This window comes from Erinaceus europaeus, chromosome 2 (assembly GCF_950295315.1).
Source record: "Erinaceus europaeus chromosome 2, mEriEur2.1, whole genome shotgun sequence".
In the NCBI taxonomy this organism is placed as follows: domain Eukaryota; kingdom Metazoa; phylum Chordata; class Mammalia; order Eulipotyphla; family Erinaceidae; genus Erinaceus; species Erinaceus europaeus.
In genome coordinates, this window is record NC_080163.1 from 118,506,927 (window position 1) to 118,646,214 (window position 139,288).

At 50.6% G+C, this 139,288-nt stretch overlaps 6 protein-coding genes and 1 long non-coding RNA gene across 17 annotated transcripts; 4 read left to right on the top strand and 3 right to left on the bottom strand.

Moving 5' to 3' along the window:
* Positions 1–2,831: 2,831 nt before the first annotated feature.
* Positions 2,832–5,700, bottom strand: LOC132536969 (uncharacterized). The gene is made up of 4 exons (XR_009548489.1): positions 5,576–5,700; positions 4,425–4,455; positions 3,853–3,896; positions 2,832–2,952 (listed from the first exon to the last, which is right to left on the bottom strand). It is a non-coding gene; the product is annotated as an uncharacterized LOC132536969 (long non-coding RNA).
* A 1,794-nt stretch (positions 5,701–7,494) lies between these two features.
* Positions 7,495–72,192, top strand: CBFA2T3 (CBFA2/RUNX1 partner transcriptional co-repressor 3). 9 transcript variants are annotated; one of them, XM_060185016.1, is made up of 13 exons: positions 29,554–29,933; positions 30,345–30,377; positions 51,091–51,237; positions 54,687–54,764; positions 58,855–59,096; positions 59,225–59,314; positions 63,217–63,398; positions 64,379–64,599; positions 66,897–66,982; positions 67,504–67,699; positions 67,786–67,854; positions 69,304–69,506; positions 70,056–72,192. In XM_060185016.1, exons 3-13 carry the CDS (start codon positions 51,117–51,119, stop codon positions 70,353–70,355), a joined length of 1,788 nt encoding a protein of 595 aa, XP_060040999.1. In that variant the 5' UTR covers positions 29,554–29,933; positions 30,345–30,377; positions 51,091–51,116; the 3' UTR covers positions 70,356–72,192. The 9 variants fall into 9 exon arrangements, with proteins under 9 accessions (XP_060040994.1, XP_060040996.1, XP_060040997.1 ...); XM_060185011.1 differs by lacking the exons at positions 29,554–29,933; positions 30,345–30,377 and adding an exon at positions 7,495–7,750; XM_060185013.1 differs by lacking the exons at positions 29,554–29,933; positions 30,345–30,377 and adding an exon at positions 7,495–7,750 and having other exon boundaries at positions 69,316–69,506.
* A 3,942-nt stretch (positions 72,193–76,134) lies between these two features.
* On the top strand, positions 76,135–79,302 carry PABPN1L (PABPN1 like, cytoplasmic). Its single transcript, XM_060185020.1, has 6 exons — positions 76,135–76,657; positions 76,911–77,049; positions 77,298–77,359; positions 77,695–77,801; positions 77,879–78,595; positions 78,946–79,302. The coding sequence occupies exons 1-5, from the start codon at positions 76,433–76,435 to the stop codon at positions 77,976–77,978; spliced, it is 633 nt and encodes a 210-aa protein (XP_060041003.1). The 5' UTR covers positions 76,135–76,432; the 3' UTR covers positions 77,979–78,595; positions 78,946–79,302.
* A 3,383-nt stretch (positions 79,303–82,685) lies between these two features.
* On the bottom strand, positions 82,686–86,873 carry TRAPPC2L (trafficking protein particle complex subunit 2L). The gene is made up of 5 exons (XM_016191689.2): positions 86,768–86,873; positions 85,258–85,430; positions 84,345–84,432; positions 84,120–84,199; positions 82,686–82,888 (listed from the first exon to the last, which is right to left on the bottom strand). The coding sequence occupies exons 1-5, from the start codon at positions 86,798–86,800 to the stop codon at positions 82,843–82,845; spliced, it is 420 nt and encodes a 139-aa protein (XP_016047175.1). The 5' UTR covers positions 86,801–86,873; the 3' UTR covers positions 82,686–82,842.
* GALNS (galactosamine (N-acetyl)-6-sulfatase) lies at positions 86,874–107,507 on the top strand. Its single transcript, XM_007531899.3, has 14 exons — positions 86,874–87,139; positions 92,970–93,093; positions 93,388–93,462; positions 94,719–94,821; positions 97,373–97,516; positions 98,706–98,772; positions 98,855–98,982; positions 99,985–100,124; positions 101,101–101,204; positions 101,650–101,786; positions 102,699–102,801; positions 103,346–103,467; positions 105,665–105,782; positions 106,740–107,507. The coding sequence occupies exons 1-14, from the start codon at positions 87,014–87,016 to the stop codon at positions 106,824–106,826; spliced, it is 1,578 nt and encodes a 525-aa protein (XP_007531961.1). The 5' UTR covers positions 86,874–87,013; the 3' UTR covers positions 106,827–107,507.
* A 665-nt stretch (positions 107,508–108,172) lies between these two features.
* On the top strand, positions 108,173–110,401 carry APRT (adenine phosphoribosyltransferase). The gene is made up of 5 exons (XM_007531325.3): positions 108,173–108,317; positions 108,442–108,548; positions 109,506–109,639; positions 109,776–109,854; positions 110,012–110,401. The coding sequence occupies exons 1-5, from the start codon at positions 108,238–108,240 to the stop codon at positions 110,152–110,154; spliced, it is 543 nt and encodes a 180-aa protein (XP_007531387.1). The 5' UTR covers positions 108,173–108,237; the 3' UTR covers positions 110,155–110,401.
* A 367-nt stretch (positions 110,402–110,768) lies between these two features.
* Positions 110,769–114,523, bottom strand: CDT1 (chromatin licensing and DNA replication factor 1). Of its 3 annotated transcripts, none has more exons than XM_060185024.1 (10): positions 114,168–114,523; positions 113,794–113,901; positions 113,571–113,719; positions 112,891–113,091; positions 112,667–112,812; positions 112,445–112,548; positions 112,002–112,190; positions 111,642–111,782; positions 111,361–111,562; positions 110,769–111,084 (listed from the first exon to the last, which is right to left on the bottom strand). In XM_060185024.1, exons 1-10 carry the CDS (start codon positions 114,399–114,401, stop codon positions 110,921–110,923), a joined length of 1,638 nt encoding a protein of 545 aa, XP_060041007.1. In that variant the 5' UTR covers positions 114,402–114,523; the 3' UTR covers positions 110,769–110,920. The 3 variants fall into 3 exon arrangements, with proteins under 3 accessions (XP_060041007.1, XP_060041006.1, XP_060041005.1); XM_060185023.1 differs by having other exon boundaries at positions 113,571–113,707; positions 113,794–113,916; XM_060185022.1 differs by having other exon boundaries at positions 113,794–113,916.
* Between the last annotated feature and the right edge of the window lie 24,765 nt (positions 114,524–139,288).

Sequence of the window (139,288 nt, forward strand, 5' to 3'; positions counted from 1 at the left end):
TAAGGCTGCCGGATGTGCTGGAACTTGAGAGCTCCAAGCAGAATCCTGCAGACAGATAGTCCACAGCGGTTGTTATGGATGGGAGGTGGAGATGAAATGTCCTGCCTGGAGGCATCTCCCTCCTTAGTCAGTCCTCACCCCCACACCCACACCCATAAACCCCACCACCCCACCAGCCCCCACTCAGGACTCTGACTGCACCTGGGGTTCTTCAGAGAGCTAGAAGCTTCCTCTCATCATACCCTGCCTTTTCCAGCTGCTGGTGGGGAAACTAAGGGTCGGAGGAGGAGGTAAGAGGGCATGCCCCAGAAGCATGTACTATGACCCTTCTCCTAAACCCCCACCTGTAGTCCACATTTTGTGTGTGTTTGTTCACGGTGGAGGGGGAGAGAAATCTCTGCAGGTGACCCTGCCCCAGCCCCAGAGCTCAGCCTTAGTTTCTTAGTTGGAAATGGGCATCAGGAAACAAACTCCTACCAGGAAAGAAAAGATCAAGGCACAACCCCACCCCTTACAGCCAGACCAGCAGACACCATGCTCCTACCTGCTACCTTGGGCCATTACCAAAAGGCTGAAACTAGTTCAATCCTTCTTTCCCTCCTTCCCACCCTCCGTCCTTCCCCCCTCCCTCCTCTTCTTCCTTCCTTCCTTCCTTCCTTTCTTCCTTCCTTCCCTCTCTCTTTCCTTCCCTCTTCCTTTCCTTTCCTCATTCTTTCCTTCATTCTCTCCTTTATTCCTTCTTTATTTCTTCCTTCCTTCCCTCCTTCCTTCCTTCATTTTACAAGTGCTTACGTTTTACAACTGCTTGATATTACAGCTCCAGGAACCAGGGACAGACATGTTCCTGAGAGTAGGCAATGCCTGAACCCTCATCAATACAAACATCAGCATTTGGTGCATTAATGAGCAGCCTAAGGAATTAGAAATGTTTCATTTTGAAAGTTGAGATTTTTCCAAGAAAAGAAAAGGCAAGCCACCAATGGCAATACCAGGCAGTAAACATGTATACATTGAGTTACACGATTGAGAAGGGGCACCGGGAACCCAGAAGGATGTCCTTAACCTGCATAGCAGAGTCCATCCTAGGAAAGTGTTGGACCACCCCAGCTTGAGAGGTGGCACCTGATACCCAACACACACAAGCCTTAGGACCTGAGTTTTAGGTGTTGAGGAACAGGGCTTTTGTCACCACCTTCTTCTTGTTCTTCTTCTTCTTGTTCTTCTTCTTCTTGTTCTTCTTCTTCTTGTTCTTCTTCTTCTTCTTCTTCTTCTTCTTCTTCTCCTCCTTCTCCTTCTCCTTCTCCTTCTCCTCCTCCTCCTTCTCCTTCTCCTTCTCCTCCTCCTCCTCTTCCTCCTTCTCCTCCTCTTCCTCTTCCTCCTCCTCCTCTTTCTCTTCCTCCTTCTCCTTCTCCTCCTCCTCCTCCTCCTTCTCCTCCTTCTCCTCCTCCTCCTCCTTCTCCTCCTCTTCCTCTTCCTCCTCCTCCTCTTTCTCTTCCTCCTTCTCCTTCTCCTCCTCCTCCTCCTCCTCCTCCTCCTCCTCCTTCTCCAAGTAGAAGAGAGATGCTACAATACTGAGCAAGATAGCTCACCCAGGAAGGTGCTTGGTTTTTGTCATTCCTGCAATCCAGATCTGAACCCAGCTCACACTGGACTGGGGGAAGCTTAAGCTCTGTGGTGTGTTTCCCTCTGTTTCTCTCTTTCTTTCCTTCTCTTTTCTTTTCCTTTCTTTCTCTCTTTCTTTCTTTCTTTCTTTCTTTCTTTCTTTCTTTCTTTTTTACCAGAGCACTGTTCAGCTCTGGCTTATGGTGGTGTGGGGGACTGAAACTCAATTTGGAACCTCAAGCATGATAGTCTGTCTGCATAACCATCATGTAATCTACCACCCATGGTTTGCCACCTTTTATTTCACCTTCCCAGGAAGACAAAGCACTTTTACTCAGCAAGTGTGAACTTCCTCTGGGGACTCTAGGTACAGGGTGTCAAAGCTGACCCTCTAGGTATGGACCTAGGATCCACCATTAAAAGCTCAGAAGTTTTCTGGTCCTTTTTCCAGCCATGATATCATCTCCCCAGACAATAACTTGGATCCACCTGCATATCAGATTTCAGGCTCAAGGTAAAAAAAACAAACTAGTATAGACTACTAAAATATGCCTACTAGCCATCTACAAAACAGAGACCCTCCCCCCCAACTCTTCATCTGCACTACTCCAGCCTTTAGGTTCATGATTAGTCAACAACTTGTTTGGCTCTATATGTTAACTCTCTTTTCAGCCACCAGGTTCCAGATGCTAGCATGATGCCAACCAGACTTCCCTGGACAGACAACCCCACCAATGTGTCCTGGAGCTCTGATTCCCCAGAACCCTGCCCTACTAGGGAAAGAGAGAGGCAGGCTGGGAGTATGGACTGGCCTGTCAATGCCCATGTTCAGCGGGGAAGCAATTATAGAAGCCAGACCTTCCACCTTCTGCATCCCACAATGACCCTGGGTCCATACTCCCAGAGGGATAAAGAATAGGAAAGCTATCAAGGGAGGGGATGGGATACAGAGTTCTGGTGGTGGAATTGTGTGGAGTTGTACCCCTCTTATTCTATGGTTTTGTCAGTGTTTCCTTTTTATAAATAAAATTTTAAAAAGGCCCACAAAAGGGAAAATAAATAAATGTTTTTTAAAAATAAAAAAAAAAAAAGCTCAAAGGACCTGGTATCATCCCACTTCCCATCATTCTGGCTTTTGGATCTGGTTTGCCGAGACCTATACAGTTGCTTTTAAATCCCAGACTTACCCCCCACTCCCCCTTCCTTCACCACACACACACCTTGGGAAGTTCCTCTTTCCTTCCTCCTATATGTATAGTCAGAGCTCATTCTGCTCACAGGAGAGCACCACAGAAGATGTTCTTGACATCCCTGACAGGCACAGCCTTATGAGCCAATTTAGCCACTGAACTGGAAAGGAAACATGATTTGAGGTTTCGGGGTAAGATTTTCTTCCCTGGTACTTTTTCCTCTTTATTTGAAAGTGATCAGAGTCATGATAGCTGAAGCTACAGCAGTCATCTTGGAACCAATGGCAGCAGACATCTATCTGGCAAAGAGGATGGCAGAGCAGCGAAGGGAAAACCAGGTGTCTGATAGCATCTGATGGGAAATCACCTTCCTCCAGGTCTCTGAACTGAGTGTCTGCTAGCTGGATACCTGCAGATGAAAGTATCTCAAGGGACATAAACAGTTCTATGCTTATGAGACCCTGGACTTGGCCAAGGCCAACCCTTAGTGGGAACAACAGTGAAGGGAAAAGTTGAAGACCAAAACAGACTGGCTTTGCTACTCTCTGCCTGGTGACTTGAGCAAGAGTTCACCTCCCCGCATTGACTTCTGCTTCATCACTTAAAATTAAGAGGATCTTATCCCCTCAGTCCCTCAGTGTGCTCCATCTGAAGCCAAGGCAATGGGCTCACCTCTGAGCTTTGTCAACTTGGTCATCATGAGTCTATATGACTTTAGGACACTTGAGTTGATTGTTAGGGGAGGGATCCTGGGTACATTCTGTGGGGAACGGGTTTTCAATGAAACTTCCAGAAGTCACCACTATGGAGAATCAGCTTGCTCAGGGAAACCTTGACCCTGGGATTAGCTTTAACTTGATGGGAAATGGGAGCCAGTGAGGTTCCCCAAGTGAATATATTCTTCTGTAGAGTTTGAGTAAAACTGCTCCAGTCTCTAGCATCTTGGAGCTCTGCTAAAGGACCTGGAGGTGAGAAGTGGGAATAGGAATTCTGAGACCCTCTTTGTGAGCAGGGAGGTGTCTGAGCCCCTTTCTCCCTTGCAAAAGGCCATCTGGTTTACCTGCAAGGTCTTGCACTGACACCGGGTTCTCCTCCCAGCCTGGGCTGGAGACAAAAGAGGAAGAGAGAAATAATAGCCTACTGCAGGCATGAGGCCTCACAAGCAGGTCACCCTTGAGAGGCATAAGGGGAAAGTGAGACTGGGGAGGGCAGCCACGTGGCAGGTTCAGGCAGAAGACACCCAGGGCCCAGGGGATGCGACAGGTGGAAAGCCGACTGGGCACCCCCACCACCCCCCTCCTCAGCCCAAACGACCAGATGGCCCAGCTTCCCTGCTCCCACAAGATACAATGTGAGAACAGACCTCGCTCCCAGATACTCTGGCGGCTGAAAATATTTATACCCAAATATGTCCCAGTGCACCATATTTTTGCCTCAAGCCAGCCTTGGAGTCTGTCCTCATACCTGGGAGTGTGATACTGGGGCTCAAGGGGTTGGCAGGGTGGAGTGGGAAGGGGTGATCTTCCAGGGTTGCTGACAGCAATCCTGGAAGAATTCCCCTGAAGGAAGACTCATGGGTTGAGTGTACCTGGCCTGGAGACTCAGAACACATAGCAGCCAAGGCTCCCCTACCTGAGGGTCTTGATTTCTGGGGCTGTGGACTCTGAAAGAAATGCAGTTACAGTCAAGAGTGGCTTCTTTGCAGGATGGGTAGCTCAGTGGGGACCTGGAAACTCTTGCAGAGAGTCAAAGGGAAACTGGGACCCCAGACAGGGGCCCAGCTGTGAGCCAGCCCCACCCCCACCCTCCACCTGCAGCTCCTCAAAGGGAAAGTAGCCTCAGGGAGGGGGCTTTCCCCCTTTGCAGCCTGGTTGCTCAAGGGTTCAGGGGGCAACACCCCAGAACCAGAGACAGCAGTCAGGGCTGGGCTTGTGTATTTCTGCCTCAGTCTTGTCCTTCCCTAACCTCAACTCCTTTTCTGCCTATAGACAGACTCCCTTGGTCTACTGCATGGAGTCCCAAGGTGAAGTATGGAGGACCACCTTAGGGAACCTGGCCTATACTCAGTCTGCTCCCAAATCCCCAGCCCTACATAGTACATTATAGGTCTCTCTGAATCTCTTGGGGATGAGGACAAGGTATCGTTGCCTCTAGCCTCATTAGATACTGAGCAAGCTCCCCAGACTACACAGAGCCCAGCACTGGAGCTGCTCAGGAAAGGGAAGCTTTGCTGTCGCTACTGTTGCTGTTATAGTCTTACTTGCTCCCTTGCTCTGTACTCCCTCATCCATCCACCTACCTACTACTCATCCATATCCATCCATCCATCCATCCATCCATCCATCCATCCATCCATCCATCCATCCATGTATCCATTCATCCATCTGCCCATTTATCCATCTACCTATCCACCATCCATCTGCCATCTATCTATCCATCATCAACCCTTTCCAACCTACCACCCACCCATCCAGCCACTGTTATCTAGCCACCATTCATTCTTCACTCATCCACCAGCATTTATAAGGTTGTCTATATGTAGAAGAGGCAGAAATAAGACACCCAGCCTGACAGGTTTCCCACCCACCTCTGTGTGTGTCATCTTCTCACTGTCTGTCCTTCACTTCTGCCCTCTAGCTTTCTATCCCAGAGAGTTTGAAAATGTATCAAGCTCAGGACTTCTCTGCCTAGAATGCAATCTCCATTTTCCCAGGGGCAGATCCTAACTGATTCCTCAAACACAGCTCCTAAGTCACCTCCTCTGACTGTTCCACAGAACATACCTATTGGGATCTTCTTGATTTGCAGGTTCCTGGCATGGCACAGCCCCATCGTAAGAAAGAGGGAGGAGAGAGAGGAAGGGTAAGGGAAGGAGGAGAGAAGGTCCTCCCTCCCATGCTGGGTGCTGGTCTCTGGAGGAGCAGGCCAGTCCCCACCTCCTGCACCCCTTTTGCTGCAGCCACTTCCTCCTCAGCTCCTTATCTACCGGGCCACCCAGCTCAGAAAGCCACAGCAACGTCTGCTTCCCCACAGACACCAACTGTCCAGCCTAGAGAGTGAGGATTAGACACATGTCCCGAGGTGTCCACCCAGGTGCTGCACAGCCCCTTTACCACTCAGGGGTAACCTTCTCCTCTCAGCTCACCCCCTGTAGTGCTGATTAGAAAGCCAGGCAGGGGAGAGCAGCAGGGGACCAACAAAGGTGGAAGAGCTTCAAGGGGCAGGTGCCTTCAACATCTGCCAAACTGGGGGTGGGGACTACCCACAAGATGCCCTTGTACTGCTGTCACAGAGGCTATGTCCCTAGGAACCTCTCTTCCCCCATTTCAGTTCTGGCTGGAAAACAAGGGCAACCGGAGTAGAAGTCCAGCAGAGTCCAGCAGAAGGAATCTCGACTGTGTGGCCAAATGCTGGTGGCCAGCTGAGGCAGCCGGGACAGCGGCTTCACTCCCGGAAATGGGCCAGAGTTTGTGATCCTCTACAAGGCGCCAAGGGGGAAATGGTTGGCAGGGAGCTGGAGGGAGAGACAAGGATGATATGCATGGGACCAACTGAAGCTTAGGGGCTATTCCTCCCCCTGACCCCTAGGATGAGCAGTGGCATGCAGACAGGTGGTAGCCCCTTGCAGGAACAAACACAGTCTCATCAAGGTGACATGCTGCTATTCTGCCCTGACCTAGAAAGGTGCCCAGTGATTTATGATGAGGTGAAGGATAGCCTCTAGGGAAAGAAAGCTGGCATGGTGGTGGGGGTTAGTCTTGTGCAGCCTTCATTTAAAACTATGCTCAATTCCACCCCTGCACAGGGGCCCTTCTTTCTCTGCTTATTTTGGGTGGCTACAACCAAGCCTGGTCCCAGGAAGATGCCATTAGGCTACAAGACCTCCCATAACCTCTCCATCTCCCCCTCCATCTCCCCAACAGGTGTCACTCCCAAAGTGACAGTGATATTTGAAAGCCCTCTTTTACTAGGCTCCTGGTGGGGAGGGGTCTCTAGAATCTGCGTGATCTCAGGAGGGTTCTATGTGTTTTCTAGAATCCCTCAGACTGAGGACAATTTCATCCTCAGTAAATACCACCAAGGGCTTGGGACCCCCCCAGACACACTCTGGGAGATGGGGATGAGAATCTCTAGGGAGCCCCCAGTTGGAAGGTCGTAACCCCCAGGCCCCTGTGAGTTAGGCTGAGAGTAGTGATGAGATTTCTTGACACCTGAGACTGCATTTTCCAGAGTGAGTGGGTGGGAGCTGGTAACCTTGGGGGGAATGATTAGAGGGGGTAGGCCAGGAGGAACCTCCAGATCACCCCAGTCTGAAGAGAGAGCCCACAGGTGGGGATGTCAGGAAGCCATGAAGTATGGGGGCTGGGCTGGGGTGGCCTGCTCCCTTGTGCTGTCTCCTCCAGATCAAGGAAACAACCCAGAGACTCTGGGTGGGTGGGGTGCCACCGGCCGGGTAGGAGGAAGTTGTTGGAAAGTCCGGCCGGAATGGCCGTGCGGGAGGTTAGGCAGAGCAGGCCCCAGATGGTTCCTGTTGGGGAAGTGGGGGGCACAGCTGCAGCGCCTGCTTCCCTGTCCCTGGCCACACTATCGCGGTGACACAGCTGGCTGCCTCGCTGCTGCAGTCTGCAGGGAGACCTCCCCCACCAGCGCCCCAAGCCCGCCCCGTCACATGAGCCCCTGCTGCCTCCCGCCCCTTCCCCAGGCCACAAGCTGTGTGGGGACACAGGCTCTAGCTCCCAGAATCCCAGCAGGCTGGGGTCTCTCATCTTTCCCAAGACCTCACCAGGTGGGGACAGGTCCTCAGGCTAACCTCAGGTGCAAGGCTTCTCCCCACATCAGCCCCCAGTGATTCTGCTCTGCCACCAGACCAATGTCCCGGGCATCCCCTTTGCTGGAGGGCAGGCTCCCCGTAGTCAGCACCTGCTCAGCACCTCAAGGTCCCAGGAAAAGCATCCCAGGTAAGGGGCTTGAGGGGCGGGTAAGGGGTGGGTGTATGGGGCTGCTGAACAGGTGGCCAGAGTGTGACATCTCTAAGCTGTTGTCTGCGTGTCTCTGTTGACTCACCTCAAACATCCACATGGCTGCAGCACAGCACAGCTGGGGCAGGTGGCCCAGGGGAGGGCAGGTGCCAGCCGGGTGTGGGGCCCCCACCCACAGGCAGTTGCTGAGGGAGGGGACGGTTGGATCTCTTCTAGAAGGGGGCTCTGTCACCTCAGTGACACCCCTCAGAGTCAATGCAGAATGTAGCATACAGGTGGATGGGGGCTTGTCCTGAGAGACCCACTAGGACTTGGAGGTTGGTGGGAGGAACTGAAGCTGAAGGGGAAAGAGCCTGGTCCAAGGCACCAGTGTGAGTGCCGGTCCAGTATATGCCTCAGTATTTCTTCCGAGATCAGACGAGATCGTGCCTTGGATCGGGTTTTCAGGGTGGAATGGCCATAGACATGCCTCAGTATTTCTATGTTGAGTACTGGGAACTCAGATTCCCAAATCTTGGGGAGCAATTCCTGACAGGTTTTTGCCCTAAGGAATCACTGGAGGAGAGAGATGAGTAGTCAGACTTCATCAAATTCAGTGGCTGCTGGCTGGGGGTGGGAGGGTGCAGGTTACTTCATCTCCTGATACCCTTGTCTAAGCTCAAAATCCTTGAGGTCTCCCAGGCTTCATGAGGACCAGCAGAGCCCCCAGAAGGCCACAAGTTCCCAGTCCACGGCCACGTGGCCTCATCTTAGCAGAACCTTCTGGTGCTCACAGGCCTGAGTCTCACTGCTGTAGCATCTCCAGGGCCCAAGGGGACCCAGAGTCTCATGCCCCATGCTTCCCTCAGCAGGTCCCCACTTGGCACTTTCCAGGGGACTCAAAGACCACCGCCCCACCCCCAATACGGTTCACTCAGCAGCCTCAGACTCATCCCAAATTGCAAGGCCCAATGTGCAGAGACCAACTTTCCATAGCAGCAAGTGACCAGCTTCTCCCGAGTGTGTGTGTGTGTGTGTGTGTGTGTGTGTGTGTGTGTGTACATGGAGGGTTCAAAGCTATAAGGTCATTGGTCTGACACATGATCACCTTCCCATAGGTGGTCCTCTTGCTCCATATTCTGTCCTACTCTTCTGCACTCTGGGGCTGACCCTTCCTTATAGAGATTCAGTTTCCCTGTGTCAGAGCTCAACCTCCAGTTCCTAGCAGGTGTGGCCCAGAAGAGGAAGGAGAAGGGTGTATGTGAGAACAAGGGCTCTGTTTTACTTGTATTGAGGTGTGCATCCTCAGAAGGAGTTGGAAGCCGGTGGTAGTTGTGGACAGACTGTGCCAGGGGCATCACAATGTCCCTGCAATATTAGGGCTATAAGTGGAGTGCTGGAGAGGACCGCTGCCAAAGGACTCCAGCTACAGGCTTATGGACCACACAGTGACTGTGCCTTGAGGGGCCCAGGCTGCTTGCTGTTACTTCACTGGAAGAGGGGAAGCAGTGGCATCTGGTGGGGGCTCACCTGATACAGGCTTTCAATGAGACACTGGCTTCTTGGAGTTTAAGTCTCATCTTCTCTAAACCCCTGGCCACACAGGGTAGGTCACAGCCACACTGTGGAATCAGTCTACCCCCAGTGACCCTCAAAACAATTTATAGTGCCAGGAGCACCTCTAGGGGAAACAGTATGCTGGCCATGTGGTAGGGTTGGGGGGAGGCAAAGGCAGAGGACAGCAGGTCCACAACCTTTCTGATCGACCATCAGGTCAATGGCCAAGTGCAAGGCAATCCTGAGCCACTCGACCCTCCTTGGATTTTGCCCCTCCCTTGCCACCATTTGAGGGTTCTTTGCCAGCTCCACACATGTCAGGGAAACGCAAGTGCTGAGGAGGTGGAGCTTGTGCCAAAGGAGCATTTGTAGGGCTGAGAGAAGTCACACTAGGAGCTGTGTGGGCCACAAGTTCATGTCCCATTTGAGACCAGAAGATAGAACACTGGGGGCTGGGCAGTAGCACAGTGGGTTAAGCATACATGGCGAGGAGTGCAAGGACTGAGTAAAGATCCTGGTTCAAGCCCCCCGGCTTCCCACCTGCAGGGAGGTTGCTTCATGGGTGGTGAAGCAGGTCTTCAGGTGTCTATATTTCTCTCCTCCTCTCTGTCTTTCCCTTCTCTCTGTCCTACCCAACAACAACAGCAATGGCAACAACAACAAGGGCAATAAAATGGGGGAAATGGCCTCCAGGAGCAGTGGATTCATAGTGCAGGCACCAAGCCCCAGCAATAACCTGGAAGAAAAGAAAAGAAGGAGGAGGAGGAAGAGAAAGAGCACTGTGGATGTAAGGGGTTCATCTAGGAGACCTGGAATCTGCATGTATGGGAGGCTTCAAGGTCACAGCCTTCTCCACCCCTTACCTCCCTGAGAAATGAGGAAAGGGGGGTGGAAACATGCTGACCTCTGATGTGTGGTGTGACACTGACTTCAACACATTGTCCTTTTGTGGTTTGATTTCATAGAACCATCACTTGAGCACTTCTGTCCCCCACAGTAGCTTCTCCTCCAACTCAGGGACTCCCTGACTCAGACCTGAGGTCACAAACTGTGCTCCTCACCATGTGTCCCTCCCCGCAATTGACCCACAGTGCCAGGGGCTGAGGACCCACCAAGCCCCATGTCACAGAAGATGACACTAAGGCTTCTAAGGACACATAGCAGGCAGAGCCGAAGTTGACTGAACTGGAGTCCTGAGGGTCGGAAGCAGGGCCAGGGCAGATGGCGGGGATAGCATTTAGGGCTAGAGCTGACAGACTTGGAAGAAAATTATCTACACAGTGATAGTGCCATACATTGGACTATTTGATGGTCACTTATAAAAGTCAGGCAGAGGGCTGTAGCTTAGCGAGTTAAGCACAGATGGCACAAAGTGCCAGCACTGGCGTAAGGATACTGGTTCAAGCCCTAGCTCCCCACCTGCAGGAGAGTCACTTCACAAATGGTGAAGTAGGTGTCTATCTTTCTCTCCCCCTCTCTGTCTTCCCCCTCCTCTCTCCATTTCTCTCTGTCCTATCCAACAACAATGACTACAATAATAACTACAACAATGAAAAATAAGGGCAACAAAAGGTAATAAATAAATAAAATAAATATTAAAAAAAAAGTCAGGCAGAAATCTGTGGTTGATAGCCTGGTCTGAGAATATCTAGGATGGGGGTGGAGTGGGAGTGAGGGAGTGTAACTGTGCAGAGAGATGGGCAGCCCCCAGGAGAGGGAACAAGACAAGTATGAGCTCTTTCCTTCTACCATCTCCCCTCCCACACCACCCCCAAGGTCCAGGACACTTGGTGGGATCAAGGGCTCGTCCTCACAGCTCTCCAAATGTAGAGCCCCAACTCCATGTCCTTGTATCAAGACAAGAAATCACAAATTTCCCTGTCCTCCCTATCCACCAGGCCTCAAATTCAAACCCAGAAGGCAGACATAAGCAGATACCCAGAGACACAAAGCAATCCTGACCAACTTCCTGGAGGAAGTAGTCCCATAAGGGCGGTTGGAGGACACAAAGGTGACTTTCACTTCTTCGAGTGTCTGGGCCGAAAAGGGCTTCATGGGAAGTTGTCCCAGCACTGGTCTCAAGGGGGCTTTCTCAAACTTTCACTTCCAAGAATGCAGAAGACCCAAAGGCCCAGGCAGCAACAGCAGCCTAGGAGAGAACAACTGGCCATAACTGAGCCAGAATTCTCTGCCCAGTACTTATGCCAGAAAAATATCCTCCCAGCATAAGGAGAGGGTCTAAGACAACATGCGGATGAGAGGAAAGGGATCTCTTTTATAGAACTGTGAATTAATGCAATGCTGGGAACATGGGGTCACTTGTAGAGCTGGAAATGCAGTATCTGACAACGGGCTTCTCACTGCTCAACAGCACATGGGTAGATCCTGACGGTACTGCTTGGAAAAGGTGGCACAGTAGGAACCCACCCTAGAGTTTTCCCAGGTAGGCCGAGGTTCTGGAGGCACATTGGAAAAGTTGTTTTTGTTTGTTTGTTGCCTCTAGGGTTATCACTGGAGCTCAGTGCCTGCACTAGGAATCCACTGCTCCTGGCAGCTGGTTTTCCATTGTTTTTGCAGCTGTTGTTGTTGAATAGGACAGAGAGAAATGGAGACGGGAGGGGAAGACAGAGATGGGAGAGAAAGATAGACACCTGCAGACCTGCTTCACCACTTGCAAAGCGATCCTCCTGCAGGTAGGGAGCTGGGGGCTCGAACCAGGATCTTTTCGCAGGTCCTTGTGCTTCCTATGTGCACTTAACCCAGTGTGCTACTGCCCACCCCACCCCCCCTTTTTTTTAAATTGCCACCAGTTTTATTGCTGAGGCTAGGTACCTGCATGGTGAATCCACTGTTGCCAGTGGCCATTTTTCTTTTCTTTTTTTTTTATTTGAATTAATAGAGATAGAGAGAAAGTGAGAAGGGAGAGATAGAGAGGCAAAGAGAAAGAGAGACACCTGTATTACTGCTTCCCTCCTACAGGTGGGAATCTGGGGCTTGGTAACATGTGTACTCAACCAGATGTACCACCACCTAGTTCCAGAAAGTGCTTAGTTATTAGGTGACTTGGAAGAGTGACCAATATACAGTTCAGTCTGACTCACAGGGAAATCTCGGTCTCCACGTGGGTGGGCATATCCCAGCCAACCACATGACACTCACACATCAGGCTTCTGTGCCACTGCAGAAATGTGGGCAACAGTCATGCTGGAGTCTGGATTTCACACCTGTCAACACAACCTCAGTCAGACCCAGAGACAGTGTAGCTGGCCTGGAGTCACAGCAACCAGGGCCAGGACAGTTTGGAGGAGGGGGCTGCCTGCGGGCCTGGGGTCACACAGCACTGGTCAGGATAGTGCAGGTCTATAGGGCATGAGAAAAGCTTGAAGACAGAGCTGGAGATCTTGCACTGGTCTTGAGGTACCCCACTGATGGTCTGTGGGTACTTGTTACCCATGCCTCCTGAACACTCAGTAGTTGGGCTTCTGGGGCACCTTAGCCCCTGTGGTCATTCAAGGGTGATCTTGGGCAAGGCCCTTGGGTGCACCCCACCCCACCCAACCTCCCAAGGTAGCCACAGGTCAGAGGACAGTCTAAGGACCATCCACAGAGACCTGAGGCCTCAGCCAGTGTGCTGAGCTGGAGGGAATGCTGGGACCCACTTGACACCGTGACCATGACATCTCTTCCCTGGCATGTCTATCCCTGACCCCCACAGCAGCAACTCAGCCCTAAACTCAGAGTAAGGTCCCAGGAAAATGTCCACATGGCCTCTGAGGACAGGGGTTCTGGCCCTTGCAGTTCTGAGGAGCCAGCATGGAGGGTGCCATGGTTTGTGCCACAGCAAGTCACAGGTTTCTCATCTACCTTCTCTCAAACAGTCCTCTTCAGAGAAACAGGTATATCCTCATCAGTCAACAGAACTCCAGATGGGAGGTATCAACAGAACCCTACAGGGTAGCAGCCAGAACAGATTTGGTGCTTGAGGAAGAGGTTCAAGTCCCCAGGTTCTACTTACAAGGAGAAGCCAGATCCATAGTGGAGTAGAGCTGCAGGTGTCTCTCTTCTCTTTCTACCTTTCTCTGTCCCTTACCCTCTGTTAAAAGGAATAAAAGGGCCTGGCAGTGGTACACCTGGTAAGGCACACACATTGCCATGCTTGAAAACCCAGGTTCAAACTCCTGGTCACCACCTGCAGGGTGGAAGCTTCATATGTGGTAGAGGAGACTACAGTTGTCTCTCTTTCCTTCTCTCTTTTTCTCTGTCTCTGTCATAAAAGGAAGGGGAAAGTGGCCACCAGAAGCAGTGGAGTCCAGACATAAGCCCCCAGAAATAGCTCTGGTGGAAAAACAAAGCAGGGCTGGGTGGTGGTGCACTTGGTTAAATGCACACATTATAGTGCACAAGGACCCAGGTTTAAGTCCCCGGCCCCCACTTGCAGGGGGAAATCTTTGCAAGTGGTGAAATAGTGCTTGTAGGTGTTTGTCTACCTCTCTCCCCCTCTACCTCCTCTCAATTTCTGGCTGTCTCTTTCTAATAAATATATAAAGAGAATAAAAAATATTTAAAAAGAAAGAAAAACAAAGCAAAACAAAAACCAGATCTGGGGTAGAGATGACAGGATTGGCTTGTAAATCAGCCTCATACCCCATTTCACCATCTGTGAAGTGTGAGAGTGTGTGTGTGTGTGTGTGTGTGTGTGTGTGTGTGTGTGTGTGTGTATAACATCCTCCTGGGGCTCTGGGGGGGTGGTGAACACTATGGTCTGGGTCCATCTTTCTTCTCATCCCCAGCTCTCCAACCAAAAACTGTGACCCCTCTGTCCTTCCTGGATCTTAGCCACTGTGGTGGAGGAAACCTAGAGGAGAGGGAACTGGGGACTCCACCATCTTCCTCCTTCCTCCCTGTCAGGGTGTGTTCTGAGTGTGTGGAAACCCCCAGAATTGTAGGCCTGTGGAGAGGAGGCAGGAGGTCTTGCCCTGTCCCACCTGGATGTGTGGCCCAGGCTGGGAACTCCATCTTCCCAAGATTCAGCATAGCCTCAGAAATGATCCCCTTTACCAATATCTGGGGTTACAGACTCATGGGTACTCACAGTTTGTTCTTGTCTTAAGAGAAAAGATGAAATGTTTGTGAGGTTGGTGAATATCTCACTTGGACAGGGTATTTGAGGAACCCAGGCCCCACCACATTAAAGAATGCCTCAGTGCTATGATCTTTTCCATGTTTTCTCTCTGTCTCTAAATAATAATAATATAGGGGCCAGGCAGTACTGTAGTGGGTTAAGCGTACATGATGCAAAGTGCATGGACTGGCTTAAGGATCCTGGTTCAAGCCCCTGGCTCCCTACCTGCAGGGGGGTCAATTCACAAGCAGTGAAGCAGGTCTGCAGGTGTCTATCTTTCTATGCCCCTCTCTATCTTCCCCTCCTCTCTCTATTTCTCTCTGTCTTATCCAACAGCAATAACAATAAATACAACAACAAGGGCAACAAAAATGGGGAAAAATGGCCTCCAGGAGCAGTGGATTTGTAGTGCAGGCACAGAGCCCCAGCAATAACCATGTAGGTAAAAAAAAAAAAAAAAAAGAGAGAGAGAGAAAGAATTTAAAAAAATAATAATAGTATAATGATAATACTACTAATAATGTAGAGGTTGAGTGGTGGCACACGTGGTAGAGCACACATAATACCATATGGAAGGATCCAGGTTCAAGCCCCCAGATCCCACTGTAGGGAGGGGAAGCTTTAAGAGATGTGAAGCAGTGGTGCAGGTATCTCTCTGTCTCTCTCCTCTCTATCTTCCTCTTCTTTCTCAATTTCTCTCTCTGTCCTAGTAAATAAAAAAAAGAGAAAAGAAAAAAAAAGAAAAGAAAAAAAATGGCAGCTAGGAGTGGTAGATTTGTTATGCAAGCCCCAACCCCCAAGTGATAAGCCTGGTGGCAATTGAAAAAAAGAAATAAAATTAAATAAATGTTCCCAACTTGCTGTGCACTTATACCTGCCAGCCAGCATGTAGAACCCCAGCACTTGTGTGCTGAAGCTCAGGAAGATTGTTCATGGGGTTCCAGAGTCCCAGCTCACAACACCTGTGCTCTCTCAATATACCCATTCTGGAGGGCACATGACCCCAGATAAATGAGGTTCTCCCCCTGGTGGACTCCTGCCTCCCTTGTCACTATGTGCTATTGGCCCTAGAGGAAAGGCTTGTCTTAAAGCCCCTCCACCTCTGGAGATGTACAGGCAGGCAGTGATCAGCGCCATTCTCAGGCCTCCACTGAAGCAGGATCAGGATCATACTGCCTTAAAGCAGGTGGCAGGCAGGTGACAAAGACTGCAACTAAGAGCTTTCCCTTCCTGCCATGAGGACTGAGTTGGCTCTGGCCTCTTAGTGGGGTGTCCTGCTCTGCAAGGGGGGAGGAGATCCACCTGGAACTCCTAGAGTTGGGCCACCACCCAGAGCTGGAGAAAAATGCAGCTGGCAAGGGAACCAGCAGACAGCTTCCTGTCGGAAACTGAAACTGCCAGGTGCTTCCCTTCCCTGCTGGTGCCCAGAGGCAGCCGGGACCACCCTCAGCCCCACCCACCCTGTCCCAAGTCCTGTAGCCTCCACCCTGCCTTGGTCTCAGATTCTCCACCTGTGAACCTTGGGGGCCCAGCCCCCCTGGTGGGGAAGAGAACAAGGGCAGGTATTGTCACAGTATCTGCACCCCACCCTCCCCCAAACAAACTGCAAGGTAGGACCAGCTCTACCACCCTGCAGGGGGCTGACCAAACTGCATGGACCACCCCAAGCCTTTGCTTCCTCATTTGTAAAATGTGGACTTCTAGAGTCCTCTGAGTGGACAGTTCAAGACATGTTTATATTTGTTGTTGCCAGGGCTTCACCACTCCAAGCTAACTTGTTGTTTTTGTCGTCTCAAGGGTTATTTCTGGGGCTCAGTGCCAGCACTACAAATCCACTGCTCCTGGCGGCCATCGTTTCCATTTCTTTTTAAATTTTTTTCATTTTCTTGTTTTATTCAATAGGACATAGAGAAATTGAGAGGGGAGGAGAGAGAGAGAGAGAGAGAGCAAGAGAAAGACACCTGCAGACCTGCTTCACCATTTATGAAGCTATTCTCCTGCAGGTGGGGAACAGCAGCTCCAGCCCTGGTCCTAACACATGATAGTATGTGCATTTAACTGGGTGTACCACCACCCACCCTCTCCACCAGGCTTACTTTTTCAGAGAGTGGGAGAGAAACCATAACATCAATGCTTCCCCTAGTAGTACTTTCGTGTGTAGTAATGGGAACTTGAAGCAGGGTTGCACGTATGCTCCCATGTAAGCTGTCTCCCCAGTCTCTCCAAGGCCTGTTTCTGTGTCTTTTTTCTGTTTGTTATCTGTGCACCTTTTCAGACACATTGATCTTCTGCTTTAAATTGCCACATGGAGTGGTCCGGAAGGTGGCACAGTGGATAAGGCTTTGGACTCTCAAGCATGAGGTCCTGAGTTAATCCCCCGCAGCACATGTACCAGAGTGATGTCTGGTTACCTCTCTCTCTCTCTCTCTCTCATCACTTCTCATGAATAAATAAATAAAGTCTTTTTAAAGAATTGCCACATGGAAGTGTCAACAATATGTAATATGATTTCTGCACTTTACACTATTTCAGGGAAATATCCATGATACTACAGTTACACTATGTGATAATATAATATAATTGTTGCTAATTTCTCTATGAGTGTCTTGTGTCTCTTGAAACATTGTTCCTGCTGATGGTATCTTCCCCATGAGTCCTGGCAGGTAGAAGATGGAGGAGACCTGCCCCGCTTGTTGAGTCAGGCCTTTTGTCTGGCCAAGGTCTAGCAGTCACATGCGGTGTTTTCTAGAGAGCTTATTTGGAGGTTCTAGCAGGGGAGCGCAGACCGATGACCGGTCCGTCTCTATTTGGGGAAGGCCGTCCTCTTCGACCGAGCGCACAGCTTTGGGAGGGACGCACATGGAGCAGTGAGGGAGGAAGGGGACACCCACCTAGCCAGCCAGATCAGCCGAATCAACCCTGGCAATCAATGGGGTGACAGATGTCGTAGCCAGATCACCCTCACATGTGTGATGTTTTCTAGAATGTGTTGCTTCTCAGTGTCTTTTGGGGAGCTTGTGCTCATGTGCCACAAGTGAGGTGGAGGTGCCCATCCCAAGGCTGAACACATGGAGGACCTGGGTCCTCCATCTTTGTAGGACTGGGGGAACATGGGGGGGGGTCTAACTGCAAGGGGCAAATGGAAAGGAAGCACCAGATGGTCATGGCCTGCTCTGCGCCACCGCATCAGCTGCATCCAGGATACCAGGGCAGGGTGGTGGGGGGACTTGAAGATAACTAAAGGATAGAGAATGGGAGCAGTGTTTCCAGGAAAATATGCCCCCACTTGGCTCCTGACATAGACGCATCCCTAATGCTAGACTCATCCCTGAGTCATGGGTAGCAGTGTTTTCTGTAGTTTGCTGTGTTTACCTTGAAGTAGTTCTGACAAATCAAGGCCCCCTGAAAGTGACACTTCTACCAGCTTAGTTTCTCTTGACCTGTCTTCTTTGGTGGGAGGAACTATTGGGACCCCAGGTCACTAGAGAAATCTACGAAGTGACATCAACTATAACCCCCACATGGACACCTGGTCACCAGGTCATGAAATGAGTATGTATGTTTGAGGCATGTGGGAGGTATGTGGGAGTAGGCATACATGAGGGCACATGTCTGTTCCAAAAGCTCTCTGCCCACATGTATGAGGCAGGATGAAATGCAGAGATTACAGTTGGGTGTTGAAAGCAAATGTTCCTCCAAAGGGGCTGGAGGTAGGACCCTGACAAAGGTGCTTGAGGGCCCATGGAAACATTTGAACAAATAGTGGGAGCAGTCCTAGTGGGCCACGGGTTTTGTATTGTGCACATGCTTAGGGCCTAGGTTCATGAAAACCCTATCACTGAAAGTTTAGCATGTTTCTTTGGAAAAAAAAGAAAGAAATTTACTCCTGATTAATGAAGATATTGTCACAAAGCCTACTTGTCAGGACTGGTCTTTACTGAAAACCAATCCACCCAGAATGGTAGTTCAGGGTCCTGTAGAGGGAGAGAGGGAGAAAGGGAGGGAGCGAAGGAGAGAGAGAGGACATTGGGGTATCCCCAGTGGGGGCAGGGTGGCATACAAGACCCTTAGCCCCGAGGGGTGTGAAGGTTTGGGGGCAGGCAAGGAGACCCTGGGCCCTTGGCAGGGGCAAATTTGCACTACCCAGAGGAAGCAGTCACTGGGAGGAGACTACACCAGACTTTACCCGACACCCTCAGGACTCTCCCCATGCCCCCTAAGAGCCTGAATCATGAGGGGGTACACACTCCAGTTCACAGTCACCCCATCCAAGAGGCAGCCTCCATACCATGGATTCTTCCCAGTCCTTGCTCCCCGAGTTGTGGAGGGCACGTCCTGCCTGCAGGTTCTTCCCTCCTCTGTTTTCACCACCATCCTCCTGCTTCACTCTAACCCCATAAAAACTTCTCTTTTCCTTCCTACAAGGGTTCCCCATTTGAGGTCACCACATTGCTCTCAACTTCTCTCTGGAGTTTCAGGTTCTTGGAGTTATTTTGAGTCTCCTTCCCCACTCTATAGGTCCCAGAGTCCCTTCTCCTCAGGATGGACACATTGTTGTGGTTTCTGGGCCCTGCCACCCTTCTAATGCCCCACACTTGCACTGTTATCTGTACCAGTGAAACTGGGGCACCTCTCAACAGAGTGGAGAGTCTATAAGGTTCAAAATTTTAGTTGCGGTCCATTGTGATTTAACTTAATTTTTTTTCTAGCGCCAAGGCCTAGGGAATGTGCATGTCCAACGCTACCAGAGTGAGCTTTCCATTATTTTTATTATTTCAGATATAGAAACAGACAAAGAGGAAGAGAAAGAATGTGTAAGAAGTGCCACCACATTGCTCCACTATCCATGGAGTTTCCCCAGTTCAGTGGTGTTCAAATCCAGGTCTTTCCACATGGTAAGACATGTCACTAGATAAGCTATCTCCCAGTCCTCCCATCTTAATTTTATTTATTTATTTACACTAAGATTCCACTGGAAATTCCTGCCTACACAATTCCATCACTCCAGGCAGACCCTCTTTATCTTTTATTTTTCCCAGATAGAGGGAGAGAAAAAGACAAAGAAAGATACACCACAGTACCACTCCACTACTCCAGAAGTTTCCTCTATGCATATTGCTCCCACACGGTAGATGGGGCCTTGAACCCAGGTCTTCATGCATAAAATGTGTGTTCTCTTGGTGAACTATCCCCTGCCCCAACCCACTGTGACTTTAAAACAGTTCTCTTGAGCTACAGCTCAGGAGGCACATAGCCCACCCACACAAAATGTAGGTCAGATATTTAGCACATTCAGAGTTGGAAACTTTAGCACATAATTCCAGGCACCTTATTTAAGAAACTGTCCCTTCCCCACCCAGGGAAGGTGTCCAGGGAGAGGCCTTAGAGACTCCTCATACTGAAGGACTTTAGGGACACTTCTCACGGGTGTTCCATGCTCCATCACTCAGTACCACTTTCTCTTTCCTCCTCCTTCTCCACCTCCTTTTCCTTATTTTTAGGTTTATTTATATGATAACACAAGAGGGCAGAGAGAAACAGAGCATCACTCTGGCACAAATACTATCAGGGACAGAACTCAGGGCCTCATTCTTGAGAATCTAATACTTTATTCATTGTGCCACCTCCTAGACCATAAGCCTCATTCTTTTCTTGGGTTTTTCTGTGTAGACACTACCTCATATGCTTGGCTGGGAGATGGTCACAGTTGTGTGTCTGGGGGTCACCAACCTCTCTGCACCTTGGATGACAAGAAGACTCCAGTGAGGGCTCAGGTCTGGGGCCAGGTGGCGGGGGCTGGCCTGAGAGGCTGCAGTATCAGCCACAGAATAGGGGCTGGTGCAGAGGTGTTTGGGGAGCTTAGCAGAGGCCCTCTTGAGAAGTCCCTGGTGGCACACTGGGTTTCTAAACTTGGTGAGCAGGGAGATTACAGGCTCTGTCTGCAATTCATCCTCAGTAGGATAACTGCTGCTGCCTTTGCACAGACACAAGGGCTGGAATTCAAAGGTGACTTTAGCTCTAAGAAGAAAGTAGCAACCATACCAGGATTCCCCCCTGAGGTTCCTGTGCTCTGTGAATTTTCAGCTGAAGTGAGTTTTCCTCAAACCTGGGTGTAGGCAGGAGAGGCACTCACAGAGCTCCAGTCTGTGCTTTAGGGACGAGCAGCATCTGGAGCCCTAGAGCACACCCTCGTCATCCTAGGGACATACCTTGCCCATGGGCCAGTCTTCTGCCACTCAGCTTGCTCAGATGAGAGCAATCTCATTCCCTCATGTTGTGAGCTTTGCTGCCACAGAATTATCCCCCAACAAGTGACTATCATCTGTACTCATATAAACACTCTACTCTCAGGGACCTGTCCACCCTCCTGGAAGTTGTTATCTTTGGGTCTGGAACCAAACCTGATAGAACTCCAGGGTTCAGGCAGGAACCCTCAGCCATGTGACTCCTCAAGTTCTCCATGGTGAATCTGAAAAAAAAAAAAAAAGAAGAAGAAGAAGAAGAAGAAAAGAAAAGAAAGAAAGGAAAAGAAAAAGCCCATTCCTCAAGTTCCTATGGTGTATCTCAAAAGAAGGTTGTGAGAGGCCAGGGAACTAGTATAGTGGTTATTCAAAAGACTTTTGTGCCTGAGACTCAAAGGTCCCAAATTCAATCCCTGACATCCACATAAGCCAGGGCTGAACAGTGCTCTGCTGGGATTAAAAAAAGAAGAAGAAGAGGGAGTGGGGCAATAGCACAGTGGGTTAAGTGCACATGGCACAAAGCACAAGGAGCAGCATAAAGATCTTGGTTCAAGCCCCTGGCTCCCCACCTGCAGGGGAGTCCCTTCACAAGCAGTGAAGCAGGTCTGCAGGTGTCTATCTTTTTCTCCCTTTCTCTGTCTTCCCCTCCTCTCTTCATTTCTCTCTGTCCTATCCAACAACGACGACATCAATAGTAATAACTACAACAATAAAACAGCAAGGGCAACAAAAAGGAATACATAAATAAATGAAATATATAAAAAATTCAAAAAAGAGAGAAAGGAAGAATGAAAGAAAGAAAAAACAATCCTGTCTGTGTGTGTGTAGGCCTCGTTGTAGTCAGAGACAGGACTCAGGCTTCTTCAGGGCAAAAGTCAAAGACTCCAAAGGTTAAGATATACTCAAAATGTCCCAGGTATGTGACAAGAGGGGACTTTGTAGCTCAGAAGATGAATCAGAGCCTTTGGTACTTAGACATTTAAGGTGGTGTCAAAGAGGGTGGCTGGTTCTAGATTGTCCTGGGGACAGAGGTAGAACCAGTGTGTGCAGCCCAGCCCTTGAAATACCCTTTCATGTTCACAGTCACTGTAATTAGCTGTAACCTTCTGTGCCAACGGTGAGGACCTATCACCACAGCAGCCTCTGATGGCTGAGATCAAGACTCCCAGATAGAAAGACTACCGTTAGGATGTCTGCCATTGTAAGAAATGGAAACCACAGTTGACACCACCTTGAGCCATCAGGACATTCACTATGGAAATTGTATGTCCAACGGCCAGTGGGGTGGGGTGCTGTGTCGGCTCTTTAGCAGGACACTGTGCTCAGGGACTGTGCCCTGCCAAGTGTCCTGCCATCTGCTTGCCCTGTCAACATCATCGTCAGGGTAGTAGTTGTGAGTATGATTTGGGGATCCCTTGCAGGGTGCCAGCAAGGAGGAGGGGAGCCTTAAAAGGCTCCAGAAGCCCCTCTCGCCCATTTCATTGGCTGGAATTGAGTCACATGTCCACATCGGGGTCAATTACCAGTCAGGGGGAGGAGCTTCCTCCTGGGTCTACAGGTGGGCTGGACCAGCCAGGCAAGGTAAGGGTGAAAGGGTCCTTGGAGTGATTGCCTGGAGGTACAGAGACCTAAGCAAAGTAGGGGTACTCAGAAGAGGGTGGGGTGCTGAGTGGGTGGTGGGTCAGAAACACAGGAGCTCAGGTTTCTAGTGGAGACCCCACGGAGGTATTTCAGATGCAATGATAGCAGGGTAGCCTGTGTGCACAGAGGATGAAAGCTGCCCTCACAAAGCCAAGCGGCCTTCCTTGCATGTTACTTCATTCCCTAGTGCAGTACCACCTCTGCACCAAATAACACTGGTGCCCCAGGCCTGACAGCCAGATAGGCCCCCTCACCTTCCTGGGGTGTCTCCCTGGAGCCTCCGCTTCTTCAAAGGGGTCATTGTCATCCCTGGATCTGAGTTCCACAGTCTCAGGCAACGAGCCAGGAGAGAAAGTCAAGAAACTCTGGGAGTCTGGAAAGTTCCTAGTTGGAGCCCTGTGTGCCCTCTGTTTTCATTTCTTCCTCTGACTTCTCAGGAGGCTGAAAGCCCCAGAATTTGGGGCCTAATGCAGCCCTGACAGTGACAGACAGGACAGCACACAGCTGATTTGGGTCATTGTCCTGTCCTGTTCTCAAATCCCTTATAGAGTGAGCTCCTTCATGTCCCAAGAAAATGCACGGGTCACAGCCATAATCTCTCCCACACCTTTTGCATCAAACACACCTTTTTGCAAATCTGTTGGTTATCTGTCTTTGCTTGTAACAAAATTGAAGGGGGATTAAGGATTTGTCAGGGCAAAGTCATTACAAGTATTTCTCTGACCAGTCATTGTGTAGTGTGGGGCATTGCCAGGAGGCTGTGTGATGTCATTAGAGCCCATAGCCTCTCTTCTCATCAACTGATTTTCACACTAGCAAGAACGGACTTGATGGCACACTCTGTATTGAGGGTGAGAGGCAGAGAGAGAGAAAGAAAGAAAGAAACAAAGAAACTACTCATGAAGATTTCTCCTTGCAGGTGGGAACCAGTGGTTTGAATCTGGGTCTTTATACATGTAATTGGTTCATTCTATGGAGTGAGCTACCACCTAGCCCATGAGATGCATTATTATTATTACTTTTTTTTTTTTAACCAGAGCACTGCTTAGTTTTGACTTATGATGGTGCTGGGGATTGAACCTAGGACCCTTGGTTCCCAAGGCACAAAAAAAAAAAACTTTTTGCACAACCATTATGCTGTCTCCTCAGCCCAGGAAGAGATGTATTTCTAATGAAAATTCACTGTTGATGCTTAATAGTCTTCAAATGTGTAAGTGCACATTGTTTACATCAATTGTATATTGCTTATAATTGTAATGAGATTCCAGTTCAGAAGACAAACTAGACTTAGCAAAAAAAATGTTTAAATCCTAGCCTTCCAACTTATTTACATAGTTCTATGTGATGAATTAAAAGACTTTTAAAGTGAAAGTATAGTGACCCAGAGACTGCCACAATAGGTAGTCTGACTTGCATGAGGTTGCTAGTTGAGTTATTCCGATAGTTGGATTCCCAGCATCGGATATATAGGAGTGATGTTCTGGTTCTCTCTTCTTGTGTCATAAATAAATCTTAACACCAGTTGCTGCTTCCACCAGCAACGAAGGTAGTTCTCTCTGCTCCATGTACTTGTCAACACTTGGTGGTCTTGGGTTTGGGGTCCAGGTTTGGGCCACCCTAATAGGAGTGCAGTGGTAGTTCACTGTTTTCATTTGCATTTCTCTGGAGAGTCACTGATGTGTTTCCATGTGTTTGTGTCATCTGTATGGCTTCTTGAGAGAGAGAGAGAGAGAGAGAGAGAGAGAGGAAAGCACCACTCAGCTTTGGCATCTGGCAGTATAAGAGATCAAACCTGGGGCCTCTGAAATCTCAGTCATGCAAGTCTTGTGTTCTTACATTGAGTTATTGTCTTGGCCCTGTATACCTCTAACAAGGTGTCTGTTCAGATCCTTTCAGCCAGTTTTAACTGTTAAGTTTGACTAGTCCTTTGTACATTTTGGAGAACAGTCCTTTATTTGATGTGATTATTAGTATTATTAGTTGTAGTAATTATTATTACTAGAGCACTGCTCAGGTCTGATTTATGATGGTGCAGAGCATTAAATCTGAGTCCTTGGAGCCTCAGGCAGGAGAGTCTATTTGTATAACCATTATGTTATCTGTCTTTGTCCAAGATGTGCATTTTGTAAATACTCTTCCCACTCTGTGGTTTATCTTGTCATTCTCTTAATAGAGTCTTTCACAAAGCAGACTACTAGTGAAGTCCAGCCTATCAAATTTTTCTTTTTTGAAGTCTGCTCTTGGTGCTGTATTTCAGAGCTTACTGTTTTTGTGAAACTACATGAAACTCCAAATATTGAGAATTTGTTCAAGGGACAAGGGATTTATTACCCAGTGAAGTACACACTTTGCCATGTACAAGAACCTGGGTGTGAATCTCCAGACACCACACGGGATCTCCATGAAAATGGAGAAATTTCATGTGTGACGGAGTGGTACTGTAGTGTCTCTCCCTCCCCTCCCCCACTTTCTTACCCTCTGCCTAGAAAAAAAAAAAAGGAAAAAATCGGGGAGGTCTGCTGGGAGCCATGGAATTGTGCAGGTGCAAAATCCAACGGAAGTTCTGATGAAAAAAAAGGTTGAGTTTGTGTGTTTTCATGGGAATAACGGGACATCGAATCTCTATTTTACTATCTCTTTATTTAATAATCTATTATTTTTTTAAAAAATTACATTGCCTAGGCTGCTTTAGGATAACTCTTCAGATAGAGAAAAAGAAGCAGACAGAAAGACAGGGAGAGAGAGAGACCACAGCACAAAAATTTCTGCTAAGACAGTGGGAGCTGGGTTGCAACCTGGGTCATACACATGTTAATGCAGCACACTATTCAAGTAAGGTATTTTGCCATCCCTGTTATTTTAAATATTTACTTTTTTTTCCCCTCCAGGGTTATTGCTGGGCTCAGTGCCTGCACCATGAATCCACAGCTCCTGGAGGCCATTTTTCCCCCTTTTTGTTGCCCTAGTTGTTGCAGCCTCCTTGCGGTTATTATTGCCATTGTTGACGTTGCTTTGTTGTTGGATAGGACAGAGAGAAATGGAGAGAGGAGGGGAAGACAGAGAGAGAGGGGGAGAGAAAGATAGACACCTGCAGACCTGCTTCACCACCCGTGAAGCGACTCCCCTGCAGGTGGGGAGCCGGGGGCTCGAACTGGGATCCTTACGCCGGTCCCTGCGCTTTGCGCCATGTGCGCTTAACCCACTGCGCCACCGCCCGACTCCCTATTTACTTTTTTTTTAAATTGCCACCAGAATTATCATGGGGACTTGGTGCCTGTACAATGAATCCACCACTCCCTGTGGCCATTTTTCCTCTTACTTTTTTATTTCTTTTATTTGATAGGATAAAGAGAAAGTGAGGGAGGGGAGATAGACAACGAGAGAGAGAGAGAGAGAGAGAGAGAGAGATCTACAGCAATGCTTCACTGCTTGTGAACCCTCCATCCTGCAAGAAGGGACTAAAGGCTTGAGCCCTGGTCTTTGCACATGGCAATGTTTGCTTTCAACTGGCTGTGCTGCCACCTGGCCTTATTTATATTTACAATACGCCTGCTTTATACTCTTTATACTAGTGGCAGGACCCACTTCCTGGGTGGTAAAGCATGTGGAATTAGCAAATTTGATTTCTCTGATGTCCTGGTCTGGGAGTCCAAGTGGTGACTCCTAGGGTGTTAAGGGGGAAAAAGCTCTACCTCAGACATATTGTAAATATAAGTATTTAAAATAACAAGGAAAACCAGGGCCAGATGGTGGCGCACTTGGTTGAGTGCACATATTACAATGTACAAGGACCCAGGTTCGATTTGATGGACTTGATGGCACACCCTGTCTGTCTTCACCATCTGCAATGGGGAAGCTTCATGAGTGCTGAAGCAGACCTGCAGGTGTCTCTTTGTCTCCCTCTCTATCACCCCTCCCCACTCGATTTCTGGCCGTCTCTGTCCAATAAATAAATAAAGATTAAAAAAAAGATAAACTCATTCTGTTGTGGGAATATTAAATAAATAAATAACAAAGGACCAGCAAAATAACTCACTTGATAAGTGCAGTGCTTTGCCACATGCAAGACTCAGGTTTGAGGCTGGTACTACCACACTGAAGGACACTTCAGTACTGTGATTGGTCATTCATTTCCCCCCCCCCTTCCACTGTTTCTCTTTCTCTCTATGGGTACCTGCTCAGGCCCAATCTTGACAGAGGACCAGGCTGACTGGACTGACTAGTTTTCTTATTTATTTATTTTAGCCACCAGGGATATTGCTAGGCCTCAGTGCCAGCACTACAAATCCATAACTCCGGTAGTCATTTTTTCCTCCTTCCTTCATTTCTTTCTTTCTTTGATAAGAAAGATAGACACTGAGAAGGGAGATGGAGATAGAGAGGGAGAGAGAATGACAGACACCTGCAGACATGCTTCACCACTCAAGAAACTTCCCCCCTGTAGGTGGGGAGTAGGGGCTTGAACCCAGGTAAGGACCATATTCCAATATGTAGGCTTAACTGGGTGTGCCAATGCCCAGGCCCCAGACTGGTTGTTTTCTAAGAAATGTGTGTGGGGTGGGGGGATGTCCAGAGAGTAGCCACTGCACGTTGGAAAGTCAGAAGCTGGCTCTAATGTGCCCCTTCTGTGGAGTGCGGAGGAGCTAGAAGCTGTAGGGGAACTGGCTTCAAGGTAGGGGAGCAGGGAACAGGTAGAAAACAGCACCATGAAAGGAGAAGTTTCCTTTTCTGTGGATCCCATGCCAGCACATTGGCATGCAAAGGGGATTTTGCTCCTCCCTAAGTGACCTGGAGTCTAATCTCCTGACCTAGTACATTTTCAGGGTAGGAATAAAACTCCTTAGTTATTGCCTTACAGAGCCCAGCAGTTAAGACCAGGCCATTTCCATGGTAAGAATCATCCCAGCTGAGCACCCAGGTGACTCAGTGGGGGGAGAGGAGAAACACCACTTTTTCCTGTGAAGGGCCCTGTCAGTGTCTTGGTCTCTCCACCTGTAAAGCAGGAGGTCCCAGCAGTGCCTGATAGATAGGACAGGCAGGGACAATACTCTGCTGTTTAGTCACTGTCACAGTCTTCATCTTCATTGTGGTGGTAATGTGACTGGCACAGTCACAGCCCAAGGAGCACAATACTTGCTTTTCCTTCCTGGTTTTCTCAGATTTCTCAGGCAGGAGAGGGAGAGTTGGAGCTAGACCTCCTATGATTGGACTTATAATTGTATTTGGATCTCAAATATTTTTTTTACCAGGGTTATTGCTGGGACTCTGTACTTTCATGATTCTTCTGCTCCTAGTGGACTTATTTTTCAAATACAAAAGGTGAGAGACAGAGAGGAAGAAAGAGAGTCACTGTAGTATCACTACACTGTTTGTGAAACTTCCCTGTGCAGGTGTCCTATGTTTTAACAAGAGACTTGAACCCATGGCCTCGTGCATAGTAAAGTGTTCTCTGCCAGGTGAGCCATCTTCTGGGCTCGGGGTTCTCTGATCGTTTATTCTCCTGATTGGGATCTTAAATGGTTATCTATATCAGCTTCAATCAGTGACAATGCAGTGGGTCCTCTCACACAAGAAGCCTGGATCCCAATGAACTGAAACAATGCCCCCATGTTTATAGGAGGTATATCTGCAGGGGATCCCAGTTTCTATTAGCCAGACTCCATATGAATGGGGGGGGTGGAGAAGGGAGGCTGTACCCCTCCCCCACAGAGTGCCCAGTGGCTGGTCTCAGACTATATTCCTGCTCCTTGCACCTGGTGTGCTAGTTTGCATTCTAACATCTCTGAATTTTAGGATTATAACAGAAGTGCTTTTCCTTTCTTAGTGGCACATAAAATAGCATCACATCTTAACATCCAGGGTGTCTCAGAATCCTTGGAGAAAGAAGCAGCATGAGTAAAGCCTGCAACCCTAAACAACATGCTAGGGCTTTCAGATCTGTCTCAATGTGGCATGAGCTTCCAACCGCCTGCTTTTGACAGGACAGGACTGTTTAGGCACATCCTAAAACCAGGGGACTTTCCATGCTACACATGTGTGCTACTCACATGTGTAGCCCTGTCTCCCAACAATAGAACGAGGGAGGGAAGGAAGCAGCTGACCAAGCCCATGCCCAGAACTGGGTACTATCTCAGGGATATGGGATAAGGGTGGTGCTCTCCTTCCCAGAGTCCTGTTTCTTTTCCCCACACTTCTTCTGCCTCCTAGGCCAGGTTCAGCTCCAGGGGGTGAAATGGGGGGGGTGGGGTGGGGAATCAAGGATAGGGGAGGAAGGAGAAAGATGCATGGGAGCGTGGAGCCAACCCGGAAGAAGGGGGACACTTTTTGGGACATGGCTGGGCTTTTATATGTGGAGACTGGGGACTCTGGGCCTTTCCATGCAGATGTATGCCAAACACGATGCTAACCGTGTCTTGCTGTTCTTCTGTCTCCTAAGACCGTGATCCTGGGAGACCAGCTTGTCTGCAAGGACTGAAGTGTGTTAGACTGCGGGAAAGCAAAAAAAAAACAAAGTCAAGATTTTACTAAAGTGTGCTAAAGAGGGGCAGGAGCATGAGGTCAGGGAGGCGGGAACTGGGCTGGGAGCACCGGTCAGATCACAGGGAGCAAGTCTGGAGGCCCGTGTCTAACCAGAGATATGTTAATTGCATATGCAAAGCATATGCAAATGTACGGTTAGAGCCCACGGGATGCCAGGCTTGCGGACTTGGCTGCAGGTTCTGGGGACCCCGGGAGCGGCGGGAAGGCGCCCCCTGCCGGCCAAGTGCGCTAGAGGCCCTGGCCCTTCCCGGCCCTCGCGGCCGGGGGTAGGCGGGGGGCTCGAGAGGAGGGGGCCGGCTCGCCTCCCCCGCATGCCAGACGCTGCGACTCCTCAAACTGCGAGTCGGGGGCGCGGAGGCTCCGAGGTGAGTGAGCGCGTACCCCTGGCCAGGCCGCGGCGGCGGGGCGGGCGCCGGCGAAGGCTGAGACCCCGCGCCCAGAATCCCGCTGTCTCGCGCTCCGCACACTCTGCGCTCCCGCCCTGCGGCCCCGTGCTCCTTTCCCTGCACCCGCGCCCCTCACTCCCGGCTCGTGTCCCGCAGCCCGCACGCTGGCCCCGCACTCCGTCCCCTGCGCCCCGGTACCGAGCTGGGGCCCGGGCGGAGAGCGCAATGGGCGCGGGGCTGGAGGCAGGTGGCGCAGCGGCGGCGGCAGGGCGCGGGCGGCGGGGGCGGAGCGCGCGGGGCGGGGGCTCCGGGGCCCCGTGAGACGCTCGGCGGGCGCGCGGCGGCGGCACCGGGCAGGCAGCGGAGGCCAAGACACCCGGGGCGGCGACGCGCTTTGTTCCCGCGCGGGCGGCGGGCGGCGGGCGGCGGGCGGCGGGCGGCGGGCGGCGGGCGGCGGGCGGCGGGCGGCGGGCGGCGGGCGGCGGGCGGCGGGCGGCGGGCGGAGCGAGTGCGGAGCCGAGCGGGCAGGGCCCAGGCGGCCGCCCTGCGCCCCCGCCCCGCCGCGCGCCTGAACCCGGCACGACGCTGGGGGCCGCGGATCGCCCCAACTTACGGAGGCGGGACTGAGTTCTGGGAAACCACTTGGGCCACCGGGCGGCCACAGCGCGCCGCCTCCTTCCGCAGGACCCCAGACCGTAAGTGCCAGACCGTCCCGGGTCTCCGTGCAACCGCGGAGCGCTCGGGTTGCCCGCCCCCCCGCCGCCCCCCCTCCCCACTTTGCAAAGTTGGAGCCCACGCCCGGGTGGCGCCAGCCCTCTCAGCGCCCACCCATGGAGCTGAATGTTTCCAAGGGGAACCCAGCGCTTGACCTGAGGGGGGTGTGGTCAAACTTAGAATGAGAACTACGTGAGGAAGGATGGGCAGTCTCCACAGACAAACCGCCCCCCCCCCCCCAAGCGCCTGGGTTTCCTGACAAAGGCCATGGTGACAGGAGACCGGGGATGGTGTGGGGGGGGCGCATGAGACATCTGGAGAAATGGAGGTGCCAGTGGCTTCCTGATGAAGAGGGGCTGTAGCTCCTCTAACCCTGCCCTTTCTTGTTTCAGCGCCTGTCTGACCCTGCCATCCAGCCTTCTCTAGTGAGTCTACCCAGAGGCGGTGGGACGACCCTGCCTCATTCCTCCTGGGTGGCAGTTGACCATCCTCCCAGGAGTCCTTACAGACCTAGTCTGGGGCACAGCCCCGTGACAGTGATCCACTCACACCCTTTGGGAAGCGTCCATCTGCGTGTTGGGCAGGCGGGGAGCCAGGCTGTGGGAACGCGGGAGGGAGCTGTGAGCCGACGTGGAGGGACAGATGGCTGGAAATGCAGCCGAGCTGAGAAGGCGGCGGGCTGGGGCTGGCTCAGTGCGCTCTGAGCACAGCTGGGGCTGTCCCTCTTCCCCCGGACCGCCTGGCACTGAGCCCTTCGCCAGAGTGGTGGGCAGATCCTTGCCCACCAAGCAGATCAGTCCGTCCCGTCCCGCCCCCCACCCCCCATGTGGACTGAGGTTGGCCAACTGTGGGCCTGTCCAAGTCCAGAGAGGCATAGACTCGAGCCCATGTTTCTGGGGGAGTTTGGGGGTATAGGTAGAGGGTGAGAGGGAAGACTCCAGAACTGCCCCCCCACCCCCCCGTGTTTGACCCTGCAGCCAGGATGCCACTTCATTATATCTCACTGGGCGTGTGTTTCCTCCCTGGGACCCAGAAACAGGAGGTTCCCAGGGAGACCGCCCTGGGAGGACGGGGTTGGCTGGGGACAAAGGAGAAGCAGCTATTCCCTGTCTCAGCTTTGCTCTCCCAAGTTGCTGCAAGGTTTGAGGAACTTCCTAAGGTTGGAGCCCTAAGGGAAGAGGCAGATGGGTGTGAGAGAGTCCAGACTTCCCTACACAGCTTGCTTGGTGGCCCCTGGCACCGTTTATTCAGCTGAGTAGAAGCAAGGAGACACAGAGCTCCCAGATAGATTTGAAGAGAGCTGACACTATACCGTGTGCTAGGTTTGTGCTGTGTCCCTTGATTTTGTCCCCTCAGACAGGGAAGCCTGAAAACTTAATTGAGCCCAGAAGGCAGAATGTGGGCACTGGAAGAATTCTGTTCTGTGCAGCATGTCACCCCTACCTGAGGAGCCCCACAATTTTGTTGGTGTCGCCTTACAGTGTGTGTTGAAAGGGACAAAAAAGAAGAGAAGCCTAAACAGTGAGAGCAGATGTGGTTATTCAGGAGCTAGGCAGATACAGGCAGAGAATATCACATTCAGACCAATTTTCTGGGGCTCCACCTCTCTATGGAAGTGCCCCAATCCCTGTGGGATGGAAGTAGAGGGATCGTAGGAGTGTTACCTGGCTGTCTGGCTCACTCCAGCCATGTGCCCATATCTGGCTGGTGAGCTAGAGGATCGCTGCTGGGACATCCCCTTCCAGGACCAGGATGCTCCCAGGAGCCTTGGGTACCCCTAGCCCTTCTGGGTCCATGCACTTCTCTTCTGTCACTGGGTTATCCGCATAATTGAGTTACCACCTCCAGGAAATCACTCGGATTTGGCTCCACATATTTTCATCTCTGCATGACTGGAAGAAATTAATTTTCCTTCCTACGCAAGGATCTGGAGACGCCGGCAGGCTGGGTCACTAATCCGTAAGATCCAAGCCAGCCGGCCAGGCTGCCACCACCACAGAGCTGTGTAGAGTGGGGTGGAGTGGAGGTGGGGGCAGTACGAGGAGGGGGGTGTTTCCCTAGTATTCTCCTGAAATGAAATGTGGGGGCTCTAGACCAGTCCCCTTCCCTATTGTGATTCTTCTTTAAACTCAAAGAGTTTAAATACAGCAGAGTATAGGGGCAGGTGGGTTCACTGATCTGAAGTCTCTCCTCAATTAGGAAGGGAAGAGAAATGGTTCTGTATGTGTGGATGTTCCCATGTGTATATCTGTGTATGTGTGCTTCTGTGTGCGCATGTGTGTTCAGCACCAGGACCTGGGCCTGGGAACAAGCTGGCACACACAGGTGTTCAATTAGTAGTGCACTGGCATTGGACCAGTGTCCCTTGGGGTGCCTGTCTATGGTCTCGGCCTGGGAAAGATGGCTGCCCACTGGTCTTGCTCTACTGGCCTTTGTCTGCATGACTTCAGGCTACAGGAATTTCCTAATTTCACAGGTGCTAGGGAGACAGAGCCCAGCTGACTATGGGGCCTCACACACTCTATCTCCTTTTCACCTTCTGTGCTTCAGTATCCCTCCCACCCCTCTGGGATGAGCACTGGGTGCCGCCAAGGATTAAAGCTCAGATGTGGGTACTCTGCCCTGGATCCAGCCTCAGGTACATAGAGCTCAGCCAAACTGACATTAGGGAGCATCTGGGACTGAGGGGGGAGGGAGACACCTGTGCCCTGTCTAGGTGCCAGGGGTCCAAAGCCAGACCCCTTCCCCAACTGTTGCTAGTTCTCTTTCTGATTGGCCTTGTCCCACCCCTCTTGTACCACTGTGGAGATCATCATCCTTTGAGACTCTCTGGAAGCCACAGGACACTGCAGGGCTGTTCAGAGCAAGGGATCAAAAAACAACAGTGCTGGTGTGGGAATTCACATCTGGGTGACTGTAACCCTGGGGCAGGGTCCTGAATTCTACCTTGTAAATACCAGTGTAGTCTTGCCAGGGTTCTCATTAGACAAGCCTCGGACAAAGTATCATCTGTCAGTGGGCAGGGAGCAGAATGATATTGCAGTAGTGATAGAGTTCACCTTCAGGCATAAGCTGTGCCAGATCTCACCCCCCCTACACACTGCCCTCAAGACATGCCTGAGGGCAGGTTCCCTTCTTCAGAAATGGAAACTTAAGGCCCAGAGAGTGAGGAGGAGGGGGTAGCAGTTACTGCCATACACAGAGGTAGATAGGCCCTGGATCATTCCTCGGGTTCTTCCAAGGCCTGTCAGAGTGTATGTCATGTCATCCCCAGTCTCTCCTGCTCTCTCCTGACTTGGGCCCTTCCCTGGGCAGGAGTGTATGTGGGGCAGACAGGGGGTTGTGTACAGAAGGGTCAGACAGCTAGCTAGGCTCACTGGTTGAAAGGGAGATCCAAAGGGTTTGCTAAGACCTCACTAGGAGGCAGAGGCTCCAGGCTAGGTCATGCAGGATGGGCACCCTTCTCTTTTCCCAGAATGTAATTACTCATAGACTTACCCTTTGCCTCCTGATGCCCCAGGACTGTTGAGACAGAATCACACCTCCAGATCTTTATCTAAGGCATGTCCCTACATCAGGGCAAAAATGCTGAAGTTCCCTGAGGCAGGGCTCCTCCTTATACAGACCTGGATGAAGGTCACAGGACCTGACCCCTGACCCCAGCCCCTGATGTCTTTGGGTCCCCTTCACCAAGAAGGCAGTAGCAACAAACTCCTGGAGCAGAATCACCCTGCTTGCATCCATGTAGACCCCAGGCAGAACCAGGCTAGGCAGTGCTTAGGATGACAAAAGCAATCAATAATTGGTTTCTGGTTTCCACTCCCAGTTCACAGCTCAACCTCCTAGCTGGCTGGAGGCAGGAACGTTCCAGAACATTCTTCCTGCCCGCTGCTTGCAACAATAAAACAGAAGTTAAGACTTCTGTCTTTCGTAATTCATGGGACCTCACGGGGTGCCAGATGTCCCTGGGAGGGAAAACAGAGATGAACTTGGCCCACATGAGGAAGCTGTCTCTCAGGCTGAGGGCTAGTGTCCTTCCCTGACATGCCCACAGGCGTCCAGCCTCCTAAATCCTGGGTGCTTTGAATTCCCTGGAGATGAAGGAGACCTGGAGAAGATTGGGGTGTTGGGTGTGCCTGTTCACTTGGGCAGAGGAAAACCCACTGAAGGGACTATAGGGAGCTCTTCCTGTGCCTGATAACATCTTAGAAGTACTCACCCAGAGGACCACTCAAGAAGAAACATCTAGAGGGTTGTGAGTCATAGGGATAGAGAGAAAAGGGTCTTTGGGAGTAGAAGGGCCCCAATCCCTGCCCAGATCAGCAAGTCCCTGTCGCTCTGACTTGCTGAGTGTAACACTAAGCTTCTCTACCTGAGTTTGAGCCCTGACTCCCCACTAGTAGCTGTGTAACTGTCACTCCTCACTATCAACCTCTATGTCTCAGTTTCAAATGCAAAATGCAGGTTCTTCTTCTCTGGATGGTGGGAGGTGTGCCAGGTCTGCTTGTTCGCATTGGTCCTTGTTTGCAGACAGACTTATTTTTTTAAATATATATTTATTCCCTTTTGTTGCCCTTGTTGTTTTATTGTTGTAGCCATTATTGTTATTGTTATTGATGTCATTGTTGTCAGAAAGGACAGAGAGAAATGGAGAGAGGAGGGGAAGACAGAGAGGGGGAGAGAAAGATAGACACCTGCAGACCTGCTTCAATGCTTGTGAAGTGACTTCTCTGCAGGTGGGGAGCCAGGGGCTCGAACTGGGATCCTGAAGCCGATCCTTGCACTTAATCCGCTGCGCTACGGCCCTACTCCGCTGCAGGCAGATTTATGATGTCCTCCTGGGGGACCCCAGGTGCTGTCCTGGGCTCTGTTGCTAGCATGGGCACCACCCTGCACCAAGCTGTGTTTCCTGTCTCCCAACACTGTGCAGGCTGTACTCTTCTGGCTCCTGTTCCTTCAGTGAAGTCTTTCTTCATCCTATTCTCCTACCTGGAACTGAGAAAACTCATAGCCAAGCAGGGGGCTGTGTGTGCCATGCCACCTGGGCCACCAACTCTGTGAAAACCCATTTCACATAGGGGAAGCCAAGGCTGAAGTCTCATAGCTCCTTGTTAGCTAAGGTGGGGTGGTTCCTACTCAGCAGCACAGTCCCATCTGATCCCCGGAGCTTCTGCTGTAGCAGGGTCCCCCAACATTAGGATTTGTATAGATTTTAACCAGTCATTGATGGGGGGCACAGTATGGAGTCAGACCAGTCCCTCCTTCAAGGAACTAAACTCAGAGCGAGCTGAAGCCAGTGCCACTGAGGGAACAGCAAAGACCTCATATATTGGACTTTATCCCCAAGAGCATGTCACTAGCACCTACCCGGATGTCACCAGACACTATCACTCCCGTCTGCTGGGTTGTCAGAAAAGTCATGATATGCTTTTGCATAGAAAAATATGTCATGACTTTTCCAATAATCCAATATATTGACTATCCCAAGATGCTGTCATCTAGGACCCCTGTCAATATGTATATATCAGAATGTCCCTGGGACACTGTCACTTTACATCTATGTGATTTGCTGTAGGGCCTAGATTGGGTCAAACTTCAAGTCTGAGTCTCAGACACCTGCTGTTTAACAACTGGAACCTCTATTTCTCTTTCTCTTTTTTCCTTTCTAATTTTCTTATTGGATAAGACAGAATGGGGAGAGAGGGGGGAAGGGAAGAGAACTGCTTCACTGCTCATGAGGCAGACTCCCTGCAGGTGGGGAGCAGGGGCTCAAACCTGGGTCCTTGTGCTTGGTAATCTGTGTGCTTAACCAAGTGTGCCACTGCCCTGCCCCCTCCATTTCTTCTCTATCAACTTCCTGTTCAGATTGCACCAATCGTCCCCATTCAAGTTCCTGAATGAGGTGCCCATCACAGTATTCACAGTCTGGTCAGGGCTTTGCCTGAGTGCTTTGATGTCAGGGGACAGCTGAGAGCACCTAAACACATTCTAATTAATGTCACGGGTAGGGAGTCTTATCTACTATGCTCCTGGTAGCCATTTATTATTTTTTTAGAGAGACACAAGTTGATCTGGGAGGGGAAGTCAGAGAAAGAGAAAAAGACACCTGCACCACTTATGAAGCTTCCTCTCAATAGCTGGGGACTGGGGGCTTAAATTTGGGTCTTTATGCATAATGCGTATGCTTACTGGGTACACCACTGCCCGGCCCCCATTTCATCCATTTTTAAGTGTCCAATTCAGTGGCAGTAAACCCATTCATGATGTTCTGCACCCAGCACTGTTGTCTGGTTCCCCACATTTGTATCACCTCAAAAGGAAACATTGTTCCCATCAGCTCTCAATCCTCCTCGTCCCCAGCCTCACACCCCAATCTGCTCTCCATGTAAGTTTTCCTGTTCTGAAAGTTTTACATAAGTGGAATTGCACAATCTGTGGCCCCATGTGTCCCCCTGCTGCTGCAGCCTGATATTTTCAGGTTCATCCATGTGGTAGCATGTCAGCTTCACTCCCTCAGGCTGACTAGACCACACTCCTCAGCAGTGGGCACGTTCTGTGTGTCTGTCAACAGGAGAGGGCTGTCTGGCATATTTCTACCTGCTGGCAATTGAGTGGCTGCTGTGAATACTCTCATGCAATGTTTTTTTTAGATTTCTGAAGCACCCACCAAGAGGAGGTGCTGAGTTACATGCTCATTCCAGCTGTAACTTGTCCGCCCAGTTTCAAGGGCTATATCACCAAGAAAAATACCACCTGGTGGGTGTCAGCCTCCGTAAGATGTCACTGCCTCCTCCCCATGAGGGTGACCCCACCATGGGACTGAGTTGTGGCTGGGGTGGTAAGCATAGTTTGCCCAAGGTCATGACTGGTCAGGGACAGCCTCCCCGAGTGTTGGAAAGGCTGTTTGAACAGCAGCACTTCCGGGCCTGCAAGCTGTCGTTGTACTGGGTTCCACAAACAGTTGCTGAATCTGTTCAGCACCTGCTCCCAGCCCTCTTGGCCACAGAAGGGATTCTCTACCTGGTCTCCCAGCCCTCCTGCTCCAACCAGCAAGGCAGCTTCAAGTCCACACAGAACTGCAGAGGGATGCCTCCAAGAACAGAGTCAGATTATTCTGGGGCTTAGAGACCACAGTCCTTGATATTCTCCCTCCCTCTCCCTCTCCCTCTCCCTCTCCCTCTCTCTCTCCCTCTCTCTCTCCCACCTTAACCCTCTCCCTCACCCTCTCCCTCTCCCTCTCCCCTCCCCCTCCCCCTCTCCTTCTTCCTCTCCCTCTCCCTTTTTCTCACTTTAACATTTTGGAAGAGAGAAATTGAGAGGGGGGGGGAGAGATAGAGAGGAAAAAGGACAGAGAGACACCTGCAGCCCTGCTTCACCACTCATGAAGCTTTCTTTCCCCCTGCAGGTGGGTACCAGAGGCTTGAACTTTATGGTAGTGTGTGGGATTGAACCTGGGACTTTGGACCCTCAGGCATGAGAGTCTCACATAAACTTTATGCTATCTACCCATGCCCTCACCTTTATTCTCTGCCTTGCTGGCTTCCAGCTCCTCTAGGCACTTTCCCACCAGGGCCTCTGCATAGGCTTTGTTCCCCGTACCCTGCCCACCAGGCTGTCTCTCACACCTGCCTGGATCCCTCTTCCTCTGTCCTCTGTGGCTCTGTCCACCCCACCCCCACCCCCACCCCCGTTCCCTGTCCTGTGCCCTCTGTATTTCCCTCCTGGAGAAGTCCCTGCTTCAAGAGAACTCTGATCCCCTGCTCCTCTCCCCCACCCCATCAGCCAAAGACAAGTTCAGAACACACAGGCTTGGGGCCAACAGTCATCAAAGTGCACGTCTGGTCAGGGCCACCCTTGCTGGGTGCTTGGAGAGGCTGTTTGGACAGCAGCAGCTTCTCGGGCTGCAAGCTGGCATCATGTTTGTCTCTACAAACAGTGGCAGCGTCCCCAGTCTGGAGTCTGCATGAGGTCTCTTGATGAGGCAGGCTTAGGTCAGCCAGGTCACATCTGAGTCCCTGCATTTCTGGATAGGTACCCTCCAGGGTTTCAGTCCTAGGGCCACCATAGAAGACACACAGCGGCAGGCCAATGGCATCTCAACCCAGTGATCCCAGAGCCACTCTCTAGGACAAATGCTAGTAAGTCGTGAGGAAGTGACCCATCCCACAGGACATTTGAAAGTGGTGGCATGAGCCAGCTGTCACACTGGGCTTTGGGTTCAGAGAGGCAGTCAGGGTCTATATGAATGTGTCTTCCACTTACTCTAGTGACAAGCCACCCAGGGACCAGGGTTCAGCCTGACACTTAGCAGAGACTGGTTGTCAGTTAGTGGTCTGAGCTGAGTATGAGGGGGAGCAGCTGACCACAGGAGAGCCACTGTGGCATAGGACACAGCCCTGTCAAGGCTATGGCAGGGTTTGCCAGCAAGATTGAGAACCTGTGAGGAAGTCAGAGGTGCAGAAAGAGGCAGGAAGGGGACAGGAAGTAGCACCAGAGCTGCTGTGTGCACAGCCATAATGTTGGCAACTCAAAGGGGCAGCAGTGAGACTAAGGCATGATAACTACTATGTGTCCCTCCAGTTGGCTTTGTACCCCTAGGTCTGAATCCAAAACCCATTTTCCAGAGAAGAAAACCAGGCTCTCCTCATATGTATGGCCATGCTGCAGTGGTTTCTCAGGGTCCCCCCACAATAATTGTCCTGATACTCTATGGCCTGTGCACTCAGGGTCTCCCAACTTCTCAGCTTTTGAAAGCCCATCCTCTTGGGCATACTGAGACCAACACCCTGAGAATTGGCTGCAGCTCCAGAACCCCCAGAAAGCACACTACCCAATTCTGCAAGTAAGGGCTCCCCAACAGGCTCTGAGCCTTCTCCCCCAGGTGAGATGAGGGAGGTGCCTCTTCTCCATGGAAATCCCCCCTCCCTGATTTGACTCAGCAGCCCACCCCCTCAGGTCTCCTCGAGGTTCTGAGACCATTTGGTGGAATGAGTCAAAACATCCAGAAGGTTCCCGCTCGGGAGGAGACAGTGGAGCCGGCTCCGTGCTTGCCTCCCCCAGAGCAGCTGCCACCACGGCTGCGGCAGCGCCAAGCCCATCTGCCCACTTGGCACAGGCCCAAGGCAGGGAGAACTGGCCCACAGTAGTTTCTCCCGTGGTTCCGAGTCAGGGAAGGAGGGCCTGCAGGAGGACAGGACGTCCAGCTGTGTCACCCAGGCAGCTCCTGCCCTCTCCATACCCTCCTGCAGGTCCTGCCAGTGTGTACAGCTAAAGCCCAGGTTTGAGCACATGAGTGTCCCCTGGCCAGTGGCTTCAGTGTGTTTGTTTCTGTTCCTCTGTTACGGCTGTGGCCCTGCCACCCATACCAGTCTGGTGACTTTGGAGGAAAGATGTTTTGTGGAACAATGAGCACCCACCCCTCAGGTTATGGGCACAGTCAGCCTTCACTCATGGTTCATTCATTGATCTACTGAGAAGTAGGTTTGTATATTAGTTGATTCACTCATTCACTGAGAGGAAGGTCTCTGTATTGGTTCATTCACTCATCTATTGAGCGGTGGGTTTGTGCATTCATCCACTCATTCACTAAGAGGTGAGTTTATGCATTGGTTCATACATTCATCTACTCCAAGATTCCTGCATTCCAGTCCATTCATTCATTGTTGAATTTCAGAGGTTGTCTCTGTCCAAGATCACTGGGTTTATTTTATTTTCAATTCATTTATTTTTAGCTGTTTTATGAGGGAAATAAATGGTTTACATGACAGTTGTCACATGGGTACCTTTATTTTTAAATGAGAGAGACTAGAGAACTACTCCATTCTGAAACATGTGCCAAAATTTGAACCTGAGGCCTCATGGATGGAAATCCTGCATTCTACCAGCTGGGCTGCTTTCCTGACTACCACCCAAGGTCACTGGGGCTTAAACCCAGCTCTGCAGTAGCCAGAGAAGCTGACACAATGGATAGAACGGATTTTACAAACCTTAGGCCCAGGGTTCAGTCCCTGGTGCTGGGTACATCCACATGGTACAGTAGTTTCTCACACACAACAGATACCTCATTTGTGTGGCTGTTTCCACAATAGAACTGGCTTCTCCGAAGTAGGATCATGCCCCGTCAGGTGACATCGCTCAACCCCTAGCACACAGGACAACAGTGGCAGGGGTCTCTGCTGTCTCTCCATACCACCTCTAATTTGGGGGCTGACCTGCACTGCATTTCTCCTACAATTGGGTGAGGCTTCCCTTCATCTCTTGACCTCCAGCACTTTGCTGAGGCCTGTGTGATGTGATGTCTTTCCTCCAGCATGGCATGGGACAGATTACTTTCTCTCTCCCCCACCACACCACCAGAAACACCGGAAACACAGCTCTAATGTCCAGCCAGTGGGGTTTCAGACCATTCTGTGCCGTAGTTGTACCCTTTGTATAAGGGAGCATACCACTCATTCCAAGTTTAATTTCATTGCAAGACAACCATCTTGCAGGCCATTAGAAGTTAAGGAGCTGCTGTTTTGTTAGGGTTGTTTTGTTTTGTCTTCAGGGTTATTTCTGGGGCTCAGTGCTTGCACTACAAATCCACTGCTCCTGGAGGCCATTTTTTCCCTTTTGTGGCCCTTGTTGTTTATCGTTGTTGTTATAATTATTGTTGTTATTGCTGGATAGGACAGAGAAAAATGGAGAGAGGAGGGGAAGACAGAGAGGGGAGAGAAAGATAGACATCTGCAGACCTGCTTCACCACCTGTGAAGCTACCCCCCTGCAGGTGGGGAGCCAGGGGCTCAAACTGGGATCCTTATGTTGGTCCGTGCGCTTTGCACCGTGTATGCTTAACCCTCTGCACTACCTTCTGACCCCCTTTTTGTTAGGTTCTTCTTATTGCTCTTCCCCATGGTCAGTGCTGGACTCCAAACAGGGATCTTGACCTTGACTCTTCCTCTGAGACTCGTGGGTACAGCATAGCCTTCCCCAGAAGTTCCTTGTGTAGGTAGGTTCCTGTAGGTGGGAGGAGAGACCATTATAAAACACTGCCAGCCTCAGGTTTCTCTGTGAAGTGAGGGGTGAAGTACTCAAAGTACTACAACCATCTCTTCCAGTACCCTTGGTTGCTGTGGTGATAGGTACTCCTCTTCCTCTGAGTCATCGTGGCACTGTAGGTCCTGTTGGAGTCTCTCAGGGACCCACTGCAAATTTTCCAAAACATAGCTCTCATCCACTCCAGCTGAATGGGCTCCAGGGCCCATGAGCACTGCCTGGCTTGATGTCTGTAAGCTGTGGGAACTGGTTCAAGAGAGGGGAGGATCGTGTAGGGGGAGGATTGTGCTGCAGGGTCAAGCTCCCTGCTTTACTCTAGATGTCCCTGAAGGGGACATGAATGTAGAGTCCCTGCTGCCCTGTGTGTGGACCAAGGGGATTCCTTGAGGCCTATCAGGCTGTAGACTAATCTAGCCACATGGTGCCCTTCCACATGAGCCAGTTCAGAGCCTGGGTTCTCATTCTTCTCAAATGGACTTGGATATTGTCACCTCAAGCAGGCTGCTTCCTGAGTCCCTTGTGACAATCATGGGAATGCCCTCCCCCCAAGTCTGCCCTAGTGGACTTCTTTTTTTAAAAAAGATATTTGTTTATTATTTACACCCTTATTGTTGTAGTTATTATTGATGTCGTTGTTGTTGGGTAGGACAGAGAGAAATGGAGAGAGGAGGGGAAGACAGAGAGAAAGACAGATACCTGCAGACCTGCTTCACCACCTGTGAAGTGACTCCCCTGCAGGTGGGGAGCTGGGGGCTCGAACTGGGATCCTTAGGCCAGTCCTTGTGCTTTGTACCACCTGCGCTTAACCCGCTGCACTACTGCCTGACTCCCTCTAGTGGACTTCTTATGGAGGTAATGACAAGACTGTCCTCATAAGGCTGGACGGTGATGCAAATGAATGCTGTGTGCCCCCCCCCCCAAGCAACATGGCCAGGACCTGAGCACAGTCCCTACAGCCCCCTCCTTTCTCTTAGGTGACAAGGATGCCCAGTAGTGGGGTCATGGGAATGAAGGGGGGATAGGAAAGGACAGAGGGGCCTCTCTCACCCTGGTGAAAGCAGAGGACCTTGGGAAGAGGTGCCCATTGACAGCCCCAGATTGGGGAATCCCGGCTGGCACTGTGCCACCACCTCCCTGCCACCCGCACCCACTGGGAGCCAGACAGAGTTCGGATCCTTGCCAAGGGGGGGATCACAGGCTCCCCCTTCTCCCAGCCATCCTTTCTGCTGCCTGCGTGTAATTAACAGAGTAATTAAAAACAGGATGAGTTAATTGGTATTCATTTATGTGGCAGATGTTTTTAATTGAGGCAGGAAACAATTTACCTGTTTACATAAACAATGGCAGAGGCAAGCTTGTACAACACAGTTCTTTATACTTTCCTCCCCCTTCCAAAAAGAAATTGAAATCACCAGCCTCTCTCCTGGGCTTCCCTCCTGGGAGCAGAAAGAAGCAGCCCCTGGCTATGAGGGGACACTTCCAGGCTGGGACAGAACTCATGCTGGGAGGAAACTTATTTCAAAGGTCAGTTCACTTAGAAGATTGGTTCCCTGGAATCCAGAGAAAGGAGGTGTTGCCCATGCTTGTGGGGACATGCTCACAGTGCTGGCCATGGGGACCTATACCTTTAGTGTCACCCCAAGGCTCAGTGGGAGTGGCCTCCAGACTGGGCAGGCCAAGCTGGAGGAGACCATCCAGCAAGGTTGAGAGACAGGACTGGGAAAGAAAGAGCTGTCCTGCCTGGAAAAATAGGGTACAGAACAGGGCCCCCTTTTCTGCTATATATTTTTAATGGTTTAATTTATTTTTTATTTAAGAAAGGATAAATTAACAAAACCATAGGGTAGGAGGGGTACAACTCCGCGCAATTCCCACCACCCAATCTCCATATCCCATCCCCTCCCCCTGATAACTTTCCCATTCTCTATCCCTCTGTGAGCATGGACCCAGGGTCATTGTGGGTTGCAGAAGGTAGAAGGTCTGGCTTCTGTAATTGCTTCCCCGCTGAACATGGGCGTTGACTGGTCGGTCCATACTCCCAGTCTGCCTCTCTCTTTCCCTAGTAGGGTGGGTCTCTGGGGAAGCGGAGCTCCAGGACACATTGGTGGGGTCTTTAGTCCAGGGAAGCCTGGCGGGCATCCTGATGGCATCTGGAACCTGGTGGCTGAAAAGAGAGTTAACATACAAAGCCAAACAAATTGTTGAGGCTGCTATATTTTTTAAAAGATTTTATTTATTCATGAGAAAGATAGGAAGAGAGATAGAACCAGATATCATTCTGGTACTTGTGCTGCTGGGGATTGAACTTGGGACCTCATACTTGAGAGTCAGTGCTTTATCTACTTCACCGCCTCCCAGACTACTCTGATGTATTTTTGTAGAGAAGAGCCTGGCCTGCCTGTCTTTCATGCCATGAAGCCAGAGTTGAAGGAGTTACCTTTTATCTGCCGACACTAGCTGAGAACTTCCTGAGTACTTGGCCTGCTGCCATCGTGAGCTCCTTATTACTCTAATTCTCCCAGGTGTGCTCAAGCGAAAGGTTTGCTTATCCCCATCCTGCAGGTGAGAGGACAAGGTGGTCCCAGTGAGCAGTGAGGGCATGCACTCATCAAGAGAAATGCTCTCCTCAGGACCTGGGAGAAGCGCCAGCTCCTGATTATTACTTAGCATTCCTACAACGGCATTATCTCAAATTTTGGCAGCTTTCCTCTAGAGGGTTCAAGGTGATATGCAGCCAATTTGCACATTTTTTCAACAATGCAAACACTTTGGGAGTCAGCTAAGCCTTGGGGCTCCTCCCTCCCAGTAGGGGGATCTTGACTGTGGGCTTTGGGAGGCAGCTAAGCCTTGGGGCTCCTCCCTCCCAGTAGGGGGATCTTGACTGTGGGCTTTTCCAGACCCTCCGTAGCCCACTCACACCTTGCCTGCCTACCCACTCATTCCCTATCTTTTGCCCCTCCCACAACTTGTTCTCTTTCATTGAATGGTCCAGCTGCCACACCTGTGCCTGACCTGTGCCCTGCGCTGAGATTCCCCTTCCCCACCACCTCCTTGGGTGCCAGGTCTGCACCTCATGGGCCAGCTGTGAAGTCCCAGAATCTTAGCTGCTTACTGACACTTGGACCCCTGCACTGTGCTGTACTATCTATAGAACTCCCCACTGTATTTGTTAATTTATTCTTCTTTTTAATATTTTTAAATGTATTTTTATTTGTTTTATTTTAATAAAAGAAATAGAGACTAGAGCTCAGCTCTCTGGTTAATGGTGATGTGGAGCATTGAATCTAGGACTTCGAAGCCTCAGGCATGAGAGTATTTTTGCATAACCACTATGCTCTCCCACCTATTCCTTTATTTTAATTAATTAATTAATTAATTAATTTTGCCTCCAGGGTTATCGCTGGGGCTCAGTGCCTGCACTATGAATCCACTGCTCCTGGAGGCCATTTTTCCCATTTTTGTTGCCCTTGTTGTTGTTGTTATTATTTTTATCCCATTATTGCTGCTGTTGTTGGATAGGACAGAGAGAAATCGGGGGGGGGGGAGACAGAAAGGGAGAAAGACACCTGCATACCTGCTTCACTGCTTGTGAAGCGACCCCCCTACAGATGGGGAGCCGAGGGCTCGAATCAGGATCCTTAAGCCTCTTCTTGCATTTCGTGCCATGTGCGCTTAACCTGCTACACTACCGCCCAGCCCTTCCTTTATTTTTCTGAGAGGGAGAAAATATGAACACTCATACATGCATTCTGTGTGTGTTGTTCTACTTCCTGGGTGCTCTGTCATAACTCCTCATGGGGGACAATATGTCAGTCACTCTTCCATTCACCTGAGTGGGGGGTGTCTTCTCCAACTGCCCCCCAGTTGGGTGAGGTGCCCTCCTGGGCTTCCCACCCACCACTCTACAGCCCCCTAGCCTGGTATGTGTGTGAGTGAAACATTTGTGGAGTGGTCTCTGCACAGGGCTCACTTAGAGGTTCAGGTAGAGAGACCTGAGTGAGGGCCAAGAGCAGGCTGGGCCAGTTCACCCACAGGCTGAAGTCCAAGCTAAACTTTACTGCCCCATCCAAAGCAGGCTTCTTCCCACTGCTGTGTGGTAACTATTGTCTGTTATTCCAGCCACTGTGAGACCCCTGGAGGAGATTTGTCTCCACAATACATAGCTCACAGAACCATCTACTCACCCACCCATCCATTCATCATCTGTCTACTTGCATCAGTCCATCCATCCGTCTACCTCTCCCTACATCCACCCATTTGTCTGTCCATCTACCCATTCATCATCTGTTTATCTTTCTACCCAATCATCTACACTCACTCTACACACACCATTGCCCCTCCCTGACCCTCCACCCTCCACCCTCCACCCTGCAGTGGTGGCCCAGATGGTGGGGCTGCCTCCCCCAGCTCCCAGAGAGTTGTTCTTGGCGGCACAACCCAGCAGCTGGGCCAGGAATGTGCTTCCTTTTTGTGCCAGCCGCAGGGCAAGCAGGCCTCACATCTGGATTGTGTTGTGGCCCCTCGGAAAGCATAAAAGCTTCCCTTGAAGCCTCTCTGTCTTAACTATTTGCTGAGCATCAAGATTCTACAGGAGATAGTGCTCCAGAACCACCCAAAAGGTTTGGGCCCAAAGAAGAAGCCTCATCCTCCTACATTGGGGCATCTGCAGTTGTTTGGTGCTCTAGGATCCGTGGCCAAATCTGAACACCGGACTTTTCTGGAAAAAGAAAAAACATGGTGGGAGCATTAGGGTTCCGGTGGCTTTCTCCCCAAGAAGCACCATCACCTGCCCTTGCTTCCTGTGTGTGCAGGCACAGGTTTCTTTTTTTTCTTTTTTTTTAAAGATTTTATTTATTTATGAGAAAGATAGGAGAGGGGAGAGAGAGAGAGAGAGAGAGGGAGAGAGAAAGAAACAGACATCACTCTGGTACATGTGCTGACGGGGATCAAACTCAGGACCTCATGCTTGAGAGTCTAATGCTTTATCCACTGCGCCACCTCCCAGACCACAGACACACAGGTTTCTTTACAAGAGAAGCTACCTGAGTTCTACTTGTGGCCAGTGTCCACACTGATAGCATTTCATAGCATCATCTTTTTAAGAAGTCATGTCAGGAACACATGCATGGGGGAACGGTGTATAGCTTTCATGCAGTGTGAACTTGACAAGCCTGCCTGTCCCACCTCCCCATCATCCCTGAGTGGTGCACAGACCTCCTGCTCCTGGCTTTACATTGATGGACCTCTATGGGTCCTATGGCATGTGCTCCGCAGGCTCTATTATCTTCATGAATCAGGAGTTTGACACCATAGTGGGAGAGGATATCCCTTTTCTGGGCTGTGTATGTCTCTGTGGTTCAGAGGGACTGGTGGCTATGGGGCTGGAGTCCAGCCTGGGGATCTGTGGGAGAGTGGCATATGGGTCATGACTAAGCATGTGGCATGCTTACTCGTCAACTCTGACACTGTATGTCTATCTGTTCTGTATTTGAAAGTCTGGCACCATGCATGGTATAGTTGGTCAGACAAGCAGATACCAAGGTTGCCCAGCGAGACTGCACCTACAGTCTACATGATGGAACTTTGCAGATCCATCATGCAGCTATGACTAGAAAAGGTCTTTAAGTGAATTCAGTTAGGGATCCTGTGTCACCATGTGACTACCTCTCAACCTTCATTATTATCAACATCTGAGACCCCAGGACTCGGAGAAGGGACAGTGGCAGGGTTAATGGAAGAGGAATGGCCACCAGGCATGCCCCAAGGATGGGGAAGGACCATGGGAGCCCTCAGGAGCTTGAGGTTGGCCTACACAAGGGGGATAATAATCCTTTTATTCTTGTGTTATTACATCCCTGTGGGACATGGAGGCCTGAATATAAACCACATGTAGAGGCTCTCGAGTTCCAATGCCTGGGATGCATTAGGGCTGTACAACTCCCTCCCCCATCCCCCAGTCCCCACTGCCTTACAGAATTTTGGGGTCACAGGTTTGGGGATGGTCAGCCTCCTGGTCAAGACCCAACATCTGGATGTTGGACTTACCCAATATCCTAAACACCCCCCCAAGTATCTTGGTCTCATCTGGGGATTGTCCTCTCTTCAGGGATACCAGCACTTCTGAGGTGTTGGCTTCCTCTAGGAGCCCCCAGAGGGGTTCATGTACTCACCACTCCCTGCCAGGGAGCTTGCCTTCACCTGGAAAGACTGTCTGGCTTCCCTGAGACTCCTAGTGTCCAAGAGAAAAGTTCCCTAGTTTTCAGGCCAGGCCCTAAAAAGGAATGCATGGTGAGGCAGGCTCTGGCCCAGCACAGGTGGCCCCTCCAGCAGAAATCCCTGGCCTACCCTGCATTCTGGCCTCTCTGGGGAGACTCCCTGTATATGGTCATACTTTGTCTGCCCTTTGTCCAAGCCCACATATGGTCAGTGTGCTGGTCACCACAGGATATGGCAGGTCTTGTGACCACAGGGGCCCTGTTGTCCTTGGGGACAGGGAGGGCTACCTGTGAGGACTCTCCCAGCTTTCCAGGCACCACCTTAAGCCATGCTGGATGCCCACAGGTCCCATGCAATGTCCATATCTGAGGACACTGCTGTGACTTTGGCAGGTCCTGCCCAAGCCATGTGTGGCATCATAGTTCTTTCAAAGTTGTCCCACATACTTCTAAGCCCCTCACCTTCTCCCCAATTTTGGACTAGGCTCCCACCTGGACTAGAAATTTTTTTTTAGGCAGAGAAGGCTGAGGAGGGGCCACCTGGGTTGATACTGTATATGCAGCTTGGGTGGCAAAGTTGGACCCAATAAGGAAGGAAATACGACCCACTGTAGACTTATACCTGGAGTTCCCTGCAGGCACCTCCTCATAGCTGACTCTGCTCTGGGTATGATTGTATTAACCCCCCAACAACCTAGACAGCCAGGCTCAGTAGCATCAGCTTTCCCTATCTCCACCCAGGAACACATCCCAAGACCATACAGAGACCGTGGCCCCTGGGGCCAGACAATTTGGACTGATCTTCCTACCACCTCCCCTGCCTTGGTTTCCCCACTTGCCCCATATAAATATTTTGTTCAAGGGCCATGTGAGGTGATACATGAAATGCCAAGGGAGGTGGGGACATCTGGTTGAGCTTTGTCACACAGCCAGATTATCTGTGGCCACCTGTGCAGGGACCTGAAGAGATCAAAACTCTGACTAGCCATCATCCTAACTGCCAGGCCCCAGAAGGGTGAAATCAGACATCAATGATCAAAGCAGGACCTTATTCCCAGCAACATCACACACCGAGGAGGGCACAGCCCAGGATACTAGGCCTCCACCCACAGAAGGGTCTGGAACTCCAGTCTGAGTGCACTGGGCTGTGGCCAGTTCTCAGCTAGGCAGCACAGGCTGGGAACTGCAGGCAGATGGGGACAGTGATGGATGGGGTGACTGGTCCCGGCACATTCCGTGTTCTTTCCCACCAGCCCCTCCCAGCCTTAGAGAGCAGCTTCCTCTGTTGATGGATTAGTGACATTCAGCTGGGAACTTGAGGCCAGTCTGGGAAGAACATGGGATCTCCCATGGGCCCTGGGAGTGCCACCAGGGTCTGGGAATCTTCACAGACAGAGGGGGCAGGGGAGGAAGTCCAGCTCCCAAGGGGACAAAAGGATGCAGTACTTAAGCCACCCACTCAGATGTCGGAGTAGCCCCTGCACCATCAGACAGCTGCCCTGCATCCAGATCCAGCACAAGCTGCTCTAACCCTAGGGTTCCAGATGAAAAACCTGGCGGGGGGGGGGGGGGGTGAGGGGGGATAAGAGAGCAAATAAGGGAGGAAAGATAGCTTGATCAGCAGGCTTTGTGTGTACATGGCAGAGAAGAAGGATAAGATGCCCTGGTCCCTCTACAACCCACCCTTCTCAGCTTTGAGTAGGGTGGCTTTAGCCTGTCTGTGCCTCAGTTTCATTATCATAAGATAAATAAGAGTACTTAAGGCATCTGAGTGCTGGTTCCCTTGCCTCATATCTGCCTTCCTGCCATAACCACAGGATGAGGGCACCTAGGAGGCTTGCACCCCTGCCACAGCACAAGGCCTCCAGCACGGTCCCCACTCCACTGTAGAAACCCTGTGCTAGGTGGCATGTCCAAGGTGTCCCCTCTGGTTTAGTCCAGAGCCTTCTTACTTTCTTGGATCACAGAACAGGCTCTGTGCTTTCAAGCTCTGAGACTATAGCAGCCCACTGGTCCCTCTGAGCCTCAGGTTCTCCAACTATGAACCAGGTCATGGCTGCTGTGACAGCACCTGAATCCCTGGCAGGGCCTGGCATGTGGAATTCTTCATGCAAGCCAGCCCTCAGGTGGCTTTTGTTGTGCAGGACTAAGCTTTGCACACTGCAGGGCCGAGTATACAGTCCCTTTCTCAGGGATCTGGTCAGCCTCCAATTTCCCTGGTCCCCAGTAGTACAGTAGTTGCAATGGGAGAAGTACCTGACAGGATTTGCAGGCTCTGCACCCTCCCCAAGTCTGGGCCATGGCTCCCTGTGCTTTCCTGGTATGTGGCTCTGTGGGAAGCCATTGCCGTGAAGCCATGCCATGAAGGGCTTTAGAAGTCAGATGGGGCCAGGGTGGTGGTGCAGCCAGCTAAGTGCACTTAGTACTAGTAGAAGTCAGACAGGCTTCACCTCCGTCGTGTCCCCGCCTGGCCCCCAGAACACTCTCCCAGTGGCCTGGTCAGATGAAGGGCTGGCTGGACAGGCCTGCACCTCAGTGGGTGGCCTGAAGCCCAGGCGGCGGCCACTTTGCCTTCTTTGGTCGTCACCAGGGACTGGCTGCCGGCCCCATAGCAGGCGTGCGCTGATGGGCCTCACAGCTGCAGCACACGTGTGCCCGGCTGTCACCTCTGACAGGCGGGGAGTGTGGGTCAGGAGGGGGGCCAGTCCTGCAGCTGAGGGGACAGCAGGTGCCCAGCCAGTGGCTATGCTTCCCGGCTGCCACCCCTCAGAGCCGAGTTTCTCCCTGCATATAGGGCTTCCCTTCCTGCTCTGTGAAGAGGGGGTCTGTACCATGTTTGACTTGGGATACACTGATCAGCATGATGGATCATAATCAAAGTACCCTCCCCTCAGTGGTGATCAACATGTGGAGCTCTGCCTGTGACTCAGCCTGTCACCTCCAGCCCTCAGTGTGACCCCACAGATAAGCTAGGGGCCAGCACAGCTGTTGGTGACAGGGAATGAACCTCACTTTGACTGACAAGCATCTAGACCACCGAAAACCCCAACTGCTGCCCCAAGATTTTGGGATCCACCTGACCTGCCTCACAAGAAAGAGGAAGGCTTAGTTCACCCTCTTGTGCAGATGACCAGGTCTTTTCCCCAGGACACAGCCTTGAAGGGGGTGAGGACACCCCTACCCTACGTCTGAGCAGGGCCATTGGCCTGCAGCCCTCACTTGGAGTGACCTGGCCTGGAACAGTCTGAGGTTGATCCAGTTTTGGCTTTGAATGGTTCCAGGAGTCACAAGGCCAGGAGGTGAAGGCAGTGATCCCCACAGCACCAGAAGCCCTTGCTCCCACCTCTCCTGTGGAAATTCCTTCTTTCTCTTCTTTCAACATCTTACCCTTCAGGTCGCCATCATTGGTACAGCCTCAACTGGGACTCTGTTAGAACTGAAGATTCTCAGGCTCACCCTCCTCTGTTCAGGAATCAAATATGAGGGTAGTTCTGTTTCTGAGCTGGTAGTGGTGAAGGGGTACTCACTTCTGCCTCAGGAGTGACCCCCTGATTCCCTAGTCTTTGGGAGAGAAAACTCAGCTCCCCCAGCCCCCTCTCTTGTGAGGATACTACTGTGCTGGGCAACCAGGGCTCCTGCAGCCATCTCCAACCCCACCCCCCCCACCCCCCTGTACACACACACACACACACACACACACACACACCTGTGAGTGCACCTGCACTGGCTCTGAGGTCAGTCAGTCAGGAATTATCTGGGAATCAATAGCATGCCAAATGTCTGGGCCTCTGGAAGCTCAACCCCAGCTATTGCAGGGGGCCTGGATCAGGGACTAGTGGGGCTGGAGTCCCCTCGGTCTGCTTCACCTCTCTTTACTCCCAAAACAGCCAACAAGGAGAAGAAGGCTGCAGCAATGCCCGACTCGCCAGCTGAGGTGAAGACACAGCCCCGGTCCACGCCACCCACCATGCCACCCCCACCACCAGCCGCATCCCAGGGGCCCATGCGACATCCCTCCTTCACCCCTCACACCAGTGAGTACTGGGGCAGGAGCATGAGCAGAACAGAGGAGAGAAATGCCTGGGGGTGGAGGGTTCCTGATATTTTCCCCAACCTGTGCTGACCCATGGTGACTAATGCCACTCTGAAGCCTGCGTGAACACCCACTGAAGAGGGAGGAAGTCAGTGCAGCTAAGAGCCCATGCTTTAAGGTTTCAGTACCACTGATGATGTGTCTTTGGGCAAGCTACTCGCTCTCTCTGGTGTTTTTCACAAAAATTGGGCTAGCCATTGTCCCCTCTCACCCACTGCTGTGAAAACAAGTGAGTTCACAGACATCCTTACACAGGGGCTGGCGCAAGAGCATTGCAGCAAAAGTTAGCCAATCTACTTGGAGCTCAGAGCGGGCTGGGGCCGTCCCATGGCCACACAGCAGGTTATCAGGCTTGAATGAATCCTGTCAGGCTTGCCTCCTGGAGGGCTCATGGAGATGACTCTGGTCTTGGAGCTTGGCACTGGGTTCTAGTACCAGGCACTTTGTACCTGGACCTCAGCTATGGGGAGGCCTGGAACTGGGGGACCCTGGAGAGAACTAGCTGTAGCATCTTAGAGCTGCACATAGCAACTCTGGGGGGGTCCTTTGTGGCCACCATGAAGCCTCTTTCCTTTGAGCCACAGAATTTGGTGACTTGGTGATTGAGTGATGGGAAAGGAGACCCCATGTGGGAGATCATCTTCCTCAAAACCAAGATGGCATATTTAGCCATGGGTCCTAAGTGATGGCTGGGATGGCATCTATCCCTGCTCCACATCAGAGGCCAGAAAGCTCCATACCTCAGAGGACCCCATCCCAGGCTTCCAACCCCAAACTCCTCCTAAGGGAGGAACATCAATATCCTCAACCTGTTCCCTCCAGGCTAAGAAGTAAGAGGATTTTCCTGGGCCCCTGTTCCACTCAAGGCCCCTCCCATGCTGAGTCCACAGATTTCTTCCACACAGGGTCACAGCTCCACCCACCTAAGGTCTGAGGCTCCACCCAAGACAGATTAAACTGTTAGGCCTGCTCCCTTGGTCCCTGGTGGTGCAGGGTGCTAGCTCTGCCATCCAAGTCTGAGCAGCCAGCTCAGTTCAAGTCACTGGACTTGAACATAAACTTGAGCAGCCAGCCAGTTCAAGTCACTGGACTTGAACATAAACAAGAGAGAAAGGCTGTGAGGCCAGTCTTGGCTTCTTTTTAGGATGTTGGTTTTGTGGGGGTATCCTGACCCCTCAGAGCCTCGGTAAATGGAGTAAATGGTTAAGACCTGAAAGCAGGGCGCTTGATGGCTAAACACCCCTCCTTTTTCAATTTTTTTTAAATTTTTTTATTTATTAGATACAGTCAGATATCGAGAGGGTAGGGGAGATAGAGAGGGAGAGAGACAGAGAGATACCTGCAGCACTGCTTCACTATTTGCAAAGCTTTCCCCCTGCAGGTGGGGACCAGGGGCTCGAACCAGAGTCCTTGTGCACTGGAATGTTTACTCAACCAGCTGCAACACTGCACCCCCCCCCCAAACATCCTTCCTTACAGCTCCACATCCCTCAGTTTCCAGCCCCCTTTTAGTAGGTCCATCTGTGCCCAAGTCCTGCATGTCCTGGAGACTGGGATGGGATCCCCTGACTACAGTACTGGGACCCAGAGCAGAGCCACACCCTGGGGGCTTCAAGTTCTGGGTCCACCTGCCTTGGCGACATTAGAAGGGCCATAGACTGACTGGCACTCCAGACTTGACAGTTGCTGGCCAAGTCACCTTGCTCCTTAGAGCATCATTCAACCTCCATGGGTGGAGGGAAGACCCTGTTCTGGTTTAACTTTGTGCAGCTCTGCTCAGAGGAAGGGGCCATCCCCTAACTTAGCCACCACTCACCATGACCTGTAGATTTAAGAGGGAGGAATCTGAGGACCCCAGACCCATGTGCCTATGTGGGTGCATTAGCATTGGCCCCTGTTCTTTTTTTTTTTTTTTTTACCTCCAGGGTTATTGCTGGGGCTCTATGCCTGCACTATGAATCCACTGCTCCTGGAGGCCATTTTTCCCATTTTGTTGCCCTTGTTGTCACCCTTGGTGTTATAGCTGTTGTGGTTGGATAACACAAAGAGAAATCGAGAGAGGTGGGGAAGATAGAGAGGGAGAGAGAAAGATAGACATCTGCAGACATGCTTCACTGCCTATGAAGTACCCCCCCCCCCGCAGGTGGGGAGCTGGGGGCTAGAACCAGTATCTTTACATGGTCCTTGCACTTTGCGTCATGTGGGCTTAACCTGGTGCACTACCACCTGGCCCTTGCCCTTGTTTTTCTTGGTTCAGGAGCCTCTGGCCCCAAAAGCACTAGTCAGAGAGCCAGATGTTACTGGAGGGGATAGGCCTGTGGTCAGCTGACAGGCCCAGATGTCCTTCTTATAAGACAGTGGGCCCTGTACGATTAGGGGTTCTATACACCTTTCTTGACCCTCCTTCATCCCACCCACCTTAGGCTTACATTTCTAGAGTGGAAATCCCAGCTTCATTTAGAGCACAGAGATTCTAAAAGACGGCACTTTCATTCTATCTAGATGCTGGGCCCATCCATCTGAGTCTCAGGCCGCCTTCAGGGTGGCCTCAGATTATGTTCTTCAACCCAAGGAATTCCCTGAAAGCAAGTGGCTGAGTGTATCTGGCTTGCGGTGGCCTTGTTCAGCCACGGATTCTTGCCCAGAACCTCCTGGCTTCCCCAGACCCTGCTTGTGAGCCAGATAACCAGAGCCTGACCTTGAACCATGGCTGAAGAGCTCTGGTCTGTCCTGCCCAGTCACAGCAGACCTTCACGCTGGCATTAGAACTAGAGTGTGGTCAGAGAGGTGGGCAGGAGGGCTGAGAGAATCTGGTGGTGGGGAGGGGGAGATGGACCTAGTCCCAGCTGTTTTGTAGCTGGGAGACCCTACAGAGCTCTCTTCCTACCTTTGGCTAACCCCAGTGACAGAGGGCTCACTCAGTGACTGCAGACGTACAGCCTATCCCTTGGTGGCTTCTACCCACTGACTCCAACTCAAACAAATCAAGTCTCTCTTCCCATTTGGTGCTCCCCTCCCTCCACAGTGGCACTGTCCCATTTCATTTTGGATCCACCACTGGCCTGACTGTTTAAATAGAGACTTCACACTCCAAACCAAAAGTAGGCTTGGGTTATGGGTCCCAGCATCCTGAGAACCCAAAAGAAAGTGTGGCCACAATATCTCTAAGAGATCCCCTGAGCTGAACATTAATCTATAGAGGGGGAGATCAGCCCAAAGAAGGGGAGGGTGTGACCCACAGTGGTGATGAAGCCCCAACCCCCAGAACCACTAGCAGGAGTTTAGGGTGTGCTGGCGGCCTCTCCCGCCCCACAAAAGATGCCTGGCAGAGCAGAGTCCTAGCTGCCCCCAAATGGTCCTTACAGCCTGTTTTTCTTATTTTGCTTACAGATCAAGAGGATGGGCCAGCGATGTCCCTGCCCCCTGGCCGTTTTCACGGCTGCTTAAAATGGTCTATGGTCTGTCTTTGTAAGTAAAATAACAAAAACCACGGCCTCACCCCACCACAGCCCATCCCACCACCCTCTGCCTGCCTACACCTGTACACCCCACTATTGCATCTCTCTGAGAGAAAGAAAAAGGGGTCTCAAGAGAGCAGAGCCATCGGAAACCCCAGATCTCACAGACCTGAGTTCACAACCTAGTCCTGCCACTTGGGAATTCTGTGACCTTGGGCAAGGGGACAGTGTCTCTGAGTTCCCTATTCCCCAAATGCTAGGCAAGTAAGATACCCATAATTTCAGCACAGTGGAGAAGGTGGACCCCACCTGGGCTGAGTCCCAGTATCATGCTTCTTGGCAGTGGGGCTGAAAATGACTATCATTACTCTTGCATGTTTCCCCACCTGTAAAAAGGAATGCTCACACTGGTCTTTCAGTGGACGCACTGGTCACTGGTAGGTGGCTCCATCACTCAAATACCTTGAACTGATACTCTCTGGGACTCTCTGGGGTGTTTCTTAGAGTGCACTGGGGCCAGACCCCCTATAAGCTAGCTCTCCCAGCCCAGATGTGTATCAGCTCAAGACTGTAACATTGTGCATTCCTCCTACTTTGTGACACTGTGACATGCTGACATTACACTGGCTGATTGAGGGTTTTCTTGGGACCCCAAGATCCTGACTCTGAAAGCTTCCCTACTCCTAGAAAGGAGAGGGGCTGTGCCTTCAGTTCCTAGACCTGGCCTGACTCCCCTCCACCCTCCGCCCCAAGGCCCAAGGCCCTAGGCGTGGGAGCAGCAGGGGTTGCTAGTGTGTGCCCCCAAACCTCAGCTGGGGACACGTGTGCAGTCTAACTTAGTAACACACCTGTTGTGGGAATGAAAGCACTTGTGGCTGGGGTTATTTTCGGAGTCTCTTTAGCAAGCTGCTGAGACTGCCCAGCAGCCCGCGGGAGCAAGCAGGGCCAGCAGCCTTCAGGAGGACCCAGGCGCCCAGGCAAGCACGGCTGGTAAGGCAGCGGCAGGGAGGCCTTGGGGCCGCCCAAGGGGGGAATAGCAGCACATCTCAGAACTCTTAGGAAGGTACATACCCCCAGGATGGCCCAGCTCAGGCTCAAGGAGCAAACCCCATGCAATAGTAGTCACCTCCTGGGGCCACCATTTGTCCTGACATCCATGTGTGTCAGTGTTCACCATGAGAGGCTGCAGCTGGCCAGGTCTGCTGGTCTGTCTCAGCCTCAGACCAGGGCTGAGGGAGGGTGTGATTTGAGGTGCACTGTGTGGGACCATCCACAATAGGGGGTGCCTCTAGGCCCTGATGGCTTCTCAGTTTCCTCAGGCCAGGGCTGAAAGCTTAGATTAAGTACTCCTCTGGGGAGGAAAAGACTAGAAGTAGAGCCTGGTGACCCCAAAACCATCCTTCCCAGCAGAGGCCAAGGCACACTTCTATGGCTAACCCGGCCTGCCACCAGGGGTCCCAAACCCTGTTAAGCAGGGACAGTTACTGATCAGCAACCACCCAGCGTGTCAGTCCCATTCAGCCGAGGGTCTCTGGCCCCTTGTGGTGGCCAAGGGGCACACTGTTTTGTAAGTGACAAGCTCCAGGCAGAGGGGTCCATCACCCCTTCCTCTGACCCCCCAATACCCCACCCCTGTGGACACCAAAGGCGGTTTGCAAATGAAGATAGTAATGCTGAACAGAGTCAGCACTACAGGTCTGAGCTAGTGCAGGCAATGCAGGGCACAACAGGACACTCTATCCCCTTGAGTGTGTCAGGCACTGGGGGTATGCGCAGGGGCGCGGGGGGATGTACTTATAGCTCCTTGCAGCCCCGCAGCCACAGCAGTTGAGGTCTGGAATGGGAATGAGCAGGGGTCACATAGCCAAGGAACAGCCTCCACTGCTGAGTGAAGTCCTGCCTGAGCCTGTCTGGCATGTGTGTGACAGAGGAGGCAGGTGGCCTGTAGGGGAAAGCCCTGGCAGGTGTCACAGGCAGACAGGTCAGTGAGGAGAAGCCTGTCATTGAAGGTTGGAGGTGCCAGTGGGGTTCATAAGCCGGCAGAGCGGGCAGGATAGTGAGTCCCAGGACACCCATCCCCTCAGGAGCTGTGTCTCCCGAGTTTGTAGGGGTGGAACCTGACTGGGACCCAGGAGGGGTGCTAGGAAGCAGGGGCTGCATGCGCATGCCCTACCTTGCACCTTCCCACCGTCACAGTTGGGAGAGGAGTCAGCAGTCGGCAGAGGTCACATCCCAAGCTCCACATAGAGAGGGGCTCTGTTCCCCATGTCCACACACAGACCACCAAACCTTGGCCACAGGTCTGAGGAGGTGGCGGGAGCCTGAGGGAGCAGTTGCTTTAGAGCTGGTCCACACCCGCAGACACTTCTTCAAATAGCAAGGTGTGAGGATAGACCCAGGCAGCTGGGATGGGCAGGGCCCTCTGTGCATGTGCGAGTGTGCAGCATGTGTGCCTGTGCATAAGGGTGTGAGCATGTAGGGATATGTACTGTACGTGACTGCATTTGTACGTTTAATTTACTTGGGTTTCTTTTTGGTGTTTTGTCATCACTGAGGTTTCACCACTCCGTGCCTACTTTTTTTTAGAAACAGAGGGAGAGAGAACAACAGCACAGCATCAATGCTCCCTTCAGTGCAGTGGGGGCTGGGCTCAAACCTAGTTCGTTCACATGGCAGAGCAGGTGCACTACCCAGGTGAACTGTTTTGCCAAGTCTGGAGAATGGAAGGAGGGGTGCCACCAGGTTTTCCACTAGGGCTTCACACCTGCGTACTTCTACCCACCACCCCTGGTGGACTCTTTTTCTAGCTAGAGGGTGAGAGATAAAGAGGGAGAGGAGAGACACCACAGCACCACCCCACCTCTTGTAAAGCTTCCCCTTTGCATGGTGCCCCCATGTAGTTTCCACGGGTTTGAACCCAGGTCCTCAAGCTTGGTAAAGCATGTGCTGTATTGGGTGAACTATCTCCCAGCTCTCTGTATGTATGTGTTTGTGAGCACACATAGACATTCAATTGTGAGTCTATACACACATTCCTCCCAGCCTCCTTTTCTTTTTCTTTTTTTAAATATTTATTTATTTCCTTTCATTGCCTTTGTTTTATTGTTGTAGTTATTGATATCATCATTGTTGACAGAACAGAGAGAAATGGAGAGAGGAGGGGAAGACAGAGTGGGGAGAGAAAGACACCTGTCGACCTGCTTGACTGCTTGTAAAGCGACTCCCCTGCAGGTGGGGAGCCAGGGGCTCGAACCAGGATCTTTGAGCTTTGCGCCACGTGCACTTAACCCACTGTGCTACCACCTGACACCTCTAGCCTCCTTTTCTAAACACTTCTGTTGTCACAGCGCCCTTGAACTCTGACCTCTCTGAAGGTATTGTGCAGGTGTATAGGAGGACCCTGGGCCCCAGGGCATAGGCTAGGCCTTTCCTTCTGTCATCTGAGGTTTAGAATGAGCTCCTTCCCTAAGAATCCTGTCTATACCCCCGTTTCTGACCATAGGAGTGGGCCTGAGTCATCTGTCCTGCTGCTCTGGGTCCTGTAGTATCCTTGCCAAGGCCCCATAGGTGTCATGCACCCCAGCCATGAGCATATGTCTGAACGTGCCCCTACCAGGCAGCAGCTGGCCCAGAACCTCTGCCTGAATCCAGTTCTTTGTCCTAGAGTATGCATCCTTGACCCTACCCCAAATCTTACCTGCTGGTCATTAGGCCCTCATGTGGTGATGTCTGTAGTGGGTATCACTCAATGCTGTTGTATGATGTGAGGGGGAAGAGATTGCCTCATTTGAGGGTACAAGCGAGTCACCTAGAAGAGAAGTTGGCTGATGGGGTGGAGGCACTCCTGTGGAAAGACAGCTGGGCTACCTGGAAGGGAGGGGGTGTCTGCCAGGCTGCTGGGGGTTCCAGAACCCCCTTCAGGTGTGGAGGACCTGGTGGAGCTGGGTGGGAAGTGGGGGTCTTGTCTTACCACCTCACCTAGCTGGGATCTAGGGCACCAAGTGTGCACCCATAAGCATGCAAGGACCTGGTCCTCAGTGCCCACTTGTGAGCCCTGTGGCTCTCTTGGCTACTCACTCATAACCCCCACCCGTCTGCAGTGATGAACGGCAGCAGCCACTCGCCCACAGCCGTCCACGGCACCCCATCCACACCCAATGGCATCAGCAATGGCCCAGCCACCTCCTCTACGGCTGCTCTGACCACACAGCACCTGCCCCCAGCCTGTGGGGCTCGGCAACTCTGCAAACTCAAACGTTTCCTCACCACCCTGCAGCAGTTTGGCAACGACATCTCCCCTGAGATTGGAGAACGCGTGCGCACGCTGGTGCTGGGACTTGTGGTGAGTAGGATGACAGGCACTCTGCAGAGTTAGGAGTCACTGTGACTGTGGGGACCAGGGAGGCTTCGTGGGGGACCTTCTGGGGCTGAGCAGAGGACTCACTGATGCTGGATGCCTTCTTCCTTCAGAACTCTACGCTGACCATTGAGGAATTTCACTCCAAGCTCCAGGAAGCCACCAACTTTCCCCTACGGCCATTCGTCATCCCCTTCCTGAAGGTAAGGCAGCCTGGCACCCCCACATAAAGGATCCCCCAAGAGGCCTCCATCCATCCCTTCCCACTCTATTCCAGCAGCCTATGGACTTCCCTGTCCCCTATCATTTCTTTTTCTTTTTTATTTATTTATTTATTCCCTTTTGTTGCCCTTGTTTTTTTGTGTTTTTTGTTGTTGTTATTGTTGTCATCGTTGTGAGATAGGACAGAGAGAAATGGAGAGAGGATGGGATGACAGAGAAGGGGAGAGAAAGATAGACACCTGCAGACCTGCTTCACCGCCTGTGAAGTGACTTCCCTGCAGGTGGGGAGCCGGGGGCTCAAACCAGGATCCTTACGTCAGTCCTTGCGCTTTGTGCCACGTGCGCTTAACTCGCTGTGCTACCACCCAACTCCCTATCATTTATATTAGTTAAGACTACTAACTAGTTCCTAGGTATGATTATTTGCCACTAAACTCAGTGTTGCCCCATGGAGCTCCAGATCAGCTATTTTTCATCAGCCCACTATCTAGTTACATTGTCAGCTGCTGTGAGCATCTGAGCATGAATGTACCTGAGTGTGCAGGGGACACGGCTGTGGGTGGCAAACCCTCCTGGGGCTGCCACCCCAGTGAAGGAAAAGCCATAAACCCACAGTGAGGATGTTATCTGACTAGGATGATGGTGTAAGAGTGGCTATGTACAAGCGGGCAGAATCTCCCAATGTCAGGGAATACACATACAAAGGTCTGGGACAAGTGTGTATTTCCATATGGCCTGAAGGGAGGCAGGGATAGGAAGATGGATGGATGATGGGTGGATATTGGGTAAAAAGGTATTCCATGTGCAAGACAAGCCCCCTGCAGCAGTCATGGCAGTGGCAGTAGTTGCGAGCTGCTACTTTTCCACAGCCCATTTCATAGGTCTGTATGAGCTCCCAGTGGGACCTCCAACTCTTACATGGTCCTATTGGTGGAGGCTGTCTCAGGATAAGCCAGACCCCCAAGCTCCAGGTTTGAACCCAAGCCCCCACCACTGAGCAGCTCAGTGCCTTCATATCCACAGGAAGCCTTCTCAGACCACTGGGGAGACGGCGGGAAGCAATGCATGTGATGTTTGCACACACCTGGTTCACATGGGTTTTGCATAGACTTAAAATGTTCTGTATATGAGACACACTTGACAAAGCAGGCCCTCTGGCTAACCCCCTGGCAGTCCCAAAGGGGAGATACAGGTGCCACCACTGTTCCTGGTAAACAAGTAGGGAAACAGAGGCTCTAAGACCCACACACACTGCCTGAGAAATGGAGCAGGGAGCTGAACCCAAGGCCTCTTCAGAGAGGCATATCCTAGGCAGCCCTCTGTTCCCTATAGTCACCCCACCACCACACTGTGTACCCCACAGCACACCCCACCTTTTTAAAAAAATGTATTATCTTTATTTATTTATTGGATAGAAACAGCCAGAAATTGAGAGGGAAGGGGGTGATAAAAAGGGAAGAAGACAGAGAGACACCTGCAGCCCTGCCTCACCACTTGTGAAGCTTTCCCTCTGCAGGTGGGGACCTGGGGCTCGAACCTGGGTCCTTTCACACTGTACATGTGTGCTCAACCAGGTGCACCACCACCCAGCCCCAGAACACCCTACCTCCCCTCCCTCCAGCCTTCCACTGGTGCCCTGCTGCTCACACTCCTGTGGCCACACAGTAGGAATGGTGTCAGGACTGGCAGCCCATCTGGTGACCGTCTGAACTCGTCAGAATGGGAAGTGCCAACACCCCTATTCCACCTCCGCCTCCTACTCACTGCACCACTCCTGTCTTGGGGCACAGCACCCGCTGATGCTGTCAGATCAAATATTTACAGCAGATGTCCAGCCCGCTACTGCCACCCTTGTTTATCTGAGCAGCAGGACAAGGAAGGCAGCCTCATCCCTGCTGTCACTTCCTCCAGGCTCCTCACTCACTGTGCCAACCCCCCACACACACTACATGGCACCAGACAGGAAGTGCCTGCCACAGTCCCACTCTGCCTCAGTTTCCTTCTGCCCGCAGCAGCTTGCACAGACATCTACAGGCTCCCAGCCTTAATGGCTCATGGTAGTCATCTAGCCACCTGGGGTGTGGGGCTTGCCCTCCAGCTGATGCCCTTAACTCCAAGGACCCCCCCAGCCAAGAGCACCAAGGACACAAGTCCATTCATTTCCCTGACCTGGAGCTCCTGAGGTGAGACTGGATCTGTGGCCTGTGGACAAGGCATCACTGAGTCTGATCCCAAGGTTCTGCCAGAAGTGATCACACCCAGTCACTGGAAGCTGGGGCAGAGGAACAGGAGTGAGTGACCATCCAGGCCACAGAGACTTCAGTCCCCGATTTTCTCACTTGTCTGGCCCTGGGCTTCCAGTAGTAACAGCACCCTTCTGAGGCTCCATGGAGCCCCAGGCAGCAACCAGCAGCCACCCTGCACCCTCTGGGGGTCTCCTCCTGTTCCTGTGAGTACCAGTCTACCCATCTTTCTCCAGCTCTGAGCCTTGGTCCTCCTGTACTCATCTACAGGGCAAGGTGTGGGGAAGTTAGGGGGTAATTCCATGTACAAGACTGTAGGAGAGGCCTTTATAGCTCCTGTCCCAGTAGCATCAGAGAAGCTAAAACACTTGCATGAAGTGTCACAGCAAGGCAAGTTTACACACCCATATGGGCATCAGATGGTGTTGGCAAAGCCATGAAAGCATCTAGATCCTCGTTAAGTGGGAATGATCTTACTGAAAACAGTGACCATGGTGTTTTCACAAACACCATTTCCCTCTGGTTCTACTCTTTGAGTGTGAAAAAGATACTTCTGAACATCTCTGTGGTTGGACCTCAGAGTCAGGGTCCAGCGGGCTTTTGTGACCTCAACAGCTCAGTCTGTCCAGCTCTCAACAGTAAGACCTCCCAGGAGTCCTGGTTCCAGGGAACAGGAGAGAGACAGAACCAGATGAAATTTTTCAGGCTTTCTGCCCCCAGTCCTCCTGAGGTGGAGTTCCCACTGCCCTGCAACCAAAATCCTGGGTCCCCTGCTCCCTCTCCTGAACTGGACCTTATGCATGACTGAGCTGTTAGGCCTTTCCAGAAGCTGGAGAGATGCCGCCCCACCCACCAGGTCCCCCACCCGCACCCGGCTCCCAGCTGGCCCCAGCCGGCAGGAATCCAGATGTTTCCACCACCCTGACAGCAACCAGCCGGCCAGCCGGTGCTGTGCAGCCCCACCCTGCCGAACTGGTCAGGGGGAGGCCGGGAGGGAGAGGGAGGATGTTTGGCGTCGTTAGACCTCCCGGGACCTCGTTTCCCAGCTCCTCTCCTAACGTGCTCGACAGATGGCGGGCTGGCCCCTGTTCAGCTATCCAAATAGAAAAACAGGCCTGGAAGCCGAGACAGAATAAGAACACACAGACTGCTTGTTGGGGTGGGAGTGTGCTTATGGGGCCGGAGGAGGCAGAGGCAGGAGTGGCCACTGTGGCAGCTTTGAACCCCCTGAGAAAGTTGGGGAATTATATTTATTTACAAATACTGGGAACCTTGGCTTTCCTGCTAGGCCACCCTCCAGCTTCCCAGGGCCTGGCCTGTGGGAAGAGAAGCTGGTTTGCAGTCCACCAAAGGTGGGAGTCACAAGCCTGGTCCCTCAGGGCAGGAGGGCACAGAGACCACCCCCTCACTGGTGATGCAGGTGGACATATCATTGTTTCCTGTTTCCCTTACCCTCACCAATAAATGTCTGATCCATTTGTGGTGTCCTGAGAACATTCTCAGCCACTCCTAACGGGAGTGAGGAATGACCAGTCCAGAGAGGTTATGCGATTCTCCCTGCATCACACAGCATGAGGCCAAGTCATTATGGTACCATGCCAGCCCAACTGCAAGTGCCTGAACTCTTTCCCTGTTCACAGGCCAACCTGCCCTTGTTGCAGCGTGAGCTGCTGCACTGTGCCCGCCTGGCCAAGCAGACCCCTGCCCAGTACCTGGCCCAGCATGAGCAGCTACTGCTGGACGCCAGTGCTGCCTCCCCCCTTGATTCCTCCGAGCTCCTGCTGGAAGTCAATGACCATGGCAAGAGGAGGACACCTGACAGGTGCATGGCTTGGGAGAGGATGGGCTGGGGAGGGCTGGGGCCCATCCATGCGAGACAGCCTCTGGCCCACCTTCTGATGCCCTTATCTCCATGCTGAGATGCCAGCACTCCTCTGCGGCCACCAAGACCCCGGTCCTTGGCTACTAGGTGCAGCCTACTGAAGGGTCAAGCCATCCCTGACCTGCCTGGGACTCAGCTGCCCAAAGTCAGGGTGAGGACTAGGGTCAGGATGAGCAATGAGGACAAGGCCAGAGTGAAGAAAAGTGAGAGGGCCCAAGTCAGGATGAAGTCAATGTTAAGGGACCAGGCTCAGCAGTAGATCACATGTGTTATCATGCATAGGACTCAAGTTCAGGCCCCAGTCTCTACCTGCAGGGCGTGAGGAATTTTATGAGCAATAGAGCAGTGTTTAGATGTCTCCTCTCTATCTCATTATTGCTCTCTGTCACTCTTTATCAAAAATTAAGAAAAAGGGGGGTGGGAATGGCCAGTGGAAACAGTGGAGCCATATATAGGCTGAGCCCCAACAATAGCCCTGGTGGCAAAAAAGGGGGGGGGGGTCAGTGTCAGTTCAGGGTTAAGAAGGACAAGGTCAGGCAGAAGTCACCTGGTAGTAATCACGCCTGTTCCTCTGGCTGAGTGAATACCTGCAGTGTCCAGATCTGAGGCCCCAGGCACACTGCTGGTCCTCGGTGTGGGTAAAGGAGGTGTTTGTCCTGCTGCTGGGAGCAGGGGCAGAAGTCTTCGTGCAGGAGCTGGGCTTCCTCCTCCACATTTCCTGACCCATGTGTCCAGGAGTTCTCACATGCAGAGGAGACTGAAGCCACTGAGCTCGCAAGGAGACTGGAGAGGGCTGAGGGTTCCAGCAGTGGTTTAACTTCTGCTGTTGTCTATCCCCTGTCTCCCTCTCTCCCCTCCTCCTGAACTTCTGTCCCTTCTCCTGGCCATGTGACCTCGATTCTGCCTGTTCCTTGGACCAGGACCAAAGAGAATGGGTCAGACCGTGACCCACTGCACCCCGATCACCTCAGTAAGCGGCCATGCACCCTGAGCCCTGCCCAGCGCTATAGCCCCAGCAATGGGCTGCCGCCCCCCACACCCCCCCACTACCGGCTGGAGGACATGGCCATGGCCCACCACTTCCGAGACTCTTACCGCCACACAGACCCTCGAGAGCTTCGGGAGCGCCATCGGCCACTTGGTGAGCAGTGTTCCAGGGCAGGTGTGGACACTTTTGCCTCGTGTGTTCATAGAGTGTGTGCAAAGAGCACCAGGAACAACTATACGCATCTTTGGGGAGGAGACACAGTGATGACTGGGCCTAGTCTGACAAAAGGTGCTCAGAGGAATTGCTATCCGAAGAGGTTTGATGGAGGTCTAGCCCTGAAGGGAGGCCCCCCACCAGGCTAGTCTGAACCTAAAAGCTCAGAAAAAGAGTCCTCTCTCCCAACCTAGAGCAGAGGAACTTCTGGCAGGGACAGGTATGGGACCCTTGATTGTCACTACCTGAGAGCATTTGTTCATCTCCTTAGACAGAAGTGGCAGGGCAAAGGGGGGAGGAGTGTCCAAACTGGGTAGGGAGAGATGCCGTGGACAGGAGGGGTATGTGCCAGCCACAGGAGTTATTAGCATATGGGGTACCTATCACAGGAGATGTGGGCATAGACAGTTGTATGACCTCAGGTGGTGGGGTGCCCCCAAAGTGGGGCACAGGATTCATAAAGTCCCACAGCTGTGCTGATAACTGGGTGACAAGCTGGGTGGGCTCTGACCTCCTCCTCCGCCCCGTCTTCCTTCGGCCTTGGAGACAGCATATCCTATATGACAGGTTAGTATGACTATTTTTTAGATTCTTCTGCTCTGACCGTCCTCTGCAAGGATGAAGGGCCCCTCCACCCTTGCTGTTCTGAGTATGTAGAAAGGTCAGCCTATAAAAGCCACCCCAGAGGGCAGCCTAGGACAGAAGGGGGGCCCTCAAGGACAGAATGAATACAGACCTGACCCCAGACCAGGCCATCTCCCCGCCCCCACCCTGCGGAAGCTTCTGGGGCCCCGGCCCAGGCAGCAGGTGACAACGTCTGGCTCACTGCAGCCGGGGCAGGCAGGTGCTAATTCCCACCCGCTTCTGCTAATGCAAAAATAAACTCCAGCTGTCAGGCGACCTCAGCCACTATTTTGGTTGGGGCGTTGGCACAAGCCCGGCTCCGTGGGCGGCCAGGCAGGGCAGTGGACAGTAAGATGCAGCTACCCCTTTCACTCCCTTCTGCAGGTAGGGGACTTGTAGACCCTGAGGGACCAAACCCCCAGCCCAGGCTTGGGGTACCACCAAAGCAGAGCACCAGAACCCCGAGAGTTAGAACATCAGGTGCTTCAAAGAGCATGAAGGCTCTGCCAAGAGAGGACAGTCCAGTATGTCCCTTGGGTCACAGTGCTTCCTAATTTTAGGGGAGGGCACCCCATTTCCCCCTTTATTTCCTTCTCTGGAGCCATGACCAGCTCTGGCGGCTGAGGGCATGCTCCTGCTGGGCCCCCTGGAGACACTGTCCCTAAGCAGCCTCAGTTTCCATGTTGGTACCCTGGGAATAAGCAGTGCCACCCTCATTCATTGGAGACTGAAGAGCAGAGCAAAGAGCAAGGAGGCCCTCATTAATGGGCCTGAAGAGCAGAGCAAAGAGCATGGGTACTTGTAGGCATCCACCTAGGAGCTGCCTACAGAAAGAGCCTGAAAGTCCTCATACCCGCAGGCAGGAAACTGCAGGTTGAGGAGACAAAACAATACAAGCCCATTTCTCCCATATGGCTGGCCTTGTGGTCAGGAGACCATGCAGGGACTCACTCACTGTGGATAGCAGATAAGCCAGAACACCTTGCTATTCCAAGTAAACAGTTCAGGGGATACAGATGTGGCAGATTTGCCATCCTGATGGGCACACAGAGGTGGAAGGGACACACATTTCTTTCCAAAAGGACAGGCACAGCCTTTTGAGGTGGTGACAAGAAACTAAGAAGCACCATCACCAAATACCAAAGACAGTCTTCAACCTTGAAGGTCCCAGGGCGGAGGAAGAGAAGGGGGCCTGTGACCTGGACTTTGCAGGATGCATAGGAGCCCAGCTGGCTGAGAGGAGCAGGAAGCACAGGCCAGTGCAGCAGAGATGCACAAAGGCCTAAGGGCTTTTGAATGAGGCCCTAGGCAGCTTGGAAACATGGAGATGATCTGTAAGGGGAGGAGCGGCCCAGGCTAGACCCAAGGATGGGAATATGTTCCTTCCAACCACTGAGCAGAGGCCAGACCTGTTCTGGATCCTTCCATCCCCAGAGCAGTTCAGTGTTGGGATCTCCTTCCTCACTTTATCTTCTCTAGACCTGAAAGTATGCAGGGAGAAGAGAGGTAGGAGCACAGGATAGGGCCTAGAAAGACTTGGGGAGTACAGGGCAATGCCCAAGGACTCTCTCCATGAAACATGCATGAGACCTGAGCACACACCCTTCCTGCAGTTGTGCACGGGTCCCGGCAGGAAGAGGTGATTGACCATAGGCTCACAGAGCGCGAGTGGGCTGAGGAGTGGAAACATCTCAACAACGTAAGTGTCCAAGCCATGGCTCTTCCATCCTAGGGTGGGGGCAGGAGGTGGGGGGGGCTCCTGCACCCACCTGTCTACCCACTTCTGGTTGGCTCCTCAGAACCTGATGTAGCCCTGAAGAAGGTGCTTGGCCTCAGGGTGGGATTCTGTCAAATCCCTTTTTTATTTTTTTTGGGGGGTTGGGACAGTCAGGCAGGCAACAGCATGGTGCCCAAATGTGGCTGGCTGCACTGCCCCCAAGGCAGGTCCCCTCTGAGAAGGAGGGAGGAAGCTCAGCCTCTAGTTCCAGCAGGCTGCCCCACCAGTCTGGTGCCCAGATATTTCAGATCCAGGTAAGCACCTCAAAGAGCCCTGGGCCCCTGCAGAGACCACCCTGCAGACTGATTAGGCTCTTAGGAGCAGATGCCTGCAGCCTCCTGCATGCCAGCCACCTCCAATACCTACACCAGCCCCCAGGAAGTGTGGAAGCAGACATAGGGTGGACCCCACCTATACTCACAAGCCCACCCCCACACCCCTAGCTGCTGAACTGCATCATGGATATGGCTGAGAAGACTCGAAGGTCACTGACGGTGCTGCGCCGCTGTCAGGAGGCCGATCGTGAAGAGCTCAACCATTGGATCCGACGCTACAGCGATGTTGAGGACCCCAAGAAGGGTCCCATGGCCCCCACCCGGCCTCTCAGTAGCTCTGCAGGCGTGGAGGGGTCTCAGCTAGGTGAGAGGGTATGCAGGGCAACTGGGGGCTAGGAGGGCAGTGGAGAGGCAGATCTTCCCGTGCATCACACCAGCCTTGTGTTTCAGACATGCAGCGGGACTTCCTGCCCAGAGCGTTGTCTGCCTACATGCCTGAGGAGATCTGGAGGAAGGCAGGTGAGTGGGCTCCATGGGTCTGGCAAGCTGTCATCTGGGGTGGGTGGAGGGGGGTTCTCAGTAGGGGCCCTGTTCCTGGAAAAAAAAACTCAAACCCTGAGATCCAGCTTCAAGGCTTGGGGAGTAGTGAGAGGGCAGCCCCTCAGCCCAGCAAAAAGCACATGGGCACACACATGCACACAACAAGCCAGGACTTGCCAGGCACTGAGGTTGAAGTCCATATGCCTTTGAGACATAGCCTGAGCACCTGCAGGGAATGTGGAGAGCAAACTCTGAGAAAAGCCAGGCAGTGCAGGGCCCCCCAGGCAGGGAGAGGAGGCAGCACCGGAACAGTGGAGAGAAGAGGTGGGGCCCTGATGTGTGCTGACTTGCAGATGGGTTAGATATAAAGTGTGAGGAAAAGAAGACAAATCTCAGGTTCAGAAAGTTACTGTGGGGGGAGGGAGATCTGCAATTCCAAATTAGAGATAAGGGGCAACCGGCCTGATCAAGGTGGGAGCCTTGAAACCACCGGGCCTGGAAACCACCAGTCTAGACAGAAGGCCAGTGTCCTCATTTTCCTCAGCCTATCTCCTTCCCCTTCATCTGGCTGGTATATCCCTGGTGGTATCCATGTGGCACTCAGTGGTGATGTGGGGTCGGGGGACAGGACGCTCAGTTCACTGTGTGCAAAAGCTCATATGAGGACTGGGAGCATCTTAGTTCCTTTTTTTTTTTTTTTTTTTTTTAACCAGAGCACTGTTCAGCTCTGGCTTATTATGGTGGTGCGGAGGATTGAACCTGGGACTTTGGAGCCTCAGGCATGAAAGTCTGTTTGCATAGCCATTATGCTATCTACCCTCCACCCCATCTTAGTTCCTTAAGTGGGAAACTTGCCTCTCCCTAACCTCAACACCTCCCATCACACAGCAGAAACAGCTAAGGATAGGGAGGCTTTGGGGTGGGTGAGGAGGTGTGGGGACATTGCCACTCCCAGTGTCAAGGAGCAGGGACACTTCAGCTTCCAGTGGTTGGCCCGGCCCAGACAGCAGACTGGGGTTCTCAGAGGTTGAAGGTAGCAATCAGAAGAGAGCAGCAGATTTGGAGTGACAATTCTGTGGAACCCTGGACTGCTCCCAGGTGATCTGGAGTGGGTAGCCGGCTGCCCATGGGACAAAACTATCAGCTGTGCTTCTCCAAGAGGGGTCCTGCATTATACAATCAGCAGGGTCCACATTATACAAACATGTTGGGAACACAGAGTCTCAGGCCCTTCCATGGCTACTGATTCAGAATGGGGTCTGGACCTGGCCAAGCCCTGCCTTTGAATGACCCTTCAACCTAAGTTTGAAAACTTGGCAGTGGAGATTGTGTTTTGGGGCACTCCATACTTGCTCAGGTGTGCTCCATTTGTGTGTGAGTCCTGTCCTTGTCCATGGGCCTGAGACCATCAGGGTGGTCCTCTGACAGCTTCCTTTGCAGAAGAGGCGGTGAATGAGGTGAAGCGTCAGGCCATGTCGGAGCTGCAGAAAGCTGTGTCAGATGCTGAGCGCAAGGCCCACGAGCTCATCAGCACAGAGCGTGCCAAGATGGAGCGGGCCCTGGCCGAGGCCCGGAGACAGGCCTCAGAGGACGCCCTGACTGTGGTGAACCAACAGGAGGACTCCAGCGAGGTAGGGCCACCTGCCCACCCTACACCCTGGGCCCTGCCAGACCCCCACTCGGCACTTCCACATAGGGAGGGACCTCACTGCGCCTCTCTACCCTGGGCACTGAGCTGATGCCTGTTCCCCTCTGCCTATCTGGCAGCTGACTGGCTAGTCCACCTCTAGACAGGCGAAGAGGGGCAGGCAGTCTTGGTTCAAATCCTAGCTTAGAGCCTGGTAGTCTTCACTTTGCCACATTCCTGCTTTGAGCCCTGGTAAGGCCAGAAAGGCCTCCTGGAAGAGAGAGGAGGACCATAGCCTTGGTCTTACCACCCCCAGTTCTGAGTGGGCTACTGTTGTGCAATATGACAGTTGGGGCCTGTCCTCCTAAAGTGGCCTGGCCAGAAAACCCCGTGAGTTGTAGTACCTGGCAGTTTCCTCTCCTCACCCGGTGGCGCATGGCTTGGTCTGAATGTGGGTTGTTGCTGTGTTCGTTTGGCTATTCTCAAGTCAGGATGGAGACCTGGGGGCCCTGGGGCCACATGGCCTGTCCTGACCGACCCCTCTCACATCCAGAGCTGCTGGAACTGCGGGCGCAAGGCCAGCGAGACATGCAGCGGCTGCAACGCAGCACGCTACTGCGGCTCCTTCTGCCAGCACAAGGACTGGGAGAAGCACCACAACGTGTGTGGCCAGAGCCTGCAGGGCCCCACAGCCATGCCACCCGATGTGGCATCCACACAGCCAGATGCCACCACAGGCTTGGGCCCCTGCCTGCCCCCTGGCACCACCAGCCCCTGTGAAGCCAGCTCCATAGGGCCCTCACGCCCCTGCTCCCCTGGCCCCCCTGGCCCACTGGATGCCGTGCCCCACTGACCTCCCCCCACTACTCCCATCTGGCCATGGACACCACATTCGCTGACCCTGATTGGCCCCCAGCTGCTGGACGCTGCACTGGCCCCAGGGGCCCGACCGTTGGAGTCACTGCTGCTACTGCTTCTCTCCAAAAGAAAACACAGAACCAACGAAACTGCATCAACGCAACTTCCTCAGCTCCTGACTATCTCACGTGACAACCTCTTAGCCAGCATCCTCAGAAACTTACCTTGGAGCTTTAGACAGCGGGGTGGACACCGGCCGGCACGGGAGCAGGACCGGCTCTGTCCTCCGCTTCTGTCTCTTTCTGTCTGTCTCCTGTCTCTGTCTTGCCTTTCTCTTTATCGCTTTCATGTGTTTTTCTCTTTGATGGACAAAAATTTGTTTGGTGGCTTATATTTTCAGTGGAGAATTTGGGGAGTTTTGTTGGCAAAAGAGCTACTCAGAAATGGACAAAGAAAACTGGGGATTTTCCCCCTTCCCAATGAAAAGAGGACAAAGAAAACTTGTTTTGTAGCCAGAGACCTGAGCCGCTGTGTCACCAAAACCAACCCAGGGGCATGTGGCCCATGCGGTGCAGACGGCAAAAAATATTTCAGTTTCCAACTCAAGCATTTTTGTTTGTTTCAGGTTTTTTTTTTTTTCTTTTAATGTCAAACTCTTTGGCTTTAAGTAGAAATCCAAAAAAAAGAAAAAAGTTTTTTAAAAACGAGTAAAGGAAACATACCTGTAAACTACCTTGCCAGCTAGCCAGCCAAGGACACCGGACACACCTCTGCTCCAAAGGAAATCCAAAAAACAAACACAAGAAGTGAAACTCCAGACTGTTTTTGTCACTGCCAAAGCGTTCTCTTCACTGCTCTCCTCCACCGGGTTTGATCCAACGTCTGTCTTTTCTCTTGTTTGATCTGTTTTGGAAGTGTTGGGATATTAGGGTTCAGAGGGTTTTGCCCAACAAGAAGCAACTTGTTTCTTCTCGACTAGACGCGGGTTCCGGTGGGTGTGCACACGTCTTAGTGTACATGCCTCCTGTGTGTGTGCAAGGTAGGCTTCCTCTGCCTGCCCACACATCCTCTGTGAATTTCTGTCACAGCTCATTTTTCCACTTCTGAAAAAAAAAAAAAAGTGCTAACGTGTCTTTCCCAGAGAAAGATTTTACTTCTGACGCAAAACTGTGACAATCTTTGGGTTGATTCCTGACTGCGTTCAGAGCAGGGGACAGTCTCTGGGCCTCTTCTCTGTGACCCCACTCCCTCCTCTACCTCTTCTCCACTCTGTGCACCCCCTAATTTGGTCTCAGCACAATGTGCCCATACATCATGTTCCTGCACCTGCACCACTTTCTTCACACTTTTGCAGGAAAAAAAAAAACTACAAAAGCATCACCCTGATATCCCCACTCAGAGACTTGACTGCTGTATATAGCACCCACAGTTCTGCCCAGCTACCCGTTGGGGTGTTCTTGAGAATACCACCCATTCTAGCCTCACTCTTACCCCCCAACTCCCCTGGAATCTGAAGTAGGAAGTAAAGGAATCAGGACATTGTCACTTGTGCTTATCGGGAGGACAGACAGTAGACAGACCAGGGACAGGCCTTGCTGCCTGCCTGCCTGTGAGAAGCTCCCAGGACCCAAGTGCAATATAGGGAGTGACCAGCTACTGAAATTGGGCTCCTAGGGGCCCCGCCAAGAGGCAAGAAGTCAATAGTGTACGTTAATGTGAATGTATATAGTCCTTGCAGAGGTCCAAATATTGATATTCATGATGATAATAAAGAAGAGATGTTTGCCAAATAAAAATAAATAAACCATGGAAATATGAAAGTCCCAAATAAATCTGACCTGTGGTCCTGTGGGAACAATGGGTTTATGCAAATGCTGTTATGTTTTCAGAGATACACAGATTCATTCTGTGAGTGTTGAAGGATTCCACTGAATACCATTCATCCTTCATTCCATGCATCCATGCACCCATCCACCCATCCATTCATTAATCTACCCATTCACCAGCCACCCACCCATTACTCTATCCCACCATCACTTGATCCCATCCTCACCATTCATCATTGTCTTTCCACCATCCCATCCATTTGTCTTTTCACCATCCACTGCACTCTCTCTCTCCCTCTCCCTCTCCCGCTCCCCTCCCCTCTCTCTCTCTCCATATATATATTGTCCTGCAGTCTAACCTACACAACCCACCCTGTCCACTAACTCAGAGTAATATCACCAGTTCTGTCCATGTTTCAAGGGTATTTGAACCCTTCCATGTCCTCAACTGCTCTAAACTACCCATGAGCCCTGCAACTGAAGGCCCCAGCTTTCTATCCAGATCTGCTCCACACATCTTAGAGACAGATAAGGATCTATTATAGGCATCGTGTGTAGATTGGATCAATCTCCCAGCAGCAGCTCTGGGCAACAGGCTTACCTGTCAAGTGTGGTGGCCATGGGCCAGGAGCATGCATTAGTAGGCAACCCACACACCTACTCAAACTCTGCAACCAATGCCACCGGGTGGGGTAAGCACATTTTTAAAAGGTTTTATTTATTTAAGAGAAAGGAGGAGAGAGAGAACCAGACATCAATCTGGCATATGTGCTGCCAGTGATCAAACTCGGGACCTCATGCTTGAGAGTCCAAAGCTTTATCACTGTGCCACCTCCCTGACCACAGCATGTTTTTTTGTTTGTTTGTTTGTTTTTTTTAACCAAAGAACTGCTCGGCTCTGGCTTTTGGTGTTGTGGGGGATTGAACCGAGGACTATAGAGTCTCAGGCACAGAGTCTTTTTACATAACCATTATGCTATCTACACCTGCCCAGGTAAGCACATTCTATGACAAGTCCCCAACATGGTGTGTTGGAGGGGGGCCTGCCTTCTCATCTCCAGGTCTCTGTGGAGCACTGCTAGGTTCTTTCCTCCAGACACCAGTACTCCTGGACCCCTCCACCCAGCTGAGCACTCAAGCTTTCTCTGCCTGACTCCCATTCCCATCCTTTCCCTCAAGTAACTGAAAAGGAAACTTCCAAGCTCTAGATAGGTTTACAGTAGCCCCTTGAACCAATGATTGTGGCTGGGGGGAGGAGGGGAGTTCAATGCAGGTCCCCTTGACTTTCCCAACTTCAGCATCCTCCGCCCCAGAATCCTGCCATGTGAGGCATTTTCCAAAACAGGTCTGATGAGACTAGTGAAGCAGGGAAGGTGACTCAGCAGGTAGAATGCAGACCTTACATGTGTGAGCCCTGGGTTCAGTCCCCAGTACCCACATGTACCAGAGTGGCCTCTTTTTAAATCGATGGTAAATAAGAGTAGAGAGAAAAAAAATGGGGCTGGCAGGAATTGGGCTGTAGCGCAGCGGGATAAGCGCAGGTGGCACAAAGCCAAGGACCAGCGTTAAGGATCCTGGTTTGAGCCCTGGCTCCCCACCTGCAGGGGAGTCGCTTCACAATCGGTGAAGCAGATCTGCAGGTGTCTATCTTTCTCTCCCCCTCTGTCTTCCCCCATCTCCATTTCTCTCTGTCCTATCCAACAACAACAACAACAATAATAATAATAATAACTACAGCAATAAAACAACAAGGGCAACAAAAGGGAATAAATAAATATTTTTTAAAGATTGGAGCTGGGAACCAACTCCTGTCGGACTACAGGCCTGTGAAAGGCCATGTGCTGCTCCCCAAATTGCAGAAAACTATATTGTATATGCTTCGTGACGCTCTTCTGATCCAGCTGACCTGACAGTGCTGTCCTAAAGAGTCCACAGGACAGGCACATCATGCAGACTGCAGTCAGAGAGTCATTCACTGTAGGCACTGTGGGCTCCTGGCAGGATGAGTGTCCACACTACCATGTGGCCCACCGCCTCCAGGACCGGAGACACTTATACACTGAGGAGGGGAGCAGGAGAATGGGACACATGTCCTCTCTCTCCTTCCTGTTATTCTTAGTTCCCCAAAAGGAGCTGCATGAAGTGACAGATCAGTTCTTGTTACGGTTTCCTCAGGGCTGTGCACCACCCATGACAGCTGTGCCCGACACATGTCCCCTGTGTCCTCTCTGTGTGACCTGTCATGGAGCCTTTGCCATTTGGGCCAGGCCCAGATTTCTGTATCATGTAATAAAGCCAACTCTAGTCATCATGGACTGGTGCAGAAACGAGCAAGAACCTGGAGTGGGAAGGGGGTAGAGTCCTAAGGAAGGCAGGGAACTGGAGAAAGGGACATCTTGACCTGGTGCAGGAGTGTCCCCCTGTAGGGCAATGCCAGGACGCAGTGCCCAGTTTTGGTGGCCCAGGGGAGGGTGACTTAATCCTCAGTCTGGGTGTGGAACACTGTGTCTTCTGAACGGCGTCACTGGAAAGGCCAGCATGGGGTAGGGTTGTCCCCTGGCCAGGCGGCTGGCGGGAGCCCCAGCTGGGCCCTGTGTCAGCTGCCTGGCCTGGGTGGTGACACTGTTTTTCCACTGCAAAGCTAAACTGAGCTGGGTGGCCAGGCCTGAGTCCCATAGCTCTGGTTCTGGCTGTTCCAGTGTCCCCCAGGAGAGGTCATATGACTGGGACTGCCTACCTTATACTCCAGGAACAAGACGCCCCCGTGTGGTCTGGCCCAGGAAGGGGCTCACTAAGACCAGTCTTCTTCTTCTAGCGTTTGCCCTTCTTCCGTAGCCAGTCAACAGCGTCAGGTTGAGCCTGATGTAAAGTTTCGAGACCTCCTTTGAATCTGGAGAGGGGGCAGTCATTGACTATGTGGGTCATAGTCTGTCTGTAGCCGCAGGGGCAGTTCGGGTCGTCTCTGGCTCCCCAGCGATGGAACATAGCGGCTGCGCACCGGCCATGGCCTGTTCGATAGCGATTGAGGAGGGCCCAATCATAACGTGCTAGGTCAAAGCCGGGTTGATGCTTGCAGGGGTCTGTGATGAGGTGTTTGTTCTTTACCTCAGCTGACTGCCAACTCTGTTTCCAAGAGACTGGAACAGAGAAGTTCATTGTAGGCATAGGGGACCAGATTGGGTGACGAGACGTCAAGCGTTGGACAGGGTGGGCGAAGATATCCGCGTATATTGGCAGGTCCGGTCGAGCGTAGACGTGGGAAATGAACTTAGATGATGCCGCATCCCGACGAGTGATCCCAACACAGATGCAATCAGCCGCATGGTCACTCAAGAAGGGAGAAATAAGGCAAGCTGGGAGTATGGATCAACCTGTCAACACCCATGTTCAGCGGGGAAGCAATTACAGAAGCCAGACCTTCCACCTTCTGCAACCCACAATTACCCTGGGTCCATGCTCCCAGAGGGATAAAGAATAGGAAAGCTTTCAAGGGAGGGGGTGGGATATGGAGTTCTGGTGGTGGGAACTGTGTGTTGTACCCCTCTTATCCTATGGTTTTGTCAATGTTTCTTTTTTATAAATAAATTAAAATAATTTTTAAAAAAGGAAGAAATAGGAATTGGTGAGGCTTTCTAAAAGCAGCCCACCAAGCACTGTGTCAATAGCACCCCCTGGAGTCAGACATGAGGGTGAGGATGATACTGGAGGAAGGGCTGAGGCAGCTAGGAACTGAGTCCAACAGGCAGGCAGCTTCTGAAGAGGAACTAGACAGAGCAAGCTCCACCCTAAACTCCACCAATTCTCTCCCCTATTCTAAATATCCAAAGAGCCCCAGGCCCAGCCAGCCTCATTTTCTTTTCTTCTCTTTGCTTTAATTATTTTTTAGTGATAGCCAGAGTTTCACCACTCCAGGCCAACTTTTTCAGCTAGACGCACACGCACACGCACATACACACACACGGGAAGACATCACAACATCTAAGCTCCTCCCTAATGCAGTGGGGGCTGGAGACTGAAAGTTGGGTGGAGACGTACTAAAGCAGGCACACCGTCCAGGTGAGCCATCTTGCCACCAGCTGGGCCTTCTAAGCTTAAGTGGAAGCAGCTGGGAGGCATAAGGAGCTGAAAACCCCCAAGGGGCCCATGCAGTGCCTGGTATGCATGTGAGTGGGGAGGCTTCTCCTGACCTTTTCTCATCCTCCTCTTCATCACCCTGCTGGCCTTGTCCTCACTGTCCCCATCTTCCATGTGGCCCTTCCTCAGTCATGCTCTCTTCCCACCCCCCTCTGAGGCCTGGCTCCAGAGTGCCTCTTGGGACCCAGAGGCCCAGGGCTGGGGGGCCTGGAGTGGGACTGAGAAGTGCTCTCTGGGGCTCGGGGGTGGGGACAAGGAAGAAGACATCAGAGATGCAGACTTCCTGCTTTCACTCTTGGAGAGGGAGAACCTGGCCAAGTGCCCCACACCTGCAGAGGTAATGGTGGGAGTCAAAGCCCTGGAACTTCATGTGTGAGGAGGAGCACAGAGTATGGGGGACAGAGCTCCTCTGACTAGCACATGAGGAGAGCCGCAGCCCCAATATCAACTGGTGGGGGGAGGCCTATGGGGGTCTGTGAGGTGTGTTCATGTGTGTTTCTGTGTGGGCTTCCCCATCCCCTTCTAGGAGCCCTCAGTGTCCCCACACAGAGACAGGCGCAGCAACTGAGCTCAACTACTTGCTTCCACAGGAGCTGGAAGCCATCAAGAGGAAGCTTTGGGCCATGGAGCAGGCCATGGGGCCACCGGAGCTGCCCAGAGCACAGGGTCAGATAAGGGACAAGCAGAGTGCAGGCACTGGCCTAGCCCCTCCCCCAATATCCCAAGCAGGTAGGAGTCTGTAATTGACTGCTCCTCCCTGAGGGGCAACCACCCCCGACCCCCTTGGTATGGAATTTGAGCCTTTCTCCCTGAAACTCGGGTCAGCTCAGGGAGTATCTGAATGGGTGTTGGGGCTGGTGGGCAGCAGATCTGGGACGCACATCCTAGAATAAACCCTCAGGAATGACCTTCTTGAAGAGTCAGAGACACTCTCCCCACAGAAGTGAGGATGAGTTCTGAGACCCCTTCCTCCATAGGTTGCCTTGAGACCCCTCTACAGAAGGTGGAGGCTGACCACAGATCTGTCTATGTGGGCAACGTGAGTGGTGGGAGGGGGTGAGGGGGGCTGGGATGGGGTCTGGCCCATGCATGAGGTAAGGCAGGGTGGAGTGGAGTAGGGGACATCCCCCCAGGAAGGACTACAGGCCTGATGTCACCCAGCTGCCTAATCATTGGCAACGAGTCTCACTTCCTGAAAATCAGACTTCAGTAGGGCCAGATTATGGGGGATTGGGTGGGGGGTGGATGCCATCCCTTCCTCAGTAGCCCCCTTGCAGGGATGTGGGGAAAGAGATCACACCCTGGGGCCCAAGAGACCACACTCTTTAGGGGTGAATCCCTGGGGAGCTCCCAGCTGCTATGTGTTGGCCTCAGGTGGACTATGGGGGCTCAGCTGAGGAGCTAGAGGCCCACTTCAACCATTGTGGGAACATCCACCGGGTCACCATCCTGTGTGACAAGTTCTCTGGACACCCCAAGGGGTAAGTGAGGGCCTTGGGGGCACCACTGTAGAGGGGGCACCCGACTTTAACACCTTTTACCTCCCACCCACCCCCAGATATGCCTACATAGAGTTTGCCAGTGAAAGCTCCGTGCAGGCTGCTGTGGGGCTGGACAGCAGTGTGTTCCGAGGCCGCATCATCAAGGCGAGTGTCTGAGCACAGGATCCATGGTATGGTGTCTCCACGGAAACCCATGGACCAGAAATCGGGAGGACGGGACACAGTGCCCAACCTGGCCCTGCTCTGCTCTCTCTGGGTGGGGGACCTGAGACACCAATAGCTTTGGCAAGAACAGGAGTCAAAATTTGAGGGGTTTCACTCCCAAGCAAGACCCTCCTCCTCCAGGGAGGATGTTGGTATGGGGGCAGGCCAGGTAACCACAGTAGTAGAGGGACAGTTCAGGACTAGGTGATGGTCTGATGCCCAGACAGCCTGATGCCCTGAAAAGTAACAGACAGTAGGGTCTGTGCCCACCTGCCTGTGAGCCCCCAGCAGAGAAACCCAATCAGACTTTTTGGAAGAGGTGGCTTTATCTCTGGGCTCTGGCGCCACACTTAAGGGGGTGTAGGTAGGCTGCCCAGTGAGACTACAAGAGCAGGAGTCTCAGGACTAACTCAGCTATGGTTGCAGGTCCTGCCCAAAAGGACTAACTTCCCAGGGATTAGCTCCACAGACCGCGGGGGCCCCAGGAGCCACCTAGGCACCAGGGGTGGACCCTACCTTCGCAATGGCCTCCAAGCAGGGGCCCACTTCAGATTTCAGGGACGGAACCGGTGAGCAGTCCCAAGGGGCTAGGGGTGGGTCATGAGGGCAGTCCCTGTGGCTCCTGGGGGCTACATCACCAGTCAGACCACTTAGTGCTACAGAAAGGTACCAGGGCTGGGCCCTATGTCAGCCCAGTGGGACTACTGCTCATTTCCACCAAGGCCCTAACAGTGGGGTTTGGGGAAACCTAGAACATCTTACCGTGTTGACATGTAAATCCTGCTTCAGCACAAGTGGGGGCTGTGATGCAGGGGTCCTTTATGGAGACTGGTTATACTCCTTGATGGGTGGTGCCCTCTGATTGACCCACTGTCTTAGAGTTCTGGCCTCTGACTTGTGTCCTCTCTTCTCTGTGCAGGGGCCGAGGAAAACTCTCACTGTGGTACTCACCCTATTGATGGGCTGACCTGGAGGGACCACAGGGACCCCGGGACATTGGGTGCTAGGGTCACCCAGTTGTCCGTGGGGGAATGGGAATAGAAGGAGATACAGGTGGTCAGCAGAGCTGCCCCCTGTGCAGACCCAGCTCTTTCACTCAGGGGACAAGGAAAGCATTGGAACTCAGACCACCCCCACACCCCACTTGTCACAAGGCAAGATGGTGGTGATTGGCTCCAGGCAGTGAGATGGGCAGGTCTGGGTTCTTCCACTAATTCATTTTAAGGAAAAGTCAGTGTGTCTTAAAGCATAAATTATTAAACTTGAATATTTTTTAAAAGCACATGACAGTGGGCCTTCCTGTTTCTTTCTCTGGGAACAATACTTCCTGTCTCCTGGCAGAGGATGGGAGGGTTAGGGGTGGATGGCTGTGGACATGTCTCCCCTACAGGGTGACATCCATCTGCCTCCTAGAGAACCTGCAGGAGGGCACAATCTGGCAGGCGGGTGGGATCAGGGTGGGGGTCTTCCACACAGCACCAGCCTGCCCACCTGGGAGAGATCCCAGGATGTGGGTCATGTGCAGCATCATACAGGGAGCATCACATGTGTTGGTTTTCTGTGAGGTCCATGGTAAGTTCACCCCAGGAATTAGTGCCATCCTGGAAAGGCTTTCTGTATCCCTGTGTGACCACTGCAAGGAGAGAGTGACCCTGAGTCTCTCCTTCCCCGGGGGGGGGGGGGGGGGGAGCTCTGAGTCTGAGCAAGGAAAGGAGGATGGGAACACATGATGGAAGATGAGCACTGGACAGGTCTCCACAGCTGTTCCAGGGAGGGATCAGGCATAGTTCCTCTGGGAAAATAGTGCTGGGCTATGGAGAGGCACCAGGAGGGGGAGATGGTGACTTCTGACTAAGGGTTTCTACTGGGAAATGTCCTAGAGCAACAGCCCAGGGCTGGGAGGCAGAGCTGAAGGGGCCCTGGCCCCTCCTTCCATTGAGGTGCAAAAAAGAGGATGAATACCAAACATCACTCATCAGTGGGCCCTAAGAAACACAGCTAAGGAGAAGACAACATGAAACCATAACAGGTTGAGGCCTTTCATATCTGTGAACTGAAGAGCAGAGGAGATGGTGAGTGGGGAGAAGCTGGGGGTCCAGTGCCCTGTGGTAGAAGAGGGTGACAGTTTAGTGGAGGATGAAGTGTGCTAACATCTGTTTGGAGGAGAGATAAGAAACTGTACCCCTGTGACGACATCATCCCTGTAAATCAACAATTCCAAAATAAAGTGATCTGAAAAGAGAATGTGGAAGGATCAGGTGGTGGTGCCCCCAGTTTATCACACATGTTTACATGCATGGGGACCTGGGTTCAAGGCCCCTGCTTCCTACCTGCTGAGGGAGATGCTTCACAAGCAGTGAAGGTTGATGTAGATGCACATATGGGGGTGGGGGAGCAGTGGCTTCAACATGATAGGGGTTTTCTTTTTTCTTTTTTTAAATTTTTAAAAAATATTTATTCCCTTTTGTTGCCCTTGTTTTATTGTTGTAGTTATTACTGTTATTGATGTCATCATTGTTGAATAGGACAGAGAGAAATGGAGAGAAGGGAAGACAGGAAGGAGAGAAAGACAGACACACCTGCAGACCTGCTTCACTGCTTGTGAAGCGACTCCCTGCAGGTGGGGAGCTGGGAGCTTGAACCAGGATCCTTAAGCCGGTCCTTGCACTTTGCGCCACCTGCGTTTAACCAGCTACGCTTAACCAGCTGCGCTACCACCTGACTCCAGGGGTTTTTTTGCACATTAAAAAAAAAAAAAAGTTGAACACAAGTAGTCTAGGGTGGTGGGTCAGCAAAGATTCAGGTGTTTATTTTTCTTCTCTCCCATCCTAGGAAGTGAATCTAGTCTTCATCCTCTCAGCTGCCAGTTTCCAGTCACCACATCCAAGTTTCAGTCAGAAAGAAGGGGAAATGTAGTAGGCACTCTATATGTCAGCTAAATTCATTTCCTTTGAAAGCATATTTCCTATAAATCCTTCCCAGTGATACCCCCACTTACATACCATAACTATCTACCCTTGAGTGCTCTAGAGGCAGGAAATATTCTGCTTCTATTTAGTTGTTCCTAGTAACACTGGGGCTCCATTATTTGGGATGAAAGAAGTAAGTTGGGTCAGCAACCAACTGTCCCTACCACACTACTGAGACATTAAAACTCAACTGAGCAGCTGATGCTTAAGTGGGGAGGAATTCCTGGAGTCTGCAGCCTGCTGCATTCCAGTTAGCACCAGCCCACTGGTGTCTCTACGTCCAACTCCCAGGTTTCCAGTGTGATTTAGGGGTGGCAGTGGGAGTGCAGGAACTTCGGTTTTTTAGGGCTTTTTTGTTTTTCTTTTTTGTCTCCAAGGTTACTGCTGGGACTTGGTGCACAAATTCACTGCTCCTGGCGGCCATTTTTTGCAATTTTTTATTAGGACAGAAAGAAATTGAGAGGAAGAGGGAGAGAGAAAGACATACAGACACCTGCAGACCTGCTTCACCACTTGTGAAGCATCTCCCTACAAGTGGGGAGCCAGGGGCTCAACCTAGCTCCTCGAGCAGGTCCTTGCACTTAGTACTATCTGCACTTAACTCGGCATGCCACCCCCCAGCTCCCAAGACTTAGGCTTTTTTATTTTAATACTTTGAGATGTTTATTTTTTACCTTCTAAAAAGTATTTATTGGATAGAGAAAGAAATCAAGAGGGAATGGGGAGATGGAGAGGGTGAGAAAGATAAAACACCTGTAGCACTGCTTCACCAATCATGAAGCTCTCCCTGTGCAAGTAGGGGTTGGAGACTTGAACCTGGGTCCTTGTGCACTGTGACATGTGTGCTCTACCAGATGTGCCAAAGGCTGGCCCTGGGGACTGACCCTAGGGACTTTTAACACTCTGTTCTGCAACTTAAAACACTGTGCCTGTTGGAAGGGAAGGAAATACACAGATGTTCAGAGATGAGAGAGCTACCTCCCTCCCACCTTTCAGCAGGGACATTAGCAATCCATTCTCCACTCTCTAAGATGAGTCCTCTTCCTCCTGGTCAAAGAGATCTCCTAGTAGGTGAGAGGTGACACACATGCAGTACTGGGGGCCCAGTTAAGGAGAGTTAGCTGTGCCAAGAACCTTGTGGAGGTAAGCGGGCTCAGACCAGCATATTTTGTCACCTGCACCACCTCACAGCCATGTTGACAAATGACAGAAGTGATGCCAGTCAAATCGAGAAGGAACTATATCTTCTGTCACAGTGGACATCTGGGCACTACTGAGCATGTTCTGGGGAAACAATTATGTCTCCCAGGTTCTGGGGCTGCAGGAACCCCCTTCTTCCCCCCACCTTGCCATCAAATACCCCATGCACAGAGAGGAAAAGGGTTCCTGTCAGTGTCGGGTGCTGCATTAGGGGCAGAAAAGGAAGGCCCCAGCTGGGAGTATGCGGGTCTCTGGATCCAGTTCCAGGTGCCCACAGAGGGCATGGAGCAGAGGCCAGCTCCAGCCCACCACAACCAACTGCAGCCTCTTCCAGGATTTCCAGTTCTCTGGGATATGCCACCTGCTCCCCCTACCTCCTCATACAACTTGCATGCCTGCCCTGCCCCACCCCCCATTCCTCCCCTACTCCCGTCTCTTCACATCCCTGAAAAGTCATGTCAAACCTACTGTGACGGAAGAATCAGCCAACTCTGCTCACTGGAGACCTTTAGTTGACATGCACGGAGATCAAGGCTTTGTCCACACACACACAACATGGCCATGACATTCAGGACAGGCAGACAACAATAAATAAAAGTCCACACAGCACGCTCATTTACAGCTGCTCTCCTGGTGTCTCAGTGTGCTCAGCACACCTGTATCATCATGGTCGTCACCATGCTGTCGAAGGCCCTGTGAAGAAAGGCACCTTGTCACCCAAGGCCCCACCCCTTCCTGTCAGACAGATATGGCAGTAGCCCTATTATCTCCCAGGACCTGGTGAGTGCCACCCAAAGGACCAGCCTGTGGACCCAGCACACCCATGGGAGAATACAATCTCCTATCATTCCCCTGCCTGGCCAGCCCTGGACTCAACCCTGCACTGGCTGGGACTCCTCAGGGCTTTCAGGGCTGCAGGAGTGACTATAACACCAGTCCCCACCAAAGAGACAGCTTGATTTGGGTCACCACATTGTCCTCTCACCCACTGAGCAAGTGGCAGTGTTCAGCACAGGAACACTTTTACAATGTACCTGCTAACATTCTACAGGAACACACTTCTGTTCCGGTGTTTAAGAGATTCTTATACAACTTTTTTTTTTTTGCCTCCAGGGTTGTTGCAGGTGCTCAGTACTGACACTATGAATCCACTGCTCCTGGTGGCCTCTTTTTTTTTTTTTTTTTCATTTTATTGGCTAGGACAGAGAGAAATTGAGAGGGGAGGGGAGATAGAGAGGGAAAGAGAAAAATAAGACACCTATAGACCTGCCTCACTGCTTGTGAAGTGTGCCCTGCCCCTGTAGGTGGGGAACCGGGGGCTCGAACCTGGATCTTTGAACCCAGATCCTTATGCTTAGTACTATGAGCTTAACTGAGTGTACAGCCCCACCCCATGCAACTTTCTAACCATCCATGTCCAACATCAAAGACAACATTGGATATCATCAGAGCTATTTTCCCCAAGGTTCTGTTCCATGTCTGGCTCTCACCTCTAAATAGAGGTGCCCCAACCCCTACTGAGCACACCTGGAAAAACCTCAGAGGTGCACTCAGCCTCTCTGCCCCAAGGCATCACTGTGTTTCACATGTTGGGGATCTCTGTAAGAATTATCTGGGCCCAGTAAAATCGCTCACTTGGATAGTGCACTGATTTCCCATATATGTGACCCAGGTTCAGGCCTAGCCCGCAGTGCACTGGAGGAAGCTTCAGTGCTGTGGTTGGTCCCATCCTCCCTGCTTCTCCCTCTCCCCCTTATCTCCTTTTCTCTCTATCCAAAAAAAAAAAAAAAAAAAAAAAAGTCATCCCAGAGTAGTGAAATCCTAGTGATACAAAAAAAAAAGTTTATTTGGAAAAATGGGGTGCTGCTCCAAAATGACTGCTTGGGTGGGGCACCACCCATCTTTCCCTAGGAGGCAAGCCCACCTGGACTGAATACGATCACCCGGGTTATAGAAGGGGTTGCACATGACATCAGTGTAGGAGTTGTGCAGCTTCCGGAACATCTGAAATGACAGGAAGCAGCATTCTGAAAACACATGCACATACACATGCACACGCAGATCAAGGCCATAAGGTTTGGACATCTCGGCACTCCAAGACAAAGGAAAAGGAAAACTGAGAACATAGCTGCAAAGCCCTTGTACTCACACTGCGAATCTCATTGTCTCGAAGTGCCGTGTTGGAAGAGTCCACTACCATGACAAATTTCACTTTGGAGTTGGTCACATAGCCATATCTGCACAACTCGTTAGGGAATGTGTTCAACTAGAAACTCCGTGACAGCCAGAGAGGCAGCATCAAGTGAAGGGTGTGAAACAAAGTCAGTTAGGAGCACCAACTGGCCCCAAAACCACTCTTAAACAGGAAATTTTGCATCACAGGAAGTGCCTCCCCACCCTCTGAAATGCCATGATATGTGTGAGCCAAAATACTTCTGATTTCTAGAGAACTAAGCCCTCTCTGGATTTAAACTCAGAGCCTACTGCACAGATCAGGGGCACCTCAACCTTTTATGAATCTTCTGGCTCACAATGTTAACTGCCCCTAGTACCCTAACTCTAACGGCAATGTGATTTTGTAGGACTGTGGTGCCCAGGGAAATGTCACTACAGGCAAGCTATGTTACTGATTGTGGGAAGGTTTTTGAGCTCCAGGAGTTTCAATCCATTTATCCCAAGAACTAGTCAAGTATTTTACAGTAACATGTATAGCTGGATGGACCTGATAGTGAAGTGAGTGAGCCATCCTCCTGATTGGAAGTGGTGGTCCAGTGGAAAAATTACAGAAAGAAATCCTTGGGGTCACACAGGACAAAGAGCAGGGCAGATAGAGCATGACAACCAGGTGGGTCTAGCCTGGCCTTTTCCCATATTTTCCTAAGTAGAAGGATAGAAGGACTTGAGGTCTCTGTACACCTCAAGTTGCCTTAATTTCCCAGTTGGGTAAGTCTTCATCTTCTTCCCAGGTAATATTATGAATGCCTTTTATATTACCTCAGGCTATACCACACTCTCAATTACAGCCCTAAGAGAGAAGAGCAGTGGTCCCTGAGAAAGGATACACCTTGTAGTCCTCTGTGGGGTACAGTAGGCCCAGATAGAGCTCCCGTTGGTCCACTAGGGCCTTCCCCATGGCAGAGATCTTCTCATCCACCACATCCAGTGAGGTATGCACCATGTAGTGAAATTTTAGCTCACTCTCCGTGGGCACACTGCGGATGTAAAGAGGGTAATTCTGAAAGAAAAGAGGACAGTGAGTAGTGAGGTCCCAGCCAGTGCTCACCCACAAAAAACAAGCCATACCACTTGAGAAAAGACTGATCAGCCTTCAGTTAGTCACAGGAACATCTTCCTCCAAAAACCATTGTATGTCCTCCAAGTCCATTGTCCCTGCTGTCAGGAGAACCAGTCTAATCTGAGGATATTTCCACACTGTCTGCAAAGGGCGATTTATCCAGTGGACAGAAAAGAAATGTCAGTTCAAAACTGACGGTTAGTAAACAGCTTATTGACCTCCTACAATGTACTGTGTATGCTGCCTCAACCCAGATCTGACCAGCTTGGGGATATCTCTACTCCTGGCCCTTTTAATATCACCTACTTCCCCATATACCGTTCTCTTGTCTCTGGAAAAAGGCACTGTGCATACCTTCTCACCAAAGCCTTCAGGCTGCACCCACACCTGCCTTCATCTTCTGACTAACAACAGTTCCCCGGGGCACTTACAGTTCACTCCACCTATCATGTCCCATCCCCACCCTAATAAGACTGACATTGGATGCAGGAAAACTCAGTAACACATAAAGAAGGCAGGGCAGCCCATACTAAGAAGCAAGCACAGCAGCCAAGGAAGTAGCTCAGCAAGCGGAAGGCATACATGGCATGTGTGAAGCCCCTGTTCCATCCAAGGGAACTGCAACTAGCAGAGTGGCGCAGCAGAAGCGTGCTGGGCCCATAACCACACAAGGGAACTGCATATTATTAAGCTATGTCCTGATTTGTCTCTTCCTCATAAAGTCGCTAAATAAATAAATGTTTTAAAAAGTGGTGGGGGGGGGAGCACCAGGGCTATGTAGGAGTGTAGAAACACATCTATGGTGGTCAGTGAAGCAGTGGCAAAGGCAAGAGGCAAAAGGGTAGAGAGCCTGTCAGCAGAGCTGAAGTAACTAACTCCACAGCTTGGAGGAGAAGGCCCTTGTGAGGGCCCCAGATCACTCAGGGTTATCTGCCCCACCAGGAAGAGGCGTCTCAGGCGGATTCGAGTATAAACAGGCCGGGACTGTATCGGTTAGGCCAACGAAGGCTAGTGATCTGTGGCCGGGGCGCTGAGGGAGCAGGAGGGCGAAGGGAGGCCAGAGGCCGGCTGCAGGGGATGAAGAGGTCAGAAAGGATGACAACTGGAGGGCGCCCAAAGCGCCGTCTGGACGGCGCATGCTCCGACTCAGGCCTCAGATCCTCTACAGCTCTTAGAGGAAGAGTTGGGGACGGGTCAGAGCTGGGATCTCTCTGTCTTCCCCCCACCCCATCCCACCCCACCCCATCCCCGCCACGGAAGGCAGTAGCTCTACACACCTCCTTAGCGATCACTGCCACACACACCGCCATCTTGCGAGACCGGGTCACGTGACTTTGTTGGTCACGAGTCCGCCAAGCCCCGCCTCTCCCCGTCCTGCCCTTCCCGTCACTCAATCTGTCTGGCCCCGCCCCTCCTGTCACTCAGCCCGTCCGGCTCCGCCGCGTAACCGCAGGGATGGTCGCGCTCTGGTTCCAGTGAGCAGGACTCGAGACTCGTGACTTTGGGAACTTCGGGTTCTTGCCATGGACGCAGAAGCCTGGAGAATGAGGTGGCTGCTGCTGCTCCTGCTGCTGCTGCTGAACAAGGGAGTGCTGGGGGCTGCGGACTCCCCTCGCCCTCCCAATATTGTGCTACTGCTTATGGACGACGTGAGTGCGACCGCGCTAGGGAGCCTGTGATAGCGCTGGGAAAATGTGGGGGACCCCGATGTGGGGGCAGGGGAGGGGCTGGACGAGATGAGTAGGTGCTGAGGGGAGGGTCGTGTGGAGAGCCTAGAGGGGGTTGTTTGGGGAGAGGGACAGTCAGTGAGTTCTGTGAGGATGGACAGTGGGTGTATGGGGAGCAACTTGGAGGGCAGTTGTTGAGGGGCACCTGGACGTGGGAGTAGGGGAGTAGAGGAGATGGGTGGTGGAGATGAGACCTCAGTGAGGTGGGGTGGGGAGAAGGCCCATCCATTTCTGTATTCGTCCAAGGTCACAGCCCAGGGCAGTATCTGCAAGAACTGTCCTGAGGGCAGGCAGGAAGGCTGACTGGGGAGAGACAGCTCCAGGCACTGATCACAGTATAGTAGCAGGTTAACTAGAGTGCGGCTTGGCAACAAAGGTTGGGGGGGGGGGGGTTTGGAATCCTCCGCATTTGGGCTGAGGTCGAAACCTCAAGATAATGAAAGGGGACGGAGTACACCCTCAGGGCCTGTCTGTTCTCTGGGTGCTTTGGTGCAAATAGATGTCTGGAACCCTCTGCACCCTTGTCCCAGGAGAAAGACTGAGCCAAGGTAGTGTTAGTGCTCAGAGGCCAGATTTAGCACATCCAAACAAAATTCAGCAGTTCTTGGCAGCAGGGTTCTAGGAGTAGGTGATTGTTCTAGGAGGATGGCACCCAGAGAGGTAGATCTCAGAGAAGGAGGCCCCTCTCTTATGTCCCATCCCTGGTCTCCTTTGTCTTCAGTTTCAGAGCTGTGCCCTTTATATCAACCATGCTAGTTCTGTAGCACTTTCCTGAGCACTTTACACCTTCCAGCATTAAAAGAAAAAAAAAATCAAACTTGAGAGGCCTCATGGAAGGCCCTGACTTTAGTAGTCAACCCGAAGTTTTGGAGACCTGTGATTATCAACTAGCTGGGAGTTGTGGAGGAGTAGCCTGATAGGAACAAACCATGATGCCTCCAGATGAGGTATCTGAATCAAAATGTTGAAGACCCAGCTGGAGCCCAAGCGCTAAAGTGGTTGGTGTGGAAATACTCCCAATTCAGTTTACTCACTCACATGCACTGTGAATAAAAACTGAGCTTCTCTAAAAAGGAGGGTCAGCACTCAAGGAAAAATCCCCTACCTCTCCAGTTTTTTATCAGGCAAATCAGCACAGTGTCATGTATGGAGTGAATCCATGTGGCACTAAATTCTAAAAGTATCTGGAGGACCTGGGAGACTTGTGGGGGGGGGGATTGTCACATGATAGAGAAAGGATGACCTTGGGGGCGGTGGTGCACTGGGTTAAGTGCATATATTACAAAGCCCAGGGATCCGGGTTCAAGCCCTGGCTCACCACCTGCAGGGAGAGGGGTCACTTCACAAGCGATGAAGCAGGTCTGCAGGTGTCTATCTTTTTCTCTATATGTCTATCTCCCCCTCCTCTCTTAATTTCTCTCTGTCCTATCCAATAAAAAAAAAATTGAAAAAATGGCTACTAGGAGCAGTGGATTTGTAGTGCAGGCACTGAGCCCCAACAAAAACCCTGGAGGCAGAGAGAGAAAAGGGATGACTTCTTGTTTTACTTTGAGATTAAAAGAATAGTAGAACTGGGTGGAAGTAGATAGCATAATGGTTATGCAAACTGAGCCTTGGGAGTCGGGCGGTAGCGCAGCTGGTTAAGTGCACGTGGCGCAAAGTGTAAGGACCGGCATAAGGATCCCGGTTCAAGCCCCCGGCTCCCCACCTGCAAGGGAGTCCGCTTCACAGGTGGTGAAGCAGGTCTGCAGGTGTCTATCTTTCTCTCCCCTCTGTCTTCCCCTCCTCTCTCCATTTCTCTCTGTCCTATCCAACAGTGACGACATCAAGAACAAGAATAGTAACTACAACAATAAAACAACAAGGGCAACAAAAGGAAAAATAAATATTTTTTAAAAGTATAAAAAAAAAAAAAAAACTGAGCCTCATTCCTGAGGCTCCAAAGTCCCAACTTCAACCACACACACCACCATAAGCCAGAGCTGAGCAGTGCTGTGGTAAAAGAAAAAGAAAGAAAAGATTTTTTTGGGGGGGAAAAAAAAAAAGGATAGTAGAGCACACACTTTGCCATGTGTGAGAACCCAGGTTCAAGCCCCTGGGCCCCGGGATCCCATGGTGCATCAGGGACAGCACCAAGGGGAGGATCCATAAAACAGGAGAGTGGTATCTCTCCTCTCTCTCTCTCTCTCTCTCTCTCTCTCTCTCTCCATTATATATTTCCAACTGAAAATGAAAATGAGGAAATGTTCACAGGAAGCAGTAGAATTGTGTAGGTGTGAGGTAGATGTGAAGAAGAAATGATAAATGGGGAATAGTGATTTCTTCAAGAAAAGAAAAAACACTGAGACAAGGACAAGGGTTTCTCAAAGCCTCTAGTTCTTTCCTGCTTTAACTTAACTCATCACTTTATCAGGTACTCATTGATTTCAGTTCCCCACCCCAAGATTACACTGTCAGGAAGAGACCTGCTCTGGGCATGTTGAGAAAAGCCTTGGCCTGGGAGAAAAATCTCTGAACCTTTAGGGAAACCGACCTTGTGCCAAGCAAGATCGCCACAAAAAGCTACATGTCACATAAAACCAAGTCCCTGGGGGCCAGGCAGTAGAGCACTAGCTTAAGCACACATGGCATGAAGCACAAGGACCGGCATAGGGATCCCAGTTCAAGCCCCTAGCTCCCCACCTTCCAGGGGGTTGCTTTCCAAGTGGTGAAGCAAGTCTGAAGGTATGTACTTTTCTCTCCCTCTCTCTCTGTCTTCCCCTCCTCTCTCGATTTCTCTCTGTCCTATCCAACAACAACAGTAATAACAACAATACAATAACAACAACAACAAAATGGGGAAAAATGGCCTCCAGGAGGAATGTAGTGTAGGCACAAAGCCCCAGTGATAACCGTGGAGGGAAAAAAAAAAAAAAAACCCAAGTCCCCTGAGTCTGGACTCTTGGGACTTATGGCAAGAAAGATTACATATTTATAGCCATGACTATTGAAATTATGACTCTTGGGGCCAGTGGAATATGGTTAACTGAGTAGGGTGCATGTTTTGCCATGGATGAAGCCTAGGTTCTAGCCCCCAACACCACATGGGAATGCTACAGCAATGAAGGGAACTACTGCAGTTGGAAAGATGTGCAAGGATCTGGGTTCAAGTCTCTGGCTTCCCACCTGCAATAGGACACTTCACAAGTGGTGAAGCAGGTCTGAAGGTGTCTTAATGTAGTGAACATGTAACTCTAGTAACTGTAGTAACCATAGTGCACCTGCATAGTGTGATAAAGACAGACATATGTATGCATAGAATAAGACGTCAACCAGAACCTGACTGGCCAATGGAGATGTAACCTTAAAACCAGAGGCAAGCTAAGTATAAGTAAAGGCTCAGAAACCAGCTGGATGAAGCAAGTACTTCCACCATTACTGACTGGGATGCTGCCAGTGCCGCTAAAAACTTAAAGCACACACGGCTAGGCTAAGTAACATCCTCCAGGGGCCGGCCCTCACTCATCCGGTCAAGCCAGCAGACAAAGGACCTCCTCTCCCGCAACACAGTGGGTGGTGACCACATCATGAGCGCTATTAAGTCTTCTTCTAGCGTTTGCCCTTCTTCCTTAGCCAGTACGTAAGGAGAGGTATTAGGTTGAGTGTGTGTTGTGTGAATTGTGCGACCCTTCTATGGCATCTAAAAATAAGTAAAAAGTTATTGCTTAACCCTGACACATACTCCAAGTACGTCCTTGTTCTAATTCTTTGCTTGTGACACTTACCTTTCTCTCTACCTCTCTATCTCCCCATCCTTTTTCAATTTTTCTCTGTCCTGTCCAATAAAGTGGAAAAAAGAATGGCTGCCAGGAGCAGTGGATTCATAGTGCCAGCACTGAGCCCCATTGATAACCCTAAAGGCAAAAAAAAAAAAAAAAAAAAGGAAAGAAAAAACTAAGGTATTTGACAAGTCTTTATTTTTAATGTTTTTTATTTTTATTTATTTATTCTTTGCCTCCAGGGTTATTGCTGAGGCTCCGTGCCTGGACTACGTATCCACTGCTCCTTCCTGGAGGCTATTTTTGTTGCCCTTGTTTATTATTGTTGTTGTATAGGACAGAGAGGGGGAGAGAAAGATAGATACCTGCAGACCTGTTTCACTGCCTGTGAAGCGACCCCCCTGCAGGTGGGGAGCCAGGGGCTCGAACCAGGATCCTTACACCTGTCCTTAAGCTTTGCACCATGTGCACTTAACCCGCTGCGCTACCGCCCAGCCCTCATCTGACAAGTCTTGAAGACACTCATAGTGCCTCTAGCAGGGCAAGCCCAAAGATCATTCTGTTCCCTCAGGTAAACTGCAGCCCCTGAGGGGAGAGAGGGCAACAGGAAGAATGTGCCAGTGGCAGTCTCATAATAGCATAATCGAGAGGTCCTCTGAGAGGCTCATTCCAGCCAGAGGCTCCCTCTAGTGACTGCATCTCAAGGGTGCTTCCTGCCTGCTGCAGTTCTGTGCCTTCTCGCAGTTCATTCACAGCTGTTTATACAGGAACACTGTTAAAACAATAACATTTGGGACAGGTTAAATAGGCTATATGAACCTTCACTCACCTATTTCCTTTTGCCTCTCTGAATAGCCACTAGAGAATACACTTGCTTGATTGCCCTGATAACTTCACAACTTATGTGGTCTTGGGTGATGGGGCGTGGCTGTTTCTACTTGAGAGAGGTTGGGTGGGACCCTGGGTGCCTCTGGCAGGAGAGTGAGGGCAGGAAACCTGAACATCTGCCAGGATCTCAGTGCCATTCTAGGCTCCCCTCTCCACTGCATTCACCTCTGGTCAGGGGGTTCTTGGGCACATGAGCCTCAAAAAATGGGGAGGCCTTTGTCCAGCTCAGACAGTGTATACTGATACTTCCAGTGGCAGGTGACATACCCAGAGTGACTGCAACAGAGATGTGACTCCTGGCTCCCCTGGTGGGACAGGTCAACACCCTGCGCCCCCTTTAGCTGGTGGGTCCCCATTCAGGTCCCCACTCTTCATCTGCAGAGTACATAGGAAGAAGAAGGTTTGGGTACCTGCCAGCATGTCTTTCTACCCCATCTGCACTCCCATCTGGTGAGTGTGCTTTGTCTATGGGGTATAGCTGTCCAGCCTGGAGGCAAGTCCACATTGGGGGGGGGGGAACGGAATAAACTGGAGCCCACAAACTGGAGCACCCAACCTGGATGGGAGTCTTGCTGGCTGTTCTAAGGGTTTTCCTCAGCTTGGATATATAAAGTCTTTCTCCTCTTGGCATTTTCAAATATGGTCATTTTTTTAGGTTTAAGTGCATGTAAGTGTGGGGGTCATTCTTCTCCTTATAGTGTTCTGACAGACCACATTTTGTCTGTCTGCTACCAGCTGCTGGGCTTTGGGGTGTGTGGCTGCTGTAGTGTCCATCTTACATGTAATTTGGTTCTCTCATCCAACCCCCAGGAGGGAAGCAGTGTCCTGTGGTCTCTGCAGCTTCTGGGGAGCCCACAGGCTTATGTTTGCACCTGAACCTGCACATGCTGAGGAGTGGCTTCTCCCTATGGGCGTGGACGGTGTCTGTAGCCTCCATGGGGTCAAGCTGAGATGGGAGGTGCTGGGACATCACTCCTCAGGCTAGCAGTCTCATGAAGCCTATGACCTCAAGCTCTACTGCCTCTGGGATGCCAGAGGGCTCCTCCTGCATTCCCTCCTATTCCCAGGCAGGAAGTTCATTCCACTCTCTGTTCTGTTCCCTGCAGATGGGGTGGGGTGACCTGGGGGTGTATGGAGAACCTTCCCGAGAGACCCCAAACTTGGACCGGATGGCAGCAGAAGGGATGCTTTTAACAAACTTCTACTCAGCCAACCCTCTGTGCTCACCATGTGAGTAGGAAGAGGGAAGAGTATGGAAAGGGGTGTGAACTTCACAACAGAGGGTGGGTATCCTGGGGACCATCCTAGGGCCAACCTGTAAAGTCAGGAGAGCCATTGGGAAGAGGGGTTCTGAGCTACAATGTCAGGTGACCTGCCTCTTAGCCAGGTCAGTACAAGAATCGATTGCCCACCCAGCCTCCTCAGGGCCACAGGGATCTGGAGCCACATTTGTTCATGCATGGGAAGCAGCATGGAGCCAGCAGTGGGACTAGTTATCACTTCTATCTTTCTCACCCCCTGCAGCCCGGGCTGCCCTGCTCACAGGCCGACTGCCCATCCGCAATGGCTTCTACACCACCAATGGGCACGCCAGAAATGGTAGGCAAACACTCCAAGGGTTAAGCTTGGCCAGGGTGGGAGGGGGGTGTAGAAGGGACACCTTCTCTACAGGCTGTAATTAACCAGGACCAAATTGTTGGATTATAATAAGTGGGGATGGGGGAATGTCATTTTAAAACAGTTCGACGGGGCCAGGTGGTGGTGCACCTGGTTAAGTGCTCACATTACAGTGCACAAGGACCTGGGTTCAAGCCCCTAGTCCCCACCTGCAGGGGGGATGCTTCACAAGTGGTGAAACAGGGCTTGCAGGTGTGTCTCTGTCTCCTTCTCTCCCCTCCCCCTTTTCAATTCCTCTCTGTCTCTGTCAATATTAAATTAAAAAAATTTAAAAGATAAAACAGGTCACCAGGGAGTCAGGCAGTAAGTAGCGCAGCGGGTTAAGCGCACGTGGCACAAAGCGCAAGGACCGGCATAAGGACCCCAGTTCGAGCCCTGGCTCCCCACCTGCAGGGGAATCACTTCACAGGCGGTGAAGCAGGTCTGCAGGTGTCTATCTTTCTCTTCTCCTCTCTGTCTTCCCCTCCTCTCTCCATTTTTCTCTGTCCTATTCAACAACAACAACATCAATAACAACAATAATAACTACAACAATAAAAAAGGGCAACAAAAGGGAAAATAAATTTTAAAAATTAAAAAAACAACATGTCACCAGACTCCCCACAGAGCAGGGCATTTTAGGCAGGTAGAGGGTGAGATGAGGTCAGCTCTGGGGTCAAAGGAATGCAGGGTGGGCCAGCTTCCTTCTCTGCTCCTGCCCAACCAGGGGCCAACAGGCATTCTTGTGCTGCTCCTCAGGGTGCCTGCATAGTAGACGGATCAGACTTCCTGTTGCTATTGCCCCACTTAGGTGGGCTGTGTGCTAGGAAGAGACCCAAGGAAGTTGAGTGCTGGAGGTCATAGTAGCCATCAACTGGGAGTCCCGTGGACTAGCTAGGATTTCAAGTTGCCCCTGAGGAGAATATCAAGAGAGATCTGAAGAGACCTTGGTGGTGTCAGACGGCTTGTTCCAGAGGCCTCAAATCTGCAGCAGGGAGGCCAGGGGCAGGGGAGTGGGGGGGAGACACAATATCTTTAATATCTGAGCTGGTGCTAGTGTTGGATTTGAGAATTTTGAGAAAAGGCAAGACCAACTCTTATTCAGGGCTCTGCCGATTACCCCATGGAACCCCTATCCCCATGCAACAAAGTTAGAGGAGAATTCAGGACCCTCAGCTCACACGATCTCACTCTTGCAGCCTATACGCCACAGGAGGTGGTAGGCGGCATCCCTGACTCTGAGCTCCTCCTGCCTGAGCTCCTCCGGAAAGCCAACTACACCAGCAAGATTGTGGGCAAGTGGTGAGTCCTTATCAGGGGCATCTCCAAACATCTCCAGACAAGGAAACTTGTTGATTGGAACAAGGAGAACCTTGTCACTCAACTCCCAGCGTCCAACTCACATGTGGTCACACATTGTCCCTCTTTGATCTCTGGGCTGTCTGCCACCACAGTGTTACCAAAGCAGCTTACCAGCAGCCTCAGGGAGTCTGGCCCCTGGTGAGGTGTGGAAATAGCCAGGAGGTAGGCAGCATCAAATAGTAAGGACTCACCGGACTGGGTGGCAGCCACCATCATAAGCTCACTGGTGCACAGTGGAGACCTGGCGTAAGGCTCATGAAACTGTCATTTCTTTCTTTCTGGGGGACAGGAGCAGTACTTAACTGTCATTGTTAGGAGAGAGCTGGGTGGTGGTCATTAACAGCCAGTTTGAGTGGAGACTGTTCAAGGAACATGCTCTCACTCCTGCCATGGTTGGAGACTGTCCTGCCTGTGGCTGAGCTCAAATAAGAGTGGGGGGGGGCAGAGGGGAATCCTTGACAGCCCCCTGCTTGGCACATGGTCCTTCAGTGTCACAAAGCTGCATGATCTGACAGCTCTGTGATGGGCCCAGCAACTTCCTGCTTATAGTCATTGACTTCAGGCATCCAGGGGGACTGAGAACATGTGTCTCCATGGTTCATGGGGGTTCACTGAGTTTGAGGAATATTCATGGAAAAAGAACAAGGAACTGGAGTATAGGAGACACTGCACACTCTACGGGAGGCAGACATTGTGTGGTAGCCAGGCATCAGGGCACGTAGCGGCTTGAATACTAACTCAGGGAAGCCTAGGCAATTGCCTGAGCTCTCCTCAGCTGGTGGGTGTCAAGGCCACAGAGTGTGTTGGCAGCCATGGCTGGGACTGCTCTGGCATCCTACCTCTAGGCTTTAGCATTGTGGCCTTGGCATTCCTGAGAGGATGCTTGATCTGCCCTCAGCATGTGGGCATGCTGGCACTCAACTTCCAGAGGCTGGAACATGCCTGCTGCCTATGCCTGCAGAGTGCTATCCCAGTATTGTTTGGGGTCAGGGCAGAGCAACAGCATGCTCTAAGCTTGTCTTCGACTGGTGTTTTCTTTTGCAAAGACCTTGTAAGCCAAGGCACAGGAACACATGGGAACATCACACAGCCTGGACTTCTTCCCAGCAGGTGTAGCCTGGGGCTTTGAGAACTGGCTGGCATTGCAGCCATGTGGGCTGGGGTGGGTGTCAGGAGAAACGAACTGCACAACAGAAGCACCAGCTGCAGGACTGGCTGCTAGATGTCTGCAGAGATGGACATTCTGATGAAGCCACCACTTTGTGCCTGCCCTCAGGGGCCTGGGAGACCTGAGGTGGCACCAGGCAGCATTGGAGGAGAGTATTTAGGACCCACAGCAGAACTGAAGCACCAGGTATGCTACTGATGCCCAGGGTCATATACTGGCTGGGCTTGGTTCTGGCCTTCATCTGGCCCAGCCTCACCCCTTCACACCATGCTCCCAGACCTTGTGATTCAACAGCAGAGTGGACACTCTGATGACCTGGGATCTGCTTGATCTTGCAGCCTCTGCAGGCCAGGGCACAAGGGAGGGAAGTTCACTGCTCTGCATGCGGGAGGTGCTCTGCAGGTGTGAGCCTGGGACAGACCCTGGGTGGAGCTGCCTCACTCTGGGGACTCAAATGGTCCATCTAAGGGTTCGTTTTGAAGAGCAGCGGGTGGTTCTCAAGGACCACTTTACCTCTATTCTCCCTGCAGCCTGGAGGGACTTGCCATGGAGGGGAGAAGACTAGAGATAGTTGCTCCACAGGGAAAGGGGAAAGGGTGGGAACTTGGGCAGGAAGCTCGGCATGGTGTCACTGAAGCCCACATCTCAGCCCACCAAGAGGAGAGTGGCTTGTGGATGGCTTTCTGGGTGGGGTGCTTGATGGTTCAAAGCTTGTGGGAAGTCCCTGAGTGGGCACCCAGTGTTCTCCCCTTGCTGTGCCTTCCCCATCAGGCCAGGGCGAAGGGTCTGACCAGCAGGGTGGTCCATGGCACCTGGTTCCCCAGATTCCCCCCCCCATACATACACACACAGAGTCCACCTTTCAGGAGCAGGTATCCATATAAGTGAGGATCCAGTGATATTGGTAGAAGACCTATAGTTCCCTGGTGGCAGCCTGCAGAGAGTCCAGTCTCCAGGCAGCCCACAGAGCCAGTTGGAGGTGATCAAAGTGGAAAGTGGGGCTGAGAACCAAGTTCTACATGTTTCCAGGCAGGTGAAATTTCTCACAGGCTCTGTCACAGAGAGAGAAGGCCCTTCTTGAATGCTTGAGCATTCCTCCTGCAGGGGCAACACTCCCTCTGCTGTAGCCCAGCAGTACATGAGGAGGAGTGGTCTCCTGGAGAAAGGTTGTGGAGTGCCAGGGCTCAGCACACACAGGACACACACTGGGTGACCAAGGGAGAAGCATGTCATGAACATTTCCAAGCTAGATAGAGGTGGTGCTGCTCAGAGCTGTGGATCACTGTACTAGGATCTCAGAATCTCTTGATTTTCTGTTTCTAGGCATCTGGGCCACAGACCTCAGTTCCATCCCCTGAAACATGGATTTGATGAATGGTTTGGATCCCCCAACTGTCACTTTGGACCTTATGACAACAGGGCCAGGCCAAACATCCCTGTGTACAGGGACAGGGAGATGGTTGGCAGGTAATCCCCCCATCTCCACTCTTGTGCTGCCCTCCACCTGCTATCTCCCAGCAGGTGGAGATGAACTCCCTGCCTCCAGAGATGGACCTTGTGTTCCAGCTTCACTTGACCTTGCCAGCTGGTTCTGAACCAGCAAAACAGGACTCACAGCCAGAGCCATTCCTGGAGCTTTGAAACTCTTGGAATGTTAGATGAGATCCTCAGAACTAAGGTTCCCTGGTTCTGGTTCACAAGCCCTATGTGAAGGTGGAGGCATTGGCTGCACCAATTTGGCATGCCATCTGAATTTTCAACATGCAGGGGGCTGGGCTAACAAAATAATTGACCTAGATAGTGCACCTGCTTTGTCATGCATGTGACCCAGGTTTGCGCCTGCGCCCCCCCACACACACACACAGAGACTGGGGAAGTTGTGGTATCTTTCCCACTATCTCTCTGTCTCTGTTTCTCTCTGAAAAAGTCAGCCTAGAGCAGTAAAGCCCTGTGATTACAAAAAACAGATGCAAGGGTCCCACAGCCTCAGAGGGATATTGAGGGGACAGACCCCCAAATGTGACCTGAAGGAATCATGGTCTGAGTAGAGACCCCAGGTGAACTGGACTACCTGCATACTAGCACCAGCAGCATGATCTGGGGCAGGACCTGGGTTCCTTGAGTTTTGTGTGACTTATTTTTTTTCTGTCCTCCTTTTGATTGATCAATTGCTTGCTTGCTTTGGTGGAAGCTCTTGTTACAAACCAGCAGACCAAAGTGCAGGGTCACCTTTTTTAATGTAAAAGATTTACGGAGACATGACTCAAATCCCCCATGGGTTTTCACGTTTTCAGGGGTGTCTCTGTATTCTTAACCTGGTGCATCTCTCAGAACTGTAAAACATTCCCATCACCCCAAACAAGCCCATAGTAGTAGTCCTCACCCACCCCATTAACCCCGGATCCTCCTCCTGCCTTTCTATCCTTACTCACAGCTCCCCTCTTATCACATAGGGGAGTCCAAGGGCACCTTGACTCACTGATCCTCAGGGAGACCCTGACCTGAGCAGTAGTGTGAGTCTCCTGTGTTATGTGTCATAACAGATGCATTCATTTCATTTTCATACAAGGACCATTATCCAACCCAAGAAGCTGCAGAGAAAAGGTTTTATCTTGACCAGACTTGTAATTTCTCTCTGTATCTGTGTTGTTTTCAGGTTTTATGAAGAATTTCCAATCAACCGGAAGACTGGAGAATCCAACCTCACTCAGATCTACTTGCAGGTGAGAAAAACCTGAGATTGGCTGGAATTGGGAGGGGACAGGGGCTCCCTTATGCAGACAGAGATGGTGTGTTCTCCCCTAGGAAGCCCTGGATTTCATCAAGAAGCATCAGACAGTCCAGCACCCCTTCTTTCTCTACTGGGCCATTGATGCCACACACGCACCTGTTTATGCTTCTAGGCGTTTCCTGGGCTCAAGTCAGCGAGGGCGGTGAGTCCTTGATCAGAGGTGTGACATGTGTGCATGCGTGTGCATACACATACACACATGCACCTGTTTATGCTTCTAGGAGTTTTCTGGGCTCAAGTCAGCGAGGGCAGTGAGTCCTTGATAAGAGGTGTGACATGTGTGCATACACACACACACACACACACACACACACACAGTGAGAAAGTGGAGAGAGAGAGACAAGCAGAAGAAAAAAAGATACCAAAACACTGATTCACCTTCCAAACAACCCATGTTTCCATGGTGCTGTCACATGGTGCTGTGATTTGAACTGAGGGCTTCATGCACAGAAAGTGTGTGCTCTGCTAGGTGAGCCATCTTCCAGTGCCTAGACTTTTTCTTTTGTTTACTCTTTTTTTTTCCACAAGGGTTATCACTGGGGCTTTGTGAATGTACAATGACTCATTCATTCCTGAAAGCCTTTTATTTTTTTTTTCTTTCTTTGTGGGAAGGCAGAGAGAGAGAGACAGCAAAAGAAAGAGAGAGGAGAGATACCTGCTACACTGCTCCACTGCTTATGAAGCTTTCTCCCTGCAGGTGGGGGCCTGGGAGTTTTAACTTGGGTCCTTTCATATGGTGATGTGTGCATTCTACTGGGTGTACCACCAGGCCATTTTTTCTTTCTTATTTAAGATGTATTTATCAGTTGGTGGGGGGAGGGTGACAAACCACTCTGGAACGTGAAACTCCAGGGATCAAACTTGGTACCTCATGCTTGCAAGTCCAACATTTTAGCCACTGACCCACCTCCTAGGCTTTAACTATTGATATATTTTCAAACATCACTTGTAGGAAAGGGTGAGGCTTCTATGTCTCTTTCAAACACCCATATCAGCCCAGACAACAGTGGAAGAAGGCACAGTGGGTATGCTTCTGCCTGGATTCACTCTCCTCTGCCTCACCACTTCTTTGGCCTGAACCTCTGATCTGACTGCTTTCAGGCCATTGGTTTGCTTGGCTGGTAATCAAAGACTCACCCCACAGGTATGGGGATGCCGTCCGGGAAATTGATGACAGCGTTGGGGAAATCCTCAGACTGCTTCAGGACCGGGGGATTGCAAACAATACATTTGTTTTCTTCACATCAGACAATGGTGCTGCCCTCAGTTCTGCCCCCAAAGAAGGCAGGTATTGGAGTGGCATCCTTGTGTCCTCAAGTACAGGGAGGTTTCACTCAGGGACACAGGATCAGTGGCTCATCAAGCCCCATCACCTTAGGGGTACAGAGTGGAGGGAGCTCTTCCCAGGGTACCATTCAGTATAAGGATACCACTCTCCTCCTGGGGACTTGACCATTGTGGAGACACCCCACTCTTGTTTTGGGTCACACCAAAGGCAGACCTACCAGCACGCATGTCTGTAGAGCCCGTGGCACCATAGGTGAATGTCTGTCCCCAAACCAACTACCGACTGCTACTCCTATTTGGCCTCCCAAGGGCATATACACTAAGGCAATTCTTGGATTTCAGAAGGAAAAGTGAAAAGAGAGAGAGAGAGAGAAGGAGGAGGAGGAGAAGAAGAAGAAAAAGGAAGAGGAGAAGAAGAAGAGAGGGGAGGGGAGAGGAGGAGAGAGGGGAAGGGAAAGGGAGAGGAGGGGAAGGAAGGGAAGGGAAGGGAAGGGAAAGGAAGGGAAAGGAAGAGAAGGTTGCTGGAGCCCCTCAGGGACTAATCTGAGTAGAGGTGCTGGGAAGCTGCAACTGGTGCTCAGGTAGCAGGGGTTCAGCTTCAAGTGGTGGAAACCCAGGGCACTACTTCAAGGTCAGCAGAGGAGACTTATTAAGGACAAAATAGTAGTTCAGAGCGCTGACTACAGGGTGAGTGCAGTATCTCACAACCCAAGGCCTGGGTTCCCGGGTTCTGCTCATGTCATTGAGAGTTGCAGAGAAGGGACGCTAGTCTCCTCCCATCGCAAGCTCAGGAGTTGGCTGGGTATTGCTGCTTTTTTTCTTTAGTGGACACCAGCTTTTTCCCATGGCCAGCCCTCACATCTTAAACTTGCTTCAACACCCTGCTGCCCTGTCTCCCAAGGGTCAGGTAGATAGACCTATCTGGACATCTGCCTGCAGGGTGAATTCTGATATCCTGACTTTCTCTCGCCAGGGGGCAGCAATGGGCCCTTCCTGTGTGGGAAGGAAACCACGTTTGAAGGTGGAATGCGAGAGCCTGCACTGGCATGGTGGCCTGGGCACATTCCTGCAGGCTGGGTGAGTGGAGGGTGACCTGGGACAGGTGCTGCCACACGGTCTGCCCTGGAAGCTTGTGGTCACTCACATGGGGGCTGGCTCTGCTTCTTCTTCTTCTAGCATTTGCCCTTCTTCCGTAGCCAGTCAACAGCGTCAGGTTGAGCCTGATGTAAAGTTTCGAGACCTCCTTTGAATCTGGAGAGGTGGCAGTCGTTGACTATGTGGGTCATAGTCTGTCTGTAGCCACAGGGGCAGTTCGGGTCGTCTCTGGCTCCCCACCGATGGAACATAGCGGCGCACCGGCCATGGCCTGTTCTATAGCGATTGAGGAGGGCCCAATCATAACGTGCTAGGTCAAAGCCGGGTTGACGCTTGCAGGGGTCTGTGCTGGCTCTGCTATAAGTGATACACACCTTTGGGCCTGACACATATGTCCAGTCCAGTGTCTCAACTGTGTCCACTGCAGGTGAGCCACCAACTGGGCAGTGTGATGGACCTCTTCACCACCAGCCTGGCCCTTGCAGGTCTAGAGTTGCCACAGGACAGGGTCATTGATGGCCTGAATCTGCTCCCGGCCATGCTGCAGGGCCAGCTAATTGACAGGTGGGCTTCCACAAGGTAGGGAGGTATGGAATGATCTGGAATACCCAGTGAGAAAGGTGTCCTGGGTGGGAGCCTGGGTCCTCTGTGAGCACAGCTGGACCCAGCTCTGGGGTACAGGTCCCTCTCTGATGCCTCAGGCCATGGGAGGGAGGACACACTCTGCCTGACTTCCCCATTGCACCTGTCCAGGCCAGTCTCCTATAAAGCTGAGGCTCATTCCACATTAAAAAAAAATTGTATTGACTTATATTACTGGATAGAGACAGAGAGAAATTGAGAGAAGTGGGGGAGATCAAGAGGGTGAGAGACAGAGAGATACCTGTAGCCCTGCTTCACCACTCATGAAGCTTTCTCCCTGCAGGTGGGGACCAGGGCTTGAACCTGGGTCCTTGCACACTGTAATGTGTGTGCTTAAGCAGGTGCACCACCATCTGGCCCATTCTACATTTTTTTTAACTTGTCGCCAGGGTTGTTGCTGAAATTTGGTGCCTGCAGGATGAACCTGCACTCCTAAAAGCCATTTTCTTTCTCTCTCTCTTTTTTTTTTAATCAGATAGGAGAGTGAAAAACTGAGAAGGTTGGGGGAAATAGGAAGAAACAAAGACACTTGCTTCACTGTTCCATCACTCATGAAGCTTCCCTCTTATAGGTGGAGTAGAACCCAGGTCCTTGCACATGCTGTGTGCACCACCACCCAGCCCTGGGCCCATTGCACATTGCTCTGTCCTATCTTGAAAGCCAACAGGGGAGGGGGTACCTTGCCTGAACCCTGAGAAGCCAAATTCCTGTCATACTCTGCTCCCAGCCCTCCATGACCAAGGATAAAAGAGGGATTCCCCACAACCCCAAGCCCTTTGCCCCTCTTACATCTCAGCAAGTTCCTTTGCATCCTAACTCTCCCCTCCCTGCCAGGCCCATCTTCTATTACCGTGGCAATACACTGATGGCGATCACTCAGGGCGAGTATAAGGCTCACTTCTGGACCTGGACCAACTCCTGGGAGGAGTTCACACAGGTAGGAACTGAGGACAAAACCCCACTCAGTCCTTTAGGAAGTGAATTTGGTGGGAAGGATGAAGATTCCAGGGTAGTGTTGATCTCAGAGGTGGGAGACAAGTCAAGTGTCTGTGTGCATTACTGTCACCGTTCTGGGCCATATCCCAGGGGTCTTCTTCCTCTCTCCTCTATTCTCTGAGCCCCACCCCCAGCCAGTCAACTGCTCAGACCCAGAAGGAATCATTGTGGGTGGTTATTTCCTTAGTCCTGGCTGTCTCAAGCTCAGTTATAAAGTCCCCATGAGGCCCTGAACCACAACACTTGTAAGAGAAAGCTCACTAATTAGTGGGATCTTAATTAAATTGTTTACTTGGTTCACATCCAAATGATAAATGGTATATTCAGTCTGAATGCTTCTCCAGTAGATGTGGAACAGTCTCTAAGTGTGGTGGTTCTGTCTCTCACTGAGGCACCTAGCCTGGGGGACAGAGGTGGGGCCAGGCATGGGGATGGGGACAGGACCAAAGCACAGCAAAGCCCCCTCACCTTCCACCTCATTTCAGGGCATTGATTTCTGCCCTGGGCAGAATGTCTCGGGAGTCACCACGCACACACAGGAGGAGCACACACTGTTACCCTTGATCTTCCATCTGGGACGTGACCCCGGGGAGAGGTACCCCCTCAGGTGAGTGGAGGCAAGGAGCTAAGCCCAGGACACAGAGCCACCAAGGGCTCTCCCCTCTATGCCCCTATGTCCCTTCTGCTGAAATGCATCCCCTCACTGTCCCTATACATATGTTACATGTCTTGTCAGTATGCTGTCTTGTGACCTGCAGTCCTTCCTAGAAACCCCTTGCCTCCCCAACTCACTCCTCTGTGTGCCCACTGATACCCTGAACTCCAGTCAGAGGCAACAAAGGATTCAGCTCCAGGCGTTGGTATGGCAGGTAGAGAGTCGGATGGTCTCCCCTGCTGCACTCCTAGTCCTGCTCTCTGACTAAGGGACTTGGAGGCTCCATGCCAAGCTGGCTCCCAAATCGACACAGCAATATATACCAGGGCAGATCAGGAGACTAGCTCTCCCTGCTGGCACTGTGGGGACCCTCCCCAGCCCACTAGCACTGAGGCAGGTTTCTGGCCTCCCCAGCCCTGGGGAGAGTGTAGATCCATTCCATTTCTGCTTTCCTGCACAGAGGCCCCTGTTCCCTGGTTACATTTGTGTCTACTTTCTGTCCATGCCTGCAGGCTAGTCTAGAAATTATTTTTTAAATGGCACAAAGTCTTCACATGAGCTGCCCCAGGTGTTACATGACCTTTGTGCACAGATCATCATTGCTGGGCCTTTAAAAGGGTTTCCCCGCCCCCAGACCAGATAGAAATAGAGACAGAGAGAAAGACACCACAGCACCAAAGCTTCCTTTAGCACGGCAGAGACCAGGCTCAAACCTGGGTTGCACCCATGGCAAAATAAACACCCTGCCTAGGAAATATATCTTGCTGGCCCAGTGTATTTTTTTAAATTGTATTTGTCTATTCATTCATTCATTCATTCATTCATGTATTTATATATGAGAAAGAGAGGGAGAAAAAAAATCAAAACACAACTCTGACACATCAATACTAAAGACCCCATGCTTGCAAGTCTGACACTTAATCCATTATGCCACCTCCTGGGCTGCAAAAGTGTGTTTTCTTCCTTTCTTTCTTTTTGCCACCAGGGTTATTGCTGGGGTCAGTGCCTGCATGACAAAATATTTTCTTTGTTGATAATGCATTGAATTTTTTTATCTATTGGGATAAATTAAATGTATTGTTAATTTTTTCTTTAAATGTTCTGATGAGGAGACACACATTTGAGTTCACCTGGATCCCATATGGGAGCACTTGCAGGGGAGAAGCTTCACAAGCAGTAGAATGGTGCTGTGGTGTCTCTCTCTCTCTCTACCTCTCTCTAGGGGAAAAAGTCTGTTGGGAGCTATGAAATAGTACAGGCACAGAGCCCCAGAGATAACTCTAGTGACAAGATAAATAAAACTTCTCTTGAAAATACTTGTGTTGGAATTTTGGTACTCTGGTTTTTTTTTTTCCTCTAAATTACTAGCATTAGGATGAGTCTTTTGTAAAGAAAAAAGTACCTGTCACAGTTTGTTGTGTTTTTAAGATTTATTTTTATCAGAGTGGGGGGAGGGACCAGCTCTGGCTGGGCCAGGAATCAAACCTGTCCTCTGATGCTGAGCCAGCTCCTTAGCCTGCATGTTGACTTTTTGGATATAGTTCATATGACATAGAAAAAGATAAGCCAGGGGAGTCAGGCAGTAGCACAGCGGGTTAAGCGCACGTGGCGCAAAGCACAAGAACCAGTGTAAGGATCCTGGTTTGAGCTCCTGGCTCCCCACCTGCAGGGGAGTCACTTCACAAGCGGTGAAGCAGGTCTGCAGGTGTCTATCTTTCTCTCCCCTTCTCTGTCTTCCCCTCCTCTCTCCATTTCTCTCTGTCCTATCCAACAACAACAACATCAATAACAAGGGCAACAAAAGGGAATAAATTAATTAATTAATTAATTAATTTAAAAAAAAAAAGAAAAGAAAAAGATAAGCCAGAGTCACTCCAGTTCATATGGCAACAAGCATAGACCCATAGAACTGGGAACATAAGGCATATGAGTCCATGTTCTTCTGGCTGAGGTATCTCCCTCCACTGTATGTCAAGTTATTAAGTGTTTCCCCAGACCCAGTGCCATGAGGTGTGAAGAATGACATCCACTCCAACCACAGGAACCCTACAGCCAGTCTCCTGATGCTCTGTCCTTCCTAAGGCCTTGTCACACAAGGTCATAGGGGGCAAACCCTGCCTCCCTTGGTGATGGATCCTTCTGTCTGCAGTTTTACCAGCTCTGAATATCAAGCAGCCCTGAGCATGCTGGGTCCTGCAGCACAGCAGCACCAGAAAACCCTGATCCCTGGGCAGCCCCAACTCAACGTGTGCAACCCAGCAGTCATGGTTAGTGCTATGGGGGGCCCCATGCCTTCAAGTTTCTTTCCCTCATCTATCTCACTATCTATCCCACTTGAGCTCTAACCACTAGAGCTCCCACTTGAGCTCTAGCAGCTAAATGTCTCTTATAAGGGTGACCAACAGGCCTCAAACTGGGGACAGCCCCCCACACACACACACAGGCAGCATATCTCCCAAAACTGTGACTTGGGACCCTGCTTTCATTTATTGCTCTGCCCCCCTGAGGTGAGAGTGGGAGGACTGAACCTTCTTCAGGTGCAGGACAAGCTCAACCCTTCCTGAGGCATGTGGACACACCGAGCAAACAGCTTGGATGATCAGCATATAGATATTTCAGCTGGCATATGTCCTTGTAAGGACAGGCTCTCCCCCAGACCCATAGGGGACCCATGTCCATTTCTGTATAGCTATGTGTCACCCCACCTACCAAAGATAGTGAACTTCATGGGTTCAGGTTGCACCCCAAATCCTACAGTGCAGTACCAGGATAGCCTAACCTGCTTCCCAGCCCAACAAAACCTCACCCCCTGACATCCTTTTCTCTTCACTCTCCAGCCATTGAGTGAGTTAGGGCTCTGAAGCAATATGGCCCCCCGCTTAGCAGGGGATCAGATCTGGGATTCAGGGTTACAGCAGTTAGAACTGGGTCCTAACTGAATTCCCTGGGTTCTTTCCAAGCAGGAGAAAAAGACCCGTTTAGATCTATCCACAATCAGCCCAGGTTGTTGGTAGGGAGGGTGGCTGAACCCATGTAAACTGCAGGATGAGTGGTGGGTAATACAGCTTCCTGGAAGAATGTGGGTAGATGGTGCCCTCTGGGGCCTTGCCTTCTACCTGAGTCCTGGAGCGGTGGAGCTAGACTGGTATAGCAGGTCAGGTTAGGCAGGGCTCTAGTCCACCCAGTCCAGTGCACCAGAATAACTCGTGAATTTCCACCACCAGAACTGGGCACCACCTGGCTGTGAGAAATTAGGGAAGTGTCTGACGCCCCCGGAATCTGTCCCAGAGAAGTGTTCCTGGCCACACTAATACTCTTATGGACTCGGGTCAGGCTGAACTGCCTACTGCCCTCCTTGGGGGAAGGAAAGCCAGCGACAGAGTTCCAATGCTGGAAGAGCCACAACTGCCCTTGTTGTGCCCACAAACCCAGATGGACATCACTTGGGCCAGCAGCAGGTCCTGCTTGGCCACTCTTGCCCAAGACCTGGCTCTGAGTCAGTACTTGGCCCTCCTTCTCCCAGCCTGGCCCAGCTATCTCTGGTCTCTGGCCACACATCTGCCCTAACTGGACCCCCACTCCTACCCCCACCCTTGATCTCAGGACTCCTCCCCACAAGCCCCACATCCTTGATCACCTTTGAGTCAACATTGTGACACTGTGGCAGTTCAGTACTGAGTCCCTCATGCAGTATGCAGAGGGGCCAAGCCCACGCCGCCCTGTGATAGGGTGTGAACTGGAGGAAAAGGTTGAAAGCTTCCTTGACCCAGAGCCTTGACAGCCAAGACTTCCCAGCCAGTGGAACACAAGGGTGTTCCACCTATACCTTCCAGAGGGCATACTGAGATGGACTCAGCACTCCACTACCCTCCATCTAAGGGCTCTCTGTCCATGTGGTCTCCAGGTCTCAGCCCTGCCTACACCAAAGCTGCATGGTTGTGAGACTTGGGAAACTGAAGAAGTGGGTTCTAGAATAAAGTAGAGATATCTCAGTCCTGTTGTCATTACTATTTATTTGTGAGAGTACCAGAGCATCACTTTGGCATATGATGCTGGAAATCAAACCCAGGACCTCATGCTTGAGAGTCCAGCACTTTAGCTGCTGCACCACCTCTTAAGTCATTGTTATCTTATGTTTTTATGAGCTTATGTTTGGGAGACATTGTGCCCCGGAGGTGGGGGTAGGCAGAGACCTCCCTCCAAGGCTGAGGCAGCCACCACAGCAGACAGTCTGAGATTCCCCCACCCTCCTCAAGAATCAACCTCTTCAGGCCCCGAGGAGCTGGACATCACTCTCCCAGCTCTGTACCTCAAGTCTGTCTTCCCTCACCCCAGTCCAGTCCAGTTTCACCCTCCTCACCACAAACCCATTCATCCACTCAGTTTGGCTCCACACTTGTGCGCCCAGTGTGTTTATCCCGGGCGGCTGAGCATAGTAACCCCACCCCCAAACCCAACCCCATAAAGGAGGAGGCAGGCCCGCTGCGGTTTGCGGTTAATACAGAGCACTTGCCAGAACTGCAGGACACAGATCTCGCGTGAATATCCCTAAGGCCGGTGGCTTCTGGTCCTGTTACCAGAAATGAAGGTTCGTCTTAATATCGAGAACCCAGGAGACTCTATTAAATACGATCCAGCCCCTGGGAGGCCCCGCCCCCGACGCCCCGCCCCCCGCGCAGGCGCAGAGCCGCCCCGCGTGCACCTTAGCGGACACGCGCGGCCATGGCGGAGGCTGAGCTGCAGCTTGTGTCTCGGCGCATCCGCAGCTTCCCGGACTTCCCGATCCCGGGCGTGCTCTTCAGGTGCCGAGGGACTCGAGGGCTGGGGCGGGGCGGTGGGTGTGGAGCCGGAGCCGGGCGGTAGGGGTCGCAGGGGTCGGGGGTCGTGACCCGGCCGCGGGGTCACCGGGCCTGCTCTCGCCTCCAGGGACATCTCGCCGGTGCTCAAGGACCCCGACGCCTTCCGAGCCTGCATCAGCCTTCTGGCGGGTCACCTGAGGGAGACCCACGGCCACAGTATCGACTACATCGCGGGCGAGTGGCGGGTCTATCGATCTTTGGGCGAACCGTAAACCTGCGTCCCTCTCTTTCTCCTGTCCTATCTAACGTCCTTGGGAGCCCGAGAGGTTGCTCCAGGTGGGCCTCGCAGGGTGGGTGCCTTGCCACGGCCTGGAGACCCTCAGGGACCCCGGAGCACCCCCCCCCACACACACACACATACACTTTGCATCCCCAAAGGAAGGCAGGCCCCATCCCACCCCCAAATCCCTGGTCCCCAGCCCTGGGACGTTTAGGTCCATGGACCTGAATGAATTTCCCTTGGGTGTGTCTGACCAGTCGGGTCTCTGCGGACCAAGTGTCCCAGTGGAGGCTGCTGGCCTTGTGTCTGGGCTAGTCTGTCGCCCTTCACATCCCTATTAGCCCTCCCCCACTACACTAGGGGACCCCTCACAGCTCAGTACCCCACTGCAGATGGCTTCTACTGGGCCACTGCTCCCCTAGTGGTTAGACAGGGTCTCTAAAGGGAGACGAGGGGCTGGGTGATGGCATACCTGGTTGAGCGCACGTGTTACAATGCTCAAGGACCTGGGTTCTAGCCCCCAATCCCCACCTGCAGAGGGAAAGCTTCACAAGTGATGAAGCAGTGCTGCAGGTATCTGCCTCTTACCCTCTCTGTCCCTCTCGATTTGGCTGTCTCTATCCAATAAATAAAGATTAAAAAAAAAATTTTTTTTTAAAAAGGGAGACAAGAGACATCCAGAGCTGTAGAATGGACCCTGAGCCCAGGGTCCTGTGGTTCTGTGTGCTGGACACTCTAACCAAAGATGACTGTTACTGCTTCTTTTGCTGAAACCAAACAAACCAGGCACCTTGTGATGATGATGGTTACTTGTGACTGTCCAGTCCTGGCTCATTGAGACCACACCCCACCCCCCATGATTTCATGCTACATGGCCACCCCATCCCCAACATCCCAACTCTCATCAACAGGCCTGGACTCCAGAGGCTTCCTGTTCGGTCCTTCCCTGGCCCAGGAGCTGGGCCTAGGCTGCCTGCTCATTCGAAAACGGGGGAAGTTGCCAGGTCCCACTATGTCTGCCTCATACTCACTGGAATATGGGAAGGTGAGTGAATCGGGACCACCAAATACAGTGCAGTCAAGCAGAGCTGCCACCTGAGTGGCATGTGAATGTTCAGAGGCAGACACTAGGCCAGGCTGCACATGGAGGCCCTTTATGGAGACATGCTTTCCATTCACAGGCTGAACTGGAAATCCAGAAAGATGCCCTAGAACCAGGACAGAAAGTGGTCATTGTGGATGACCTGCTAGCCACAGGAGGTGAGCATCCCTGGGCATAAGGCCTGGCATAGAGGGTTTGAGTGGAAGTCACCAAAGAGCAGGGTCCCACACAACCAAATGAGACCTCTTCCTCCTTTTCCAGGCTTCTCACCCCCAGGCTAGAGCAGACCATAACCAGGCCTCACTTCTTCTTTAGGGACTATGCATGCTGCCTGTGAACTACTAGGCCAGCTGCAGGCTGAAGTTCTGGAGTGTGTGTGTCTGGTGGAGCTGACCTCGCTGAAGGGCAGGGAGAAGTTGGGGGCTGTGCCTTTCTTCTCCCTTCTGCAGTATGACTAATCCTCATCTTCCTGGAGCAAAGTTTTATCTTATGCAACCACCAGTCACCACCGCTTCTGCTGGCCGTTAAGGGATACTTGTGCCTTTGAACTGTTTTATACATTTGTGCCTATGAGAGCAAGTGACTTTCTAGGCTGGCCCTTCCTGTGGGAGTCACCTGGAGTCCTTCCTTCCTGCAGGCTCTGAAAGTGCAACCCCCACACTGCAGGTTCAGTCACAAATCAACAAAATAAAGTAAATAAACCACTTTGTAGAATGGCTCTACTTGTCCATTTGCCCAGGCTAAAGGGGAGGGCCTTGCCCTAGGAGGTTAAAGACCTGTGTGGGGAGCTTTTTCCTTTTGCTATTTGTGGTTCTCAAGGAACTAGGTTTCACTGCTGCTGGAAGATTAAAGTCTTGGTGGCTTAAAGCAATCTTAAGGTGCTAGAAAACCAATGGTAGATGTCCCTGAGGCTGGTTCCTTTTGGAGGCCTTTTCCAATTCCCAGAGGCTTTTCTTCACCTTGAGAGACAACCCAGAGCAGCCTATACACAGGGATGTCAAGACCCTTATGTATCTGAGGGATAGCATCACACAGGCCTGGAATCAAGTCCATCCCATTGACAAAAACCACATCCGATTGACAAATCAGTTTAATAACACTGCTTGAGGGTTAAGCCACCTACACTGGTAAGCCCCTTCAAGCTATAGCCAGAGTTGGTTCCAGTCTCTGACTCTTGTGGGGCAAAGTGCATTGTGTTTGAAGAGGGGTAAAAGCAAGCCAGGCTCACAGAGACTCCTCAGCCTGGGTGAGGCGGGCCAGCTGTTCAGTGATGCCCGCCAGCTCGGCAGCCTTGTCCAGTTTGACGTATGTGTCCGTGCGGATGTGATGGAGGCTGACCCAATCTGGCAGCAATTCTGAAAGAAGCTTCACATGCTTCTCCATCTCTCCTGCAGAAAAAGGGGCACATGAAGCTAAGCTGGCATACCTAAGTTCCCAACATGGTGTCCCCAGCCCAACAGCTGCATCTCAGGCCCAACAAGAGTGGCTTGTCCCCAGGGGTGAACACTAGGGTTTGTCCATGATCCACTATACCAGGCTTTGCCAAGGTGGCCCTTCCACAGAACCCGGGGACTCTTAGACCAGTCCACAGAATCCAGGCATATATGTGAGGGGGGGCTGCTCAGTGCCCCATCACAGTGTCGTGAGGAGGACTCAGCACATACCATGGCTCATAGCTGTGCAATAGCTGCCCACCATCCTGGCACAGGCCACCTCCATAGGGAGTGCTGGCTTGCGCTCTGACACAAAGATGTTCCGCAGCACACGGGCCAGCTCAGGCAGTCGCTGCAGCCGCTGCAGCCGCTGCTCCTGCTCTGGGCGCCGTGTCATCTGTGCCAGCTGCTTCTGTGCCTCCTTGGCTCGGATCTGCAGTGGACAGGGATGATAGTCAGTGGATGGTCAGACCATGGCCTCCTGCCAAGACCCCTCCCACTAGTACACTTACCCGCTCCAATAGGGACTGTGACACCCCTTTTAGGGCAGAGGACAAGGTGGCTGGTGGGGTGACTGGCTGTGCTGGGCTAGGGGACCCAGGGCTGCTGGGCTGGGCTGTGCGTAGGGCCAGGTCATTCAGGGCCTTCTCCATCTGGGACCAGAAGAGAGATAAGAGAGCCTTCCCTAGCTGCTGGTCACTGCAAAGGCCCCACTTGCCTCTTCCCTAACCTGCTAGGATCCTGTCAATATATAGCCCACATTCACCTTAGTACCTTGGGGGTACAGTCTTCCTGTACTTGGGGAAGTAGGTCCTCAGCTGAAAATGGAGCTGGGTCAGCCACCCTAGCCCAGGGGCCCCAGGCAGCCTCACCTTGGGTGACATAATGCTGCGGGCACGGGCCAGCACCTCCTGGGCAGTGGCCAGCTTCTCTGTGATGGGTGGCTGGGGGAGTTCTGCTGGTTCGATGTCGGGCACTTCATCCACGTTAAAACGGGGGTGCCAGCGTGTTAACTGGTCCTCAGGTACCACCATAGGGGGGTTCAGAGAGGCCAGGAAGGTCTGTGCAAGAAAGAGAACACCTGTAATCTCAGACACCTCTGCGTGGGTGGTAGGGCCATCTGGCTCTGTCCCAGCAGACAACCTTGAACCAGGTGTCTGAGCTGAGCTGGAATGGAGCAGCCCCAGTGTCCACTGATGTTATCTCCAGCCCAAGTGTTCACCCTTAGAACTAGAACAGGATGTTTGTTGCTGTCAACAGATGATTTGGCTGGGGGGGTAGGGGGGGGAATGACTGCTTTTCTTGTGACACTTACCCTGTGGTATTCCCGGACTCGCTCCACCAGATTGTGGCTGAAGACCTGCCGCCGTTGCAGGAGGCGTGAGGCTGTGAGCTGGGGAGCCACTGTACCGCCAGCCTCTGCAGGTAAAGTCCAGGTCTGAGGCCCTAAGCCAGATCCAGCCTGATACCCAATCCCCAACCACAAGTTTAGGAAAGACCCATGGCCCAGTGCAGATTATGGTCATGATGAGCTCACCCTGATCTAGCAGTGGTTCAACAGTAAGCTGGTAATCAGATCTCTTGACACTATCCTTGAAGGTGGGAATATTGCGCTCCTGGCGGAAACGGTAACAAGTAGGATACACAGTTTTGATCTGGCCCACATTGTGTTCCTCGAAGCGCCTATAACAAGACAGGCTGGGGTCAGAATAGGCAAGACTACTGGGAGGTAGGCAGGCCAGGCCCTTGCCAACTGCTTACTTGCGCATCATGTCCTGGACACCCTGCTTAATCTTGGTGAAGGTGGCAGTCTCTGAGCGGTTGTAGAGCATGCCCACGATGGTGTCCATGCTGCGGAACATCTCAGCCAGAACCTGGTACTTGTAAGGTAGCACAAGGCCTGGGGGTCCTGGCTGAGCCAGGGCATGGAAGCGCTGATAGGCTGGCAGAGCCTTCTCTCCACTGCAAGGAGGGAGACAGATTTTTCAGGAAAACTCCAAACTCACACCCTTATAGCACCCAAGGGCAAACAGGACCTCCAAAGAACACAAAGCATTCTCCAAAGCCAGTTTACAATACCACTGCCGCTGTAGCCACCGCCCTCCCCAACCCTCACACACACCTCCAATCACTGCAGGATGGAGAAAGAAGACTAGTTCCAAACCATATCCATGTCCTACCCAGTCATCCAGGTACCTCCCTCATCAACCCACCCTGGCTTCACAACCCAGGATCCATACAGTGACAGATAAGTGTCAACAGCTGATGCCCAAAGTTCATGAGAGTGCTTAAGGCAGGAATGGTCTGCACCTGCTCATGAAGGAAATATCCAGAGCGTGAACCAAACTGGAAACCCAGCCAGTGACCAGCCCAGCTCTGCTTCCATCTCCACAGCCTCTTGAAGAGCATCCTGACCAGCACACCCACGACCCAAGACTCACCATGGCTCTGTAGGGTTCTCCTCGACTTTGGGCATACTAGACTCCCCCACATCCTCTGCACTGGCCCTCAGCTCCTGCACCCGAGCTCCCAGCTCCTTTGCACGCTGCAGGCACGACTTAAGTTCTGAGAAGGTGACCTTGGAGGGGATCTGTCAACACAGGCACTGTCAGTTGACAGTCACCTCTGGCGCTCTGCCGCCCCCACCTAGGCCAGCCTCCTCACCGGGTCCTCCTGGGCTGCAGGGTGGCGCTGTCGGCTCACAGAGTGACTCCCTGCAGCTTTTGCTTTCTTTGTCTTCTTGCCAGGAGCTGGGGGACTAGGGTCGGAGATCTGGTCGGAAGGACACTATAGGTAACCAGAGGGCTGCAGTGACTCTCTCTCCCTGGGCCCAGGTCGCCCTGGGCCGACCCTCGAGCCTCATCTTGGACTACACCCCAGCTCTACGCCAGTCGCCGTCCAATCCTCCCTTCTGAGGCTTCGATTCCCACGGCGAATAGCCCGTTCTGTACTTCCCGACGGAGGGGTCCCCAGGGTGCATCCCCCCATCCGCCCTGCCCCCTCCCCTGCCTCAGTTGTTTCCCCTCCTGCATCCTCACCTCGGCAGCGGGCAATCGCAGCCTCCTGCGCGCTGGTGGTGCCGCGTCGCCGCGGGCTGGTTCGGCGAGCGGGCGGGCGCGCTTGCGGCTGCTCCCAGGGGCCGAGACCGGGGTGCTGGGGGCACATTTGCTGGGGCTCGGGGTACGCCAGATCGGCTTGGCCCGAGGCGGTACGGAGCCGCAGGGCGTGGGGCGACGGCGTGCGAAAAAGTCGGTGAGGCGGCGCTGCGCCATGGCAGAGCCGAGCGGAGTAGGGCGGCGAGACGCGGATCTGCGGAAGAAAAGAGAAGCAGGAAGGAGCTGGACCCGCGCTTCCCGCCGACTTTCGCGCCACGACTGGCCCCGCCCCCAGCGTGTCACGTCACCGTCGTTCCAACGCGCATGCGCCCGCTCGTTGCCCCGCCCCCGACGCAAGGGCTCCACCCGATCTGGCCAAGCCGGGAGCTCCTCGGGGGGCCAGTCGGAGAAGCTGGGGTTCGGACTCAACTTCTGTGAGAGTTCTATGGAAAACTCGAAGTGGGGTTGGGGAGAAAGCATAATGGTTATGCAAAAGGTTTTGCATGCCTGAGGCTCTGATGACCCAGATTCAATTTCCAGCAACATCAAAAGCCGAGCTGAGGACGGGTGTAGATTGCATACTGGTTCTACAGAAACTCTGATGCCTGAGGATCCAAAGTCCAGGTTCAGTCCCCTACAACACCTTAAGCCAGAGCTGAGCAGTGTTCTAGTTAAAGTAAAATTTAAAAAACAATAATGAAGTGGGGGGCAGGCGGCATCGCACCTAGTAAAGGACACATCACTATGCTTAATGCCTAAGGTTTGAGCCACAGCTCCCCGACTGCTGTGAGTGTGCTCCATGAGTGGTGAAGCAAGTCTGCAGGTGTTTCTCTCTTCCTCCCCCTCTCAGTTTCTCGGTCCTGTCAAATAAGAGAGAAAAGAAATGGGGCTCGGGGCGTAAGGATCCCGGTTCAAGCCCCGGCTCCCCACCTGCAGGGGAGTCCCTTCACAGGCGGTGAAGCAGGTCGGCAGGTATCTGTCTTTCTCTCCCCCTCTCTGTCTTCCCTTCCTCTCTCCATTTCTCTCTGTCCTATCCAACAACGACGACATCAATAACAACTACAACAATAAACAACAAGGGCAACAAAAGGAAATAAAATTTTTTTAAAAAGTGGGGCCCGAGTGGTGGCACATCTGGTTGAGCACACATAATTGCAACAGGCAAGGACCCAGGTTGGAGCACCCAGTCCTCACCTAAAGGTGAAAAGCTTTGCAAGTGGTGAGCAGTGCTGCAGGTGTCTCTCCTCTTCTATCTCCCCCTTCTCTCTCAATTTCTGGCCATCTCTGTTCAATAAATAAATAAAGATAATAAAAATTGTAAAAATAAATGGAAAAAGGAGGGCGGGTGGTAGCGCAGTGAGTTAAGCGCAGGTGGCGCAAAGCGCAAGGACTGAGCGTAAGGATCCGGTTTTGAGCCTTGGCTCCCCAACTATAGGGGAGTCTCTTCACAGGCGGTGAAGCAGGTCTGCAGGTGTCTGTCTTTCTCTCCCTCTCTGTCTTAACCTCCTCTCTCCATTTCTCTCAGTCTTATCCAACAACGACGCCATCAACAACAACAACAATAATAGCTACAACAATAAAAACAATGGCAACAAATGGGAAAATAAATAATAAACAAAAAAATTTTTTTAATGGGAAAAAACGGCCACCAGGAGCGGTGGATTCATAGTGCTGGCACCGAGCTTCAGCGATAACCCTGGTTGTAAAAATTAAATTAATTAATTAGTTAATAAATTTAAAAGAAAACCAGCTGGGGGGGGGCGGGCAGTAGTGCAGCGGGTTAAGCGCACATGACACACAAAGCGCAAGGACTGGCATAAGAACTCGGGTTGGAGCCCCTGCTCCCCACCTCCAGGGGAGTCGCTTCACAGATGGTGAAGCAGGTCTGCAGGTGTCCATCTTTCTCCCCCCCTCACTGTCTCCCTTCCTCTCTCGATTTCTCTCTGTCCTATCCAGCAACAACAACAGCAATGGCAACAATAACAACAACAAGGGCAACAAAAACAAAAACAAAATGGGAAAAATGGCCTCCGGGAGCAGTGGATTGTAGTACAGGCACTGAGCCCCAGCAATAACCCTGGAGGCAAGAAAAAAAGAAAACCAGCTCGGGCAGGGAAGATAGCATAATGATTTTTTTAAAGATTGTTTTTGTTTTTAAATATTTATTTACTCCCTTTTGTTGCCCTTGTTTTATTGTTGTAGTTATTGATGTCGTCGTTGTTGGATAGGACAGAGAGAAATGGAGAGAGGAGGGGCAGACAGAGAAGGGGTTGAGAAAGATAGACACCTGCAAAACTGCTTCACCGCTTGTGAAGCGACTCCCCTCCCCTACAGATGGGTAGCTGGGGGCTCGAACCCGGATCCTTACACCGGTCCTTGTGTTTTGCGCCACCTGCACTTAACCCGCTGTGCTACCGCCAGACTCGCAGCTAAACAATTATGTAAACAGATTCTCATGCCTGAAGCTCCATGTCCCGGGTTAACTCCCCCACACCACCATAAGCCAGTACTCTAATAAAAAATTTTTTAGTTATGTGGTCCAGAAGGTGGCGCATTGGTAAAGCTTTGAACTCTCAAGCATGAGGTCCCGAGTTGATCCGCAGCAGCACACGTGCCAGAGTGTTGCCTGGTGCTTTCTCTCTCCTCCTATCTTTCTCAGAAAAAATAAAACCTTAAAAAATTTTTTTTTTTAATTACAGAAATAAAGAAAGAAAACTGGAATCTGGGCAGTAGCGCAGCGGGTTAAGCGCACATGGCACAAAGTGCAAGGACTGGCTCAAGGATCCCGGTTCAAGCCCTCAGCTCTCCACCTATGGGGGGGGGGTCGCTTCGCAAGCGGTGAAGCAGGTCTGCAGGTGTCTTCTTTCTCTCCCCTTCTCTGTCTCCCCTTCTCTCTCGATTTCTCTCTGTCCTATCTAGCAACAACAGCTATAACAACCATAACAAAGGCAACAAAATGGGAAAAATAGCCTCCAAGAGCAGTGGATTTGCACTGCTAGCACAAGTGATAACCCTGGAGGCCGAAGAAGAAGAAGAAGAAGAAGAAGAAGAAGAAGAAGAAGAAGAAGAAGAAGAAGAAGAAGAAGAAGAAGAAGAAGAAGAAGAAGAAGAAGAATGAGAAAAGAGAGAGTGAGAGAAAACCAAACAAAGCATGGCTATTTAAAAAAAATTATTATCTTTATTTGTTGGTATGCATGAGACCCCTTCTGTTTCATTTGGTTTAAATCCCCCCTGCTTAACACTATTCTATTTACATAACCACTTCATTCTATTTACATAACCACTGTTAACAAGTTCCACCCTCCCTCCAGGGCATTTGTGGTTCAGTGATAGGATTCTCTCCTGCTCTGCCCCCTCTTTGTCACACTCTGATTTTCACCAGTCACTTTTCTCTCCACCCTCTCTATGTCACATCCTGTTTCCACTCTACTTGGGAAGTATATATAAAGACAGCATTGTGAGTTTTAGAGTACTTTACCTTGAGTTCAGCTTAGCTCCTCTTAGATTGTGCTGTGTCCTGCATGAATAAAGAGATACTGCGTACAACCCAGCCATGAGTCCCTGGTCGTCTGTTACCCGCCCGTGAAGCCAGCCCGGCGAAAACAACATAACCCGTCAAAAACAACATTTATTTATTTGCATAAAGACAGCCAGAAATTGAGAGGGAAGAAGTAGCTAGAGAGGGACAGAGACAGAGACACCTGCAGCACTGCTTCACTTGCAAAGCTATCCCCCTGCAGGTGGGGGACAGGGGCTCAAACCTGGGTCCCTGTGCATTGTAACGTGCACTCAACCAAGTGTGCCACCACCTGGCCCTAGTATGGTTATTTCTTTATTATGATTTCTTTTTTGGGGAACTATGGTTTACAGTCAACAGTAAAATACAATAGTTTGTACATACCTAACATTTCCCAGTTTTTCACATAAAAATTCAACCCCCACTAGGTCCTTTTCTGCCATCATGTTCTAGGACCTGAACCCTCCTCTCTACCCCAAAGTTTTTTACTTTGGCACAATACACCACAGCGTGGCTATTTTTTAAAAAGAAAATGAAAAATACAGAAGCATCATTTGGAGGACCTGATTAGTATAACTTCAGGAGAGGAACACACTGGGGTGAATGCAGAGGGTCTCATTGCAGAAGGTGAAGAGATCAGAGTGTTAAGGCTACATTTGCAACAGGTTTGTGTTTCAGACCACCACTTAAAAAGATTTTTTTAACTATGTTTATTTATTGGATAGAGATAGCTAGAAATCGAGAGAGAATGGGAAGATGGAGAGAGAGAGAGAGACACCTGTAGCACTGCTTCACTACTCGTGAAACTTTCCCCCTGCAGGTGGGGGCCGGGGGCTTGAACCTGGGTCCTTGTTCATTATAATGTGCACTCAACCAGATGAACCACTACCACTTTTTCTTTCCCACCATCACTGGGGCTTGGCACTACAAAGCCACTGCACCAGACGGCCATTTCTTTTTCTTTTTTCTTTCTAGCTTATTGGATAGGGCAGAAAGAAATCGAGAGAGGAGTAGGAAATAGGGACACAAAGATAGACACACCTACTTCACTGCTTGTGAGGTGTCCCCCCTGCAGGTAAGGAACCCCAGTCCATTAGCAGGCTTGATTGAGGAGGGCCCTCCTCAATCGCTATTGAACAGGCCATGGCCGGTGCGCCGCTATGTTCCATCGCTGGAGAGCCAGAGACGACCCGAACTGCGGCTCCAGACAGACTATGACCCACATAGTCAACGACTGCCACCTCTCCAGATTCAAAGGAGGTCTCAAAACTTTACATCAGGCTCAACCTAACGCTGTTGACTGGCTACGGAAGAAGGGCAAACGCTAGAAGAAGAAGCAGGCTTGAACCCCTGTCCTTTAAAATGGTAATGTGTGCACTTAATTGAGTGCACCACCTCCCAAGCCACTGTTTCTTTCTTTCCTCTTTATTTTGCCTCCAGCGTTATGGCTGGGGTTCAGTGCCTGCACTATGAATCCACTGTTCCTGTGGCCTTTTTTTAATTTTTCTTTTTACTTTTTAAATTCAACAGAGAGAAATTGAGAAGGGGAGATAGAGAGGGAGAGAGAAGGATAGACACCTGCAGACCTGCTTCACCACTTGTGAATCAACTCTCCTCCAGGTTGAGCTTGGGGCTCGAACTAGGATCCTTGTGCAGATCCTTAAGCTTCATACTGTGTGCTCTTAACCCAGTGCACCACCGTCTGGCCCCCATTACTGTTTCTTTACAGGACACTGCTTGATGATGGGAGACAGAACTTGTCCTGGGGAGTGGGAGTATACACCCAAGTTTAGTCTGCTATGTGTAGGAGAAAGAGATGTGGGATTCTAGGTTTGTAATTATAAGTCATAGGCACAATTTCTTCCCAAGGACCATCACCATAGGAGAACCTTGTAAATTCAGTTTATAATTGCTCAGGAGGTGGGCTATCTTCTCTCCAGAAGTATAGGAGGGAGAGGCACTGTCTGCCTCACATTGAGAACACATACACCTGATCTCAGAAAGGCAGAGTTGCTCTCTGGCCTTCTGTGACAGTTCATTATCTCTCTTCCCACCCTTCCCACTGTAGAAAAGCTGATGGAAAGGCTGAAGCCAGGTCCTATCCAAGAGGTGAAACCACATTTCACTTCTCTAGTCACCTCAGCTTTAGCCAGCATCCTGGAGCCACAGTGTGGAATTTGTGGGCTTTAAGGCAGCCCCACATCATGAACAGAGCTCAGAAGGTAGAGGTCCCTCTTGGAAGGGGCTACTCCACCAATGGGCCACCATGTAGCTGTGTGGCACAGGCACAGCACTGCCAGATGCCTGATTCCCACCTCCACCAGGGCACTTTTGGAAAGAATCTGGTGAATCTACCACCTGAGGAAGATGGGTCCTGAAATTAGTGCAACTTGGAATATTCCTACTCATGACCATACAATGTGAGTTCGGACCTACAGAGATACAAAGGTCACATAGACTCCTATGTTGAATATGGGCCCGTGATCAAATCAATAGGGTTTACAGTCAACAATATTCATACACTTTTCCCATATTTGGGAGCTACTCTCTTCCCTTATCCAGCTTTCTAGCCTTTTTTCCACCCATGACATTATCTCCCCAGATAATAGCTTGGGTCCAACTGCATATCAAATGTCAGGCTCAGGCAAAAACTAATAAAGTCATGGGCCCTTTGGAATATGCCTGAAATAGACCTACTAGTTATTTCCAAAATGGAGACCCCAAATCTTCATCTGCAATAATCCAGCCTTTAGGTTCATGATTAGTCAACAATTTGTATGGCTTTATATGTTAACTCTTTTTTTCAGCCACCAGGTTTCAGATGCTACCATGATGCCAACCTGACTTCCCTGGGCAGATGACCCCACCAATGTGTCCTGGAGCCCTGCTTCCCCAGAGCTCTGCCCCACAAGGGAAAGAGAGAGACAGGCTAGGAGTATGGATTGACCTGTCACCACTCACGTTCAGCAGGAAAGCAATTAAAGAAGCTTGACATCCCACCTTCTGCCCCCCATAATGACCCTGGGTCCATACTCCCAGAGGGTTAAAGAATATGAAAGCTATCAGGGGAGGGGATGGGATATGGAGTTCTGGTGGTGGAAATTGTACTCCTCTTATCCTATGGTCTTGTCAGTGTTTCCATTTTATAAATAAAAATAAGAGGAAGAAGAAGAAGAAGAAGAAGAAGAAGAAGAAGAAGAAGAAGAAGAAGAAGAAGAAGAAGAAGAAGAAGAAGAAGAAGAAGAAGGAGAAGAAATGGGCACAGTAGCAAGCCCCAAGTGGCCTGGGGTGAGCTAACTCCCAGGATGGACATGGGCTGTTGGAGCCTAAGACATGAGTCTGAGAAGTATCTGTCTCATGGCGGGGGGGAGGGGGGGGGAGGTCTGAGAAGCGTTGGGAGCTTGGGGCCTAACGGTATGCTAGCATTTGTTCCTTGCCACCATCTAGCACTTTATCACATATCCCTACGGCATGGGGCCAGCCTGGATTGATTTGGACTTGTTTTCTATCAGCCAACCTTGGAATCCATTATGGGATGGGGCTGGACCAAGCAGGAGGGCGGAGAAGAGCTGCTTCTACAGGCTGACCTAGGAATCCTCCTCTCCTCCACAAGCTGCAATTTCCTCACCCGTTACTGGGAGAGCAGACTGAAAGTTATGGTAAGGGACAGGGCGGTGGTGCATCCGGTTAAGTGTACATAGTACTATGTGCAAGTACCCACTCATGGACCTGGGTTCGAGCCCCCACTCCCCTCCTGGAGCAGGGAGCTTTACAAGCAGTGAAGCAGGTCTGAAAGTATCTCTTTCTCCCCCTCCTCTCTGTCAAATTCTCTCTGTCTTAACTAAATTGAAAAAAAAAAAAAAAAAAAAAGACTGCCAGGAGCAGTAGATTCATAGTGCTGGTGCCAAGCCCCAGTGATAAACCTGGAGGCAAAAAAGAAAAGAAAAATAGCTAAAACAAATATGGAAAATATAAGAATTATTGATCTTAGGGACAACTTCATAACTCAAAGTAAAAGTGTTTACTAGATAGCTATGACTAGACTTGGACCTAATAATCTCAGAAAGCAAGTATAAAAGCCTAAAGAAGGCATCACAAACAGTGTAGTCCAATACTTATTAGTTAGGCCTAGACACCCTCTTCTCATACCCCTACTTCACTTCACTCAATCACTCTATCTACTTAAATAACTACACAAAATAAAGTAAGATGCATCTTCTAATCTCTTCTGATAGCACCAGCATTATTATCACCCTTTGATAATCTTTAGAAAGAACACTATATTCAATTGGCCAAGAGATATGCTGACAAATTATATATATATATGTATATATATATATATATATATATATATATATATATATATATGTATGTATTAGCTAAAGGACAATTTCTGTACCTATGACAACCTATATCAAAGTCATCAAATGGGACTAGGCGGTTGCACAGCTGGTTAAAGCACATATAGCACAAAGTGCAAGGACCAGTGTAAGGATCCTGGTTTGAGCCCCCAGCTCCCTACCTGCAGGGGGGTTGCTTCACAAGTGGTGAAGCAGGTTTGCAAGTGTCTATCTTTCTCTTCTCCTCTCTGTCTTCCCCTCCTCTCTCCATTTCTCTCTGTCCTGTCCAATGACAACAACATCAATAGGAGTCGGGCAGTGGAGCAGCGGGTTAAGCACAGGTGGCGCAAAGCACAAGGACCAGCGTAAGGATCCTGGTTCGAGCCTCCGGCTCCCCACCTGCAGGGGAGTCGCTTCACAGGCGGTGAAACAGGTCTGCAGGTGTCTGTCTTTGTCTCCCCCTCTCTGTCTTCCCCTCCTCTCTCCATTTCTCTCTGTCCTATCCAACAATGACATCAACAACAATAATAACTACAACAACAATGGAAACAAAAAGGAAATAAAAAAAAATTTTTTAAATCAATAACAATAATAACGACAATGAAAAACAACAAGGACAACAAAAGAGAAAATAAATAAATAAAATATAAAAATAAATAAATAAAGGCCTTTTTAGTCAATACCAGGCCACCCTATCATGTTGGGCCCTAGTCAGGGAGTCCTTGGATTCTCACATAGATATAATGGGCTTAGACCTCTAGTAGATCCCTCTCTCCACCATCACTGGTCACTTCCATCAGGAACGTCATCATCAGCCCTTTTGAGGGTCTCTCCAGTACCTTATCTTCACTGTAAAGCCTCAATGGTAGGGACTACCCCACTTTCCAAAGGGAGGCTGGGTCAGCTTACTCTGCCACCTGAGGAAGGCTGGTCCTGAAATGAGTGCAGCCAAGAATTTTCCCAGCTGTGATGATGAACTGTGAACTCAGAGTGACAGGGACTCAGTGGCTACACAGGCTCCTATGCTAAATGTGAATAAATATGGGCCCTAGGTCAGATGGATGAGGTAAACAGTTAATGGTATTTATATACTTTCCTCATGTTTGGGAGCTACTCCTGATCTTAATCCAGCTTTCTAGCCCTATTCCCAACTCTGACACCATTTTCCCAGACAATATTTTTAGCCCACTTTCATATTAGCTATCAAGCTCAAACAAAAATTACTCACATCGTTGTCCCCTAGGAACATACATAAAATAAACTTCCCAGCTTCCATCTACCACCACCACCCCCAGGATCCCTATTCTAATCTGCTCTATTTCTACTTTTTGGTTCCTGTTTAATTAATTAATTAATTAATTTTTTATTTATTTATTGCCACCAGGGTTATCGCTGGGGTTCAGTGCCAGCACTATGAATCCACTGCTCTTGATGGTCATTTTTTTCCCTCCATTTTATTGGATAGGACAGAGAGAAATTGAGAGGGGAGCTGGAGAAAGAGAAAAAGACAGACACCTGCAGACCTGCTTCACTGTTTGTGAAGAGTGCCCCTTGCAGGTGGGGATCAGGGGCTCGAACCCAGGTCCTTGTGCATAGTACTATGTGCACTTAACCAGGTGTGTCACTGCCCAGCTCCCCCATTTATTAATTTTATTGCTTTATCCTGCTTTATGTCTTACTGCCTTTCAGCCACCAAGTTGCAGATGCTACCATGATGCCAGTCTGACTTCCCTGAGCAGACTATCTTACCAATGTGTCCTGAAACCTCACCTCTCCAAAGCTCTATCCCACTAGGGAAAGACAGAAATAGGCTGGGAGCGGGGGTGGGGGGTGGGGTATGGGTGGTAGTGTAGCGGGTTAAGCACACATGGTGCGAATAGCAAAGATCAGCGCAAGGATCTGGGTTAGAGATCCTGGCTCCTCACCTGCGGGAGGGTTGCTTCACAGTGGTGAAACAGGCCTGCAGGTGTCTAACTTTCTCTCCCCCCTTTTTCTTCCCCTCCTCTCTCAATTTTGCTCTGCCCTATCCAAGAACAATGATAGCAATGACAACAATAGTAATAACAACAACAACAATAAACAACAAGGGCAACAAAGGAAAAAAATGGCCTCCAGGAGCAGTGGATTTGTAGTGCAGGCACCAAGCCCCAATGATAACCCTGGAGGTAAAAAAATAAAATAAAATAAAATAAAGAAAGAAAGAAAGAAAAGAAAAAAAGAAAGAAAGAAAGAAAAGAAAGAAATAGGCTGGAAGTATGAATCAACCTACTAACGCCCATGTCCAGAGAAGAAGCAATTACAGATGCCAGAACCCCCAACTTTTGAACCCTCAAAAGAATTCTGGTCCAGGAGTCAGGCGGTAGCACAGTGGGTTAAGCACATGAAGCGCAAAGCTCAAGGACCAGCGTAAGAATCCCGGTTCGAGCCCTGGCTCCCCACCTGCAGGGGAGTCGCTTCACAGGCGGTGAAGCAGGTCTGCAAGTGTCTATCTTTCTCTCCCCCTCTCTGTCTTCCCCTCCTCTCTCCATGTCTCTCTGTCCTATCCAACAACAACAACATCAAAATCAACAGCAATAACTACAACAATAAAACAACAAGGGCAGCAAAAAGGAATAAATAAATATTTAAAAAATGATTTAAAATATTCTTTTTAAAAAATTATGGTCCATATCCCCAGAGGGGGAGAAATGCTTGGGGAATATAAACCCAGGGCTCTCAACTCCAGTTCCATTAAGACCCAGAGAGAGAAGAGAAAAAAAGGAAAGACATAGCAAAGTAGTAACAGGTGTAGATGCAACTTAGAAAAAAAAGAGAAGGCAGGACCATAAAAAATGGGCAAATACATTTAAATATCAATACAGGAATAATATTCAGGGAGGCAGGTGGTAGCACACATAGTTATGTGCACACAGTATGATGCACAAGAACCTGTTAAAGGATTCAGGTTCAAGCCCCTGCTCCCCACCTGTAGGAGGGACACTTCACAAGCAGTAAAGCAGGTGTGCAGGTATCTCTCTTTCTCTCCCCTTCTCTATCTCCCCCTCCCCTCTCAATTTCTCTTTGTCTTATCCAGTAAAATGAAAAAAGATGTGCACCAGAAGCAGTGGATTCATAGTGCTGGCACTGAGCCTCAGCTATAACCCTGGAGGAAAAAAAAAGAAGAAGAAAAGAAACAAGAAATAATAAGTCAGCCCATATCTGTGACCTTGGGAGAACTACTGCAGTTTTCAGTAGAGGGTATGAGGACATAAAACTCTGGTGGTGGGAATGATGTGGAATTATACCATTATACCAAAATTATCTCATAATTTTGTAAATCACTAATAAAAAATAGAATTATGGAACAATACTAAGAGTAGCCCCATTCATATAATAGGGATTTGAGAAGAAGAGAGAATGAAAGGAATTGATTTTTTTTAAAAAAAGACTTGTGTATCTATTAGAGAGGGAGAGAGAACCAGAGCATCACTCTGTTATATGGATACCAGGGACCAGACCTGAAAGTGCAACACGTTATCTACTGTCAACTTCCAGGCCCTAGGAACAGAATTCATATTTGAAAAAAAAAATAGCTGAGCATAATCTCCAACTGTAGGAGGTAGATGCTCAAATTCAGGAAGCCCTAAGAGCTCCAAGAAGGATAAATTTAAGCCTAAAGCTCACCAAGGTACATAATAATTTTTTAAAAGGCTCACATATTAACATGTATGAGGACCCAGGTTCAAGCCTCTGCTTCCCACCTGCAGAGAGGAAACTTCATGAGTATGAAAACAATGCAATAGACAGATGCCTCTCCTCTCTACCTCTCCGTCTCTCAGGCTCTATTTAAAAAATGAACACAGTGGTCCAGGAGATGGCACGGTGGATAAAGCATTGGACTCTCAAGCATGAGGTCCTGAGTTCAGTCCCTAGCAGCACATGTACCACAGTGATGTCTGGTTATTTCTCTCTCTCTCCTCCTCCTTTCTCATTGATAAATAAATAAAATACTAAAAATGAATAAACAAAAATAAAAAGTGACCATAAGGAATAGTGTAGGCATGTGTCCCTACTAAAACTATGTTGGCAAAAAAAAAAAAAAGGCAAAGATGAAGAGAGACTATAAAGGGGACTGGGCAGTGGTGTACCTGGAAGTGCACACATAACCATGCACAAAGACCCAGGTTTGAGCCTTTGCACCCCCATCTACCTGCAAGGGGGTTTCATGAGCTCTGAAGCAAGTACTGCAGTTATCTCTCTGTCTCCCTCTCTATCTCTTTCTTTTAATTTTTATTTTTTTATTTTTTTATTATTGCATAGAGACAGAGAGAAACTGAGAGGGAGAGAGACAGAGAGACACCTGCAGCCCTGCTTCACCACTTGTAAAGTTTTTCCCTTGCAGGTGGGGACCAGGGGCTTGAATCTGGGTCCTTGCGCACTGTAATGTGTGCACTTAACCAGGTGGGCCATCACCTGGTCCATTCTTCTTCCTCTTCTTCTTCTTCTCCTCCTCCTCCTTCTTCTTTTTTTAATATTTATTTATTTATTCCCTTTTGTTGCCTTTGTAGTTGTTACTGATGTCATTGTTGTTGGATAGGACAGAGAGAGAAGTGGAGAGGGGAGGGGAAGACAGAGAGGGTAGAGAAAGATAGACACCTGCAGACCTGCTTCACTGCCTGTGAATCGACTCCCCTGCCGGTGGGGAGCCAAGGGCTCGAACTGGGATGTTTATGCCAGCCCTTGCACTTTTGCTCCACCTTGCACTTTGCTCCACCAGCCCTTGCACTTTGCTCCACCTGACTCCTCTTTTTTTTTTTTTTTTTTAACCAGAGCACTGCTCAGCTCTGGCTTATGGCGGTGCAGAGGATTGAACCTCTTTATCTTTCTTGCTGTTGGGAGTTATGGTAGGCTTCAAGCCCCAACAATAACCTTAGTAGAGAGAGAGAGAAAGAAGGAGAGGGAGAGGAAGAGGGAGAGGGAGAAGGATAGGGAGAGAGAAAGAGAGGGAGAGAGGGAGAGAGAGAGAGAGAGAGAGAGAGGAGGATATAAAAAAAAACTTCTAAAATAAAAAAAAAGCAGAGTTACCTGTAGCAGAAATCCTGTGGACTATCAGCTGACTTTTTTTTTTTTTTTTGCCTCTAAGTTTATTGCTGGGGCTTGGTGCCTGCACTACAAATCCACTGCTCCTGTGTTTTGTTTTGTTTTTGTTATTGTTGTTATTTTGTTTTGTTTTTTGTATAAGACAGAGAGAAATTGAGAGGGGAGGGGAAAATAGAGAGGAAGAAATAAAGATAGACATCTGTAGACCTGCTTCACTGCTTGTGAAGCGACCCCCCTGCAGGTGGGGGAGCCAGGGGACCTGAACTGGGATCCTTGCACTTCATATTATGTGCACTTAACCCGGTGTACCACTGCTGGCCCCCCTCAGCTGACTTTTCAACAGAAATGTTAAAGGATAAAAAGGACTGACAGGATATATTCAAAGTTTTGAATGGAAATATAGTCAAAGTTCTCAATGGAAAAGACCTCCACTCAGAAATACTCTATTTAACTATATTATTGACTAGGTTTCAAGGAACCAGAGAGATAGATCACCTGCTATGGTTTCTGCCTTACTATGTATGCAACCCAGATTTGAACCCCAGCATACTACATAGGTGTGCCACACACCCTGAGGAACGGCCAGTGCTGTAGTGTCTCTCCCTCTCTAAATCTCTGTCTGAAAAAGAAGTCAAAATAAAAAATAAGGCTCCAAACTGTGAGATTGCATGTTACAATGCTCCTGAAAAAAAAAAATCAGGTTTGGGGTCAGGTGGTGGTGCACCTAGTTGAGAGTACACATTACCAAGCACAAAGACCCAAGTTTAAGCCCCCTCACCAACCTGCAGGAGGGAAGCTTCATGAGCAGTGAAGTTCCATGGCTGCCAGTTCTTAGCAACATCGCCCCGCCAGATATTCGTTGGGATGCCGCATCATCTAAGTTCATTTCCCACGTCTACGCTCGACCGGACCTGCCAATATACGCGGATATCTTTGCCCACCCTGTCCAACGCTTGACGTCTCGTCACCCAATCTGGTCCCCTACGCCTACACTGAACTTCTCTGTTCCAGTCTCTTGGAAACAGAGTTGGCAGTCAGCTGAGGTAAAGAACAAACACCTCATCACAGACCCCTGCAAGCGTCAACCCAGCTTTGACCTAGCACGTTATGATTGGGTCCCCCTCAATCACTATCGAACAGGCCATGGCCGGTGCGCCGCTATGTTCCATCGCTGGGGAGCCAGAGACGACCCGAACTGCCCCTGCGGCTCCAGATAGACTATGACCCACATAGTCAACGACTGCCCCCTCTCCAGATTCAAAGGAGGTCTCGAAACTTTACATCAGGCTCAACCTGACGCTGTTGACTGGCTACGGAAGAAGGGCAAACGCTAGAAGAAGAAGAAGAAGCAGTGAAGCTGTCCTGCAATTGTTTCTCTGTCTCTGTTCCTCTCTATCTCCCCACTCCTCTCAATTTCTCTATGCCCTATCAAATAAAAAGAAAGAAGTAGAAAACTGTATTTCTTAAACATTTACAGTTTGCAAGCCAAAGTTACCCTCCCCCAATCAAAACTATTATTTAAAAAAAATATTGTGGGGCTGGGTGGTAGCATACCTGGCATACAAGGACCCAGATTCAGGCCCCTGTTCACCACCTACAGGGGGAAACTTCATAAGCGGTGAAGCAGAGCTACAATGGTTTCTCTTTTTCTTTCCCTATCTCCCCCTTCTCTCAATTTCTCTAACCAATAATATATATAGAAACTTTAGCAGGGTCAGGTGGTAGCGCACTTGGTTGAGCAAACATGTTACAATGCACAAGGACCCAAGTCAAGCCCCCAGTCCCCACCTGCAAGGGGAATGCTTTGCAAATGGTAAAGCAGTGCTGTAGATGTCTCCCTGCCTTTCTCCCTCTCTACCACCCCCTCCCCTCTTGATTTCTGGCTATATATACCCAATAAATAAATAACGATAATAAAAAAGAACCTCTAGAGAAAAAAGAAACTTTAGATAAAAAATATTTATGAAGGGGGCCAGGGAGTAGCACACTGGGTAAGTGCACATAGTGTAAAGTGCAAGGATGGGTGCAAGGATCCCGGTTTAATGCCCCTGGATCCCCACCTGCAGGGGGGTTGCTTCACAAGCGGTGAAGCAGGTCTGCAGGTGTCTATCTTTCCCTCTCCCTCTCTGTCTTCCTCTCCTCTCTCAATTTCTCTCTGTCCTATCCAACAACAACAGCAGCAACAATAACAGCAAGAAGAACAATAGAAAAAAGATGGCTTCCAGGAGCAGTGGGTTTGTAGTGCAGGCACCAAGCCCCAGTGATAACCCTGGGGGCAAAAAAAAAAAAGTTTTCCAGTGACTGGAGTAATGACTCAACTATTAGTCTGAAAGTTTCTGGTTCAGACCCCAGTACTGCATATACACTTGTTGGACACAGGAAGGTGACAGCCTAGCCATCCCAGACTTATAGATCCATCCACTGTCATATACACAGTGGAGGAAATGAGGCAGAATTGGGACATAATCACGACTCACTAGGGGCGAGCCTCAGGTGTCACCTCAGCCACTTTATTCTCTCTCTTTTATTTATTTATGTTTTGCCTCCAGAGTTGTATGAATCCACTGCTCTTGGAGGCCATTTTTTTCCATTTTATTGGATAGGACAGAGACAAATTGAGAGGGGATGGGGAAGATAGATAGATAGATAGGGAGAGAGAGAGAAAGAGAGAGAGAGAGGGACCTGCAGACCTGCAGACCTGCTTCACTGTTTGGGGAACCAAGGGCTTGAAAGGGGATACCAGTGCACCACCACCTGATTCCCACCAACTTACTCTCAACTGAGCCTTAGCAAGGTCCAGTACCCAGGAGAACAGGATGAGTGCGGCAGTCCTCACCCTTCCAGGGTGCAGTAGGGGACTATGACCCACATATGATACCTGTTCCACAGCCCTGCATCCCACTCCCTGCCTGCAGCTCAGGAGGGGCCACCCAGCTAGGCCCAGCGATGGGGCACTTAGGATCCCAGACTCCAGTGAGACCACTTAGTTCTGCACAATTAATCTAGCTCCTGCTGTATGTTGGGCTCTGAGCAGGGACCCACATCACAAACAGCATCCCATGGGAACCATGCCTTCAACTTGCTTAGATTTTTGCTTCTGGAAGGGGGATGGGGAATGCCTCTGGTGGTGAGGGCCTTGCACAGTTGGGAGGTGGCTTCATGGTCACGTTGTGTCCAGTCCTGAGAACTTAAGCTCAGAAATGGAAACAGAAGTTTTGTTTTGTTATTGAGGCAAAGAGAAGATGAAAGAGACCACAGCACGGAAGCTTCCATCAATACTGTGTGTGTGTGTGTGTGTGTGTGTGTGTGTGTGTGTGTGTGTGTGTGTGTAGGGGGGTTTTCAGGCTTAAATCTCGGCTGCACATATGGCAAAGCAGTACACTATCCAAATGAACTCTTTCACTGACCCACAAAGAGCAAATTTCATCCCCACTGTGAAGGTCTGCAGGAGGAGCCAGGAGCTAGAGGGAGCTGGGCAGTCACTTGACAGGAGTCTGTAGTACTGGACTTAAGAGGGTAGAGTGAGGGAGTTGGGTGGTAGTGCAGCAGGTTAAATTCACATGATGCAAAACTCAAGGACTGGCATAAGGATCCCGGTTCGAGCCCCCCAGATCCCCATCAGTAGGGGTGTCGCTTCATAGCCGGTGAAGCAGGTCTGCAGGTGTCTATCTTTCTCTCCCCCTCACTGTCTTCCCCCTCCTTTCTCCAGTTCTCTCTGTCCTATCCAGCAACGATGACAACAATAATAACTACAACAATAAAAAAACAAGGGCAACAAAAGGGTATAAATAAATAAAATAATAAAAAAGAGGGTAGAGTGAGCCCAAATTCTGACTAGTTCTTGTACACATGTGATGCTGGCAGAGTGCCTATGGCCTGGCCTGCCTCTAGGCATCAGGTGGGGCCAGTAGTACTGTGCAATGAAGATTATAATGCTCCAAGGCCACAAAGAAGTCTGCGCTTCCTCCTGGGGCTGCTGGCAGAAAAGCTGAGGCAGGTCCTATTAACAAAAAGAAGTAGATGGCACAGTATCCAGGCATTCAATGAGGCACCCCAGGACAGAGAATAGGAATGGGGAGGTCCTGGGGCAGAGGACCTCTGGCAGGGACTTGTGTGAGTCCAGTCATCCAGTTCCAGCTTGAGGTCTGGGAAAGGGCCACTCCCACTCCCACCCACCAGGGATAGCTAGCAGGAATTCTTGGCTGATTTGCTGTGGTTAAGTCCTATGCTGGCAAGGTTTGTGTGAAATCCTCCTGTACTGAGTCAATGGATCCCTCCCAGTGGGTGCATTTGCAGAGAAAGAAGACGACCTTTCCAGACACACCACTCCACCAGGTTGCGCCATAGGGATGCTTCTTTGAAGGCCGGTTCAGAGGGCTTTGATCCTCTACTCAGTCTGGGTACTTCTTTCTGGAAAAGGTCCAGGATATGTCCAGGTCTGCCAGCCACAGATAATGAGGTTCCAGGCAGGCATGGAAACTGTGGGGGACAGACAGCTATTATACTCTTGCCCCATGTCCAGTGGCCCAGTGTCCAGGCTAGTAAGTGAGGTCAATGGCTTGAGGGAGTGTAGTGGTACTTCCCTGGGGAGTTGGAGTTTGGGGCTGAAGGGACTGACTATCCACAGACCAGTGGCTCCTGGGAACCCAAGCAGGTTCCTGGTAGAGTGACCTCTCAACCTGGGCCCAGGAAGTTGAGTCTAAAGAAGGATGCTGCTGGTTCTGCAAAGCAGCAAGGCTGCCAGAGCAATGAGTGGAATACACATCTCTATGTGGAGGAAATGCAATGGATGACCCAGAACATTTGGCTGCCCATAAAGCAAAATAGACAGCATCTCAGGACTGTCCAAGACAGTGGCAAAGTGTCTCCACCAGCTCCTATGGCCCAAAGGTCAGTTTCTGCATTGTGTACACTCGGGAAGGTTAGGGTCAAGGTCATGGAGCTCTGGGAAGAGAGCAAGTGTATAAGTGTGGGGCTTGTGTGACACCATTGTCTAGGCTGAGTTGGTCCATGTTAGCCCTCTGCAGTAGCATCTGTTACTTCTTCTTTGTTTGTTCTTTTTCTTTTACTTCCTTCCTTATTTTTCTTTCTTTCTTTCTTTCCTTCTTTCTTCTTCTCCTCCTCCTCCTCTTCCTCCTCCTCCTCCTCCTCCTCCTCCTTCTTCTTCTTCTTTTTTTACCAGAGTACTTCTCAACTCTGGTTTATGGTATTATAGGGGATTGAACCTGGAACTTTGGAGCTTCAGAATGAGAGTCTCTTTTGCATAACCATTATGCTCTCTGTCCCCACCCTACAGTGGCATCTGATAAACACCTGACTTAGACCTACTCTGCAGGGCTGGGCCTTACCATATGCAGACCCTGACGGACTCCCATGGCATATGTATGATCAAAGGTAGCTGCTCTGGGAGGGTCAGATCAGCTCAGAGGAGGGCTGGAGGCTACCCTGTCCTCTTATGGGCAGAGAGGGGCTGCTGTATGTTTGGGGCCCCTGTTCTCATTCCTTTCATTTATTCCCTGTGAGGGCTGAGGCCTCAAAACTGTCCAGAACCTTTAGGAGAGGGCATCTTCTCTGCTCCAAGTTTGTGCTACCTCCTCACAGAACTCCCTCCCCATATCCCTAGTTAAGCATGCATATTACCAGCTGCAAGAATCCAGGTTCAAGGCCACACTCCCCAATTTCAGGGGGCTGCTTCATGAGTGGTGAAGCAGGTTTGCAGGTGTTTTTCTCTCCAACTATCTCCCCATCCTCTCACAATTTCTCTCTGTCTTATCTACTTAAAAAACAAAGACTGCCAGAAACAGTGCTGGCATTGAGCCCCAGCAATAAATCTTGGTGGGAATAAAATAATTTTTAAAAAAACAACCTGGCAGAATGGTGGAAACAATCCCATTTCACAGGAATCTCACATGGAGACCCATGTGGCATTGACCTTGTTGCATGACTTGGGCCCATTGTCTCTTGCTTAGGTCCAGGGGTTAACATTAATCTTTCTTTCATCTCTTCCGCTAGAGTAATTTTCCTGTCCAGCAGAGCTCAAAGCTGGGTTCACATGGATATCGGTGTGTGTGTGTGTGTGTGTGTGTGTGTGTGTGTGTGTGTGTGTGTGTGTGTGTGTGTGTAAAGATCTCTCCCTTTCCTTGTGTCTGGTTTAGTGTCCTTGGAATCCTGGGAGCAGTTTGCACAGGTGCCTAGTCATGACACCTGGTAGTAATTCTGCAGTGAATTCCTTGAATCCAACTTGAACTGTTAGTCAGCCCATAAGGCCAACAGGCTGAGCTAGTCCCCACCCTGAGCCAAGACTCTGGAGTATGGTCACGGTCTAAAGGGGACAGAGCCAATGGTGAGCCTTTAGGCAGTGAAGAAGCAGGGTCACCATACCCATGACAGGTAGGCAGAGGCCAGGCAGGGGCGGTGACTTCAGGCCAGCTGTGTGCCTCACATAGAATGGATCACTTAGAAGAATCCTGGGATTGCTAACAAGAGCAGGATATGATCTTGTTCTCCTTAGTACCAAGTCCTGTTCTTAATTTCCAAGAAAGAGGGGACTTGATGCTGAAGAAATAGAAAATAACTCCAGAGGGGGTCAGATGGAAGTACACCCCAGTTGAGCACACATGTTGCAGGGAAAGCTTCATGAACAGTGAAGCAGGTCTTTCTCTCCCTTTCTACCTTCTCCTCGCCACTCCAATTTCTCTCTGACCTACCAAATAAAATAGACAAGAAAAAAAAGTGGCTTCCAGGAGCAGTGGCTTTGTAGTGATGGTACCAAACCCCAGTAATAATACTGATGGCAAGAAAGAAAGAAAGGGAGAGAGAGAGAGAGAGAGACAGAGAGAGAGAGAGACAGATAGAGAGAGGAAATAACTCCCTCTGGGGTTGGGTGATGACACAACTGGTTGAGTGCATACATTATAGTGTGGAAAGACTTGGGTTTAAGCTCCCACTCCCTATCTGCAGGAGGCAAGCTTCACAAGTGGAGCAGTGCTGCAGGTTTCTCCCCCCTCCCTCCTTCCCTCCCTTTCCTTCTCTCTCTCTTCTTTCCTCTCCTTCCCTTCCTTTCTGTCTCTCCCTTCCCTCTCAATTTCTTTATCCAAAATAAATAAATAAATAAATATCATTTTTTTAAAAAAAAAGAATAATTCTCTTCAAAACAAAATGTGGTCATTTGTGTAGGAGCATCTGGTTGGATAAGGATAGAGACAGACTGACCTAAGCTAGTCTTACCCAAGTGCACATGATTTTCTTTATCTTTAAACATTTATTTATTTATTTATTTTCACCACAGCACTGGTCAGTTCTATGCGCCTCACTTTTCTTCCCTCAGGCAAGAAAGTCTTTTTATCTAACCATTATGCTATCTCCCCATGCCATTCTTTTTCTTTTCTTTTCTTTAATCATCATTATCTATTTGATAGAAACAGCCAAAAATCAAAAGGGAAGGGGATAATAGGGAGAGAGACAGAGAGACATCTGCAACACTGCTTCACCACTCGTGAAGATTTCCCCCTGCAGGCAGGAACCGGGGACTTGAACCCAGATCCTTGAACATTGTAACCTGTGCACTCAACCAGGTATGCCTCCCCTTTTTGTTTTCTTTTTTTTTTTTCTTTTTCTCTTTTTTCCTTTTCTTTTTTCTTCTTTCTTCTCCCCTTTTGTCCCCCCCCCCCCTTCTTCTTTTGTCACTAAGGTATTTCTGGGGCTTCATATCTGCACAACTTCACTTTTCCTGATAATCATTATTTTTTCTTCCTTTCTTCATTTCTCTTTTGATAGAGGGTAAGAGACCCATATAGATTAGTGTGAAGGAGAGACCCTTGAAACACTTGCACCACTTAAGAAACTTTTCTTTGCAGGCAAGGACTGAAGGGTTGAACTCGGATCCTGGTGTATGGTAACATGTGCACTCTACCAGGTAAACCACTACCTGCTACCTCATGTGCACGTCCTTAAATCATCTGTTCATGGTGCCTCATTTTATCTCTTTTCTTCCCTCTTCTCTCTCTCTCTCTCTCTCTCTCTCTCTCTCTCTCTTTCTCTCTCCTTTTGCCACCAGGGTTGTTGTTGGGACTGAATGTCTGCATGATGAATCCACCATTCCTGGTGGTCATCTTCCCACCACCACTTTTTTTTTAAATAGGTAAACTGAGAGTGAAGAGTGAAAGGGGAAACAGAGAAGGAGAGAGAAACAGATACCTTAAGTACTGCTTCATTGCTTATGATGTGCCTGTGAGGTGGGCTTGAACCCAGGTCCTTGAGCATGGCAGTGTGTATATACTCTAATGAGTATGCCACCACCTAGCCCATTGAACTATATTCAGTGGCATTAAGTCTACTGGCATTGTCGTGTAACCAGCACTGTCTATTTCCAGAACTTTCTCCACCCTAAACAGAAACCCCATCCCCATGAAACAATAACCCCATTCCCTCTCCCATGGCCAGGAATAGTTCAGTGGCATTAAGTCTACTGGCATTGTTGTGTAACCAGCACTGTCTATTTCCAGAACTTTCTCCACCCTAAACAGAAACCCCATCCCCATGAAGTAATAACCCCATTCCCTCTCCCGTGGCCAGGAACCTCCAGTATACTCTCTGTCCCCACTTCTTTACCTGTTCTGAGTCTTTCCAAGAAATGGATTTATCCCTTTTCATTTTGCTTCTTATTCTTGAGAGTCACTCATGTGGTGTCTGCCTGTGCCAGTGCTTCATACCTTTTTCTTTGCCAGAGCACAACTCAGGTATGGCTTACTGTGGTGCTGGGGATCTAACCTGGAACCTCTGGGTCTCAAGCATGGAAGTTTGTTGCATATAACACTGTGCTATCTCCCAGATCTCTTCATGTTTTCTTATGAATACATCTTCTTAGTTGTGTGCAGGTCATGTTTTATGTGTCCGTCCTCCACTAAGACACTGGGCTTGCTTTCTCCTGAACTGAATTTCTTTTAATTTCTTTTCTTTTTTAAAGATTTATGAGAGAAAGAGAGAAGAAGAAGAAGAAGAAGAAGAAGAAGAGGAGGAGGAGGAGGAGGAGGAGGAGGAGGAGGAGGAGGAGGAAAGGAGGAGGGAAGGAGGAGGGGGAGTGGGAAGGGAGGGGGGGATAGAGAGAATGAACTAAAGTATTACTCTGGTACATTTGATGCCAGGAATAGAACTAAGGACCATATGGTTGTAAGTCCAGCAGTCAGTCTAGCCACTGTGTCACCTCCTAGGCCACCTTCTATTATTGTTATTGTCACCAGGATTAGTTTTGAGCTCAGTGCTTGTACATTTTATTTCCTTTTATTTCTTTATTGGGGAATTAATGTTTTACATTCAACAGTAAATACAATAGTCTGTACATGCATAACATTTCCCAGTTTTACATATAATAATACAACCCCGACTAGGTCCTCTGTCATCCTTCTTGGATCAGTGTTCTCCCCACCCACCCACCCACCCCAGAGTCTTTTACTTTGGTGCAATACACAATTCCAGTTCAGGTTCTACTTGTGTTTTCTTTTCTGATCTTGTTTTTCAACTTCTGCCTGAGAGTGAGATCATCCCATATTCATCCTTCTGTTTCTGACTTATTTCACTTAACATGAATATTTCAAGGTCCATCCAAGATCGGCTGAAAATGGTGGAGTCACCATTTTTTCTAGCTGAGTAATATATATATATATCACAACTTGTTCAGTCATTCATTTGTTGTTGGACACCTGGGGTGCTTTCAGGTTTTGGCTATTACAGATTGTACTGCCAAGAACATATGTGTACACAGATCTTTTTGGATAGGTGTGTTGGGTTCCTTAGGATATATCTCCAGGAGAGGAATTGCAGGATCCTAGGGTAGGTCCATTTCTAGCCTTCTGAGAGTTCTCCAGGCTGTTCTCCACAGAGGTTGGACCAACTGACATTCCCACCAGCCGTGTAGGAGGGTTCTGTGAGAGAGAGCATATGTTCACACGTATCCATAAACTAGTGCAAAATGTATACCTGAAAGCAGAAGTACACTAGAGTTTGCAGTGAGTACCCCCCCAACACTTCCTCTCCACTATTCCAACCTTTGAGCCCATGATTGCTCAACAATTTGTTTGGCTTTGTATGTTAACTCTCTTTTCAGCCACCAGGTTCCAGATGCCATCAGGATGCCAGCCAGGCTTCCCTGGACTGAAGACCCCACCAATGTGTCCTGGAGCTCTGCTTCCCCAGAGACCCACCCTACTAGGGAAAGAGAGAGGCAGACTGGGAGTATGGACTGACCAGTCAACGTCCATGTTCAGCAGGGAAGCAATTACAGAAGCCAGACCTTCCACCTTCTGCAATCCACAAGGACCCTGGGTCCATGCTCCCAGAGGGATAGAGAATGGGAAAGCTATCAGGGGAGGGGATGGGATATGGAGATTGGGTGGTGGGAATTGCGTGGAGTTGTACCCCTCCTACCCTATGGTTTTGTTAATTTATTCTTTCTTAAATAAAAAATAAATTTAAAAAAAGAAGTGTCCTGTTGAGCTTCCACATTTTGGGACTATTACTAATCTTTTGTTGATTGTTAAGTGTTAGTTTAATTCCACTGTGGTCTGAGAAGATGCTTGGGATCATTTCAATGCTCTTGAATTTGCTGATGCTGTCTTTGTGACCTAACATATAGTCTATCCTTGAGAATGACCCATGTGGACTTGAGTAAAATGTGTATTCCAGTTTCTTGGGATGAATGACTCTGAAAATGTCCAATAGTTCTAGTTTATCTATCTCTTCATTTAGCTCCCTTATGTGTTTATTGATTTTCTGCCTGGATGATTTGTCAAGTTGAGAGAGTGGAGTGTTAAAGTCCCCTACTATGACTGTGTTTCTGTTAATATATTGCTGTAGCTCTTTCAGTAGACGTTTGATGTATTTAGATGACTTTTCATTGGGTGCATAGATGTTAATAATTGTTAAGTCCTCTATATTGACTGTCCCTCTGAGCATTAAGTAGTATCCATTCCTATCTTTTTAAATCTTATCTGTTTTAAAGTCTATCGTGTCAGATATGAGAATAGCTGTTCCTGCCCTTTTTTGTGGGCCATTGGCTTGTATGATAGTTTTTCATCCTTTCACTCTAAGTCTGTGTTTGTCTTGTTGAGTTAGGTGGGTTTCCTGCAAACAGCATATTGTTGGGTTGTATTTTCTGATCCATCTTCCAACTCTGTGTCTTTTAATAGGTGAATTCAGGCCATTGACATTTATTGATATTAAAGATTGAAGATATTTTAATGCCATTCTTGTAGAGTTTTAGTGTGTTCTGATATATGGCCTATTTATGGTGGTCTGACTGTTTATAGGAGAACTTTCAGAACTTCTTTCAGGTCAGGCTTGGTGATAGTTGATTCCTTCAACTGTTGCTTGTCTGAGAAGGTTTTGATGCCTCCATCTAGTCTGAATGACAGTCTAGCAGGATATAGTATTCTTGGTTGAAAGCCTTTCTCATTGAGTACTTGATAGATATCTTGCCATTCTCTTCTGGCCTGTAGTGTTTCTGTGGAGAAATCAGCTGCTAATCTTATGGGTTTTCCTTTGTAGGTGACTCTTTGTTTTTCTCTTGCAGCCTTCAGGATCCTTTCTTTATCTTATTCCTTTCCATTCTAAATAGGATGTGTCTTGGTGTCTTTAAGTCTGGGTTAATTCTGTTTGGGACTCTCTGGGCTTCTTGAATCTTTATGCCTTTGACTAGACTAGACTAGAGAAGTTTTCAGCTATTATGGCCTGAAGAATGCTTTCTTCCTCTCCCTCTCTTTCTTCCTCTGGTAAGCCAATAATGCATATATTGTTTCTTTTGAAGTCATCCCATAGGTCTCTGTTGTTGTTTTCTGTATGTCTTAATCTCTTTTTGAGATCTCTTCTTTTTTAGTTGTCTCTAATTTGTCCTCAATCTTGCTAATTCTGTCTTCAGCCTCATTGATTCTATTCTCTCTGCCCTCTACTGTTTTCTGGAGTTCATCTATTTTGTTACCTTGTTCTGATACTGTTTTAGCTTGTTCAGCTAGTTGTGTTTTTAGCTCATCTATTTCAGCTTTCAGTTCTCTAATAACCTTGAGATAATTAGTGTTTTCTTCCATAGTCTCATTTTTTGTTCTTGTATTTCTGATTACAATTCTTTCAACCTCTTT

Coding starts and splice junctions, on each gene's coding strand:
- CBFA2T3 (XM_060185011.1), top strand. CDS start 7,663: ATGTCCCGGGCATCCCCTTTGCTGGAGGGCAGGCTCCCCGTAGTCAGC. Junction 64,600..66,896: donor GGAGCGCCATCGGCCACTTG/GTGAGCAGTGTT, acceptor CCCTTCCTGCAG/TTGTGCACGGGTCCCGGCAG. Junction 69,507..70,055: donor AACAGGAGGACTCCAGCGAG/GTAGGGCCACCT, acceptor TCTCACATCCAG/AGCTGCTGGAACTGCGGGCG.
- PABPN1L (XM_060185020.1), top strand. CDS start 76,433: ATGTGGCCCTTCCTCAGTCATGCTCTCTTCCCACCCCCCTCTGAGGCC. Junction 76,658..76,910: donor AGTGCCCCACACCTGCAGAG/GTAATGGTGGGA, acceptor TTGCTTCCACAG/GAGCTGGAAGCCATCAAGAG. Junction 77,050..77,297: donor TCCCCCAATATCCCAAGCAG/GTAGGAGTCTGT, acceptor CTTCCTCCATAG/GTTGCCTTGAGACCCCTCTA.
- TRAPPC2L (XM_016191689.2), bottom strand. CDS start 86,800: ATGGCGGTGTGTGTGGCAGTGATCGCTAAGGAG. Junction 85,431..86,767: donor TGGCAGTGATCGCTAAGGAG/GTGTGTAGAGCT, acceptor CTTTTCTTTCAG/AATTACCCTCTTTACATCCG. Junction 84,433..85,257: donor CCCACAGAGGACTACAAGGT/GTATCCTTTCTC, acceptor CGAGTTGTGCAG/ATATGGCTATGTGACCAACT.
- GALNS (XM_007531899.3), top strand. CDS start 87,014: ATGGACGCAGAAGCCTGGAGAATGAGGTGGCTGCTGCTGCTCCTGCTG. Junction 97,517..98,705: donor GACAGGGAGATGGTTGGCAG/GTAATCCCCCCA, acceptor TGTTGTTTTCAG/GTTTTATGAAGAATTTCCAA. Junction 98,773..98,854: donor TCACTCAGATCTACTTGCAG/GTGAGAAAAACC, acceptor GTTCTCCCCTAG/GAAGCCCTGGATTTCATCAA.
- APRT (XM_007531325.3), top strand. CDS start 108,238: ATGGCGGAGGCTGAGCTGCAGCTTGTGTCTCGGCGCATCCGCAGCTTC. Junction 108,549..109,505: donor CAGTATCGACTACATCGCGG/GCGAGTGGCGGG, acceptor TCTCATCAACAG/GCCTGGACTCCAGAGGCTTC. Junction 109,855..110,011: donor TGACCTGCTAGCCACAGGAG/GTGAGCATCCCT, acceptor CTTCTTCTTTAG/GGACTATGCATGCTGCCTGT.
- CDT1 (XM_060185022.1), bottom strand. CDS start 114,401: ATGGCGCAGCGCCGCCTCACCGACTTTTTCGCACGCCGTCGCCCCACG. Junction 113,720..113,793: donor CTGCAGCCCAGGAGGACCCG/GTGAGGAGGCTG, acceptor CTGTGTTGACAG/ATCCCCTCCAAGGTCACCTT. Junction 112,191..112,444: donor GAGTCCGGGAATACCACAGG/GTAAGTGTCACA, acceptor TTTCTTGCACAG/ACCTTCCTGGCCTCTCTGAA.